Source organism: Microcebus murinus, chromosome 1, assembly GCF_040939455.1.
Source record: "Microcebus murinus isolate Inina chromosome 1, M.murinus_Inina_mat1.0, whole genome shotgun sequence".
In the NCBI taxonomy this organism is placed as follows: Eukaryota; Metazoa; Chordata; class Mammalia; order Primates; family Cheirogaleidae; genus Microcebus; species Microcebus murinus.
In genome coordinates this window covers 146,123,617-146,245,512 of record NC_134104.1, presented here as the reverse complement: position 1 = coordinate 146,245,512, position 121,896 = coordinate 146,123,617, and the positions used below count along the sequence as shown (strand labels likewise).

Below are 121,896 nucleotides of genomic sequence, written 5' to 3'. Positions count from 1 at the left end.
GATGATGAGGCCTATCTGACCCTCTTCTCATGGCCAGCAACTCAGCTTTCTGGTATTATTGGGATCCCCTTGGCCAAGAGGGGGTCCATTCAGTTGGCTGGAGGGCTTCAGATTTTATTTTAGTTCACTACAGCAATCTTTGCTACTTTCCACCATCCATTCTTCATGCAGAAACTCTAGGTCAGAAAAGGATACTGATGCCTGAGGGAGCAAGGTCATATTTTTTTAAGGCTTCATTCATGTGCTTCTGAGGTACCAGAAATCGGCCCCTTTATTTCCTAAGAGGATTAAGAAAAGTACAAACAATTTTAAAAATACAAACCTGCCTAGCAATTAAATACTTTGCTACCTCTTGTTCTAAGCTACAAGGCTCATTTTCTTTGTGCAATGTTGATGACTATGCTAAAACTTCTTTTAAAAGAGAGACCTAATTCCCTCCACTCCCGTAAGGCAAGAATTTCTACTTTTGAGAAATCATGGGTTGGAGTATTTCAGAGGCTGCTCTTGGCCACCCCGGGGGTGAGAGCAGAGGTAGGACCTAGAGTGACAGTCTGCTGTCTACTGCCTCACCCTCACAGGTGTACCTGCTTGGCTCTGGGCTCAGAAAAAAATGCGCTGGCTTTTAATGGCAACTTCAGGGTTTGCCTCATCCGTATCTGTTCCTGCCACACTCACTCACAACCCTGGAGCCCACAGTCCCTTCTCTTCCCGCTTCTCCCCAACCCCATGTTTGTGGGGATGCAGAGATATAATGATCTTGTGAAAGGAGCACTACCCATCAGCAAATGGGGGCGGGCGGGGGAGGGGGGAATTGGCGCAGTGCTCATTGGCCAGGTTGGGGGAGCGAATTAAAAAAGAAAGGAAAAACTGATTGTGAAACCCTCACTCAGAAAAAAAGAAAGGAAAAAATATCTGGTGAAAATATTGTGTGACTTTAATTCAAAACAAGGTCATTAATATCAGGCAAGGCTTCTCTGATTTATCTGTAGTCAGGGAAGGATGATTTGGCTGCTAGGACCTAACTCCACCCAATTACATGTTGAGTCCCTCAAGGACCCGAAGTGGCCCTTGTGTTCTGAGGGGGATGATGGGATTACATGATGCTTTCCCACCCCACGAATTGTAGACACACTCCATCCAGGAAGAAATATACATATGTTACTTTGGATACATGACTTTCTCTTAAAACTTTACTCACAGAAAGCTTTGACATTCACAGAAAGCTTTTGGAGGAGTTTCCACCATGCAAGAAGGACAGGTAAAAGTACACGTGGGAAGCTGGAGGTGAATGGGAGGGAGAGAATCTGCTCCAATGGGGGCTTTGGTTTCCTGTTTCTTGGCTGCCAGAGCAGGAGATGAGCCTTGCAGTGCCTTGTGTCTGTGTCATTTCATTTGCAAGAAGATGGCTAGATGGGTGAAGAGCACACAGGTGAGTCATCCCCCCTCCCCATGCTTCCAGGAAAACCAGCTCACTGAGATCTTTATGCCTGCTTGGAGCCAGCACTACTTCTGGAAAGATCAGCATTCTTTTTTCTACTGATGCCAAAGCAATGAGCCCAACCTTCACCTTTTGGAAGCCAGTAGGGGGTGAGAGGGTAGATACCATGCACCCTCTGCTGCCACAATCCCCTCCCCCAATCCCCTGCCCACCTTCTTAAGCCTCTCTATGCCCATTGGCCTCTCAGAGAAGTCTCATGGGTGTCTTGTGATGGTCTCTATCCTATAAACTAATGGAGGCTCCTGTCCATTTGAACATTCGCTTCTACCCCAAACACACACAGTCTGAAAGAGAGGCTTTAAGAGTCTCCAAGGGCACTGTCTTCATCATAAGGATGGGCACAAACAGCAGGAAAAAGAGAATTCGAATGGCTTTACCAGAAGCTTCAGCAAAGAGGGTGGTCCTGTCGCTGCTCTGGGCTTCACAAGAAAGAAACACCTTTCTTCCTTCTGTGCCAGTGACTCTTGCCTCTAGCCTCACCACTGAGCCAAGGATGACCGGGCTACAAGAGAGCAATGAGTTAGAGCAGCTTACCTGCTGGTCTCCCAGGGAGAGGCGAATGACTCAGTGGAGTGGCCAGTGCCCCTGCCAGAGGGGGCTTCTCAGATTTCACTCCAAGGGCCAAGTTGTCGGGAATGATGGAAGAAAGATGAGCCATAAAGCAAGCCCAGGCAGTGTGGCATTTTGTGTTTTGTCATCACAGGAAACCACAAATCACCCCATCAACATTTTGACAAATCAGTTCCCCATCTTCTGGAAAAACCAAGCACCTCTTGTTTTCCTGCTGTCTTCCCAATGAGGACACTTATGCAACATGTTGGCTAAAAGTTTATAAACATAAGCACATATTTTATGCTCACAGTTCCCCCAGGTTCTGACTGGTCTGAATTGCCCACAGGGCTGAACCGAACCCACTTGGTTAACATCAAGTAGCTCTATCCACACACAAAAGGTTTTCTTTATCTTTGGTAGAATGGCTCTATCTATTCATAAGCCATGGTCAGTTTTGTGTGTCAACTTGGCTAGGCTATAGTACCCAGCTTTTTGATGAAACACCAATTTAGGTGTTGCTGTGAAGGTGTTTTGTAGATGTGGTTAACATCTGTAATAAGTTGACTTGAAGTGAAGGACATTATCATTGATAATCTGGGTGGGCCTCATTCAAACAGTTGAAAGGCCTTAAGGACAAAACTGAGGCTAACTCAAGGAAGAATAAATTTTGCCTCAAGACTAGGGCACCGGCTCCTGCCCAAGAGTTCCCAGCTCGACAGCCTACCCTATTTGTATATACATATACATATATATATATATATATATATATATATATATATATATATCCCTGACAGATCTACCTTGTTCCCCTCCTAGGAGGGTAGAGGCTATATCCTGCTCTTTCCTGTGTGTCCTCAAGAGACCACTGAGGCACAGTAGCAATGTGCATATAGCAAGTGGACTTTGGAATCAGGCAGCAATTCCTGCATTTGATCCTGGCTTTGTCACCTGCTAGCTGTGCACTCCCCTCAGCTTTCTTATCTGTCAACTTGGAGATGATATTACCCACCTCTCAGGATTACTGTAAAGATCAAATGAAATAATGTCTATGGAAGAGTTCTCATAAAGGGCTAATTACATGTAAGGGGGTGTCATTATTGTAGGTAATGATCTTTGTGCAATTATTTGCGAACTGACTTAAATATTTACAGGCACCTTGGTCAGCTTTCTCTAAACCAGAAGTGGCCAAAAATAGTTCATCATCGTCTTATGTAGAATATTTTTATGTTTGAACACATAAACCATCTTCAAGCTTGTTACCTTGTCCTTGGATGAGAAAGGAACATCTAAAAAGGTTGGATTGGTCCATGTGAAGATCAGAAGTAGAAACTCCTCTTTGCAATCAGGATGGCTGCATGAACCCACACTTTCCATCACAACACGTGGAATAACCCCACACCAGCTTACTCCTAACTGGAACCCCAGCAAGGAAACAGACCTCTTGAAGACGATGGTCATCGTCCCTGTGAAGACTGCATTGGCACTGTTATACGCTGTCATGAAAAGCGTGGTGTCTATCATGGTCCCCAGGGCACCTCCGTGGAGAATCCTGCAGGGCCAGATGAGGGGAGAAAGGGAAAGTAAAGTCACTCTGCTCCACACGGCCAGGTGCTGTGGTGGCGAAATGCTGACAAGTTCCCTACAAACCAGGACCAGAGTCCGGCATCACTCAGGGTGGGGCAGAGGAGAGAGAGCAAGACAAAAGCAAGGCTGTCCCCTGCAAGTTCTACCTGCTCAGGAGGGGGTGGTGGCAGAAGTAGCCCTCCACCCCACCGCCTGCCTCAACCTCAAATGCTGATGAGTCTTGTGTTCCCTCCAGGGTTCCTCTCAGATGGAAATAGAATGGTCAGCGAAAGCTGCCTGGGCTTTGCAGGCAGAGAGACCTAACTCTGAATCCCACATTTCTCATCACGTGACCTCACTCACATAACCACTTGGGGCACATGTTTCTTCATCTATGAAATAGAAAAAAATAATATCTCCTTCTAAGAATTTTTGTGAGCATTAAATAAACATAGCCAAAGCTCACAGTACAGGGTCTGGTATACACCAGGCACTGAACAAGGATAGTTTTTACCACTTCTCATTTTTTTTTTTTTTTGAGACAGAGTCTCACTGTGTTGCCCGGGCTAGAGTGCCGTGGCATCTGCCTAGCTCACAGCAACCTCAAACTCCTGGGTTCAGGCGATTCTCCTGCCTCAGCCTCCCGAGTAGCTGGGACTACAGGCATATACCACCATGCCCGGCTAATTTTTTTCCCATTTTTAGTCGTTTGGCTAATTTCTTTCTATTTATAGTAGAGACAGGGTCTTGCTCTTGCTCAGGCTGGTCTTGAACTCCTGAGTTCAAGCAGTCCTCCCGCCTTGGCCTCCCAGAGTGTTAGGATTACAGGCGTGAGCCACTGCAACCGGCCTACCATTTCTCATTTTTAATGCCTATTGCTTACTCCCCTGCAGCTTAGGCTGTTGAACGTCAATGAAGAAGAATTCCCTAACAGGGAGAGGCCAAAAGGCCACACCTTGAATGGGTGGCTGAGCCCAGGGGCCAGTAGAATGAGACTTGTGCTGTCCTCCACACTTCAGTAACCAAGAACCTGCTGGAGGCGGCCGCAGGCCTGCCACCTGGCCTCACAGCCCCTCCCTGCTCTTTGACCAAATCAAAGCCCACTTGAGCTGTCGCTGGGATGGCCCTCCCTCCCTTACCCAGGCAGACCCTCCAGGAAGGGCCCAGGCTGGAACAAGCAGACACACTTCTTCTCCGAGCCATTGTGGAAGATGACATACTCAAAGCCAAGTCCCTCCACCTCTGTGATCCTGAGAAAGAGGCGGGCGTCTTCTATCATTCGGACTAGAGAGAAGAGTCGAGTCAGTGGGAGGGACCTCAGGCCGGAGTCTGACCTCCAGGGCTGCTGCTCTCCAGGGCAGAAGGCACCTGGCCAGAGGAGGTCCTCAGGAAACCCTCTGCACCTCTGGAGTGGCCCTGCACTGTCCTCTGATGGAGGAGAGCAGCTTCCAGGGAGGGGAAGAGATGCTCAGTGTGGGAGGGTCGGGGGGGAGGAGGGACCCACCCATGAAATCAGGAAACAGCTAATTCTATCTACTGGATAAGAAATGCTAATCTGAGATGCACTGACTTCGGCACACCAAGGAGAAAGCCCTTTCTGTAAAATAAATAAATATGTCCCCTCGTCTAACCCCCAACAGATATGAGATTTGTTTCAGTGAGATTTTTCTATGCAGTGCGCTTCCAAGGTAGATGGGGAGGGTTTATGGGCCTTAATTAGAGCGAAGCCTCTAAATACTTACCAAACACCTGCATTTTTACCAGGATCTCAAAGCAGGACTTCTAATGACAGATTGGGTATGTAAATTGGGAGTCTTCCTTCTGATGCTTTGTCTCTTACTGCTGTACCCGGTCCCCTGCCATCCTTTCCCATTCCCTCCCTGGCCCCGCCCCCCCTCACCTGTTCAGACGCTCAGCTCAAACTGGCCACTAGAGGGGGCATGTGTCCCGTCCCCAGCAGGTTCTGGCTCCGTGAGACCCTGAGCTACCTGCCTGGGGCGCACCAGGGTGAAGGCAGGGGCCTTAATCCCAAGCAGCGCTCCTTTCCAGTTCTTCACTCATACTTCTCCTGTCTGGTCTACACAGGAGACCAGGTGGGACGGGCAGGCATAAGGAGATGCCAGGAGTGACTTTGGATGGGAGTGGAGAGAGCACTGAACCAAGAGTCAGGAGTTCCTGATGCTAGTCCAGTCTCTGCCCCCAAACTCACTGGATCCCCTCTCTAGGCCTCCGCTTTCTCACTTGTACCATGAGGGTGTTGAACTAAGTGGCCTCCAAGTTCCTTTTCTGGCCTAATATGTATCGCATGAGTCCGGGACTAATATCTATCACACGAGTCACATCCAGACTGCCTTTGGTCCTGGCTCTCGGGCTCGTGCAAGCCACACGGGAGGCATAGGAGATGGGCTGGGGCATGGACTGCCTTGAGGAAGACATGCATGCATAAACAAAGTTTCACCAAGAGTTCTGGATTATGAGCGTCTCCCTCAAGCCCACGTTAAGCACTCCTGATGCCAAGGGTTTGAACATACCAGGGACAGCTTTAGCAATCTTAGCGAGGTCTCCTTCTTTAATGAACTGCATAGAGCGCCAGGAGCCTGGAAGTCTTGTCCATGACCCGTCTACAGTCTTCTCCATGAGCTCATTGTACATCTCCACCATGATGGGGCTCCAGCTGGCATTGGGGAGGGAATAATCCTTTTTATCAGGTTGGAGGTGGCTGCTGCTCGAGACCTGAAAAGTCCACAAGAGGCAGGGGACTGTCTCAGTACAATTCCAGTCTGACAAACTCTTTCGAGCACTTATATAATAAACAGGCCTGTTTTCACCAGCAGAGCATGTGCAAATGCCCAGAGGTAGGAGAGAGCATGTCAGATTCCCAGAACTGTACACGTGGGAATGTCTAGTGGGAGGGAACGAATGGAAGGAGGAGGCCAGGGAGAAAGCCTGGGGCCCAATCAGCTGTGTTAAAGAATGTCAGCTTTATCCTGAAAAGTTTTTTTTTTTTGGTTTTTTGTTTTTGTTTTTTGAGACAGAGTCTCGCTTTGTTGTCCAGGCTAGAGTGAGTGCCATGTCGTCAGCCTAGCTCACAGCAACCTCAAACTCCTGGGCTCAAGCAATCCTCCTGGCTCAGCCTCCCAAGTAGCTGTGACTACAGGCATGCGCCACCATGCCCGGCTAATTTTTTCTATATATATATTAGTTGGCCAATTAATTTCTTTCTATTTATAGTAGAGACGGGGTGTTGCTCTTGCTCAGGCTGGTTTCGAACTCCTGACCTCAAGCAATCCACCCACCTCAGCTTCCCAGAGTGCTAGGATTACAGGTGTGAGCCACAGCGCCTGGCCTATCCTGAAAAGTTTTAAGCTGGAAAATTAAACGATCAGCTTTGCATGTTAGAAGACTCCCTTTTTGCACATGGGAACTTGCAAACTGGTCAGTCGTTAGTGACACCGGGGAGTCTAGCTAATACACAATTCAAAGACACAGTTTTCCCCTGCCTCTTTCCTCTCAGCTTCCAACTCCACTGTGCCTCTCCTGCCCCACAAGTCCTCCAGGCTCTGCTTCCAAAACGGTTCATCTTTGTCGACTGGTTTATTATGTCTCTGTACTGTCCCATTATAATTGGAAGGCTCAACCAGAGATTCCTTTTTCTGGCAAACAGAGAGGATTGAGTCTGGGTAGCCAGCCCTCCTACTGTTGGGCCGCAGAAATGTACAGCCCGTGTGGGGGAGAGACGACCGCTCAAAAAAAACTCAGAGTCCAGAGACTTGATGCAATAGCATGAGGTGGATTCATTTACCAGCGCGCGCGGGGGCAAGCGAGCTAAGGAAGCTTGCCGCCCCGACCTTTTTTCCTTAGGATTTTTATAGACAGAAACCACACGCAGGTGGCTAGGGGTCACAGGGTGGGGGGAAAGTTTCATGGGCTTTGACCTTGCACAAACATGTACCAGATGAGCTCATGTCTAATTTCTAATCTTGGTCAGTAGTTTCCAAGGACTAAAGGCTGGGGAGTTACAGAGTGGCGCCGGCGGAGGAGGGAGTAGGGTTGAGCGAGCAGAGTTTACAGAAGCAGAATGGCAGGTTAGATTTTTCTCCACACTACCAGGAATTTTGGATAATCTATTACATGCCAACACCTTCTTGTACGTTTTTCCTGGTTATTGTTTGTAATCACTGGTGCCAATCAGCCCTTCCAAATGGCCAATCAGCCATTCTTGGTCCAGTTTCTACTTTTTCTGGTTCATTTATCTAGCTTATTCACAGTTCCCCGCACATGCCCTTCTCTACCTAAATAGATGGAAAGATATACAGATTCTTCAATTATTTACAGACAGGCTCTTAAGTATGTGCGTGGGTAGGGGAAGGAGGTGGGTGGGGTGAGGAGAACCTAATACCCAAGAAAGATCGAGATTGTTACTACCCTCCTGCAGGGATCTCTTCTCTTGTGAGCTAGTTGGTGGTAGACTAGCTTTGGAATTCAGTCTTCAAAACTTCATCTCATTTACACACTGCACTTAACTGTTGCTTGTCGCTTAACTGTGCTCAGCGTCAGTTTACAAATCTGTAACATGAGAATACCACCTGATATATGTGATATATGATTGCACCTAACTCAGCACATGCCAGAGCAAGCTCTCCAAGATGTTAGTTTCATCTGAATCCAACAGAAAAATTCTTCCTCCTCTAGGTGAGCCCAAGGAGTTTTTTTCTAGCGCTGATCATATTAAACAAAGCCTGGACTCAAATTTTTGGGGGGATGTGGTTTCTCATGAAAATAGAAAAGGGATGACATCTAATTGGTGCTGCTTATTAGCACTTAATTTGCACACCATTTATTCTTAATTTTGGCTACTATTGTTTTAATCCAGAAAATATCTTATTAAAATGTGATTACTGCTATCCCTTGAGCTGCCGCTGCTCAGATTTTCTTTCCCCATTCTGCCCGCTCTTAGGATTGGCAACCTAACTTCCCCACATCAGAAATGTTCAGGAGAAACCACAACGTGGCCACACAGTGAGAGTGGGGAACTCTAGGTACTGTCTCTAAGCCCTGGACAGCCTCACTCTGACAGTGCCACCCCCAATATAGGATAATAGAGCCAAGTGGAATGAGAACCTTCTAAGGATCAAGAGCCCCAGCCCTAAGTCTCTGTTCTGCCACTAACTGCTGTGGCCTTGGGCAGGCCAACTTGCATCTCCAGGCCTCAGTTTCCTCATCTGTCATAGGAGAGCAGCAGACTGGATGATATCTAAGGTCTCTTTCAGCTTTCTCCCTCTGAGAATCTACGTCTGGCCTCTGCTGCCCGGCATCTGGCAAGCAATGAGGATACTCACGCTGATGGGCTGGGCTGGCATCCAGGTTGACCCGGGTGGCAGGTGTTGGCCGGCCAGCGTTTGGAGAAGGGGTGCGGCCTGTCGGTGCCCCACAAGCCACCTGAGACCTCTCTGCAGCATGATGTCCAGCCAAGAAATGCCCACTGAACCTACTCACAAAGGCCAGCCTTCCTCGTAGTAAATGAGCACTGGCCCGAGGCTCAACCTCAGCCAATCACAGCCTGTCTTTGTCGCCTTATGGGCAGGCCACATAAGGTGACAGCAGCACAGTCCACTCCCTCTTCCCTTGCCAGGCGAAGCAGGGAGGAGCAGAACTAGAAGGGGTATTAAGTAATTGTGAGTTAGTAGATTACAAATGCATTTGACTTTTAGAGCTCCCAGAGGGATTTTTGGTTGTATTAACCAGGTGCCTGGAACAATTGGATCAATCTTAGAATGTTTTGCAGGCCAAGGGTCACCGGGGTAACCAACGATGACTAGGAACCAGAGTGAACACTGTCAGTCCCTGCGTGTGAAGACAGTTGGCCGTGGGTACCTCGCCCTAGTTCTTAGCTCTGTCTTGTTGCAGGAACACAGCTTATTCGTTCATTCATTCAACAAATATTAATTAAGCATGTATTGTGTGTTCCAGGCTCTGCGGATATGGCTGTGAACAAAACAGATGGGGCTTACATCCTGTAGGTAATGACGGGTAATATTAATTGTCGTGCTTTCTATATCCCAGGCACTGTTCTAAGTGTTTCTCTGTTTTGTCTCTTTGAATACTTACATGATCTCACATACAGTCCAAATTCAAATTTCACCAGTTGTCCCCAAGCTGTCCATCATAGCATTTTCTCTGCAATCCAGAATCCAATTTAGGATCACGTATTTCAGTGAGTTGTCATGCCTCTGGTTTTACCTTAATCATAGGAAAAGGAGTCTAGAGGTAGGAGGTTTTAGGGTTGGCTTAACAACTCAGTGATATGAGAGCTATCGGTTGCTATCTGTTACTGATATGGTTGGGTTCAATTCTACCATCTTGCTGTTTGTTTTCTATTTGTCACATCTGTTTCCTGTTCTTTTCTTGATTTCTTTTGTGTTAAGTATTATTCTAATTCCATTTCTCTCCATTAGCATTTTAGTTACATGTTCTTGTACTTTTTTTTACTGGTTGTCATAGTAATTTTAGTACTCATCTCTAACCTGCTATGGTTAATCTTAAATTAGGACTTTAAAGATTTTTTAAATAATGCAAGGACCATACAAATGTTTAATTTCATCTACTTCTCCATTTATCCCCTCTGGCCTTTTGTGCTGTTGCTTTAGAGATAGATATAGATATATATTATTTCTTTTAGTTTCTAGTTTTTTAAATTTCTGAATATTATGGGGATACAAACATTTTGGTTACATATAATGCTTTGTCTCGCCCAAGCCAGAGCTACAAGTGTGCCCTTCCCCCTTAGTTGTGAATTTACCCTCCCCCACTTCCCTTCTTCCACCTGTCTGGCACCTAATAAATATTACTTCCATGTGAGCACATTAGTGTTGATCAGTTAATACCAATTTGATGGTGAGTGCATGTGGTGCTTGTTTTTCCATTCTTGTGATACCTCACTTTGAAGGATGGGCTCAAGCTCTATCCAGGATAATATAAGAGGTGCTAAATCACCATTGTTTTTTGTAGTTGAATAGTATTCCATGGGGTGTATATATATATATATATATATATGTATATATATATATATGTATGTATATACACATATATATGTCATATTTTATTAATCTACTCATGTATTGATGGGCACTGGGTTGTTTCCACATCTTTGCAGTTGTGAATTGTGCTGCCATAAACATTCAAGTGCAGGTGTCTTTATTATAGAATGTCTTTTTTTCTTCAGTCGATGCCTAATAGTGCGATTGCTGGATCAAATGGTATTTCTATTTTTAGTTCTTTGAGATATCTCCAAATTACTTTCCACAGGGGCTGTGCTAATTTGCAGTTCCACCAGCAGTGTAAGGGTGTTCCTATCTCTCCACATCCGTGCCAGCGGATGGGACTTGTTGGGACTTTTGGGACTTTTGTTGTTGTTGTTTTGGGACTTTTGGATTAACACCATTCTCACTGGAGTTAGGTCATATCTTATTGTGGTTTTGATTTGCAATTCTCTAATGATTAGAGATTGATCACTATTTTACATTTTTGTTGGCCATTATTCTGTCTTTTTTTGAAAAGTTTTGGTTCATATCCTTTGCCCAATTTTTTTTTTTTTTTTTTTTTGAGACAGAGTCTAGCTTTCTTGCCTAGGCTAGAGTGAGTGCCGTGGCGTCAGCCTAGCTCACAGCAACCTCAAACTCCTGGGCTCAAGCGATCCTCCTGTCTCAGCCTCCCGAGTAGCTGGGACTACAGGCATGCGCCACCATGCCCGGCTAATTTTTATATATATATATTAGTTGGCCAATTAGTTTCTTTCTATTTTTTTTATAGTAGAGACGGGGTCTCACTCAGGCTGGTTTTGAACTCCTGACCTTGAGCAATCCGCCCGCCTCGGCCTCCCAGAGTGCTAGGATTATAAGCGTGAGCCACCGCGCCCGGCCCTTTGCCCAATTTTTGATGGGATTTTTATTTATTTTTTCTTGTTAATTTTCTTAAGTTCTATATAGATTCTTGTTATCAGTCCTTTATCAGATGTGTACCATGCAAATATTTTCTCCCATTCTGTAGGTTGTCTATTTGCTCTAATGATAGTGTCCTTTGGTTGTGCAAGAGCTTTTTAATTTGATCAGGTCTCATTTACTTATTTTTTTGCTGCTGTGATTGCTTTGGCGGTATTCTTCATAAAAATTATTTGCCTAGGCTGCAATGTCTATAACAGTTTTTCCAACATTTTCTTCTAGAATTTTTAAGGTTTCATACCTTAGTTTTAAGTCTGTTATCCATCATGAGTTCATTTTTGTGAGAGGTAAGAGGTGGGGATCCAGTTTCGATCTTCTGCATGTGGTTATCCAGTTTTCCCAGCACCATTTATTGAATAGAGATTCTTTCCCCCAGTGTTTATTTTTGTCTGCTTTGTCAAAGATTAGATGACAATATGAGGATGGTTTTATATCTGGGTTCTCAGTCCTGCTCCAAAGGTCTATATCTCTGTTCTTGTGCCAATACCATGCTTTTTTGGTTACTATAGCCTTATAGTGAAGCTTACAATCTGGTAAATTGATGCCTTTCAATTTGCTCTTTTTGCTTAAGATTGCTTTGGATATACAAGGTCTTCTCTGGTTCCATACAAAGCGTAGAGTTATTTTTTCTAGATCTGTAAAGAATGATGATGGTATTTTAATAGGGTGTGCATTAATTATGTAATTAATTATGCATTAATTATGTGCATTAATAAGTAGTATGGACATTTTAACAATGTTGATTTTGCCAATTCATGAGCATGGTAGAGTTTTCCATCTGTTTACATCTTCTGTAATTTCTTTTCTCAGTGTTTTGTAGTTCTCCCTATATAGGTCTCTCAACTCCTTTGTTAAATATATTCCTAAATATTTAATTTTCTTTGATGCTATTGTGAAAGGTATAGTGTCTTTGATTTGATTTTTGGCTTGACTGTTATTGACATATATGAATGCCACTGATTTGTGTGCATTATTTTGTATCCTGAGACTTTACTGAATTCATTTATCAATTCCAAGAGTCTCTTGGTTGAATCCTTGGGATTTTCTAGATATAATATCATATTGTCAGCAAAGAGTAAGAGTTTGACCTCTTCTGCCCCCATTTGGACACCCTGATGGCTCTGGCAAGGACTTCCAGCACTATGTTGAATAGAAGTGGAGATAGTGGGTAACCTTATCTGGTTCCAGTTCTAAGCAGGAATGCTTTCAGTGTTTCCCTGTTCAGTATGATATTGGCTGTAGGTTTATCATATATGGCTTTAATAATTTTAAGGTATGACCCATTTATGCCTATTTTGTTAAGAGATTTTATCATAAAAGTGTGCTGAATTTTGCTAAATGCTTTTTCTGCATCTATTAGGAGAATCATATGGTCTTTGTTCTTGCTTTTATTTATGTGGTGAATTGCATTTATAGATTTGCATATCCCTTGCATCTCTGGGATAAAGCCCACCTGGTCATGATGACTTATTTTTGGTGTGCTGTTGGATCTGGTTTGCTAAGATTTTGTTGAGGATTTTTGCATCTATATTCATGAGGGATATTGGTTTGTAGTTTTCTTTTTTTGTTGTGTCCTTTCCTGGCTTTGGTATCAAGGTTATATTGGCTTAATAGAATGAATTGGGGAGGATACTATCCTTCTCAATGTTGTGGAATAATTTCTGCAGTATGTGTATGAGTTCTTCTTTGTAAGTTTGGTAAAATTCAGGTGTGAACCCATCTGCTCCAGGACTTTTTTGTTGTTGTTGGAATATTTTTAATTGCTGCTTCAATTTCTGTGCTTGATATTGGTCTGTTCAGGAATTCTATTTCTTCCTGATTAAGCCTAGTAAGGTTGTATGTTTCTAAGAATTTGTCCATTTCCTCTATGTTTTATAGTTTGGGGGCATATAGATTTTTATAGTATTCAAAGATAATGTTTTGTATTTATGTGATATCTTTAGTGAACTCTCCTTTTTCATTTCTAATTGACATTATTAGAGTCTTTTTCTTTCTAGTTCTTGTCAATCTAGCAAGAAGGCTGTCAATTTTGTTTATGTTTTGGTTTTGTTTAACTTTTGGTTTCGTTTATCTTCTGTATAGTTCTTTTGTTCTCAATTGCATTTAGTTCTGCTCTGATTTTAATTATTTATTTTCTTCAACTAGGTTTAGGATTGATTTTTCTCTTCCTTTTACAATTCCGTGTGACAGTTTATTAGTTTATTGATTTGTGAACTTTCTGTCTTTTGGATATGAGCATTTAATGCTACCGTGTTTCCCCGAAAATAAGACAGGGTCTTATATTTATTTTTCCTCAAGAAGACACCCTCGGGCTTATTTTCAGGGGACGTTTTATATTTTTTAAGTACGGTACAACAATCTACATTTATTCAAATATAGTTAAGTTGTCTTCTGGAACATCATCATAATTCTCCAAACCCCAAATTCCATCCTAAATTTCTTGTGACTCTATTTCCTTTAGAACCATTGGCCCCAATCTCTCATGTCAAGCAATAGAGCTCTCATGGGGCAGATGAGAAGGGCTGCTCATCTTCTTTACCGCTCCGTGACGAAATGCATGGGTTGTGCAGATACGCTGTGTAGCCACGCCCATCACTAGGTCTTATTTTCAGGGTAGGGCTTATATTGTGCAAATGCTTGGAAATCCTGCTAGGGCTTATTTTATGGGTAGGTCTAATTTTGAGAGAAACAAGGTATTAGTTTTCCTCTCAGGAATGTTTTTGTTGTATCCCACAGATTTTGATAACTTGTGTCCCCATTATCATTTAGTTAGGAGAATCTTTTGATTTCCATCTGGATCTCCTCCTTAACCCAATAGTCATTCAGCAATAGATTGTTTAATTTTCATGACTCTGTGAAGTGGTGAGTGCTTCTGTTGGAATTGATCTCTAATTTTATTCCACTATGGTCTAGAAGATACATAATATAATTTCTATTTTTTTTAATTTGTTGAGATCTGATTTGTGGCCTAGGAAGTGATCAATTTTAGAGAAAATTCTATGAGCTGATGAGAAGAATGTATATTCAGTTTTATTTTGGTAGAATGTTTTGTAGATGTCTGTGAGGCCCATTGTTCTAGAGCTGTGTTTAAGTCCACTGTTTCTTTGCTTATTTTCTGCTTGGAAGATCTATCCAGTTCAGTCAGTTGGGTGTTGAAATCCCCAGCTACTATGGCATACTCTTTATCATGTTATTTAGATCAAACATGGTTTGCTTTATGAATCTGGATGCTCCTGTGTTGGGTGTATAAATATTAAGAATTGTTAAGTCTTCTTCTTGGATTTTTCCTTCCACCACTACATGGTGATGATCTTTGTCTTTCTTTACTTTGGTTGTTTTAAAGTTTATGTTATCTGACATAAGAATAGCTACCCCAGCTTTCTTTTGGTTTTCATTTGCCTGGAAGACTGTTTTCCAATCCTTTGCCTTGAGCCTGAAAGCATCTTTGTGAATAAGATGCATTTCCTGGAGACAGTAGATACTTGACTTGTGTTTTTTTTACCCATCCAGCTAGTCTATGTCTCTTCAATGGACAATTCAAGCCATTCACATTTATTGAGAGAATTGATATTTGGAGAGATTTTTGTTCATACTGTTTGATAAATTCTTATTGTTTTGTTTTACCTGTTGAGCCATTGTGGGTGTCTATTTCACTGTTCAGTGTATACTGCAAGTCTAAATACTTCCTGAAGGGCAGCTTTGGTGTTCACAAATTTCATCAGTGATTGCTTGTCTAGGAAAGTCTTTATTTCTCCTTCATATATGAAGCTTAATCTTGCCAGATAAAGAATTCTAGGTTGGCCATTATTCTGTTTTAGAAGATTAAGGATGGATCCCCAGTTCCTTCTGGCTTGTAATGTTTTAGTTGAGAAGTCTGCAGTTAGTCTGATAGATTTTCCTTTGTAGGTTTTCTGTTGTTTTCATCTTCCTGCTCAAAGAATTGCCTCTTTCATGTTTACTGTGGCCAGCCTAATAACTATGTGATGTGGTGATTGTCTTTTCACATTGAGTCTCTCAGGGATTCTTTGTGCTTCCTGTGCCTGGATATCTAGATTTCTGGCCAGGCCAGGTAAGTTTTCCTCCATTATTCCAAGAAATAGATTTTCCAGCCCTTGCACATTTTCTTCTTCTCTCTCCAGGATGCCTATAATTCTTATGTTTTGTTTCTTTACATAATCCCACATTTCTTGTATGTTTTGTTCATGTCTCTTGCTTCTGTGTTCTTTTTCTTCATCTGATTTGTTTAGCACACAGGCATTATCTTCAAGCTCTGAGATTCTTTCCCTCTGCAGGATCCAACCTATTCTTAAGGCTTTCCATTGTGTTCTGTAGTTTTTTGAATGCCTCTTTTATTTCCAGTATTTCTGTTTGGTTCTTTGATAATACTTCAGTTTCTTTAGAGAACCTTTCATTCATTTCCTGTATCTCTTGGGTGGCTTCTCTGTGTTGAGTTTCTATTTTCCCTTCAATTCCATTGAGGTTTTTTACGATCCATATGGGGCATTCTTCCTCTGTCATTTTAATAATTTTTTTAAAGTTAGTATCCATTGTTGAGGATCTAATGATTTCTTTTGGGGATGGCTTTTCTCTCTGATCTTTCATGTTTCCTGTGTTATTTTGCTGATTCTTTCTCATCAGGCTTCTTGGTCATGAACTGGGTGTGCTAGGATTGGTTTATGGCATGCTAGGACTGGTTTAAGTCCCCAGTGGTCCTTCCTTGATAGAGCTGGGGAGAGACCATTGGTCCTGTATTGCCTTAGGGGTATTTTAACAATTTGGGTTACCTCTGACCTGTTATCTTCACCTCTTGCCAATGGAGACCAGTGAGTTTGGTTTCCAGCTTAAGCTCCAAGGTGGTGGATTGCCCTAGTGGGTATGACTCCACTGCCCTCTAATAGCTTGAGATGGAAGGCACTGTGTTAAACTATTGGGTTACACTCTCTGTTGTTGATTGTAGTTTGTGTGGAGGAGCCAATAATCTGATGTCTCTGTGGTAGACTCTGGTCCCCTGAATGGGATATACAAATGCTCTGATCTTTGGGAGGGGCCTTGCCACTCCTGAGGGTTGCTTGGATCCTATTCTCCTTAATGTGGGGGTAGGGGTAAGATAGATCGCAGCTGGTGCACACAAACAAGCCTGGGTGTGTGTGCTTCTATGGTTGCTTGACCTGTCACTAGGGGGAGCTATTAATGTGTTATTTAGGGCTCTTTCTCCACACTTGGAAGGCTGCTCCTGATGGGAGGGGTCAATTGATGCAATTGCTGAGGTCTCTGGCCAGGTTTTTCCTTCCCTATCCACAAACCCCAAGGCTGGTGGCCACCCAAACCTGGAGAGCAAGCCCTAGAGTTATGTTCTTTTTAGGTGACCTAAGTCAGTCCATTGGACAGAATCAACAGGCCACCAACTATTTTTCAGCACCACGGTCCCACAGATTCATGCCAGCTGCACAGAGAAAATGGTTCTTCTTGTTTCTCCCCACATCCAAGGGTGAAGTCTGCCTTGTCCAGTACAAAAGTCCCTGGACTTGGCATGGGGTGTTGCCTGAAACTGCCATGCACAGCTGCATCTCTGGGTTGGAGACCCCAAAGATGGCGGCAACCCACCCTGTGCAACTAGCATTAGGGGAGAGCACTCAAGAATTGGCAGAAACTGGTCTGGTGGGTTGAATCGACAGGTCACCAGCTGTCACCTCTGCATCACAGTCCTTCAGTCTGACACCTGCCTAGCAGAGGGCCCTGGGCTTTTTGCCCCACCTTGAGCCAGCTAAATCACCAGTGGTTTCCAGGGGCAGAGCCCTCTTTATGGCGTTCACCTCCTGTGCTCTGGTCCTGCTGCCCACCAGAGGCGAGATGCCTGTCTCCAAAGTCCTTTGTGCGGTTGCAGGAAGTAACTGCTCAGACCAGTCCCTCCCCAGCCCAATGCAGTCCCAGCACAGAGCACCGGAAAGTTCAAAATGTTTCCTGCTATTGTGTCCTCTCCACAGAGCCTGTCTTCCTGTGCCACGACTTTGCACCGACTTCAGGCGTGTCCCTGTCTGAGTGGGTGTGGGGGTCAGCGGGGGAGCCGGGCATCCTCCTGTGGGTCAGATCACACAGTGCTGGCTGGACAGGCACAGCCCCCCACGCTGCACTCTATTCCCTATTGTATTCCTTGCACTCTCCAGTCTTTGCGAACGTATCTCCCTTTCACCTTTTTCCTGCTGTGCGTGTCTCACACTGTTTCTCTGCAGATTCACAGTGCTGTTCTCAGTGGGGCGGGACGGGAAGGGTCCACTCCCGGGTAGCCGTCCGAGTTCTTTGCCTCCTTCTCTGGGAGAAGTGAGCCTGGAGGCCACCACTAATCTGCCATTTCCCCCCAGGTCTGCTTTATATATTTTATTAAATGTAAATGGACTAAACATTCCAAGTAACAGACAGAGATTATTAGACTGGATTTTTAAAAGACTGTATTTTATACAGATAGTGGTACTCTTTGGCTTCTGCTTGGAATAAACCAACTCTCTCCGAGTGTTCGGACTGCTTAGCGACACCAATGCTGATGTGTGCAGGGACATAAATGACCCTGGAATATTGTGCGAATGTGAGGGTCTATGTGCTGGGCCATGTCACCTTCTCCATCAGGAGATGGTCTGCGCTACGAGTACACCCTGGCTTGATGCACTGGGGGAGACGGGTGTGGCAGTCAGGAAGTGACGGGAGCAAAGTGACTGGTGAGGCAGAGAGCCCAGGTTTTTGCCCTGGAAGCCTAGATTACAAACCTGAGGCCTGCTTGTGAGGAGCCAGACTGTGTACCCTCATGGCAATAAAAACCCCTCTCTCTCTGTGGGGGGAAAAAAGTCCAACTAAAGTCTGCTTACAAAAGAGACATTTTAAATATAGGAGAACAGTTTGGTTTAAAGTGTTTAATAAAAGAATACAGAGATACACAACACATACACTTATCCAGAAAAAGTTGGTGCGCCTCTATTAATGATGAGCGTAGTAGACCTTAAGAAGTATTACTGGAGAAAAGGAGGCATTTCAGAATGATAAAAGAGTCAATTCAATAAAATAGGCGCAACGATCCTATTTTGCGTGCACCTAATAACATTGCTCCAAGATATATACTGCAAAAAATAGCAGAATTAAAATGAAAAAAATCGACAAACCCACAATCCCAGAGACTTTAATATACGGCTTGAATATCCCTTATTTGAAATGCTTGGGACCAGAAGTATTTCAGATTTTGGATTTTTTTTTTTCAGATGTGGGAGTATTTGCATGTGAGATATCTTGGGATGAGACCCAAGTCTAAACACAAAATCCATTTGTGTTTCATATACCCCTTTACACATAGGCTAAAGGTAATAGTATACATCCTTCTTAATAATTTTGTGCAAGAAACAAAGTTTGTGTACACTGAGCCATCAGAGAGCCAAGGTGCCATTATGTCAGATAATGTGGATTATCTGTCATTGTCCGACATCACCACCATTTCTGACCCTGAATTTCTATGCTCCTGATAAACAATCATTTCCTTACATTTATTCACACGTAAGTACTTAGAAGTAAAAAAAAAAAAATGACAGTACCATTAATACAGTGAAAAAATAAAAAATAATGTGTTCTGGGTAACTAAGCAGCACAGTCGCATCAGCAGAATACCTGTGTCAGCTGTTAAGCAGCAACAACTAACAACGGCAGGTTTCCGGTCTCCACCTTCGATGCTATGTACACTGTATTTTATTTTTTAGATGAGAAGAAACATCAGACGCAGTTGAGAGACTCGGAAGTGGGTCTTCTAGGGATGAGGAGCCACTCCATTGTATGGCATTTAAAACATTTCCCCCAGAGGGTGGCAGCCCGCCACCTTAGCATCTGTTCAGCCATGTTAGGAGAATCAGCCATTTTGGTTAAGGAAGTAGCCGTTACCTTTAAAACTGGGCCCGAAAGGATGAAGGAGGGACAAACAAAGCAATTAACATGTAACTGATTGATTATTCAGCTGGGGAGTAAAGCTTTATGTTGCTTATGTTACTCTGTTACTTATGTTACTCAATGGGAAAAAATACTTTTAAGCTTAACCCATGCTATCTGCTTCTGTAACTATAGCTTTGCTCAACTTGTTTGTTAAAATCCGGCCAGGTGGTCTGAGGCAGGTCCCAGACCCCCCCCCCCAGGCTTGGAAAGTATTACCAATATGTTCCAATTGTATGCTTAATGTCACCAATGGTGCCTTGGTGGAGGGTATATAAGCTTTGTAAAACAGGCATTTGGGGCCACACTCTGAACCTGGCTACCACGGGTCAGAGGGTGTGCCGCTGGCCAGCTATGAAGACTCATTTTTAGACCTGTCAATTTGACTCGGTGGTTATTTCTCTTGCTCCGGACTGTAACAAGAGTTATCTGCCCCATCAACAGTTTTTGTCTTAGAAGTCTCTCTTTGATTTTATAAACTGACATGGTTTCCTGTTCTGTTATGAATGTGCACTGCTCTAGTCCTTCGGTAAGCCCATCACATATTTCCACCACGTTGTCTACAGGCACGTTTTCTGCAGCGTAAATAATGTCATCTCCATTGTCGCTATTATTACAGTCGTCTCAATTCAGAACCGTTTTGGCTGTTTCACCATCAGTCAATGAATGCACAACTGGAGGCTCGTTTCGATGTTCGAAACTTTTCAATATCCACTTCTTCCAGCATACCAATGGACTCTGAAGGTGTATTTTGTGTATATGTAAGGAGGTCAGGCGTCATTTTTTTCTCACTTGCCATACAGAATCCTTTGAAGTCACCACCTTGTCCATCATCATCACTGAACAGAGTCACAGTTCAGAGATGGTGCCAGGCAGGCACGACTGTGTCTTTAGTCACCGTTCCAAGTGGTGGCGACAGCATAGACAACGTCCTTCACGCTAAACTCTGAAAACCTTCCACATCCACCCCTCTGTTCACTGCTGCTAGCGTGCTACTCAAGAAAGCGTTTTGATATTTCCTCTTCACTGATCCTCACAAAATGTAGTCTATGCTGGAGGAACGGGAGGAGTGCTGGTGGAAGGACGACGGCCTTTCCCAGCCCTCCCTGGGCATTTGTCTTCCGATGTAGGGGAAGATGTGGCTGCAACTCTTCTGAAGTATGTCTGAGAGGTGTTTCTTGAACTTCTCGCCCATGAAAGCATAGATAATTGGGTTCACGCAGCAGTGAGTGAACGAAATGGTTTCTGTGACATGGGTGGCATAAATCAGCTGCTGGCTCAGGGCACACCCATCCAAGACGTGCATGTTATGCAGGGACGTGAGGAAGAGGACCACGTTGAATGGGACCCAGAAGAGTAAAGATGCAACGACCACGATGAGCACCAGCTTGATGGCCTTGGTCTTGTTGTGGTTCTGGCACCTCCTCAGCTGGTGCAGGATGCTAAGGTAGCAGAACAGAAGAACGGTGAACGGGATCAACAGGCCCAAGATGTTCATTTCGAAGTGGGTGAAGATCTTCCACTTCAAAGTCTGCTGGTTGTAAGACAAGTAACACTGCAGGACGCCGTCTTCAGAGGCCACTTGGTAAAATACTAGCAGTGGGCTGGTGGCCATGATGGCTGTCAGCCACACTACCAGGCTCAGGGCTGTGCCCATTCTGGCCGTCCTCACTTTTATGGCGTACACGGCGTGGACGATAGCCAGGTACCTGTCCACGCTCATGAGGGTGATGAAGAACATGCTGCTGAAGAAGCCAATGTAATAAAATCCAGAGACCACTTTGCACATCACGGTCCCAAACACCCACTGGTCCAGCTGATAGTGGGTCTGAAAGGGGAAGGAGAAGACAAAGAGCAGGTCGGACAGGGCCAGGTTCAAGAGGTACACGTCCGTGATGCTCCTCAGCTTCTTGCAGACCACGAGGACCACGATGACCAGGCTGTTTCCCAGAAGGCCAAATACAAACAGAAGGCAATAAATGATGGCAAGAAGCAACCTGCTGTCCCTCTGGGTAAGCTCCCCATCGCAGGGGCTTGCGAACATACCAGGATAGTAGTCGTCAGTAATTGCTGTCACATTGGGCTCCAGTGTATAATCCATCGAGGCAGGGGACCTGGTCACAGAGACATGTAAAAGAGATTCATTCCTTAAAAAGATTTTATTTTTAAAAAGTCGATCCAGAAATTCCATTGCTGGGCATCTACCCAAAAGATCCAATGACACTCTACAAAAAAGACACCTGCACTCGAATGTTTATAGCAGCACAATTCATAATTGCAAGGCTGTGGAAACAGCCCAAGTGCCCATCAATCCAAGCATGGATTAATAAAATGTGGTATATGTATACCATGGAATACTATTCAGCTCTAAGAAACAATGGTGATATAGCACATCTTATATTTTCCTGGTTAGAGCTGGAACCCATACTACTAAGTGAAGTTTCCCAAGAATGGAAAAACAAGCACCACATATACTCACCAGCAAACTGGTATTAACTGAGCAGCACCTAAGTGGACACATAGGTACTACAGTAATAGGAGATTGGGCAGGTGGGAGGGGGGAGGGGGATAGGTATATACATACATAATGAGTGAGATGTGCACCATCTGGGGGATGGTCATGCTGGAGACTCAGACTTGCGGGGGGGGGGATGGGCATCTATTGAAACCTTAAAATCTGTACCCCCATAATATGCTGGGAAAAAAAAGTCATGGGGGTGTTATGAACTAAATTGTGTCCCCTCCAAATTCATTTATTGACACCTTCCCCCACAGTGTGTTTGGAGATAAGTCCTTTAAGGAGGTAATTGAGGTTAAATGTGGTTAGAAAAGTGGGGCCCTAATCTGATGGGACTAAAGTCCTTACAAGAAGAGAAAGAGATGCTAGAACTGTCTTCCTCTTTCCTTGTGCACACAGAAGAGACCGCATGAGGACACAGGGAGGAGCTGGTGATCCGCAAGCCAGAAGGAGAGGCCTCACCAGAAACCAACCTTGTTGGCGCTTTGGTCTTGGACTTCCAGCCTTCAGGACTATGAGAAAATACATTTCTGCTGTTTAAGCCACCCAGTCTATGATATTTTGCTGTGGCAGCCCAAGGTAGTGCAGGGGAGTTAGGTGGGGTGACAAAAGCCAAAATTTACAAAGAAAACATAAATACCTATAGGTCCATCATCCAGAATTAGCAACTGCTAACATATTGTCATATTTTCTTTGGGTTCTTCTCCCTTCCTTCTTTTTTTCCTCCCTCCTTTTTTCTTTTCTTTCTTTTTATTTTTTTCTCTTCTCTTCTCTTCTCTTCTCTTCTCTTCTCTTCTCTTCTCTTCTCTTCTCTTCTCTTCTCCTCTCCTCTCCTCTCCTCTCCTCTCCTCTCCTCTCCTCTCCTCTCCTCTCCTCTCCTCTCCTCTCCTCTCCTCTCCTCTCCTCTCCTCTCCTCTCTCTCTCTCTCTCTCTCTCTCTCTCTCTCTCTCTCTCTCTCTCTCTCTCTCTCTCCCTCCTTTCCCTCCCCTTCCCTCTCCTCCCCTCCTTTTCCCTCCTCTTCCCTCCCCTCTCCTCCCCTTCCCTCCCCTCCCTTCCCCTTCCTTTCCCTTCCCTTCACAGTAGAGATGAAGCTAAAGCTCCCTTTAACTACACAAACTAATTCCCATATGCTAGAAGCAATCATTAAAACCAATTTGGGGCCAGACATGGTGGCTCACACCTGTAATCCTAGCACTCCGTGAGGTGGGAGGATCATTTGAGCTCAGGAGTTCGAGCCAGAGTGAGACCCCATGTGTACAAAAAATAGTAAAAATCAGCCCAGCGTGGTGGCACATGCCGGTAGTCCCAGCTACTTGGGAGGCTGAGGCAGTAGGATGCTTGAGCCCAGGAGTTTGAGGTTGCTGTGAGCTAGGCTGATGCCACAGAACTCACCCAGGTAAAAGAGTGAGATTCTGTCTCAAAAAAAAAAAGGAAAACACCAATTTGATATGTATCAATCGAAACAGTTTTCCCTGGTACTTTTACTTATATGTATCCATACACTATATATATTTGTGTATGTGTTTACTTTTGACTTATATAAATGATATCATGTTTCTCATTTTGCATTTTGCTTATTGTTTTAGAGATATATCTGCACGATACTCAGAAGTTCAATTCATTCTTTTAATTACTTTCTTAAGCTCCAAAACCAACTAATTTTAAAAATGCAATAGAAGAATGATCCCAATCATACTAGCAACAAAAATTACTAGCATTACTGGGAATAAACCTAATATAAATTGCAATTCAGGTCTGAAAAAAATTATAAAACATTGTTGAAAGACATAAAAGAAGACATGATTAAAAGGAAATATATACTATATTCCTGGAAGGGAAGACTCAACATGTAAAACATGATGATTCTTCTCAAATTGCTATATACATTCAATGCAATTTCAGTCCAGACATTTTATTTTTCCAAGGCATTTGTTTGCTTTACATTCAGACTTCCCTATCCACTATGCCACCTTTCTATAATTTCAAATGCTAAACAAGCAAGTGATGTTTCTTTTACAGAGTAGGTCTTACTGTGTTGCCAAGGCTGGAGTACAGTGGCTATTCACAGGCTCAATCACAGAGGATTATAGCCTCCAACTCCTGGGCTCAAGTGATCCTCCTGTCTCAGCCTCCTGAGTAGCTGGGACTATAGGCACAAGCCACTGCACCCAGCTAATTTTTAAAGATATTAATTTTAGGCCGAGTGCAGTGGCTCACGTCCGTAATCCTAGCACTCTGGGAGGCTGAGGCTGGGCGGATTGCTCAAGGTCAGGAGTTCGAAACCAGCCTGAGCAAGAGTGAGACCCCCGTCTCTACTAAACATAGAAAGAAAAATAATTGGCCAAGTAAAAATATATAGAAAAAATTAGCCAGCATGGTGGTGCAGGCCTCTAGTCCCAGCTACTCAGGAGGCTGAGGCAGAAGAATTGCTTGAGCCCAGGAGTTTGAGGTTGCTGTGAGCTAGGCTGATGCCATGGCACTCTAACCCAGGCAACAAAGTGAGACTCTGTCTCAAAAAAAAAAAAGATATTAATTTTATTTAAGTATGTACCCAAAGTCAATTTAAATAAGATAGTTTCTTAAGTATAAAGTTGGTTCCTTTTTTTGCCAGTTATATCTAGAAACAATAGTTTCCTTTGCATCTGCCTTCCTACTTGTCTCTCACTTTATTTTTTATTTTTATTTATTTATTTTTTGGAGACAGGGTCTTGCTCTGTTGCCTGGGTTGGAGTGCAGTGGTGCTATCAAAACTCACTGCAGCCTTCACCTCTTGAGCTCAAACAATCCTCCTGTTTCAGCCTCCCAAGTAGCTATGCCTGCAAGCATGTGCCACCATGCCAGGCTAATTTTTTATTTTTTATTTTTTTGTGGAGATGGGGGTCTCTTACTATTTTTCCCAGGCTGGTCTTGAATTCCTCCCACCTCGGCTTCCCCAGGTGCTGGGATTATAGGAGTGAGCCACTGTGCCTGGCCTTCAGTTATTTTTTTTTAAGACAATTTTTACTTCACCTTCCTTCTGTTCTGCTCTCCTAACATGCTAGAATAACAGCAGATCCTCAACCCAGCTCCTTCCTGATGATGCCCAATCCACACTTCTCCATCTTTTCATTATTAAAATTCATGGAAAGCATTAATAATATTCCTACCATTTATTAAAGGGGACCAAAAATTTTAGATGCATCACTTATTCATCACAAATCCCTGTGAACCAGGCACTAATATCTCCTTTCTACTTCTGGAGTTGGGATTATGTCTGAAGCTCAGAGAGTTCAATTCAGTGCCTGAAGTCACACAGAAGGGAGAGCAATAGAGCCAGGACTTGAAATCACATCTGTCTGCCCCCAAACTCTTTTTTTCCCCCTCATATTTCTATATCTTGTGGGTAGGCTGGAAATGTTTGGTTTACCAACTTCCTTCCTTGAAAACAATCTCCAGATGTCCTTCGGTTATCTGATAGCAGCACTGCACTCAGTTTGAGGACAGATCCCCTCAGATGCCTTTTCTTATCAACCGTCCTACTCTTACAGGAGCTTTGACTCCCTCCTGACACCCTGCAGAGAAGATGGCATGACTTTCTCCCCCTCACCCAGAGCCATGAGCAGCCATTAAGACCTGTGCAGAGCTTGTGGGGTCTGAGAAAATTCAAAAATAAAAAAAAAAAAAGTTCACCTCTTGTGCCCAGACCTCTGAAATATTGGTCTTCTTTTTGTCTACCCCCCAAAATATAAAAGTGTCCCTGCCTACTCATTCCCCATACATGCTTAAAACACATACCTTAATTAGAGCCTTTGTTCTGGAGAGTTCAGTGTTGCTAATTCCTTCTTCTCAGAGTCTGTGCACCTTCATGTGCATGTGCAGTTCGGTGAGTAGTAGCTCCTCTGAAGGTGTCCTCACACGAGTGACAGTGAGCAGAGAGAGAGGAAGCAAGCTCTCACCCAATCACCTGGCAAAGGCTGTAGGCGGTGGCTCACGCCTGTAATCCTAGCACTCTGGGAGGCCGAGGTGGGAGGATCGCTCAAGTTCAGGAGTTCGAAACCAGCCTGAGCAAGAGCAAGACCCCCGTCTCTACTAAAAATAGAAAGAAATTAATTGGCCAGCTAAAAATAGATAGAAAAAAATTAGCCGGGCATGGTGGCGCATGCCTGTAGCCCCAGCTACTCGGGAGGCTGAGGCAGGAGGATCACTTGAGCCCAGGAGTTTGAGGTTGCTGTGAGCTAGGCTGATGCCACGGCACTCTAGCCCGGGCAACAGAGTGAGACTCTGTCTCTCAAAAAAAAAAAAAGAGTAAGGCCCTAATCCGAGAAGACTGGTGTCCTTCTAAGCAGAGGAAGACACACGTGAGGACATAGCAAGAAGGTGGTCATCTGCAAGTCAGGAAAACAGGCCTCACTAGAAACCAAATTGCTCTTGGACTTTGAGCCTCCAGAACTGTGAGAAAATAAATTCCTGCTGTTTAAGCCACGCAGCCGGTAGTGTTTTGTTATGGCAGCCACAGCAGACTAATACATGGGATATATGGGGCCTCTGCACTGTCTACCTAGATTTTCTGTAAACTTAGGATTTCTCTAAAAAATAGTCTAAGGCCGGGCGCGGTGGCTCACGCCTGTAATCCTAGCACTCTGGGAGGCCGAGGCGGGCGGATTGCTCAAGGTCAGGAGTTCAAAACCAGCCTGAGCGAGACCCCGTCTCTACCATAAAAACAGAAAGAAATTAATTGGCCAACTAATATATATAATATAAAAAAATCAGCCGGGCATGGTGGCTCGTGCTTGTAGTCCCAGCTACTCTGGAGGCTGAGGCAGGAGGATCGCTTGAGCCCAGGAGTTTGAGGTTGCTGTGAGCTAGGATGACGCCACGGCACTCACTCTAGCCTGGGCAAGAAAGCGAGACTCTGTCTCAAAAAAAAAAAAATAAATAAATAAATAAATAAATAAAAAATAGTCTATTAGAATTTTTTAAAAATTAAAAACCGTATTAAGATGAAATAATAATAAATGAAACAATAATAAAAATATATTAATAATAAAAATAATTAATAAATAATAATTTTATTATTATATTCAAGTTGTATAATTTACACCTGGACTGGCTTTCCATGCCTGCACAAATGCATGTGTGCATATACATTTCTACTTGAATTGTAATGGTAGCAGCAATAAATTCTATCAGAGTGATTCCATTACTCACATATTTCATTGAAAATTGCCATACTCATTATTAAAAATTACATCTATTCATCCTATGGTGACAAGAATAATAATGTAATGGCCATGTTGATTATGTCTGTTAACACACTTTCTTTAAATGAATATTTGGATGAGGGACATCCATCCTTCCTGCATTCCATGCATTACTGGTTGTGCTGCCAATCACACTGCTACACACCATTAAAAAGGAGGCTTATGACTTATGTCTGATCAATAAGAATTTTTCATCTCCCTGACTATCATGATTGGTTCAGAGAATCACACATCTTGATCTCCACATGGAAGAAACCTATTTGAAGGATGAAGCCAAGCAATGAAAATTACAGCCAAGAAATAAAGAGAATATAAAATTCTGATGAAATTGTTTGTGCACCTGGATCCAGCCATGCCTGAAGCCAGTGCAACCCTGGAAATAATAGCTGCACGATCCATTATTTCCCCCCATTAAAGTTTCAGCTAGTTTAAATTGGGCTTCTGGCACAATTAAAGAATTGAAACTAATGCTATGGTTTCTATTTATTGGATGCCTTTTATATACCAGTTCCTTTATATACCTCATCCTAATTATGTTTTACAAAAATTCTGCATGGTAGTTCTTATTATTTCTGTTTGAGGAAACTGAAGCTCAGAGAAGCTAATTGACTTACCAGTGGTTACCCAACTATTAAATTGAAGTCTAGACTTCAAGTCCGGATTCAAGGGATTACAAAGCACAAACTCCTAATTTTATCATTTTAAAATTAGGAAGTGTCAGAGTCTTTGGGTCATAGTTTGTGCTCAGTAAAATAATTGGGCATAAGATTCTCTGATAATAGGAAAGCCCTTTGGAAATCACTTTAGATCAATTTCCTCTAGCCCAGGGGAGGGAACGTGACTTCCAGAATTGTTGGGAAGTTGCCATAGAAATTCCATAATCTTCTCATCTCCAAAGCACTCATTCCCGGTGATAAGGAAAACTCCCATCTATTACTTGAAGCATCAGGCACCTGAGACCCCCAACCCTCACGGAAGACAAGCATCAGCATAACACTAACGTATTACCTGGCCCATCAACTAACCCATTACCTGGTGGGCATTAGTCACCCCTTGGACCACCCTAACTTAATAAAAGTGGGAAAAATGAGGTAGACAGGCTCAGAATTTGGTGGTTGAGCCCGCCAGCAAGTAAACTTTGATTCTCCAACTCTTTGTGTGCCTCTGGGTTAGTCCTGGGGACCACCTGCTATGACACTTGTTGTAACACTGGAGGGATGAGTAGATTTATTATATTCAAGTCCCAGAATTGTGAACTGAGGACACACCCTTTGTTTCTGCTGTTTGAGACCAAGCCAGTGGGGTAAGTGCTGGCCACCTGTGTGGAGGATGGTATCTTCCCCAGATATCGAGGGCAAGGACCTAACCAGGCCTGGCAGAAACAGACCCACTTGGCCGACTCAACACAGAGGCCTGCAGGCACGAGCACTTGTCCTGTGAGATTCCAGCTAGCCCAAGAAGGCAACAGAGAGGTACGGCCCATCCCTCTGGCTAACATGGTGTAATGGATGACATGATAAACTCTCCCCAACCTGCCAGCTGTAGAATCTTATCCTCCTCCAGTGAGGAGCAGCAAGTGGGGGGGAAAGAGGAACTGGAATCGTTCCTTCTATTCCTGCCCGCCTCCTGGGGGTGTGCAGAAATTTTTTGTGGAAATGCGACTGAGGAAGACAGAATGTTCCCGAGTACAGATGACGCCCATTTTCTTGTTCCACTTTAGATGCCATTGCAGAATGGCTCTAAAGTCCTCTCAGGTTTTGCTTTGTGACCCCTAAAACCAATCCCTTTTGACTAGTAATTTCATTTCTTAGAAATATCCGCTGGTGCTTGAATTAACACCTGGGTAATTCCCCTCAGCAGTATCATTCGCCTTCTGACGCAGTTTGGGGAAAACTCCAGCTCCCCTGTGAGAGTTTTCTATGTGATGAGCTAAGGGCTCTCAGGTGTTGCTGATCCACGTGGTCATGGCGGAAACTATGAACTTGCCTCATCAGATGGTGGGGTGAGGGCGAGGGAAGCCACCATCCCCTCCCTAGCCCAGCTAAGCAAGGCCCAAAGGACCAAGGTGGAATTTCCCCAAGCCCAGTTTCCAGCTTGGGTAGATTTAAAACCCATTTGTTGTGAGTTCCTAAGATCCTTTTATCTGCCGTTCCTCCATACTAGGCACGATGCCTGGTGCACAGCAACTTTTTAATAAATGGTTGGATGGGGAACGAGGCATGATGAAGATATGGGAGTCAGGTGAGGACTTGGGGACAAGGTCTGCACAGCCAGGACTGAAGGATGACCCTCCTGCAGTGGTTCCTGGGCCAGATCAGAGGACTGGCATGGGCCCCTGCATAACTGGGCACCCACCTGCCCTTGCCCTGTGTATTTCTTTCCTGCAGCTGCTGCCATAAGGAATCATCACAAACCAGTGGCTTAAAACATCAGAAATGTATTCCCTCTCACAGTTCTGGAGCCCAGATGGCTGGAACCCAGCAGAGCTGCCCCTCCTCTGGACGCTCTGAGAGAGAACCCTTCTTTGCCTCTTCCAGCTCTGGGTGGCTGCCCCAGCAGTCCTGGGCTTGTGGCCACATCAGTCAAGCTCTGCCTCCATCTTCACACCTCCTTCTCCCCTCTCTGTGTCAAACCTCCCTCTGCCTCTAATTCACGTGCGATTGCATTTAGGGTCCACTGGATAATTCACGATAATCTCCCCATCTCAAGATCTTCGACTTAAATCACATCTGCAAAGGCTTTCCCTCCAAATAAAGTCACATTTACAAGTTCCAGGGATTAGGACGTGATGTCTTTGGGTGGCCATTATTTAACCTATCGCCACATCCTGGCTCTGAAGACGGGCAGACTGTGACATAATTGGAAAAGAAAAGCTTCGGTTCCTCACCTTTGGGCCCACATGAGGAATCCAGGCACTCAGTGAGAAGGCAGCAGAAAGCAAACTGCAAAACCAAAGCCTCCAGAACCCATGGCCTCTCCAAGCCCACCTTTTGCCGCACAGATATTCATTCAGTGAGTTCTGGAATGCTGGATCAGATCTACTGGAAGCATCCCACCTAAAAGCAACTCTACTGCGTCCCTCCAAGGGTTTAGAAGACCATCTATCACTTCAGAAAGAAAAAGAGATTAGCAGTATACCCTACCTCCTTTCCTCTAAAATGAAGAGAAAGAAAAAGCTCTATTTAAATAAACCCTAAGTGTAAATGTGTAAATTGCTACTATCGCGGATATTTGTAGTAGATTGTCATCTAGCTGCTTTCTCTCTCTCTCTTTCGAAGTGGGAATGTTTAAGTCCAGAGAGGTGAAGAGACTCACCCAAAATCACACAGCGATTTGGTGGTAGAGCCAGAGCCAGAACTCATGTCTTCTCAAGCACAGCCTAGGGCGCTTTTCTCTTTGCACTGCATTAAAAATTCTCATTTAATAACATTAAGAAGAGTTGTGGGTAAGGCTAGGGGAAATCTTTCTGTTTTTTTTTTCTACAGTTTCCAACTATTAGGTCATTAAATAGGAAATGTCCGATTTTGAGTCGAAAGTGTAGTTTATTATATCTCAAAAGAGAAGCAGTGTAATTAATCAACGTATGTGCCTAAACTATTGGCACAGTTTTGCCATCTTAATCTTGCTTATGCCAGCAGTGAAGAAGCCTGGGGAGTGAGTGGCAATGAAATCATGAAAGACATTTTCTACAGCTTGTTGGGAATTGAATATATTTCCTTGCAAGAAGTGGCCCAAAGCCTGGAAGAAGTGGTAGTCAGTTGGTGCAAGGCCTGGTGAATATACGGTGGGTGACAGTTTCCAAGTCCAGCGTCTGTAGTTTGCGCAGTGTTGTCTGTGCGACATGTGGTCGAGCATTGTCTTGTATGAGGATTGGCCTGTCTCTATTGACCAATCTCGGCTGCTTCATCTCAAGCATCCTCATGATTCCGTCCAATTGGTTGCAGTAGATCCACTGTCATTGATTGACCAGGTTTCATGAAGCTGTATTGGATAATACCACAGCTGGACCACCAAACAGACATCAGTAGCTTTTTTTGGGATGAATATTCGATTTTGGACTGTGTTTCGGCATTTCGTCTTTATCCAGCATTGAACCGAATGCTTGTGATTGTCAAAAAGAATCTATTTTTCATAAACCATAACAATATGGTGTAGAAATGGTTCTCCTTTATGTCCTGACAGCAAAGAAAGGCAAGCTTCCAGGTGATTTCTCTTCTGACGCTCATTTAATTCACCTGGAACCCATCTAGCCAGCTTCTTTCCCTTGCTGATTTGTTTCAAATGGTCCGATAGTGTTGGAAAACTAAATTCAAACCTTGCTGCTAATTCATGCGTAGGTTGAGATGGATTCGCTTCCATTACAACTTTCAGCTCATCATTATCCACCTTGGTCACAGATCGCCCACGTGGCTCAAGATTAAAATCACCAGAATGGAAATTTTCAAACCATTGACATACTGTACCTGCATTAGCCACATCCTTCCCAAAGACGTCGTTGATATTTCAAGCTGTCTGCGCTGCAGTGGCTACACAATGAAACTTCTATTCGAAAATAACACAAATATTTGGCTTCCCCATGGCTTCACAAAAATTGCTGTAAACAATTTTTTGAAAGATAATCATAAGCCAAAATGTGTGTTTGAAAGACTGAGGAGGTGCCTTCACAATAAACATAAAACAAGAATGTCCAAATGAAATGTCAGAGATACCAACCATCACACTTAGTACATAAGGAAATCGGGCATTTCATATTTAATAACCATCCCACAGTGATTTGTAGGGTAAAAGACCGCTTGCTTAACAAAAAGTGTTAGAAGCCCGAGTTTCATAAAAGCTTAAATGTTGTTAGTAGTAAGACCAGCTTATCAGAAAAGTTATTGCCATCCTTAAAATTTAGTTCCCCATGTGGATTACCAAAAAAAAAGAAAACTTACAATAAGCAGATTTTTTTCTTACTACTAAATATTTATTTCCTCCATAATTGGAGTCAGGAACATTGCCTGCATGCAATCAAAGGTATAACCACATCACTTCGAAGGGTTGAACATGGAGAAAGGTGTGATTAATAGCATCTTGTATTTTTAGTTGCATTTCCAGGAAACATCACACATTGTATGCAAGAACTGATTAGATATTTTAGTCTTTTGAGGGCCCTTTATTCCAAGAATTTATCTTTTGCAAACCCTTCCTTAACACTTGATATGTATTAAGTGTCATATTCCCAGCACTGCTTTTATCACAGAAGGGATAACAAGATGAAGTTATGTGATTCCACCCTAAGGAGCTTAGTCGTGGTGCTTTTCATCACAGGAGTCTCAGAAGGTGCTGGTTCTCTTGAAGAATGATGAATAATGAAAGGGAAACAATCATAATGAAACTATATAGAAACCCAGAGAAATCTTTATGATCAGAAAAGCAGATTAAGGTGGCGTGTATGCTGTGACTATCTCATGCCAAACATGGATGGGGGTGAGCACATCCCAGAATAAAATGGGCAGAAACAAAACCTGTCCTATGTTAGATTATTCCTCTTTATTCTTAAAGTTTTCTTTAATAAAGACACGTTCTTATTTCCATAAGTATTTAGGAAACAAAAAATTGCTATCAACAGCTAATTCAAAGCAGAGACATTTTCATTTTGTGAATGATTTACTGATTAAATTGTAGATTCATTTCTTAATCCACACTAGGAATCACACCCCCCCATCACTTGCAAAGCGAAAAGTGTCTACATTGCAAACATGGTATACAGGGGAAGCCTGAATTTATTATTATGAAGCATATATTGGCGGGCAGGGCCTGGTGGCTCACACCTATAATCCCAGCACTTTGGGAAGCCGAGGTAGGAGGATCTCTTGAGGCCATGAGTTCAAGACCAGCCTGGGCAACATAGTGAGATGCTGTCTCTACAAAAAAATTTTTTTTTAATTTAAATTAAAAAAAAGAGAAGCATATATTGGGGAGAAAAAAACTTTTCTTCTACTGTTTTATGCTCAGCACCTAGGCCATATGAAGAGCTCTTAAGGGGAAGCTGAGGGTCCACCTCTGCCCCAGGAAAAACACTCCCAAGTAAAGGGTAAAAGTAGAATGTCAAGATGCTTCTCTTCTTCTCTGCTGATAACATCCATCCTGTTCCCTGTACAGAAGAGGGGTTTGTGAAAGACTGTTTTATTCCTCCTTTTTGTCTATATTATTTAAGCTTGGTTCAGAATGTTGAAAGGGGGGTAAAATTTTCCTCTTCCTTCTTAGGTTCAGTAGCTAGGCCTGCAAAATAACCTAAAAAATAAAAAGAAAAAAGATTAACAGAAGAAAAACATACATGTTTTATTGGATGTTAGAAGTTTTATGTATCTTGATTGATGTGGCTAAAAGCAAAAATTTTTAAAAAGTTTTTTGTGGCATGTGGGAGTGGGGGGGGGGTTTCATAAAAGAAGAAAGAAATCCCCAAAGAGGCGGCTAGGCTTAGAGGCTTTTATACCATTCAGACAAAAGATGATACATTTGTAAAGAAGTGACAAGACAAAGGGAAGAGGTTTCTGGGTTTTCTAGGGGCAGGAGATTGTGGGAGGGTAAATATATGGGAGGCATTCAATGATAAGATAAGGATTATTAAGAAAGATTTGTTTACTTAGACTCCTTTGGATGCCATCCAGAGTCCAGGGACAAGGTTGTTCCACCCTTTCTGACATGGAAAGGTGGAGATACCTTCACAAGGGAATTTATGTTTTGCCTCCAAGTAAGTAGGAGGAGGGCAGAGAGCTCATTCTGTGTCTGGTTTTTCCCAACTGACTTTAGCTCAAAATAATCCTTATGTCAGAGTGGCACATTTGGGTGACATATTCTGATCCCTTATCATGTCCATTTTGGAGCCAGGCTGGGGCCACCCCTTGTCCTGATTTCCTCGATCACCAGAGAACATAGTAACATCAGTGTGATTGCTATCAACTTCTGTGTTCTTTTTACCTGCCCACAGGGGACCCAAAAGCCACAGCTCCTGAAAGAGATCCTAGACCGGCCATACCGAGTTTCACCTACACGAACTCCAATCCTTAGAATGACGCTGCAGGTATTTTAGATAACTTTGCCCAAATCTGCACATCTCCTAAGGGGCAGAACTGACACCAGTCCAGGTTAAAACAACATCCACTTGGCCACCAATGCCCCTTCTCTTACTGCTATCAATCCTCACCAGAAACAGAGTGAGCTACTTGAAGCCACCCAAAGCCACTAGGGCAGTCAGAAGTAACTTCTTACCCATTTGGGCTGCTAGAAGTTCTTGCTTCTCACTGTAGATCTTGTCCATGTCCACCCTTACATTCTTTGGGCAATCTCCCCCAATGCACTGTAATCACATCTTGTGTGTGTGTGTGTGTGTGTGTGTGTGTGTGTGTGTGTGTGTGTGTGTATGTGTGTGTATGTCTGCCCATTGCAGCACCTGGCAAGAGACAGGTCTCAGAAAATGCATTTAACCCAAGTTTGTGTGACTCTAAAGCCCTCAGGTGCCATAAATTCCCTGCTTAGAAGAGAAGGTGGCATTTTTATGTCCTCTTTGTTGATCTGTCAGGTGATTTATTTCACCTCACTAAACCTCATCATTCTCATCCGTACAAGGGGGTGATGATCTCTACCTTGAGGGGTTGCTAAGAAGATGGGCAATCTCCCATTAAGAGATTTAGACCCAAGCATGTGTTATAACCACACTTTATATTCCTAACCACCAAAGTGACCTTTATTATTTTACCTCTGTAGTTTCCCATTTGCTAGACGTGCAAATCTTTTTTTTTTTTTTTTACTTATTATTTTGAAATAATATCCAGAAAAGAAAAACTGCAAGGCTATCCAAAGAACTCTGGTATATTCTTCTCCCAAATGCACCACGTGTTAACATTTTGACATACAGTCATAAGTCACTTAATGACGGTGAATTTTGAGAAATTCACTGTTAGATGATTTCATTGTTGCATGAACATCATAGAATGCACTTACACAAACCTAGATGGTACAGCCTACCACACACCTAGACCGTATGGTACAGGCTATTGCTCCTAGGCTACAAACCTGTACAGCATGTTACTATGCTGAATACTATAGGCAATTGCAGCACAGTGGTAAGTATTTGTTTATATAAACATAGAAAAGGTACAGAGAAAAACATAGTATAAAAGAAAAAAAATGGTATATCTGTATAGAGCACTTATTATAAATGGAACTTGTGGACTAGAAATTGCTCTGGGTCAGTGAGTGGTGAGTGAATGTGAATGATCTAGAACATTACTGTACATGGCTGTTGACTTTATAAACACTGTACACTTAGGCTACACTAAATTTATAAAACAAATTTCTTCAGTGATAAATTAACTTTAGCTTACTGTAACTTTTTGCTTTATAAACTTTTTAATTTTTTAAACATTTTGATTCTTTTATAATAACACTTAGCTTAAAACACAAACATACAGGCTGCGAGAGTGGCTCATGCCTGTTGTAATCCTAACACTCTGGGAGGCCAAGGCGGGGTGGGGGTGTAGGAGAGGATCGCTCAAGGTCAGAAGTTCAAAACCAGCCTGAGCAAGAGCAAGACCCCGTCTCTACTAAAAATAGAAAGAAATTAATTGGCCAACTAAAAATATATAGAAAAAAATTAGCTGGGCATGGTGGCACATGCCTGTAGTCCCAGCTACTTGGGAGGCTGAGGCAGGAGGATTGCTTGAAGACAGGAGTTTGAGACCAGCCTGAACAAGAGCAAGACCTCATCTCTACAAGAAATAGAAAAATTATTCTGGCATGGTGGTGCATGCCTGTAGTCCCAGCTACTCAGGAGGCTGAGGCAGGAAGATCGCTTAGGCCTAGGAGTTTGAGGTTGCTGTGATCTAGGCTGATGCCATAGCACTCTAGCCCAGGCAAGAGAGTGAGACTCTGTCTTAAAAAAACAAACAAACAAACAAACAAACAAACAAAAAACCACACAAACACATTGTACAACTGTGCAAACTAATTTTTTCTATATATCCTTATTCTATAAGCTTTTTATTATTTTTAAAAAATGTTGTTTTACTTTTTAAACTTTTTCCTTAAAAACTAAGGCACAAACACATTAACCTAGGCCTATGCATGGTCAGGATCATCAATATCACTGTCTTCCACCTCCACATCTTGTCCCACTGGAAGGTCTACAGGGGACAATAATACACACAGAGCTGTCACCTCCTGTGATAACAATGACTTCTTTTGGACATCCTGAAGGACCAGTCTAAGGCTGTTTTACAGTTAATTTTTTTAATATACATAGAAGTACACTTTAACTACAAAAAGTATAGTGTAGTAAATACATAAACCTGTAACATAGTCTCTTATTATCATTATCAAGTATTATGTATGGTACATAACTGTATGTGCTATACTTTTATATGACTGGCAACACAGTTGTATAAAAGCACCAGCCTCACCACAAAAACATGAGTTATGTGTTCTGCTATGACATTATGACAGCTGTGACATCACTAGGTGTTTTCAGCTGCATTGTAATCTTATGCGACTACTGTCATATATTCGGTGTGTTAACTGAAATGTCATTATGTGGCACATAACTGTACTCATTTCACCATTTTTCTCTCTATATATGTGACATATACATAGTTTATTTTCTGAATCATTTGAGAAAAATTACAGGCATCATATTCCTTCATCTGTAAACACTTCAGTATGAATATTCTTTTAAAAAAGGATATTCTCTTATGATATTCTCTTATGTACTATTATCAAAATCAAGAAATTTAATGTTGACACAATCAACTACCTTAAAAAGTTCATTTTACAATGACGTCAATTATCTCAGTAATGTCCTTTATAGAACTTCTTTTCCTTGGTCCAGGATCCAATCCAGAGCTATTCATCTCATTTAATTAAGTCCCTTTAATTTGCCTTTGATCTCAAACTGTGGACCTGTCTCTCTGTTTTCAATACATTGACAACTTTTGAAGAATCTAGGCCAGTTATTTTGTAGAATGTCCCTCAATTTGGGTTTGTCTGGCATTTCCTCGTGATTAGGTTTAACATTTTTTGGTAAAATCGCCAAAGAACTTGTGTGCCCTTCTCAGGGGATTCCTGACATCGATTAGTCCCAGTATTGGTCATATGAATCTTGTTCACTTGGCTAAGATGTCCAACAACAGTAAACTTAATATTTTCCTCTTTACACTTAATAAGCCATTTGTGGGAGAGTCTTTGAGACCATGTAAGTATCCCATTCCCTATTAAACCCTCTGGGGTGCTGTTTGGGAAGCTTTTGCAGACGAAGTTCTCTCCAAGATGAAAAATTGAGAAATGTCTGTACTGGCTTGGTTGAGGAGGCACGAATGCTTATTTTTACCTATTTCCTGTGTGGGCCATTGTGTTTAGTATCTGTGGCAACTAGGGAGAGAAGAGGGAGGAGTTCAGGATTTGTGATCCAGCAGCTCAACATTCTGCACGAGCAAAGAGAGCGGGTGGGGGCAGGGCAACAGGTGAGGAGCTCCCAGCAGCAAACTGTATGCATTTTAGACCATAGACTAGGCCTCGGGCTCATGTCTTTTTATGTTCCTGCAACCTTGCTTTCATCCATTCCTTATGATTGTGTGAGATCTCATCTAATTCAGGGGCTTTAGCAGACATGCACATATAACCAAGGATACTTGGAGGGTCAATGGAGGAGCTGTGCTTCATTCTTCTGACTGGGGAGTACCTGGGCTAATCATTTGTCACATTTATAGGGAGGAAATCGAATCTGTAGTTTTCTGAATTGTATGGGAGAATCTGGGAGTCAAAGATTATTAGAGATGGAGGGTTTATGTTAGCATTCATAATCTTTCAAGAGGCCGGGATTATTACCAACAATGAAAATACTGTCTAGGCCAAACCCACTGATGATGTTAGAGGTACAGACCTTAAACAAAATAGCAATACCCTGAATCAAGAAGTGTACAGAAATGTACACCTTGAACAACTCGAATGTATTCCTGGAATGAAAGGTTGGTTTTCATTGGAAAAAAGTTTAATTCACCACATTAAAAGATTTATGGAAAAAAATCAGATGATCACATGATCATCTCAACAGATTCAGGACAACTGTTTGATAAAATCCATATGGAGCAAGTAAAACTTTCCAATTCTTGTGGAAGTGTAAATTGGTACAACTACTTTGGAGAATGGTGTGTCAATCACCTGCACTCAAATGTTTATAGCAGCACAATTCACAATTGCAAAGCTATGGAAACAACCCAAGTGCCCATCAATTCATGAGTGGATTAATAAAATGTGGTATATGTATACCATGGAGTACTACTCAGCTTTAAGAAACAATGGTGATATAGCACCTCTTGTATATTCCTGGACAGAGTGGAACCCATTCTACTAAGGGAAGTATCTCAAGAATGGAAAAACAAGCACCACATGTACTCACCAGCAAATTGGTATTAACAGATCAACACCTAAGTGGACATATAGGAATAACATATATTGGGTGTCCAGCAGGTGGGAGGGGGCAGAAGGGGTTGGGTATATACAAACACAATGAGTAAGATGTGCAAAGTTTGGGGGATGGACACACTTGATGCTCTGACTTGAGGTGGGAGGGGGGGCATGGGCAATATACGTAACCTTAACACTTGTACCCCCATAATACGCTAAAATTAAAAAATTAAAAAAGAAAATGGTGTGTCATTATCTACTGAAGTGGAACATTACCATATCATATGCCTTGTCCATTCTACTCCAAAGTATATATCTGATACAAATGGATACATTTCACAAAAGACATGCACTACAATATTCATAGCAGCATTATTCATAATAGACTCCTGGAAACCATGCAAATGCCATCAATAGTGGGATGCATAAACATATTCTGGTATATTCTCACAATGGAATGCATTACAGCAAGAAGAATGGATTACCTCCAATTATATAAAACAGTATAGGTGACTCCTACCAAGCTAATGTTGCACAGAAGAAGCCAGGCACAAAGACAAGCATACTATATGAGTTCATTTATATAAGGAACCAAAAAGCAGATAAAACAGGTATGGTATCATTTTTTTTTTCCAGAGTTATGATATTAGTTACTTCTGTAACCAAAACTGGTTACCTCTGTGGGCTGAGTGGCGAGATGGAAAGTGGGTGACTCAGAGACTGGTAATATTCCATCCCTTTATCTCAGTGTTGGTCATACACATGGATTCAGTTTCTGGGAATTCACGCACTTATGATAGAGGCATTTTCTGCATGCATATTGCATTTCATTAAAAAATTTAAGAGAAAAAGTTCAACATTTCTTTTCTTTTTTTTTTTTTTTTTTTTTTTTTTGAGACACAGTCTCACTCTGTTGCCTAGGCTAGAGTGCCGTGGCATCAACCTAGCTCACAGCAACCTCAAACTCCTGGGCTCAAGCAATCCTCCTGCCTCAGCCTCCCGAGTAGCTGGGACTACAAGGCATGCGCCATCATGCCTGGCTAATTTTTTCTATATTTTAGTTGGTCAATTAATTTCTTTCTATTTTTAGTAGAGACTGGGTCTCACTCTTGCTCAGGCTGGTTTCAAACTCCTGGCCTTGAGCAATCCTCTCGCCTCGGCCTCCCAGAGTGCTAGGATTACAGGCCATGAGCCACCACGCCCGGCCTCAACATTTCTTTATAAGAAAAATTTTTAAAGATGGAACTTCTTTAACTTCTTTGAAAATATAGTATAAAAACCTACAGCAAATATCATAATCAACAAGGAAATGTTGAAAGTAATTCCTTTGAAATTAGGAATAAGAAACATATACTTACTCTTCTGCCACTGCTACCTGGTACTGGAGTTACTAACCTGTATAGTAAGTCAAGAAGAAGAAATGAATGGCATAAAGACTGGAAAAGAAGAACTAAAATTGCCATTATGTACAGATGATCTAGGAAAAAAACCTCAAAGGAATCTACAGATGTGGATGAATAAATGTGAAAAACCCCAAAGGATCTACAGATAAAATATTAAAGTTACCAAAGGAATATATTAAGATTGCTGAATGAAAAGCTGATAATACACAAATGTTACTTAAGATACATTTCTATAGCTCTTTTCTAGAGCTCAGTAAAAGGTAGCTTTAAAGTATAATTTAAAAAAAAATAAGATTTCTTTTATAATGGCATCAATAAATACAAAGTATCTAGGTGTAAAGATAACAAAATGAGCAAAAACTTTTATAGAGAAAATTATAGAATTTTATTTAAAGACATTAAAGAACTCCTAAATAGGTTTAGAGATATGTCATGTTCATGTTTTAGAAGACCAAATATCAAAAGATGTCAGTTCAGCCGGGCAAGGTGGCTCACGCCTGTAATCCTAGCACTCTGGAAGGCCAAGGCAGGCGGATTGCTTGAGCTCAGGAGTTCGAGACCAGCCTGCGCAAGAGTGAGACCCCATCTCTACTATAAATAGAAAGAAATTAGCCAAACAACTAAAAATATAGAAAAACAAAAATTAGCTGGGTATGGTGGCACGTGACTCTAGTCCCAGCTACTTGGGAGGCTGAGGCAAGAGGATTGCTTGAGCACAGGAGTTTGAGGTTGCTGTGAGCTAGGCTGACAGACACCATGGCACTCTAGCCTGGGCAACAGAGTAAGACTCTGTGTCAAAAAAAACAAAAAAAAGATGTCAGTTTTCCACCTGTCCCTCCACAGTGTTAAAAGTCTCTGATGTCCTTCCCTTCTTCCCTCCCTCCTTCCTTTCCTTCCTACAGGGACTATTTTGGGGGCTAAGTCCTGGAATTTCCAAGAAGAACTAACTACAGCTTGGTCCAAATACCAGTTCCAGGGCCTGCTGGATTTTCACCTCTGTGGCACAAGTCAGTCCCCTGCTTCTGTGTGTCACTAAAAGCTTCCACTTTGTGCAAAACATAGTCTAGTCAACAGTTTCTACCAAACAGCAAAACAAAGCAAAAAGCAATCTGCTTTCAGCAAGAGTTTAGAACCTGCTGCACTTACTTCTCACAATGTTCTGACACTTTCCTCTCCTCTTTTCTCCCCACCTTTGTGGAGAGAGAAATTCTCGGGTTCAATGCAAATTTTAACTCTCGGGTTCAATGCAAACTTCAACGTGCACACAAATCAACTGGGAATCGTGTTAAGCTGCAGGTTATGATTCAGCAAGTCTGGGCTTGCCATTCTGCATGTCTAACAAGCTTCCAGGTGATATTGGCGTGGCTGGTCTGTAGGTCACATTTTGATAAGAGATTAGGGTCTTCCTATGTAGTATGGGAATAAAGTCGCCATGAAGGCGTGGGGACATAATGAGATATGTGTAAACATGCATGGGAAAATCCATTGCTCCTGAAAAACATATTGGCTTGTTATTGTGGAAATCGTATGTTCCAGGGCTTGTCCAGTAAACCACGAGTGGCCTCCCCTGTGTGTCCACTGCCTGACACCTAAAGTCAATGGCCACACCCAGCAAGTTTGGCAGCTGAGCCCATGGGAAGCGTCCACTTCCCATGACACACCAGCCTCAGTGGAGAGTGCCCTGGCGAAGAAAAAGACGCCAGCAAAACAAGAATGCTCTGTGGTGGCTGACAAGTTGCATGAGTGCCCAGTGACTTCCAGAGCTAATGAGGTGAGGGGAAGATCTGCAGAAACAGGAAGTCCTGCAAGAGAGCAAGGAAATACACACACACAGAGTTCAAACCCAGAGTAGGGCTCTTCTGTTAACACACAGGGGAGGCCACTTGTGGTTTACTGGACAAGATCGGTTGAGTCCACAGATGCAGAACCCATAGATACAGAGGGCTGGCTGTACCTGTGACGGCCTTAGGGATCTTTTCACTTTTAAGATAAGTATACTGGATTGAATATTGTCTCCCCCAAACTCATCTTCTTCCTAGAATCTAGCAATATGATCTTATTTGGAAATAGGGTTGTTGCAGATATAATTAATTAAGATGAGGTCATACAAGAGCACGCCCCGAATCCAATATGACTGGTGTCCTTAGAAGAAGAAGAGACACAGAGAAGCAGACACACAGGTACAATGCCATGTGATAATGGAGGCAAAGATTGGAGCAATGCATCTATGTGCCAAGGAATGCCAAGGACTGCCAACAACATCCGAGGCTGAGAGAGGCATGGGACAGATTCTTCCCCGGGGCCGCTGAGAGAGCTTGCCCAGCCAAAGCCTGCATTTTAGACTTTTGGCCTCCGGAGCTCTGAGAGATTAAATTTCTGTTGTTTTGAGCCACTCGGGTTTGTAGTGATTTGTTAGAGGAGCCCCGGGAAACTAATATAAAAAGCACTTCAGAACTTTTCAGAGTGACTGGTCTCAAGGTATTGCCATCATTGACTTGTGTCGAATGAAAAAATTTAAACCTGAGACTTGAGAGAAGAAGGCTTTATCAGAGTGGCCTACGGACATTTCTGTAGATGTGTTCACACCAAACTTCATCACAGATGGTAGCTCTATTTCGTGCATCTTCCCTTCCTTCTGCAGATGGTTCAAAGCAACCACAATCCATCCAGTGGAACCCGTTCTAGCCTTGATGGTGTAGCGATATCTGCAGGTGGATGGATGGTGGTTAGGGTGGAAGCGCGCTTTTATCAGTGGGCATCTCGTGTGTTGGTGTAATGTACAGGGGTGCAGATGGGGAGTGGTACAGACCAGGCCCTTGGTTTTTTTCAACCTCACAGGTAGAGAGTTAATTTGATCATAATAGTTTGTCCATTCAGGTAGACACTCCTCCATTTACTCCTCAGCCACATTTATCTTCCATAAATAAATAATAACATTCTTATATATTCGAAACCAGTGTTTTCTCAACCTTGTCGGTTTATAGAATCACAGGGAGTTTAAAAAAAATATCAGTGCCAGGACCCGACTCCTCAATTCAATGAAGTCTGAATCTTTGAGTTTATTGCAAATACCCCCGCATGATTCTAATGCACAGCTAAGACTGAGAACTACTGTTCCTTTCGAAATCTTTGCTACTGCAAAAATATGGTTCATGGTCCAAAGCATTGGTATCAGCTGGGAGCTTGTTAGAAATGCATAATCTTGGCCCCACCCCAGACCGGATGAAGCAGAATCTGCATTTTGACCAGAACCAAGGTGATTGATGTGGGTGCATGAAATTTTCAAGGCCCTGGGCTATGGCCTCGGGTTACAAGGAGAATCCCTTGCCGCCTGTCACTGAGCCATCTACGAGCTTGTGGAGTAGTCCAACCTTTCTCAGAGATGATGTTCAAGCTATTTACTAACAGATGCTGGCCAGAGTGCCCTGCTCGCATGCCAATTCCAGCCTTATCGGTAACATTCTGGTTCTTAGAGCTTCTTGTCTGGGCTGTCTCGATCATATCTCAATGCCTGAGGCCTCTCTGAGGGGAAGAGGTGACAGCTGGCACCACTGGGCGGCTGCTCAGCTCCCAGCAAGCCCCTTCGCCTTGGAGATAAAATCAGTGCACAGGGCCTGGGTCCTCCCTTGTTGCTGCGGATCTGAGGGTGCCAGTTAATCACATTCCTCCTCTGTTCTAGGTTCTGAACAAATTTTAGAAACACATAGGGAATTTTAAAATAGTGCCCCTTTGGCACATTTGGGTAAAGCTAGAACAGAGACCATAGGTTTATTGATTGTATGAATCCAGCAGGGTTCCAGCAGAAAATGACTGCTTTATTGTCGCCACTGCCCTGCAGACCTACACTACCGCTCTGTTGACTCACCCTCCTCCACACCTGTGGCTTCTCAGGCAGACCCCATACCTTTCCGAGTCACACTTGGGTATTAATCCTCTTTTTATTAAGGATTTATTTTTTATTTTTTAATTTATTTTAATTTTTAATTTATTATTAGTCCTCCTTTTTTTTAGATAGTAAAGAAGTCCGGTCTCATCTAATACGAAAACTTTGATCTCTTATCTACTTTAGCATTTCCCCCTCCTCCAGCTTGGGCCATCCTTAGGCTGAGAAAACTGCACTGGAGCCAGGGCAGGGGGTGGCTTCTTCCCTCTCTCTCCTTTCTTTGTTCTTCCATTTCTTCTTCTGATTCGCTCTGTTGCCTCTCCCTGCTCCAGGCTTGGGGCAGGAGAGGGAGGGAAGGTAGGGGGCAGAGAGACTGCAAAAGGACTGCTCCCATAATAACTGGGCATCAGTGCCTTCCAGGTGCCATGCCCAAGACTGACTCTCTCCCTTGGAGCACGTCTGTGGGTTTCTTAGAAACTCCTGTCACTGACTTGGTGACACCTTCTCAGCCTGGCTGCTCAGGACTCCCCTTCAGCCCCTGGTTTCTGACAGTGCATCTTCCAGACTCCCCTGCTGGGTCACCCAGCCCCCCAAGGAATCTCCTTGAATAGGATGATTTCAGCACCTCTGAATCCAGCTCCCCTCCTTGGGGCTTACTTTGGCCCATGATAAGCTCATGCCCGTGGTACCCAGACAGCTTTCCAATTGTAAGCCTTCCCCAGGTAACCCCACCTCTTTGCTCTGTCACCTAGGCACCTCACTTTGAGAATTTCTCAGGCAGGGGTAGGCCGCTAGCCCCAGCATCTCCCAGATTCCAGGAAACATAAGCCAGTTTCTCTAAGTGATTCCTCAGCTAGCTTCCAATGTCCAGGCAGCAGGAGGTGGGAGGAGCAGGGGAGGAGGGGGAAATACTACCGCCCTCCTTGAACTCTGTCTCTAAGCCAGTGCTCACTGTCTAGTGCAGATGCTGTTGATGCCCAGACCCCTATGGCCTCAGCCAACCTCTGAGTTCCCCTGCATCCGTGGTGGATGGGAATAAGGACAACAGCTTCCATCCTCTGGGTCTCTGCCAGTGGGCTGGACATGCCAGGGTTAATAACCCAGGGATAATGACCAATCAACAGGGGCAGGGATCAGTGACTAGATATCCCAGCTTCCTCATTGCTTGGTGGGACAGCGTGAGGTGAGTTCTGGAGTCTTTCAGAACAGGATAAGGCAAGAGAGGTGCTCAGGGTGCCAAAGATGAGGCACTTACCATCGGGGTCGTGTGCGGGCAGGATTGGTGTCAGACAGCGAGCCCTTTCTTAAATTTGGCACCCTGAGTGCCTTGCTTGCCTCACCTGAGTCCCGGCCCTGCCTATCTCAGAGGGTCCCCATAGGGATCAGTCCCCAAGTGTTCACAGCAGAAGCTACTCAGTATCATCCTGACTGGCTTCCTTCCTTTCTCTGTCTCGTTTCCCCAGTTGCTCATTCCTGCTGCCTGGGACCACCTCCGAAATAAACCACCTGTTCTTGTCTTAGGCCCTGCTTCTTGAGCACCCAAACTAAGACCCTTTCCCATGTCTCCTTATGAATCATCAGCCTCACCTTGTTGACCAGTGACCTGGGTGAGTGCCAACATTCATGGGCCTGGGTGTTTTAGCAAATCTGTTCTCAGGTGGCAGGTGCCTGGCCACTAGGCTGCTGAGCCCTCATCCTGCCAGCTCAGGGGCAAAGCCAACAGACGGGAGTCCCTGCTGATGGCTGCCCAGCTCCACCCATGCTCTTCCTGCCGTTTTAACAACAGCCTTATTTTTTTTATTTTTTATTTTTTTTATTTGAGACAGAGTCTTACTCTGTTGCCTGGGCCAGAGTATCAGCCTAGCTCACAGCAACCTCAAACTCCTGGGCTCAAGCCATCCTCCTGCCTCAGCCTCCCAAGTAGCTGGGACTACAAGCATGTGCCACCATGTCCGGCTAATTTTTTTCTATATATTTTTAGATGTCCAGCTAATTTCTTTCTATTTTAGAAACAGAGTCTCACTCTTGCCCAGGCTGGTCTCAAACTCCTGAGCTCAAACGAGCCACCTGGCCTGCCTCAGCCTCCCAGAGTGCTAGGATTACAGGCGAACAAACAATAGTCTTATTGAAATAAAATTCACACACAGCTCCCCCCTTTAAAGTGTACAATTCAATGGTGTTCCATATATTCACAGATAGGTTCGACCATCACCACAATCAAGTTCAGAACATTTTTATCACCTCAACAAGAAACACTGCACCTTTTATCTATAAAGCCCATCTTCCTCCACTCCTCCACCCCGACACAGCTCCAAGTGACCACTAATATACTTGGTATCCCTCTAGATTTCCCTACTCTGGGCTTTCATGTGAACAGAATCACACAATATGCGGTCTTGTGCTGGTTTTAAGAAATAACGCTCGTGTTGAGGGGGGTAGGTCAAGGGGCGTTTCACACAGAGTTCAGTGTGCTCCCTCCAGTTCCCGCCACGGTTGTCCGGCAGAGGAGAGAGACTGGCGCAGGTAGAAAGGACTGCAGTGGCCATTGGGATGCATCCCCACAACCCCCTTCGGGCTAAAGGACCTATTTTCCCGGCTCCTGAGAGTGCTGCTGGCCACCTGCTGCTGTCAACATCGCTTCTGACATCGCTGCCCCTCAACTTCCAACTGTCTGCAGCCCTGAATTCTGTCCTCTATCTCCCAGCCCCAAATACCAGACCCCAGCATGACATAATAGGTGCAGCTGCTAGTGCCCTCGTGCTTACCCAAGAAACGGGGGCTTGGTATGAAGATGGGGGCCACAGAGGAGAAAGCGTAGGTGCAACTTACATTAGATGAAGGATGTGGGCTTGAGAACCACAAGGTGACACATGCAATGATGGCCCAGTGAAGGGACTAATTTAGAGGACTAGTGTGGGTTTAGTGCTATGCCAAGGAAAGAAATCTCTGAAGGATAGGAAATCTGCTCTTAGCATCTGCTTTCTTGATTGGCTCCTGGTATCAACTGTTGCAAGCTGGGCTCCCCAGGAGGCAGACTCGAGGTGGAGATTAGAGTGCAGAGAGTTTATTAAGGCCAACACCTGGGAAGGCAGGGGACGGCAGCAGGGACTGGGGAAAGACAGAAGTTGAGCTGTGTTGCCTCAGTGAAGGGCTCAGCTCACCCCACAGGGAGCTCTGACCCTTCTGAGGTGTCGTCCGTCAGCTGGGGGAGGAAGCCAGGCCTTTATGACTGGGTGTTGACCAGTCGTGGGACGCAGGCTGCCCCAGGAAGTGACTTGACCTTTGACTAAGAGGGCTGTTTTCAGCCGCAGCCATTTCTAAGAGGGCTGACGGCAGCGCTCCCTGGGGCTGGGAGAGCGAGTCCTTCAGCCCAAAGGGGGCCGTGGGGTGGGCATTCCAGTGTCCACCACAGTCCTCTTCACCTGGGCCGGTCTCCCCCTCTGCCAGACCGCAGAGCTCCTGACAGCAGAATAACAAGTGGCACAAGTGGTCCAGAGACTGCCTTCCCCTCTCACAGTGGGCCTAACGCGCAGTGGGCCTGGAGCCCGCTGGTCGAGGGGCGGACTCGGCCGCACGCAGCTGTGGCTGGGCACGGTGGGCCTGAGTTCCAAGAAAGTCAGCTCAGGCCTTGCATGCAGGTAGGAATCTCGTCACCCAGAGAAAGTCACTATGACTGTGCCTTTGAAGAGCTGGTGCCGGTTTTCTGGCTGAGGTGGCTTATGGGCAGGATGAGAATCTAAAGGAGGCAGGAGGGGAAGAGGAGGAGGAAGGCTGAGGCCCAGAGGGATGAATGGGCGGCAGGGCAGAGAGATGGAAAGGGGGCAGAGGGACAGGGGAGGGTGCCAGTGAAAACTCGGCTGTCATTGCAAGCAGGACCGATGTCTGTGGGGAGCAGAGAGGAGACTGACTCAGGGAAGCCTCGAACTTCCCGCCATCTCCCTCCTCGCCATGTGCTCCCACCCAGATCTCAACTGTGCCAAGCCCACCTCCGCCTGCTCCACATCTGTACCCTCACAGCAGCTCCTGGCTGAGACACACATATAACCCTCCTGACGAGGTGCATGTTGAGTTCCTGACGACAAACCTCAAGCAGGCTGTCCACACTGCCCGGCGATCCTGCTTGGTGTCCTGGTCAACTCGGCCTCAGCCTCCAACATGGCCATTTCATACCTGACCCTCTGTCCTTATTCTCAGATGCTGGCCTTGCTTCTGTTTTCACCGAGAAAACAGACTCAATCAAAGAAGTAGTTTCCCAAGCTGCTATATCTTCTTTTTTTTTTTTTTTTTTTGCAGTTTTTATTTAAACACAAATAAAATGTGCACATGTGCTATCTATTCATTTTCTTCACTGCGCAGCCTGGCATTGGGATGGGTGACTCTGATGGCCAGCTGGGCTGCTCTTTCCACAATGGCTTTGCAGTTCTTGGAGGAAACGTTATGAGCAATCTCCACACAGTAAGATTTGTCGCACATCAGCTGCACTTCCAGCTCCTTGACGTTGTGGACCAGGAACTTGCGGAAACCACTGGGCAGCATGTGCTTTGTTTTCTTGCTGCTTCCATAACCAATGTTGGGCATCAAGATCTGACCCTTGAATCTTCTCCGAACCCTGTTGTCAATACCCCTGGGTTTCCGCCAGTTATGCTTAATTTTGACATATTGGTCTGACTGGTGCCTGATAAACTTCTTGGTCCTCTTTTTGACGATCTTGGGCTTCACAGGGGTCTTAGGTCAGCCATGATGGCGAATAGGAGATGGCTGCCACCTCCGTAGGCACCGCCAAGGAGAGAGCCCGAGATGCTATATCTTATCTAATTTCAGTCTGTATCAGCAGAGCCTGGGCTCAGCCCTTGGACCTCGTCTCCTCTGCGTTGACCCCACTAGGTACAGTTTGTCCATTCCCATAGCTTTGATGTCATCAACAGGGTAGGGATGCCCACACTCACAGCTCTAGTCTACATGATTGGCACATGTAGCTGCCTACACGACGGTGCCATTTGAGGCATCTAAAGTATAATGTTTCCCAAAGAAAACTCTTGATTCACATCCCACAAACCTGGTGCTCCCCTTGGGACTCCCCATAAATGACATCTGCATCTCTCAGTTGCTCAGGCCAAGATGATAATTCATCCTTCACACCTCTCTTTCCCTCACCCCACACGTCCAATGCATTAGTGCATTCTGTTGCTTCTACCCTCAAAATATATCCAGAATCCACCAGCAGCTCTCACGTGAACTGTTGTGATAGCTGCTCCACACTTCCCAGTCACTCATTCCTTGGTAATCTTCCCCGCTGGTGACATCGTCTGCTTTCAGGTCCATCTTCTGCAGAGGAGGTGGAGGGCAGAGACTAGGGGAGGCACACTGAGCCCAGACTGCCTGTTAATATACACATTATTTATTTTTCTATTGTTAATCTGTCTTTTGTTACAGGAGTCCTAATTAGAACTTATGAAAGGTAGAGAGAAAATTATTGTTCCTTCCCTACAAGAAATCACACACACACACACACACATACTCTGAAATCGAATGAAAATGGAAGTACAAACTATCAAAATATGAGGGATGCAACTAAAGCGGTGCTGGAAGGAAAATTTAAAGTACTAAATGTTTACATTAGAAAAGAGCAGGTGGGGTGGAGCAAGATGGCGGACGAATAACACTGCCAGACAGAGTGTCTCTGCAGAAAAGACAGATTCTAGCAGAAATTAGAAAAAAGAAGCAAGAAGACGAGCATACAGCGGACGAGGGCCGGAAGGAGGGGTACCTGAGACCCCAGGAGACTCCATGGGAGGAGGCTGTGGAGGAGAACTGGAGGCTGAGACCACCGGAGCAGCCCAGAGACCAGCGGCAAGGGTAGGTGGATTTGCTGTTTCCCCTCCCCTGCATTTGGGACTGCTGGTGGGCTCCCCAGCGGGTGGAGAGACCTGCGGACACCTGCCCAGAGATGGCCGCCGCCAGCCAGCGGTGAGCCTGTAGCAGACGTGGCACCAGGTTCCCAACTTCCTCCGGGCACCTCCGTGTGCACAGACCCGAGCCGCACCGCAGGCGCCATATTGCCTCCTCCTCCCCTCTGCCGACTCTACCCGTGGATGCCCAGAGAGACAATACAGCCACCAGCCAGAGGCACCTCCAGGGAACGGGACCTTCCCTTTTGGGACCCTACAGCTAACTCAGGGGAACTCAGACTGTGAGCTCCCTACCCGCCCGCCCTCCCAGGTGCTGCTGGCATGGAGTTCCCAGGAGAACGGTGCCGACTCAGAGGCTGAGAGACATAGACCCAGCTTGGGCTCCCTGTGAGTGAATTGGGACCAGAACTCCTCTCCCTGGTGGGGATACAGTTTGAACTCTGGGACCCAGAGGTCGGACCTGCAGACCAGATCCCCTGCACCAACGGCTAGCATTGCCCGGGGCACAGAAGGGTTATACGTGAACAGCCTACTGAGGTGTGTGTGCCTCCAGGGGCGGATCAGCATCCTAGAGGGCAACCCTCCTCCCAGGAGGAGGCCGTGTGCCCAGCCCAGGTGGCGTTCCTGTGCAGGGAACCTCCCCGCCGGCATCACAGTCCGGGGAGGCCTGGTGACTTGTGGTCTGGCCTGTGGCAGAGGCCCAGGAGTAGCTGCGGAGTTGGGGAGGGTGGAAAGAAGCAAGGCCTGCTCCAGACTGCGGGTCTCAGACAGACCCACCCCCACACCCGGATTTTCTGGCTGAGTGGGATCATTCCAGCCCCACCCTGACAGCTTTTCCTGGAAGCAGAGAACAGAACTTTGACCCCTGCTAACTGCCTGAGGGCAGGCTTACCCAACCCAGCTCCGCCCAGAACAAGAGCTGACAACAGGACACAAAAGCAACAGCATAGCCTGTTCCGCCAAGCAAACGCCACCTACTGACAGGGACGGCATCCTGCACAGCCTTTCCACGGCACCCACTGACTCAATATACAGGGAGTGGTCCAATTTCACCCACAGACACCACCTAACGCCTCAGAAACTAAACAAGGTGTGTGAATACCCAAACAATAACCTAAGGAAAGAAACAACAACTTATCGACATGGGAAGAAATCAGTGAAAGAACTCAGGATATATGAAGAACCAAATGGAAAACACACCCCCAAAGAGGAGCACCAGCCCCCTAGAAACGGACACTAACCAAAATCAGGCAACCAATATGACAGAAGAGGAATTTCGTATGTGGATCATAAGAACACTCACCCAGCTGCAACAACAACTCAATAACCAACACAAAGAAACCACAAAAAGCCTCCAGGATATGGAAAAAGAAATAGACACAATGAAGAAAAGTTTAATCGAACTCCTGGAAATGAAAAATCAATTCAAGGAACTACAAAATACAGTGGAAAGTCTCAAGAACAGGGTAGATCAAACAGAAGAAAGAATCTCAGAGCTTGAAGATAACACCCTCCAATTAAATAAATCAGTCACAGAAATAGAGCAGAGAAACAAGAAAAAAGAGCAAAGCCTACAAGAGCTGTGGGATTATGTGAAGAAACCTAATGTGAGGGTCATAGGGTTACCAGAAGGGGAAGAAGACAACACTCAAGGGTTGGACAAGCTGTTTGAAGATATAATAGGGGAAAATTTCCCAGGCTTGCTCAAAATCTTGATATACAAGCTCAAGAAGCTCAGAGGACCCCTGGGAGATTCGATGCAAACAGGAAGACGTCACGACATGCAGTCATCAGACTGACCAAAGTATCAACTAAAGAGGCCCTTCTAAGAGCTGTAAGACAAAAGAAGCAAGTAACATACAAGGGAAAGCCAATTCGAATAACATCAGACTTCTCTAATGAGACTTTACAAGCAAGGAGAGACTGGGGCCCCATTCTCACTCTTTTGAAACAAAACAATGCCCAGCCTAGAATATTATTCCCTGAAAACCTAAGCTTTGTATATGAAGGAGAAATAAAAACATTCTCAGACAAGCAAAGGCTCAGAGAATTTACCAAGACAAGACCAGCCCTACAAGAAGTACTTAAAACAGCATTACGTACGGAACATCATAATAATAACCCACGAATATAAAAACAACCAAAACCCAAAGATATTAAAGGCCAGATATTACAATGGCTCAAGACAGAAATCATAGCAACAACATCCAACCCAACAGAATGAACAGTAATCTACCTTACCTATCAGTTCTCTCAATAAATGTGAATGGCTTAAACTCTCCACTTAAGAGACATACGCTGGCTGAATGGATAAGAAAATACAGGCCAAGTATATGCTGTCTTCAGGAAACACATCTAACCTGCAAGGATACATATAGACTAAAAATAAAAGGGTGGAGATCAATATTCCAAGCAAATAGAAGCCAAAAGAAGGCTGGTGTGGCAGTTCTAATCTCAGACAATTTAGTTTTTAAACCAACAAAGGTAGTGAAAGACAAAGAGGGTCATTATATTCTGATGCTGAATGAACTGTGAAAAAAAAAAAAAAAGAGGGTCATTATATAATGGTGAAGGGCACAGTTCAACAAGAAGAGATAACAATTTTAAATATATATGCACCCAAATTAGGTGCACCCAGATTCATAAAGTAAACCTTACTGGAGCTAAGCAAATGGATTAATAGCAACTCCATAATCACTGGAGATTTCAACACCCCACTGACGGCATGAGACAGATCCTCCAAACAGAAAATTAATAAAGAAATAATGGACTTAAACAAAACCCTAGAACAATTGGGTCTGACTGACATTTACAGAACATTCTACCCAAAATCCACTGAATATACATTCTTCTCATCAGCTCACGGGACATTCTTTAAGATTGACCATATCCTAGGACACAAAGAAAATCTCAAGAAATTTAAAAAAATAGAAATCATACCATGTACCTTCTCAGATCACAGTGGACTAAAAGTAGAAATCAACCCTAACAGAAACTCACATTTCTACACAAAAACGTGGAAATTAAACAACCTCCTACTAAATGATTTCTTCATAAATGAAGAAATCAAGACGGAAATAAAAAAATTCTATGAAGAAAACGACAATGGAGAGACAAGTTATCAACTCCTCTGGGACACAGCTAAAGCAGTTCTGAGAGGAAAGTTTATCTCCATAAATGCCTATAACCAAAAGTCAAGAAGATCACAAATAGACAATCTAATGAAACGACTCAAAGAGCTGGAAAAAGAAGAACAGACCAAGCCCAAACCCAGCAGAAGAAGTGAAATCAACAAGATCAAATCAGAACTAAACGAAATTGAAAACAGGGAAGCTATTCAGGAGATTAATAAAACAAAACGTTGGTTCTTTGAAAAAATAAACAAAATTGACACACCATTGGCTAAGCTAATGAAAAGCAGAAAAGAGAAATCTCTAATAAGCTCCATCAGGAATAAAAAAGGAGATATCACAACTGATCCCAAAGAGATACAAGATACAAGTTATGAATACTACAAAATTCTTTATGCACACAAACTGGAAAATGTGGAGGAAATGGACAAATTTCTAGAAACACACAGCCTCCCTAGGCTCAACCAGGAAGAAATAGATTCCCTGAACAGACCAATCTCAACAGCTGAAATAGAAACAGCAATTAAAAATCTCCCTAAAAAGAAAAGTCCTGGTCCAGATAGCTTCACACCCGAATTTTACCACACTTACAAAGAAGAACTAGTACCTATCTGCAAGAAACTATTCCACAACATCGAGAAGAACGGAAACCTCCCCGACACCTTTTATGAAGTGAATATTACTCTGATACCAAAACCAGGAAAGGATGCAACAAAAAAAGAAAACTATAGACCGATATCCCTAATGAATATAGATGCAAAAATTTTTCAACAAAATCTTAGCTAACCGAATCCAGACACTTATCAAAAAAATAATCCACCACGACCAAGTGGGCTTCATCCCAGGGATGCAGGGATGGTTCAACATACGTAAATCTATAAATGCAATTCACCACATCAACAGAAGCAAAAACAAAGACCACATGATTCTTTCAATAGATGCAGAAAAAGCTTTTGACAAAATTCAACACCCTTTCATGATACGAACACTTAAGAAAATAGGCATAGAAGGGACATACCTAAAAATGATACAAGCCATATATGACAGACCCATAGCCAACATCATACTGAATGGGGAAAAATTGAAATCATTCCCACTTAAAACTGGAACCAGACAAGGCTGCCCACTATCTCCACTTCTGTTCAACATAGTGCTGGAAGTCTTGGCTACAGCAATCAGACAGGAAAATGGAATCAAAGGTATCCAAATAGGGGCAGAAGAGATCAAACTTTCACTGTTTGTTGATGATATGATATGGTATCTAGAAAACCCCAAAGATTCAACCAAGAAACTCCTGGAACTGATCAATGAATTTAGTAAAGTCTCAGGATACAAAATCAATACGCAGAAATCAGAGGCATTCATATACGCCAACAACAATCTAATTGAGAACCAAATCAAAGACTCAATTCCCTTCACAATAGCAACAAAGAAATTAAAGTACCTAGGAATATACTTAACCAAGGACGTAAAAGACCTCTACTTGGAGAACTATGAAACACTGAGGAAGGAAATAGCAGAGGATGTAAACAGATGGAAATCCATACCATGCTCGTGGATCGGCAGACTCAATATCATCAAAATGTCTATACTACCCAAACTGATCTACAGATTCAATGCAATACCTATTAAAATCCCATCAGCATTCTTCACAGATATAGTAAAAATAATTTTACGCTTCGTATGGAACCAAAGAAGACCCCGAATATCAAGAGCAATTCTAGGCAACAAAAACAAAATGGGAGGCATTAATATGCCAGATATCAAACCTACAAAGCTGTAGTAATTAAATCAATATGGTATTGGGACAAAAATAGGAATATTGACCAGTGGAACAGATGTGAGAATCCTGATATAAAACCATCCTCATATAGCCATCTAATCTTTGACAAAGCAGACAAAAACATACGCTGGGGAAAAGAATCTCTCTTCAATAAATGGTGCTGGGAAAACTGGATAGCCACCTGTAGAAGGCTAAAACAGGACCCACACCTTTCACCTCTCACAAAAACCAACTCACACTGGATAACAGACTTAAACCTAAGGTATGAAACTATTAGAACTCTAGAGGAAAAAGTTGGAAACACTCTCCTAGACATCAGCCTGGGCAAAGAGTTTATGAAGAAGTCCCCAAAGGCAATCACAGCAGCAACAAAAATAAATAAATGGGACATGATCAAACTACAAAGCTTCTGCACAGCCAAAGAAATAGTCATGAAAGTAAACAGACAACCTACAGAATGGGAGAAAATTTTTGCATCCTATGCATCTGATAAGGGACTGATAACTAGAATATACTTAGAACTCATGAAAATCAGGAAGAAAAAATCAAATAACCCCATTAAAAAGTGGGCAAAGGACTTGAACAGAAACTTTTCTAAAGAAGACAGAAGAATGGCCAACAAACATATGAAAAAATGCTCAACATCTCTAATCATCAGGGAAATGCAAATCAAAACTACAATGAGATATCGCTTAACCCCAGTGAGAATGGCCTTTATCAAAAAATCTCCAAACAATAAATGCTGGCGTGGTTGCGGAGAGAGAGGAACACTCCTACACTGCTGGTGGGACTGCAAACTAGTTCAACCTCTGTGGAAAGCAATATGGAGATACCTTAAAGCGATACAAGTGAATCTACCATTTGATCCAGCAATCCCATTGCTGGGCATCTACCCAAATGATCCAATGACACTCTACAAAAAAGACACCTGCACTCGAATGTTTATAGCAGCACAATTCATAATTGCAAGGCTGTGGAAACAGCCCAAGTGCCCATCAATCCAAGAATGGATTAATAAAATGTGGTATATGTATACCATGGAGTACTATTCAGCTCTAAGAAACAATGGTGATATAGCACATCTTATATTTTCCTGGTTAGAGCTGGAACCCATACTACTAAGTGAAGTATCCCAAGAATGGAAAAACAAGCACCAGATATATTCTCCAGAAAACTGGTATTAACTGACTAGCACCTAAGTGGACACATAGGTACTACAGTAATAGGGTATTGGGCAGGTGGGGGGGGAGGGGGGCGGGGGGAGGGGGGTGGGTATATACATACATAATGAGTGAGATGTGCACCATCTGGAGGATGGTCATGATGGAGACTCAGACTTGTTGGGGGAGGGGGGGAAATGGGCATTTATTGAAACCTTAAAATCTGTACCCCCATAATATGCCGAAATAAAAAAAAAAGAAAAGAAAGAAAAGAGTAAAAGTCTCAGATCAATAATCTAGGTTCCCATCTCAAGAACCTAGAAAAAGAAGAGCCAAATAAGCCCAAAGCAAGCAGAAGGAAGGAAATAATGAAGATAATAAGAGAAGATAGTGACACTGAAATTAGAAAAATGACAGATAAAATCAAGGGGAAATGTTGGTTCTTTGAAAAGATGAATGAAGCTGGCAACCTTCCACGTAGGCTGACCAAGGAAAAAAGAAGACACAAATTTACCAAAATCATAAATGAAATAGGGGATATCACTACAGATCTTGAAGACATCAAAAGGGTAATAAGTTAATACTACAAACAATTCTAAACATGTAAATTTGATAACTTAGGTGAAATACACTAATTCTTCAGAAAGCAAACACTACCATAACTCGCCTGATATGAAATAGCTTTATAATTATTAATCAAATTAAATTCATACTTTTAAAACTTCCAATTAAGAAATCTCCAGACCCTGTTGGTGTTCCTAGAGGATTCTAACAAATGTTTAAAGAATTAACACCAACTCTAAATATTCTCTTCCTGAATATAGGAGAGGACATTTCCCAATTCATTTCATGAAGCTTGTATAACTTTGATACTCTAAATTTTATAAGGGTAAGCAAAGGAACTAGAATAGTGAAAACAATTTGTAAAAGGAATACAATAAGAAAAATAACTACTTGATTTGAAGACTTATTATAGAGCTACAGAAATCAAAATTGTGTGGTATTAGTGGAGGGACAGGCATATAGATCAATGGAACAGACTCGATAACTAAGATCTAGAGTACCATAAATATGCCCAGTCAATTTTTTACAAAGATGTAAAGGAAATTTAATGGTGGAAGGATAACTTTTTTCAACAAATGGTCCTGGAGCTATTGGACATCCATAGCAAAAAAATGAACCCACCTAAACCTTACACTTTATATAAAATTAACTCAATTATCACAGACCTAAATGAAAAACTCAAAATTATAAAACTTATAGGAAAAAAACTTCACATGTAAGGTTTAGGCAAGGGGTTTTTAGACTTGATACCAAAAGCACAATTGAAAAAAAAATTGATAGATCAGACTTCTTTAAAATAAAAAACTTTTGTTCTGTGAAAAATACTGTTAAGAGGTGGAAAAAAACAAGCTACCAAATGAGAGAAAAAGAAAAGATTTGCAAACCACATATTCAACAAAGCGCTAGTATCTAGAATATATAAAGGACTTTAAAACTCAATAGTAAAAACACAAGCAATCTAATTAGAAAGTAGCCAAAAAGACGTAAAGATACAGTTCACCAAAGAGAATAAATAGCAAATAAGCACAAGGAAATATGGTCAACATTACTATTCATTAGGGAAATGCAAACTAAAATCACAATGAAATACAGCTACTTGCCTATTAAAATGGCTAAAATTTAAAAATACTGGCCAGGATGCAGAGAAACTGGATCATTTATACATTGCTGATAGAAATGTAAAAGGATACAGTCACTCTGAAAAAGGGGTTCATAGTTTCTTCAAAAAAACTAAATATGCAACTATCATACAACCCAGGAACTGCTCCTCTGGGCATTTATTTCAGAGAAATAAAAAAACTTAAGTTCACAGAAAAACCTGAACATGAAAGTTCATACTAGCTTTATTTGTAATAGCCAAAAACTGTAAACAAACTAATTGTCCTTTAATGGGTGCATGGAATGGCACATTCATACCATCCAGTGCTACTCAGTAATAAAAAGGAACAAACTATTGAGACACATCACAACTGGGATGAATTTCCAGAGAATTAGACTGAGTGAAATAAAAGCCAATTCCAAAAGGTTACATATTTCACTTATATAACATTCTTGGATGTGGCTATAAAAAGACAACACGAGTGATGCTAACGGTGATTGAATTGTTCTGTATCTTGACTGTGTCAATGTCAATATCCTGATTGTGATATTGTACTGCTGTTTTGCAGGATATTTCTATTGGCAAAAACTAGGTAAAGGGATCTCCTTGTATCACTCAATGTGAATGTATGATCATCTCAAAATAAAATAAATACACTGATACCAATTTGGTTTCTGTTTTGTGAAAGGGCCATATATACAAAGCGAGCTCCAAACACAGAAGGAGCTGAGAAACCAAAGAACCAGGCAGACCAATCCAGTGTGTTGTGTCAGCAGAGGATGATTTATTGGGGAACTTACAAACAGAAGCGTGGTCTTGCACGGCCCCAAGACGGGTAGATCTCTACACCACTACCCTATAGACCCACGGCTTATATACCACAAGGGAAAGATACACATACTCCAGAAGGAATGAGCAGGACAATGTAAGTTGAACCTTCAGGGAAAAGCAAGAATGCTATGTGTGTCATAGCCTACAATTTGCCTAAGGGCAGGATGTATGTTTATGATAACATCTAGGCCGCTTTGGCTTACAGGGGAACAGTGAATAAAGTAGAAATCTTGTAGGCCTTCCCGAGACTGGGGTTGATCAGAGGCCAACATGGTGGATTACCACCCAGGATGGAGTGACTTTAGCCTCCACAGTTCCTATATACCAGAAACAACCAGTTATATCATTGTTTTATTTGAATATTACATATCAGGAATCTTTTCATATAGGTATTATTCTGTTCTACTTATTCTGACATGTCCTTTGCCCATTTTTCTATTTACTTTTTTTGTATTAATGTATATGAACTGTTTATATATTATGGACATCACTGCACTGTATATGTTGTTTATATGGCTCTAAAATGACAGCTGATTTTCAAATTCTATTCACCAAAATGTCAAATATCTTAGCAAGTGTGCTCTGGTCTGGTCATCCTAGACACAGCTGTGTGAAGTCATCACTGACGTGAGCCCCAGAACGATGTGCTGACCACCTCACCTTTGTCTGGTCAGTTCTCTGGAATCATATAGAAGAGCAGTAACTGAGCTCAGGTAAGAACTCCAGTCTATCTGATACCAACCTTATGATTTTTTTTTTTTTTTTACTGTACTACATTATTTTCAGTACTACTTATGCTAACTGTGTACATATGATTTGCATAGGGTCAAGATTGTTCTTAAAAATAACACTGATTGGCCAGGCATGGCAGCTCACGCCTGTAATCCTAGCACTCTGGGAGGCTGAGGCGAGTGGATTGCTCAAGGTCAGGAGTTCGAAACCAGCCTGAGCGAGACCCCGTCTCTACTAAAATTAGAAAGAAATTAATTGACCAACTAAAAATATATATACAAAAAAAATAAAATTAGCCGGACATGGTGGTGCATGCCTGTAGTGTCAGCTACTCGGGAGGCTGAGGCAGGAGGATTGCTTGATCCCAGGAGATTGAGGTTGCTGTGAGCTAGGCTGATGCCACGGCACTCACTCTAGCCTGGGCAACAAAGTGAGACTCTGTCTCAAAATAATAATAATAATGATGATAATAATAATACTGATCACAGCTAATTTATTGACCACTCCAGATAAATGCACTACATACCTTATCACATACATTGTCCCGTTTAGTCCTCATCACAATTCTAAGAAGAGGTTATTATTGTCCCCATTTTGTTAATGAGGAAGCAGAATCTTAGATCAGTTAAATAACTTGTCCGAGGTCAAAGAAGCTAATAAATGGCAGGATCAGCTCAAACTCACCTACCGAGGCACCACAGCTCTATGAAAATGTTTGGTTTCAGGGGATATTGGTGGACCTCCTTCAGATCAGAACCCTAACCCTAATCCACCCTTTTATAACCAAGTCATATCCCAATACTCTTACCAAAATGCTATACCCACTCTCTGGTGTGGAGCAGGCATTCTCTCCAGCCCCTGAAAACTGTCAGGAGGTGGAAAATTCAAAGAAAGGAGAGGGGAACCACAAAATCATTCGTATGAACAGAGGAGAGCAAAAAATCTCTGAGGTCACAAATGCTAACACGTCTCCAGGTATGAGTCAGAGGGTTCATTGAGAACACCAAAATAGTTTTATTTCCAGATAAATATCAAAGCACAAGTTAAAATGGTTATCTGACCTATGAAACACATTAAGATTAGTTCACATACTTTTTCTGGGGTGGAAGGAAAATATGTAGGGGATTTTTTAATTGTAATAATTATTTTTAAAAATTTTTTCACAGTGGCCAGGCTAATCTTCTCTGTATCATTCCAGTTTTAGTATATGTGCTGCTGAAGCGAGCACTAAACTGTAATAAATTTTAATTTTTTTTGTAAAAATGTATGCAAAAAATTAAATAGTACTAAAAATTTGTAATAAAATATAGCTGTCTCTTGTCCACACACTAGTCTTATACTCCAGAAAAGATCCTCAGTAACGCTTTTAGCTGTTTTTTTCCCCTTTGGCATTTACCATCAAAATTTCTAAATAGTATTCTTATAATTTCCCAGTTCGGAACTTCTATTTTCTATTGATGTCCTGTTGAGATGGTTGAGAATTTAGTTCTCTTGTCCTTCCTGCTTCTTCAATCTCTCAAAATAATTATAACACAAAAAGTATTGCTGTTTTCTTCCTTATTTTAGTTTTTCCTTTATCGTCCTTTCGAGTATTTGCTAAGTCTTCTTTGTGCCTGTAGTTAATTTTTTCCAAATGTTCCTGTAGATCTGCCTAATCAGTGACTTTGGTAATTTCTCCACATGCCTAATTTTTTTGGTTCCTTCTCCTCTCCTCGCCTAGCCCATACCAGTCTCTACCCTCAGCCCTCATTCCTCCTCCCCTATTGCTCCTCCCCCATTCCTCCTCTGCTCTTTAAGCAACAGTTACTATCCTTGGATTTCTTTTCTCTATCCTCCTAGGATGGAGCTCCTGTTTCTTAGACTCCACATCTCCTGCTTGCTTGGTTTCCTCTCTGTTGTGCTGAAGCACACCCTTCAGTAACTTCCTACAAAAGAACACCTGGGTGGTAGTTTTATTTAGTTGTTGCACATCTGAAAAATCTTTATCCTGCTCTTACACTTGGTTGATCATTCTCTGGGTAAAGAATTCTAGGCTGAATATTATGTCCTTTAGAATTTTAAAGGCATTGCTCCACTGCCTTCAAGCATTAACTTTTGCTGTTGAGAAGTCTGGTGGCATTAAGATTCTTCATTGTCCTGGCCCGATTACAGGATGGGGGATGACACACAGAACATGTACATAAGATGCAGACAGACAGAATTGGCTGCAGTCCCAGAGGAATAAAGGACACAGAGACAAGAGACGGTTTCAGACTGCAGCAGCGAAAATGTGCCAGTCATTTATTTATATACAGTTTAATTGGGCAAGCGTCCCGCAGCTATTTTCTCATGCCAGATACTTTCCTAGCTACTTTTTGGTACGTGACTTCCCATGGCCAACAACACCTGCTTTTCCAGTCAAAGCAAAAAAGCATGGCCTTCTACAAGAGGTCTCTTTGATGTTTGACTCTGTTTTCAGATAACAAACAATCCTGGCTCAACTTGAGACCGTAAGTCCTTGACCATCTTGCAGCTGGTTACCAGGCAACCTTGGCTCGCATGTGAGGCCACAGGTGCTTGGCCGTTTGCCTGGAGAAACACTTTCTTCAGCCGATCAACAAGCCACGTCCTGCTAACTGTGAGAACAAGCAATGGGCTCCCGTTCTGCTGACTTGGGGTCTCAGCCAATCTGACCCTGGGACGGCTCACTTCATCTCACTTCACTTCATCTTTTTTAAGTGACCTCTTTCTCTCTGCCTCTCTCTGTCTCTCTCGACTCCATTCCCCTCCTCCAGGATCTTTCCTTTATCTTGAGCGTTCTTAAATTTCCCAATATCATGCCTTGGTGTGACACTTTTGTTCATACTATTTCATTCATTTGGCATCTTCAAGCTGAACACTCTTGCCTTTCGGTTCTGAGAAATCGTTCCTGTAATATAGTAGCTTGAAGCATATGAAACTACTGTTGGTTAAGCTTTTTTGAACCTATAAAAGGAGCAACTTCATATTTTTCAAGCCAACATCTTTGATAATTTTCTTCTTCTGTTTTCTCTTTTTCCTTTCTGGAACTCCTATTGTCAGATGTTGAAACTCCTGGGTCAATATTCAGTACTGGCATAGTCTTAGATACTTCCTGCAGGAGCAAAAACTGTTGCAAACTTTCTGAAAGCAATTTGACACAGACTATCAAAAACCTTAGAAACACATATGTACTTTGATTCATTAATTTTACATCTAAGAATCTCAAAAAATGTTGAAACATTTAAAAATATATGTTATAAAGTATTTTTACAACATTATTTACAATAGAAAAAAATTAGAGTCAACCCAAATTCCAAATTCCAAAATAAGGAAGCAGTTAAATAAATTTAGACACTTCTGTATGAGGAGATAATATGTATTAAAATGGCATTTATGAGAAAATTTTAAATGACATAAAAATATTTATAATGTAAAGTTTAAAAATATTCTTAGGACTTAGAAGTCTAGATACAGTATGTTGTCAACTTTTTATTAAAAAAATATGCAGAGATTGGCCGGATGCAGTGGCTCACGCCTATAATCCTAGCACTCTGGGAGGCTGAGGCAGGAGGATCACTTGAGGTCAGGAGTTTGAGACCAGCCTGAACAAGAGTGAGACCCCATCTCTACTAAAAATAGAAAAAAATTAGCCAGGCGTGGTGGTGTGCACCTGTAGTCCCACCTACTCAGGAGGCTGAGGCAGGAGGATCGCCTGAGCCCAGGAGTTTGAGGTTGCTGTGAGCTAGGCTGATGCCACGGCACTCTAGCCTAGCAACAGAGTGAGACTCTGTCTCAAAAAAATTATATATATATATATATATATGCATATATATATATATATATATATATATATATATACACACACACACAGATAATATACTGGATGGTGTAAAGGCAAATACCAAAATAAAAATAAGAGGCTTAATTTTCCCTGATGAAAACAGGGGAAAGGACTTTTTTCCCCTCTCCCTTTTGTTTCAGAATGTCTTTCCCTGTCTTTACCTGGTGTCATTGCTGCTGCCCCACCTCAGCTGCTGCCCACTCCTCCCACGGCTGAGGTCATGGCCAGGCAGGTGGCAGCAGAGGGAAGGAGAAGAACTTTTTTTTTAGTTGGCTTTATTTAAATTTTTTTTTTTTTTTTTTTGCTGTGTGATCGATATCTGAAAAATTTTACAAAAGCCTGATTATAGTTAAGTATATAATTATAAGTTCAACAATTATAACAATTTCTATAAAAATGCACATACAATGCCAGAATTCCTTAAAAGCAACTAATTTCCTTCTGTTTTCCATAAAACATACATTGATATCAACTGCCACGTTTGCCAAAATCAGTCTCTACAAGAAGAGACAATCCAATAGAATCAGTAATAAACTAATTGTGAGCAACATGTAAAATAAGAGGTTAGCAGTAATAAACTAATTGTGAGCAACATGTAAAATAAAACAAAGGAAGAAACAATACCTTTCGTAAAACAAGCCCTTCAGCACCGGGGTCATTTGTACTATTGTGCTGCGCAATATTGTGTCACCGATGAGACTTGGTCCTGACCTGTTGCAGGAAGTAAGGAACTTTCTGGTTAAGTCAGGCAGTTGAGAAGTTATAAAATTCCAGGCCATAATGGTATACTAATAGAGCAACCTGGTGGAAGAGGTTCAAACAATCTGCAGGCTTTTGGGAAAGAGCTCCCAAATCTTCATAATGATGGACGTAAATCTTTGTAATGACCAAATAAGCCTCTCACCAGTCTCATAACTGAGGACCTGGGAGCCACCCTTCTTGAAATGCAAACATCAAGAGAGACAGTGCTTCTTGCTGTCGGTTCCTGTGAGTAGGTAAAAGCCTAACTTTGATGGCCAAGGGGGCATCTTGTTCCAATTTGCAAAAAAGGTTTGTTTCGTCTCCAGCTAAAACCAATGCAGAGGGTCTCTCCAATTTTCATAATACAATTAGGACAACTAATGTGTGGCAAGAGATGCTGTCAAGCCCTTTTACTGGGGGACTACTTATTGTTTACCCTGAGAACATGTATGTAATGTCTTTGCAATCTAAGCACATCGTGTGTGACATGTTTAATGCTTATTCAGCAATAAAATTGTTTTACCCTCCTTTACTACATTTTTGGTGAGGTTTTTCTGGGTTGGGAGAAGAGTTTGGTTTTTTCAATGATATTTCTCCAACATGGCACTCTGCCAAAGTGACATTAGCGGTTCCTTCTGGACAGAGGAATGGAGCCCCACCTGTTAAGATGTCAACTCATCGCTGTGATTAGTCTTTCATGTCAGGGAGCAAAAGTTTGTGAGTGCAGCTGGCCTTGGGAATCTCTTGGCTTAGCACCTCATCCTGTTTCTCTTCAGATTCTTTCTTTCTTTCTTTCTTTCTTTCTTTCTTTCTTTCTTTCTTTCTTTCTTTCTTTCTTTCTTTCTTTCTTTCTTTCTTTCTTTCTTTCTGTCTGTCTAGAAAGAATCTCACTCTGTTGCCCGGGCTAGAGTGCCATGGCGTCAGCCTAGCTCACAGCAACCTCAAATTCCTGGGCTCAAGCAATCCTTCTGCCTCAGCCTCCCAATTAGCTGGGACTACAGGCATGGGCCACCATGCCTGGCTGATTTTTTCTATATATTTTTAGCTAGCCAATTAATTTGTTTCTATTATTTTTTAGTAGAGATGGGGTCTCACTTGCTCAGGCTGGTTTCGAACTCCTGACCTTGATAGGTCCTCCCACCTCGGCCTCCTAGAGTGCTAGGATTACAGGCGTGAGCCATCGTGCCCAGCCCAGATTCTCTTTCAAAGTATGACCTCATCATCCTGTTCAATCTTTTGTTTGTTCCACGGCTCTGAAACATTAGAGATGCCACTGGGTATCGTAGCCATTTCTTGCCCTATCCTCTCCCCACCAGGAAACAGCTCCTTCTCACTTCTTCAGGTTAAGACTCAAGGCAGTTTTTACCTTCTCCTGTGCCTGTACGCTTTTGTCAAGCACAGAGTGTGAGTTTCCAAGATGCACCAGCTGCCATTCTTGATCACACCTTGTAGGGAGAGAGTTTTGTGAGAGAGTCTGCCAGGAAGACGGAAGCTACAACCTTACATGACATAATCGACAGGAATGGGGTCCCCTCACGTTTGCTATACTCTATTAATTGGAAGGAAGTCATGAGTCCTGCCCATACTCAAGGAGAGGTAATCTCATAGGGGCGTGAATACCAGGAGGCAGGAATCCTTGGGGCCAGCTTAGCCTGCCCACCCTCGTCCTCCTGAGGCTTTGATGAGACAAGTGCTGAGACCTCCTCATTCTGCATTCCATGGGACTTGCCAACAATTGTGGCCAAGTTCACCCAGAGGTCAACATCCTCTTCCCATTCACACCCAGGAGGCCTGGATCCTCACATACCACTGGAAAGGTGCCATGGTACAGGTGAGCCAGGCAAGCTGTCTGGTGATTCGGTGTGACAGCAATGATGGGGGAACATGGGCACTACCTGGGCACCTGCCAACCAGACCTGCCAGACCTGGTGAGGACAATTATAGCCACACCTGCAGCACTTGAAGAAGCCTCCATGTGCTAATGGCAGCAGCTTCTGTGGCATCAGGCAATGGAGCTTCTTAAATAATTGCAAGTGGTGGATGGCAGCCTCTGCCTCACCAGCAGTGAGGCGCTACATGAGAACAGCCTGCAGAGGATAGTCCCCTTTGGCTGTTTCTATAGACAGCATGATGCAGTCAGCTCCATCCAGGACTGCATGGGCCATATCACTGCCCTCAGCCTGGGTGGGGTGGGACTTCTTGATCATGCCCTCTAGCATCTGCATAGCACAAGTGACAGATTCCCAGGCTTGATGGCATCACCTAATAATCATCTTCTGATGATTATTCTTGCAGGAAGACCTTCTCTGCAGGAATGTCAATGCCTACACCACCATGAGCCACCATGAGCACATTGCAGACTTCTAGAATCTTGTCAAAGCCCCAAACTCCCTCCTGATTCTCTATTTTGCTGATTATCTTGATGCTCTTTCCTTTCTTTCCCAGGATTTTCCTAACTTCATGGACATCAGATACCTCGCAGATGAAATACGCAAACACGATTATCTATATTCTGCTCTACCCCCAAACTTCAGATCCTGAATATCCTTTTCTGACCCAGCAGCCAGGTTCACAGTCATACCAGGAAGGGGTGACTGGAAGCAGAGGCTCCTGCCAGCTAACTGACCCTGGGCAGGCTGAGTTCCCTAAGCAGCCACAGCCACACCTGTAGCTCAGGACACCAGCGGAGCCACCCTCCCAGGGACCATGCCCTGCGGGCGCTCAGTAGAGACCAGCTAGGGGCTTGAGCGGGGGCCTAAGAGCAGATGAGTGGGGAGGTGAGCCAGGGAAGGTGGCACAGGACAACCTGAAGATCTGGCAGCAAGGTGAGAGGGCTAAGACGCAGGTGTCCAGGCTGCAGAGTACTTATGGAGAGGGCAGTGGCCCAGCGGAGGGCTGGTGGCCCTGGGAGAACAACTTTGGGAGGGTGGGACGGGAGCCGTTGCTGCAGCAGGGAGTGGCAGCCACAGCAGTCCCGGTGGGAAGGGCGCCAGGAAGAGCAGGCGATTTCCTCCGGGTGGAAGAGTCAGACAAGGTTGGGTGATGCCAAGGAAGAAGCTGGCAAGAAGGAGAGGTGCCTGAGGGAGAGAGGACCAAGGTAGCGCCAGGTGACATACAGGTGGCGCTGCCTTGTCCTCCATCAGGGAAGGCACCTGCTCCTGCCTGGGCTGGTCTCTGTGGGGTGGGAGGGGTGGCCGGGCTGCTGGAGGAAGAGGGGAAGTGCCAGGGAAGTCTCCAGGGCAGCAGAAGAGAGCTGCTCCCCAAACCCCAGCACGGCATGAGCCCTGCCACCAAGGCTTTGGTCGCTCCCAGGCAGGATGCATGAGATCCCAGCAGCGATCACAGCCCCTCTCAAGAAATTATACAGAGCTTTATTAAATCAACCAAGTAGAAATGCTCCTATTTAGATCCAGGTTTTCAGTTTGAGCTCAAGGAACACGCAAGGCACAATTCTTCCTTTCTCCGGCCGCAGAAAAATCAATCGCGTGGCCGGCCCCAGAGGGCTGAGGTGGATTCGCATGTGACCCTCAGAGTCAGGCGGCACTTTCCACAGACGTTGTCCCCGCGTGGACAGCTCCGGGGCCTGAGTCCCTGGATCGCCCTGAGGGCGGCACAGCGCCTCCACCTGGAGCAGAGGGGCCGCGTTCTGGGAGTCTCAGATCGGAGCAAGGAGCTGGGAGAGGCGTCTCTGAGTGGTCTTCTCCTTTTCCGGCCCTCAGGGAGCCCCTTCGTGGTGGGCAGGCCCTAGACTGCCAGCGCCTTCCTCGCTGGCCCGCGCTGGGCCCTGGGCCTGGCGGGCGACCGTGGAGAGGCTGTCACTCCTGCGGGGGGCAGCGGCTCAGATCCGCTGAGGTGCTGGAGTGGGGTACAGAAGGGAGGAACAAATAGCACGGGTCTGTGTGCTGTGGCAGAATACAGCGGCTTCTCCAAACAAACACACAGAAAAGAAGATCCCTGCCACCATCCCCAGGATGTTCTCCTAGGGATGATTCTGCATGTCCCAGAGCTGATGGAGAGGACAGGACAGGGAGAGAGAGAGGGACCCCCACTCAGGACATCCCCGTGGAGACAGGAGCTCAGGTCTGAAGGGGCCCATTACTGCATGAACATGAATGTAGCAGGGTGTTCCTGTCCCAGAGGAAAAAGGAAAGGGTGAGAGTTTTTCATTTTATTAAAAATTTCTGGTTGGCAGTCTTAATTTTAAAGAGAGGTGGCCCAGGACATATGGTTATAGATGGATGGATTGATGGTTAGGTGAATAGATATTAGCAGCTGTTTGGATGGATGCTTGGCTAGTTTGACGGGTGGGTGAATGGATGGATGGATGGATGGATGGATGGATGGATGGATGGATGGATGGATGGATGGATGAATCGTTATTTGGAAGGATGGCTGGGTAAACAGAGGAATGAAAAGCTGAGGTCATTGCCTGAAAGTTGGACATTTTCCCAGTGAGATCACCACACCAGCTGAAAGAAAAGGTTGAAAATCCATGCATTCAGTCATTCAACAAATATTTACTAAGCACCTACTGATGTGTCTCATACTGTTTTAGGCGCTGGGATTAGACATGGTACTTGCCTTTATGGAGCTGACTTTCTGGGAAGGCAGATGACAAACAAATAATAGAATGTATGTAGAATCTATATCGTCATAGGGTAATAAATGCTATCATGAAAAGATAAAGCAAGATGAGAGGGCAGAGATGTCAGGAGGAGGCATTATGTTATGGGTGGTCAGAAGAGGCCTCTCTGAGAAGGCGAGTTGTGAACGGGCAGTGAGGAAGAGGCCCTCTGGGGAATTGTGTTTGAGTCGGAGGGAAGAGCTAGTTCAAGAGCCCAGAGTCAGAGAGACCAGTGTGGCTCTCAGGGAGGAGATGAGGTCACAGATAAGTGTGTTGGGGAGTGGGGGTTTGAGTTTGGCTGTGTCCTACACAACAGGGTCACTGACCCTGAGCTGATCTGCCTTTGGAAAAGCCCCACCTCCCCGCACCCCCTCCATGGGGATGGATGCCTGGCCCTGATCCCTCCTGGCTGCTGCACAGTTGGGAGGCTGCCAGCATTCCAATTACAGCGCCCAGCTCTCAGTGGTTTCCAACTCACCCATAACACAGGCCCTGGGCGACATGTGGCCCCTCTGAGTGGTTTGCTTGCTCACCATTTCTGTATTTAGTGCCATTTAATGCTTGTTGGCCAAGTTTTCAGAGAGAAAAAGAAGGAGGAATTGTAGGGTGCCAGAGAGGTAGTTAAGTTTTATGTTTTGGTTTTAAACACACAGACCTATTTTTCAATTCTTTTCTGAGATTGTTTCCCAGCCCTTAAAGACTAGAGGGCAGCTGTTGGTGTGTTCTGTGAGAGTGCTCACTTCTAGCAAGACAGCCTAATCCCTTGCAAAGCTGCCCTCTTCTCTTTAGAGTGTGTGGGAGCTTGCTGGTGAGAGAGCTGGGTTTAAAGGACACCCCAGGCTGAGTGTGTGACTAAGGAACAAAGCATCAGTTACTCAGTGTTTCCCATGATGTGCGCTGGGCTTCAGGCCAGGCGTTCCCACCCCTCTGCCTGAAGATGGGACCCCTCTGAGACCTCCGGCCAAGGGCTCTGCAGGGCTCCTCACACTGTAGTGTGTCCATGAACCACGTGGGGAGTGTGCGGCAATGCAGCTTCTGATTCCCTGCGTGGGGCTGGGGCGGGACCTGAGATTCTGCATTTCCAACCAGTGCCCAGGTGATGCGGATGCTGCCGGTCCAGGAACCACATCTGAGCAGCAAGGATTTCACCCAGCGCTGCGCAACTGAAATAGTATGTAATACAAGCCAGGCATGTAATATAACATTCCCTAGTTGTCACATCAAAAAGGTAAAAAGAGGTGACATTAAATTTAATAAGATATTTTATTTAATCTAATTTATTCCAAATAGTATCATTTCAATATGTAATAAATATAAAATACAGAGATAGTTTATATTTTTTTTCTGAAATAAAGTCTTTGAAATCTGATGTTTGTTTTACACTCATAGCACATCACAGTTCAGACTAGCGACACTTCAAGCACTCATGTGGCTGCTGGTTCCTGGTTTGGAGGATGCACATCTAAATTTGTCTTGAATACCTCTGGTGATAGGGAGCTCACTACCTTCTGGGAAGTCCACTCCATAGCTGCAAGATCTGAGTTGAGGGTTGACTGTAGGACTAGCTGGGGAGACCCAGCTTCATTCTCTGGGTCCCCAAGCCAACTGGCATTCTCTGTGAGTCCAGAACTTCACATCCTCTGCCCTCGGGTAGGACACAGCAGCCCTGAGATGGCTTCTGTGGTTGTTCTTTTTTATTATTATTATTTTAGGATATTACTGGGTACAAATGTTTAGGCTACAGATAATTGCCTTTGTCCCACCCGAGTCAGAGCTTCAAGCATGTCCATCCCACACATGGTACGCACTGCACCAATTAGGTGTGATCTGTATATCTGCTTTTCTTCCTGAAGAACCTGGCTCGGAGATGCTGAGTGATATCCTCAGAGAGACCCAGCCAGGAGGTGGCAGAGCTGGGACTAGAAGTCAGAACTCTGAAACCTCTTCTCCCTCTGATGTAAGAGGCTCTGGTTCCTCCAGTGTGACATAGTTTCAGAGGACCTTTTAGGTCCACTCATACTCCTGCAGACACACTTACTTCTATTTGTGTGGTGAATTAGATTTACAGATTTGCATATGTTGAACCATCCTTACATCTCTGGATGAAGCCCACTTGGTCGTGATTATTTTTTTTTAAAGCACCTGAATTCGGTTTGCTAGGATTTTATTGAGCATTTTTGCATCTATATTCATAATGGATATTGGTCTATAGTTTTCTTTTTTGTTGAGTCCTTTCCTGGCTGTGGTATCAGGGTGATACTGGTATCATAAAATATGTTGGGGAGGATTCCTTCCTTCAGGATGTTGTGGTATAACGTCTGCAGGATAGGCACCGGTTCTTCTTTATAAGTCTGGGAGATTTCAGGTGTGAAACCATATGGTCCAGGACTTTTGTTTTGGAAGTTTTTTTCTTGCTGCTTCAATTTTAGTACTTGATATTGGTCTGTTCAGGAATTCTAAATCTTCCTGACTGTGCCTGGGGAGGCTGTTTGTTTCTAAGAATGTGTCCATTTCCTCCACATTTTCAAGTTTATGTGTGTAGAGATTCATATAGACTCATAGATGATATTTTGGATTTCTATGCTATCAGTTGTAATTTCTCCTTTTTCATTCCTAATTGAGGTTATTAGAGTCCTTTCTTTTCTGCTTCTGGATAATCTTGCTAGAGGTGTGTCAATTTTGTTTATCTTTTCAAAGAACCAACTTTCTATTTTATTAATCTTCCATATAGCTTTTCTGTTAAAAATTTCATTTATTTCTGCTCTGATCTTGATTATTTCTTTTCTCCTGCTGGGTTTGGGCTTGGTTTGCTCATCCTTATCCTGTTCTTTGAGACAATTCATTAGATTGTTCATTTGTGATCTTTTTGTTTTTTTGGATGTAGGCATTTGTGGATATAAATTTTCCTCTCAGGACTGCTCTTGCTGTGTTCCACAGATTTTGATAACTTGTGTCGCTTTTGTCATTTAGTTCAAAGAATCTTTTGATTTCCATCTGTATTTCCTCCTTAACCCAATAATCCTTCAGCAGTAGGTTGTTTAGTTTCCATGACTTTGTGTAAAGATTGGAGTTTCTGTTGGAGTTGATTTCTAATTTTATTCCACTGTGGTCTGAGAAGATGCATGGTATAATTTCCAAGTTTTAAATTTGTCCAGACATGCTTTGTGGCCTAGGATATGGTCAATCTTAGAGAATGTCTCCTGAGCTGATGAGAAAAACATATATTCAGTGGTTTCGTGGTAGAATGTTCTGTAAATGTCAGTCAGGCCCATTTCTTCTAGAGTTCTGTTTAAGTCAATAGTTTCTTTGTTTATTTTGTTTGGAGGTTCTGTCTTGTTCTTTCAGAGCGGTGTTGAAGTCCCTAGCTATTATGGTGCTGCTGTTTATCATTTTGTTTAGCTTAAGTAGGATATATGAATCTGGGTGCACCTGAGTTAGGTGCATGAATACTGAGAATTGTTACGTCTTCTTGTAGAATTGTACCCTTCACCATTATATAGTTACCATCTTTGTCTTTCATTACTTTTGTTGATTGGAAGACTAAGTTACCTCAAATGAGAACTGCTATTCCGCCTTTCTTTTGGCTTCCCTTTGCATGCAATATTGTTTTCCATCTCTTTAGCTTGAGTCTGAATGCATCCTTGTGGGTTAGACATGTTTCCTGAAGACAGCAGATATTTGGCTTATGTATATATCCATTTGGCCAGCCCATGTGTCTTTAGTGGGCAGGTCAAGCCATTCACATTTATTGAAAGAATTGATAAGTGTGGCAAAAAATGGAAAAATGGAAAATGGATACCTAACACAAAGAAACCACATTTAAAAATCTAGGATTTGAAAGAAAAATTTACTAAAGAAATTGAAATATTGGCCGGGTGTGGTGGCTCATGACTATAATCCTAGCACTCTGGGAGGCCAAGGTGGGCAGATCGCTCAATGTCAGGAGGTTGAAACCAGCCTGAGCAAGAGCAAGACCCCCGTCTCTACTAAAAATAGAAGGAAATTAATTGGCCAACTAAAAATATATACAAAAAATTAGCCAGATGTGGTGGTACATGCCTGTAATCCCAGCTACTTGGGAGGCTAAGGCAGAAGGACTGCTTGAGCCCAGGAGTTTGAGGTTGCTATGAGCTAGGCTGACACCATGGCACTCTAGCCCAGACAACAGAGTGAGGCTCTGTCTCAAAAAATAAATAAATAAATTGAAATATTAAAGAAAAATCAAACAGAACTTCTGGTAGGAGTAAGGTAGCCTTACTACTTGCTGGTAGGTAGCCTTATTGCTTGCTGGTAGGTAGGAGCAAGCTGCAATGTATTTTGGGTCCTGTAACCAGCTCTTGTTCCCCTGGAGAGGCACTCGATTTCCTCAGGTGGTGAGTGGAGTCCTAGAATTTTCAGGTGTGTCCTTAATCTTCACCTCAGCAGAGGGAGATGTGGGAATGAGGCTGTGCAGGGCTGGGTTGGGTGAGCCTGCCCTCAAGCTCCACAAATGCTGTTTTTAGGGGTCAAAGTTCTGTTCTCTGCTTCTGGGCAAATCTGCCAGGAAGGAGGTGAAATGGCCCCACTAAATAGAAAAGGCTGTGTGTAGGGTGGGGCTGTCTGAGACCCATAGTCTGGAGCAGGCCTTGCTCCTTTTCAGCCTCCCCTATTCCTCGGTTTCTCCTGGGCCTCTGCCAGCAGGCAGGGAGGACCTCAAGCCAGTGGAGCTCCTCTGTGATGCAAACAAGGAGGTTCCCTGCCCAGGATCATGGCCTCAGCTGGGAGCATGGCTCTTTCGTGGGAGCAGGTTTGCCTCTTGAGCGTGCTGCAGCTAGGACCCACTCTGATCTCCCTGAAGGCACACACACCTCAGTAGACTAGTTCACAAATATCCTTTCTGTGCACCTGGGCAAGTCAATTGAGACCTGAGTGTATGACATCTGGCCTGCAGGCCTGTCCCCTGGGCCCAGGACATCAATCACTGACCCTGCCAGGGAGAAGAATGCTGGGCTCAAGTCACCCAGAGAGTGCCCAAGCTGGAATAATGTCTCTCTGTCTCAGGGTTTGCCCACTCTACTGGAGTCACCAGGCAAGAAATACCAGGGAGGGTTGGTGGGTAGGGAGCTCGCAGTCCAAGTACCCTGAAGTCTTCTGCAGAGCCCCAAATGGAAAGGTCCCATTCCCTGTGGGTGTTTCCAGGTGGTAGCTAAATTGTCTCTCTTGGTGGCCATAGGTAGGAGATGAAAAGGGGAGAATGAAGCAATATGGCGCCTCATGACTGGCTTGGGTCTGTGGGGTGGGTGGTTCCTCAAGGGAGCTGGGAACCCAGAGCCCTGTCCACAAGAGGCTCACCGCTCACTGGTGGCAGCCTTCTCTGTGCTGGTATCAGCAGGTGTCTCCAGCAGCTTGAGAACCCACCAGCAGTCTGAGATGCAAGGGAGGGGAAAGGTAACCACTCCACTTACCCTTGTCACTGCTCTCTCCAAGCCTCTCAGGGTTTAGACCTTGCTGATGCCTTTCTTCTTCCAGTTCTGCTCTTCAATCTCTTCTCAGAGAGTCTCCTGTAGGCTTGGGGACTCTTCCTTCTGACCCTCATGCAATCTATGATTATCTTCCTGTGTTTGTTTGTTTGTTTGTTTTTCACTTTCATCTAAAAATCTTTCCTTCTTGCAGAGACCCTCTGGCTACAGGTGTTTCTTGCCTGCCATCTTGTCTCTCTCCCTGGCCTCTAAGGTTTGGATGACTAATCTAATGATGATCATGTGTGGAAATTATGATGATAGTTATCTTCCTGACAGCTCTATAGATGTTAATAATAGAGCTTGTTGTGTATCACGTGCCACAGAACACATTTTGATAGTGTCATGATGTCAGCTATGTTTTAGCATTACTCTGACACCAATCAGAATTTAAAGAAAAAGAAATGGAATATTTCAAGTATAGACATTATGAGGTCTTTAGGAGCCTAAAGATATTACATATTTTCATAATATAAGGAAGGGCTTGTTGAAATAACAGGAAAATATCCAATCCCTTAATTTTCTAATGACAGCTAAAGATCAATCCTATGAGCTCTCTCTGCTGGCAGGCAACCGCTGAGACTGTTTTCGCAAACATCAGAAAAGAGCCAAAAGAAAGGAAATGTACATCTTTCTCTCCGTATTCACCAGCTCACAGCCTTTAGAATTTGTTTCTACAGCCTAAAGGTGTTTCTGAGAAGCTCCCAGACCAGAAGGCAGGAGGTAAACTCCAGGCCTTCATTTCCTGCCCCAAACAAATCTCAGGGGCAAAAATCACATCCCCTGTGATAAACCTGACTACATTTCAGAGATAACCAAGGCTCCAGGAACAGAAGAAACAAGAATGACAGACAACTTGATGTCTTTCCACTGGCTGCTAATTACTCCACAACAATTAATATTTTTCCCTTTGTCCCAATAAAAGTAGAAAGCCACTTGGCCTTGCTGCTGACAGCTCTCTTCTGTTTCTTTGGGATGCCACTTCATCTCCCTGCTCTCTCTCACCCCCCTTCTCTCTTTCTCTCTATCTCATTCTCTCTGTCCCTCCAAAGGTAAAATGAACATTTTACATTTATATCTTAATTTCTGCATTAGAAATCTTTCTCCACCTGCATCGCGAGCTCCTACTATAAATGGAAAGATCCCTGAAGCATTGTATACATTCAAATTTCTAACAAACTAAATATAGATCTCCCATCCAAGTACTAACCAGACCTAACTCTGCTCAGCTTCTGCGATCAAATGAGATTGGGCTCATTCAGTGTGGGATGGCCGTAGACTTTAATATCAATCTCTACAATCATGTGAACAAAACAACCACTTCTTTAAAGAGGAAACTGTTCTCATGACCAAAAAAGGAACAAACCACTCTGGGTTATCCCCAGCTCTTATTAGCCCATTTCTTGCTCTGACCTCAGAAAGCGCCATTGTTATGGAATTACTAAAACATAGGGTTAGCCTAGGGTTACCTTAGGGTTTAGTAGTTCCATAACCAGTCCTTATCACCCAGGAAGCTGCTGGTGACTTGTAGTTTGCCCATAGTGAGACTTTATACTTAGCATTGTTTGTATAGTTAGTACAGTTAGCATTGTTTGTCACTAGTGTCAGCACAGCATATTTAGTGTTGTGAGCATAGTTAGTAACAATGGTATTGTTTGCCTGGTTCATATAGCTAGTATTGTTAGTATCCCTAGCCTAGGTAGTGTGCTTGATATTGTTCACTAGTTACTTAGCATAACTAGTGTAGAGTTAGCATAGTTAGAGATGACCAAGCAGCAGGGCATGGCCTCCAATTTGTCCACTGAGGTGCTTAACAGTTATAAGCTCCTGAAGAAAATGGCCTGGTGCAGCTTCACCAAGGTGATGTTGGCCCCGCACCTTACTACTGGGACCCAGGTAGCCATGAAAATCCTGTCCAATCAGAGCCTCCAGGGCTGGATATGGAGGTCGAGGGCATGAGGAACCTGAATCATCCAAACATCCTTAAGCTGTTGGATATGATTGAGACTGAAGGCACCTTCTATTTAATTATAGAATGTGCCAGTGGTTCAGAGCTTTTCCAGCATATACGAGACATGGCCACTGGAAGGAGAAAGAGGCTAGGACAAATTCCAACAGATGGTGCCTGCCATGCAGCAGTGCCGCAGGGACCAGATTAGCCACAGGGACCTGGAGCCCCACATCCTACTTGAAGACAATGACTGTATCAAACTAACTCCCTTTGACTGTGCCGTGACATTTAGTGATGAGATCAAGCTGGAAAGCGTTTGTGGAACTGCCTATTTTTGTGTCCCAGAAGTTCCTGAATGAGGACTATATGGAACCAGAGGTGGACATGTGGAACCTGGGGGTTGTCTTCAACACCATGACAGCCAAGACTCTTCCATTTGATGGAGAGAACTGGGGGGACCTTAAAAGCAACATCACACATGCAAGTTGGAGACACCTGTTATCTTCTAGGAGGAATTGAAAGCATTTCTAAAACAATTTGTGACCCTTGACCCCAGACAGTGGCCCGCCTTCCCTCAAATTATGAGGGGCATTTGGATCAATGGGCAGGAGATGCCAGAGGAGACCAGGAAAGCCACAGTGACTGCCAGTCCCCTACCCAGCCTGCAGGCAAGTCCCGATCCAAGGCCAGCCCCACAGCATGGTTGCAGGGTCTCCCCCTCCACCCATAGCAGCAGAAGCCATGGGGAAGAGCAAGGAGGAGACACCTCTCCCCAGGAAACATCTGGGGAAGCCACCTGTCTCCAGGCTGGGCAGCCAGATGGGAAGACCTTGACCTCTCCCTCTGAAATGGGCCAGGGTTAGAAGGGGCTTGCTAGGATATTTGCCAAGTTTATGTTAAGAATCTGCTGTATTCTGTCAGCCCAAAAGATCTGCAACAGACAGCTAAACAAGGTGGTGTTAGGAAATGTGGACAGCTAAAGCAGCAAGAGCAAGTTTGTGGGACGATCCAGCCACGTTTCCTACACTTATGTTATTTGTATGGTTTTACTGATATTAGTTTTAAGAGGCAAGTCACAGCTGTACACATGTATTGGGTACAATGTAAAGTTTATATGCATGTGCACTATGTGGAATGGGGATATCAAGCTAATTAACATATCCATCACCTCAGAAAGACAAATGCAGCATGATGTCACTTACGTGTGGAATCTGCAAAGCTGACCTCATAGAAGTAAAGTAGCTTGACAGTGATGAGAGGCTGGGGGATGGCAGACGGAGGGCATGGGTAGTTGGTCACAGGGCACAGAGTTTCAGACAGGAGGAAGAAGCCCTGGCATCTGTTGCACAGCAGGGTGGCAAGCGTCAATGAGAATGTCCTGCACATTTCAAAATACCTAAGAATCCCCTTCAAATGAGTCCTTGCCTTTATAGTGGAGAGCGAGAAGACCCTGAGCTCTCTGGATCCTGACAAAATGGAGTGGGAGGGTGGCCAGGTGTGGACTCACAGCTCTAGGTGGGAGCCAGCAAGAAGCAGCCCGCGGCCTTCAGAGGCATCTGAGCCACAGTAGAGTGAGCTGAAGCAGGGCCTGGAGCCCTGGGGACAAGAGGGCCCCTCCGCCCCCACCGGGTCCCCTTAGTCCCCAGTGTGGATTTTCTTTATGCTGAACAGCCCAGTGAGTGGGCAACCCAGTGCTGCTGTCCCTAAAATCCATCCCTGGCTCTCACTGCTTGAGCAATGCCTTGTTTTTTTGTTTTTTGTTTTTGTTAATTTATGTCATCACACATTACAATCCAATATGGGAGATTCAAATACATTTGAATTATTTTATGAAGTAACTTTATTTTCTAGGGACCATAGTTCCATTTTATGGGAGCTTTTCATTCTTCTGAGCTCTTCTGGATTTGAAAGTTCCTCGTTAGGTTGGCTGACCTATGTTCCTCGATCATTTTTACCTCAAGGTCTCAATAGATAATCTTGTTAAGGAGATAGAACGTTCCAGATTGGTACTCAATTATCTTTCATGTCTTTCTTGAGAATAGATGGATGTTGAAGGATCATTCAAACCTGTCTTGTCTTGTTAGTTGACTTTCTGCAGTTTTCAGAGCACAAGACACAAGGTGGAACCTGAATTGCACTGTCCTAGATTCTGACATTTCTAGTTATGAATCCTTGTTGGGCCAACCAGGAGACAAAGGTGAGTGGAGAACTGACTGTATTTTACTCTATTGCTTTATTTCATATTGCTTTTATACACTGAAGAAGTTTGAATGGCATATTCTATTTAATTTAGTGAGAAGTAGTGTGAGTATTCTTTTTTTCCAAGGGTAATAACTAGTTTGTTCAGAAAGGAATGCCTTGCATCATTGCTATCGATTTTTTTTCTGATCACAAAAGAGGCAAAGGGAAGGTTTGGAGGAGGAGAATCTTAAATTTTGAATATGATAACTTTCTCTGTTGTTTTGCCTTTGGTTTTAATTTAGTGTTTATATATGTGAAGATAAGTGAGAGAAAAATAATGACATAGAAGTTGACAATAGGGCTTCCTTGGGTAAAATGAGAAAGAACTACAATGGATGATAGGATTTACTTATGTTTCCCATGGACAAGTTTATGGTGATAGCAAATTGCAACATTTTCAAGACTAAAAGTGTTGTGCTTAAAATTGGGAAACTGACAGGATTATCAAAAAAGCAAAATGAGAATTTTCTCAAGCCTTAATCTGAAATATTAGTCCAGTTGATTTTGATGCCAGTGCACATTTATTTATCCTGTTTATATTTTTTTAAAGGGCAGCTGAAACCAATAAAATGTGACTTTCTAGACTTTGGATATTGAGCTCAATGGATTCTTAGGTTCAGCAGGTCTAAGTCTTTAAAAAAGTGAAAATACATGAAAACAAAACAGGAACCATGACATCCAAATATTTTTCTAACTCATTTTTTTCCACAGATACATGATTGATTTGGAGTAGGAGAGTTATGGTGGTATCCATCATTAATAACATTTATCACAGCATATTTCAAATATAATGAGAACAGCTATAATAGCAAAAAATTAGTAACCATCTAAATTTGTCCATGAATTGAAATACTCTCCTGGTTCCCAACCTCTGCTCCTATTCATGTGTTTATAGGAAAATTGGCAATATTTTACTAACTCGATTTTCATCCTAGGAGGTTATCTTTTTTATTTCAAATTTTCCCATGGCAATTTTTTTTTTTTTTTTGAGACAGAGTCATGGTGTCAGCCTGGCTCACAGCAACCTCAAACTCCTGGGCTCAATCAATCCTTTTGCCTCAACTTCCTGAATAGCTGGGACTACAGGCATGTGCCACCATGCCCGGCCATGTTTTTCTATATATTTTTAGTTGTCCGGCTAATTTTTTTCTATTTTTTGTAGAGATGGGGTCTCACTCTTGCTCAAGATGATCTTGAACTCCTGACCTTAAGCAATCCTCCCGCCTCAGCCTCACAGAGTGCCCTTAGGATTACAGGCGTGAGCCACCACATCCTCGCTGGCAATTTTATTCTGTATGGGAATAGCTCCCTGAAGAATAGAAACTTTACTGCCTTGAAATCAGATTGAGTCTCAGTTGTATTACATATGAACATGAGAAGGTTGCTTAATCTCCCATTTCTGAAATGGGGGAAGTAGTAGCTGCCTTACCTAAGTACGATAATGTTTGGAAAATGACTGCAGAAACTTACAGAAGTGGTAGGTATTCTTTTTCAGGGTAGCATTTTAAAATAAGGGGAGAGAGAAGAAATTACATTGGATTACCTACTAAATGCCATAGCTTTTGTCAGCCAATTTACATATGTATATTAGCTCCTTTAATCCTCTGACATAGGCATTGTGGTCTTAATGCTGGTGTGAGACCTTACTGAGTTATATATGTAACCTAGGTAAAAGTTAGTTATTCACCTGCAAAACAAGAGAAATAACTACACCTACTTCATAAGGCTGGTGTGATGATTAAAGTAACACATGAATGACTTAGCCCAGTGCCTGGGCTCTTTTTAATGCTCAAAAAATGTGACCTAACATTACTTATAGACTTTGGGTTAATTCATGGGACCGGTGACATACTAATACCAGATTAGGAAGATGTTATTTGGTGAGAAACATTGTGACTTATTGCACCTATTAGCTACCTATTTATCAACTATCATCTATATCCATCTATATTTTGCAAGCAGATGGAAGAGAGAAAGAAGAAAGTTTCATTTGGCATGTAGACACTTAAAACATGTCATTGTAGTGTCCCTGTACCAAGTACCCACTGGCTGCTAACCCAGATAACAAAAGTAAAAGGCAACGCAAATTATCCTGGCATTGATGTAGCCTTGGGAAGATTCTCATAACTTAACAATATGGACTAAGTTTTCTTTTTCCTGAAAAGTATAAACACATGTATTCATAGAAGGTATATATGGTGGGGGTGTTCATGTGTTTTTGCTGTGTTGACAGATTGGAGTAGGGGTGACAAAATGAGAAAAGCTAATTATTAATAATTGATAGATAATATTAAACTGATTCAAAAGGAAAAAAACAAATGTGGTAACAGAAAAATCTGTGAAGTAAAGCAGTGAAATTAATTCTCAATATAATTGGAAATACGTTCATGTCAGGTCTGTGTTGAGTGTGGAATATAGTTAATAACGTATATTTTAAATTAATTATAATATTTTTAGACACTCATACTTTCTAACTCTTGAAGGACCACCAGTGATTTCTGCCAGCTTTTTTCCCCTCTGCTATAGATCAACTGATTGACTAGTGATTGTTTTTGACAAGAAATAGGAAATTGACTAAGTAAAAGTGTACAAATATTTTTATTTGAAATTATTAATAAAATTCTTATGTATTCCTTTTTACATTTAGACTAGTATTTGGCTGCCAATATAGGTTAAAAGTGCTTTGTAAAGTGAAAAGCAATATATCAACATTAATTTTTTTTTTTTTTGAGACAGAGTCTCACTTTGTTACCCAGGCTAGAGTGAGTGCCATGGCGTCAGCCTAGCTCACAGCAACCTCAAACTCCTGGGCTCAAGCAATCCTCCTGCCTCAGCCTCCCGAGTAGCTGGGACTACAGGCATGCGCCACCATGCCTGGCTAATTTTTTCTATATCTATTAGTTGGCCAATTAATTTCTTTCTATTTATAGTAGAGAGGGGGTCTCGCTCTTGCTCAGGCTGGCTTTGAACTCCTGACCTCGAGCAATCTGCCCGCCTCAGCCTCCCAGACTGCTAGGATTACAGGCGTGAGCCACCACACCCAGCCAACATTAATTTTTGTAACTTGAGTGTGAAATGTAAAGAAAATCTTCATCATTTGAAAACATTAATTTCCTAAAATACTAATTTATGTAATTATAGAATATGGGCATAATTTTTTTTATTATGGACAGAAATAAAAGCAAAATAGCTTTCTTAAAAGCATTCTCATGCATTTCAGATCAGATCTCTCCAGGGGAGTCTTATAGGGCAAGGGGTTGCATAGACAGCCCTTTACATGGTGCAGTGAAAGAAAAATAGGGAAGAAGAATCTACCGAAAAATGCAGAAGATGAGCCTTAGAGGAGAAAGAGGTTGTTAAAATAATCTAGATGCCTCATCTGTAAACCAGAATGCTTGCACTTGAAATGTGTCCTGTAGCACAGTACATACAAATAATGTCAGGTAGCAAACTATAATGACTTCTTTTCTGATGTCACAGAAAGCAAAAGTCACTGGAGAACAGGGACCAAGAGGCAGACCTAAATGGGTGAATAATAAGATCTCATTGATTTCTGTTCTTTTGTTGTAAAGAAAATTTTCTGGATTTTTAATGAGAAAAGTTTTGTATTCAATAATTACTTGAATTTCTATGTTCTGGTTTGATGAATCTTTCAACGGGTTAAGGCAAGAGACAAAGTATCACCACTTCTTACCATTAAGCTCCAGGTGTTTACTCAGAACACTTTTTTCTCCTGAGGTGACTCCTTTTTATTTTATTTTATTTTATTTATTTATTTATTTTTTTGAGACAGAGTCTCACTTTGTTGCCCTGGCTAGAGTGAGTGCCGTGGCGTCAGCCTAGCTCACAGCAACCTCAAACTCCTGGGCTCAAGCGATCCTTCTGCCTCAGCCTCCCGAGTAGCTGGGACTACAGGCATGCGCCACCATGCCTGGCTAATTTTTTCTATATCTATTAGTTGGCCTATTCATTTCTTTCTATTTATAGTAGAGACGGGGTCTCACTCTTGCTCAGGCTGATTTTGAACTCCTGACCTTGAGCAATCCGTCCACCTCGGCCTCCCAGAGTGCTAGGATTACAATTCTTTCTCTTATCAATATCCAAAGAGTCTCCACTCTTCCTTCAAAGGGGGCAACAATGAGGTGACTTGTTTAATAGGTTGAATAACTAAAGTTAAAGGGTACAATCAAGCCTTGGAAATTGATTACAAATGGTGATAAAATTCAGATGAAATGTGCATGAGACAACTTTATAGTGTTTTATTCCCCCCATCCTCCCTGCCCATGGCTTTGTTTTGGACACATCTCATTTTACAGGTGGCTTCTGTTTTCTTTTTCACATTGGCTTTGTTAGGAAACAAGGGTTTAATTTGCAGTTTTTCTTGCTCCCCTTGGTAATCACTCTGTATGTACCGACATTGGAGACAGTTGCATCCAAGAAAGTGCGCTTGGTCCTACAGGCACACAGATCCTGTATTTTTTGAGGCCAAAAATTCAGTGATCGCTGCAAAACTGCTGTGAAGTAAAAGAAAACCCAAGGCTCCCTCTCCAAGCTGAGTTAATAGAGCCCCTCTTGGCCAACGGGGTACCTTAAAACAAAATTGTCTGTCACAAGGGGGAAGGTCACACATGCCTCATCACGCTCCACTCCCTTCTTAGAGACATCCTTTGTAACCGATTAACAGGCCTAAGTGTATGCAAGACATACCTGTGGGTTGACAATTTACACACAAAAAAATGTATGTCCAGTGGCTTGTTTCTGATTAACAGACTTCTTTATCTTAAAATATTCTAAGCCTTTAGACAAAGCTTCATGTCTTTAACTAATTATAAGTCAAAGTATCTTTAAACCCACTTATAACCTGTAAGCTATACCAGTTCGGGATGGTTCACCTTTTCAAGCCAAACCAATGTATGTCTTCCATGTTCCATGTATTGATTTATTACTTTACCTGTCACCCCTGTCTCCCTGAACTGTATGAAACCAAACTGTAACCAAACCACAAGGCTTGATTGTACCCTTTAACTTTAGTTATTCAACCTATTAAACAAGTCACCTCATTGTTGCCCGCTTTGAAGGAAGAGTGGAGACTCTTTGGATATTGATAAGAGAAAGAATTGTAATCCTAGCACTCTGGGAGGCCGAGGTGGGCAGATTGCTCAAACTGTAAGTCCACTTGCTCAAGATTTCTTGGGCATTGCTCTGGGTCAGAGTCCTCAAATATGGTACAAATAAATCTCTTTAAAATTATTTTTACGGAGTTTGGCTTTTTTTCCATTGACAAGATGGCTTCCAGACATGGGGCTCAGAGAAGACTAAGGACTGCTGAAGGAGTACCCTGAACTCAATGCCAAGTACCCACATGGCCCTTTTGGGCCCTTGGACTCTGAGCTTCTCCTTTGGTGGAACTGGTAAGTCCTCCTGAGCTCTGGACCTTCAGTTTTTGGTTGATAGTCTTCATTTAGTCTTATTTGTTTCTTTTCCTAAGAACTGTTGTTCGGGTCCTAATTTAAGATTTGGAGGTGCATTCTAAAGAGTCTTTCCCATTGTCTTTTCATCCTAATATTAATCTGAATTGGCTTTTCTGTGGCTTTGTGAAAGAGGAAACTTAGTTGTCATGTTTGTAGATCAATGAGAGACTGAGTTTCTCAGCTCTGAGGACAAGGGGCATTTTACTCCTTCCAGCTGAAAGGCAGCCTTGTGTGACTGGGATCCTGAGTGGGAGCTGCCTGGGGTGATTCTCTGAAGCATGAGTGGCCCTATAGGGATCCCCATAACAAATTAATTAAAAGAAGGCTCATCCAGGAAATGCATATAAGAGCTCACCACTTGGCATTTTGACCCGTCTCTTAGGTACTAGATTCCTGAAGAGAGAAACTGAGATGTAAGAGGGTGGGAGCAACTCAGTGCTGAAACATTGATTAGCCCCACCCACTGTCAGCATACTGTGATCCATGACACCTAACCCTAGAGTACAGTTGGGTTGCTTCTTTTAAAGAAAATTGAAAATAAAAATATTTTAAAAATGAGGAAAGACATGGAAAATGACTCCCTCAGGCACCCCAGGTGGTAAGTGGCATCTCTACCTGCAAGTATTTTCATAAATAGCAAGGTTCAAAGGGATGCCAGGTGTTCTATGGCTCCAGCTGGTTATAGCCAATTCTTGTGCACAAGTTCTTGCAGAAGGGCAAATTACATCAAGGAAAATTCAGAGCTCAAATGGTCCACCTACCACTATAGTATTAAAATGTGTCTCATGCTATTTCTCTTTTCTTTTCTGCCTACTCTAAAACCTGCTTTTTCTATTCATGTTAAGATAACTCACTGTTTATGGTATTTGCAATTGAAGGCTACCTGGAGTTCCTGTTGCCAGTTGTAGCTAAAATTAAAAAATAAAAATTCATTTTGAACTGAAGAAAAAAAAAACGGTAAAGAGGTTTTTTAAAAATCAAATTGCCTTGGATACTGCTTTACCTAAAACTTTGATCCACAGGCCTAATTAGGTTACTAATCAGGGTAACTATATTTGCCAAGTGAACAAGTTCAAGTTTCGTGAGAAGAAATTTGGTTTCAGTTGCCTTTTACAGACTGGTGAGCTTGTTTGAGTGTATATGTTTAGGTATGCTTTGTGTATGTCCATGTATTATATGTTTGTGCTTACATGGTTCTGGACTGCCTTAAAAATAAGGGAGCACTCATAAATTAATTAAACAAATGCAAATGGTTCAGCTGAATTTAGTAATCTTTGCTAAATCAGCTGGATTATTTTTGAAAAAGAAAAGGTATTAGAAGGGTAACAGTAAAAATGTTCTCAAATTGTCAGCGTATATTTGTTTTTGCCTGGGTATTACTGGACATTTTTTATGTTCTTGAGGTGGGAAGATTTGACATAAAGGTCATGAAACTATAAACTCAGCCAAAGACAAAATGATCTGTGTTTGTATGATTTTTGATAAGTAAGGTAAATTTAATATTTGCTCTAATCATAATGACTAAATCTGAGTTACCTACAAGGAATACCTATGTGTTTAAGTTTTAAAATGTAAACATACTTAAGTGTCAGCAACTTAGAATAAATAAAACACTAAGTAGGTGGAGCACAAAAACAAACTTAGGGTCAAAAGTTTATGAAAATATTTTGGTTTTGGTCTTTTAATTCTTGCTGCAGATACAGTTTCTTTCCACTGATTTCAATGTCTGTAGAAAGGTACACAAAACGTGTTTCTAACTCACTATCATCTGATTTTCACAGTACTGTTAGGGATTCAAAAGTGTCCTAGAAGTTGTAGTTATAAGAGCTGAAATAGAAGCTTTAGTTTTCCCTTGATCTTGTCCATTTTTATCTTACTCTTTTCAAGCCAGCCAGTTGTGTGTACATTGTGTTGCTGTAACAAAGTTTTTGTGTAGAAAAAAATTCCTAAACTGTTAATTTTTGTGTAGTAATGTATTTTAAGGTAAAAAGTGAATGATTGTTAAAATCTAAAGAGAATCTGAAAACAGTCTTACTCTTTAGAAATACTCCCTGTACTCAAGTTTACACCAAAGTTCAGAAAAAATATTTTGGGACCATTCAGATTGTTTTGAAAACAGCTTAATCTTGATTCTCATGTAAAAAACATGTTACACTTTGTGTGATTGTTTGAGGTGCTAAGGATTGATGCTGAAGGTATTTTTCAGTCTACAGTCAGGTGATCTCATGTTGATGGAGTTTAGAAAACTATCCTAAAATAAAAGCTTCAGAAGCAAAAATTCTCTAATGTAGTCTTGTCTGCCTGCCTCTTGTACCAATTCTTCCCTGAGGCTAGCCATAGAAATCAGAATCCCCTTTCCCAAGGCAGTTCATAAAGGCCAGAACCCCTTTTTCTGAAAGCTAGCCATAAAACCTAAAATGATTTCTTGTAATAACTGGCTATAATCATCTGATCTACTTTGTTTTACTCTAAAACCCCATTCCAGAAAGGACCTTGTCTTTCAGCCTGAAGGAATGCACACTCACAGAGGCCAAACAGAATCTAAATACAAAAGCCTTGCAGGGTTCTGCCACTCAGTCCATTTGAATTAGCTCACACTGTTTTTGTCCGATTATATTTCTACATGGCTGTCCGTACTTTAATCATAAAGATGAACAATTTCCTCTACATCTTTGAGTGTCATTCTGAAGGCATCCATGCATGTATAAGTTTTTAATTCTTTCTTCTATTAATCTTCATGTCAGTAAATTTTCAGGAAGTCTTCATGGGAACAGTGGCCTTTGCTCCCTACAGTTTGACTAAACTTTGGGGGCCAGGGACACTTTGATCCCTATGATATCAATAAATTTTCATTCAGGATGTTGTGTTTTAGAAGGATCTAATTAACTAATGCCTTTTAAACAGAATATATTCTAAAATGTCTAGTATATTTATAAAATTTAAAATGATATTGCATTGTTTAAAATAGCAAGTCTTATTAAAATACTCATGTTTTTCTTGGTTAATATTTATGAGTATAAAAAATAAACAATTCAAACTATATTGATCTCTGCTCTGTATTACATATGTAATTTACAGGGTATAAAAATAGTTAACAAAAAATAACAAAGTAATAACTGGAATCTAAATGAACTACTAAAATAAATAAATTAGATAAATTAAATAAATATGAACAGGAAAACACAAATGAAATTTTCATATAATTTAAAATCTAAAAGTTTTGTTATGTTAGGTTGATCATGAAATATCTGAGTGATTTATAAAATACTAAAACATTTCAAACCTAAGTTTAAGTTTACCTTGATATCTTATTTTTAAATATATTAAAGAATGCTAATAAAATTGGTGCCTGATAACAGTTCAACGTTTCTTTCACTTCCTAGGTTTTTCTAAGAGTTGACATTATAATTAATATATGTAATAGAAACTTCTAGATATAAGGGAAACAATTGTATATGAAAAAAGTTTTTCAGTAAAAAGATTATAAGACATAAATATTAATACTTTTGTTAAAAAGATAATTTTGTCTTATTTATGGGTTTTAAAACTGCTTTAAATTAAATAAGTAAATAATAATTAAAATTAAAAGATAGAAAATGTAAAGATTATAAAACATTTATAAAAATCTTTACTGTCAAACTGGTTAAAATTAGGTGGATTTGCTTACAAGATTTTGTTAAAATTAACTTTATTATTAATATACTAATACAATAAAAAATTTAGTTTTCTCTTTTGACCTAGATTTCCATATGATATTAATAGGAATAACAAAAAGTTCAAAAGTGTTTTTGTTCACCTTTTGAATAAACTTCATAAATGGGGGAGAAGAAAAAGAGACAGATTCAGTCTCCTTGTTACTTTGTACTTCAGTCTGTCTATTAGGTTTTTTTTTTTTTTTTTTGAGACAGAGTCTCACTCTGTTGCCCAGGCTAGAGTGAGTGCCATGGCATCAGCCTAGCTCACAGCAACCTCAAACTCCTGGGGTCAGGCGATCCTCCTGCCTCAGCCTCCCGAATAGCTGGGACTACAGGCATGAGCCACCATGCCTCGCTAATTTTTTCTATATATATTAGTTGGCCAATTAATTTATTTCTATTTATAGTAGAGACGGGGTCTCGCTCTTGCTCAGGCTGGTTTCGAACTCCTGACCTCAAGCAATCCGCTCACCTCGGCCTCCCAGAGTGCTAGGATTACAGGCTTGAGCCACCGCGCCCGGCCTGTCTATTAGGTTTTATTGCTGTTGTTGTTGTTGTTGTTTTGTCTATTAGGTCTTAAACTTGTTTGAGAAACTCAGTCTCTTTCTATCAAAGAATACAATTTTTGCATTTTAAAAATATTTAAATTATCAGTTTGGCTAAGTAAATAGCTATAATTTTATATGTTTGATGACAAGTGACTTATGATAAACAATTCATAACTTCCTGCTCTTTAAATTTTCACTAACATTTAAAATTACTAAATATAAAAATTCTAGTCAGTACATGTGACTCTATATAAAGTGTACCAAAGAATGAGATGTTTTTAATAAGAAATATTAGAAAAGCATAAATTGTATTCTTATGATAATATATATATATTTTGTCCAATTGAGAGGTTATTTAAAAGTTAAATCAAAATATGGATTTAAAAAGAAAATAAAAACAAAATAAAAGGTAACTTGTGAATAAGAGAAAAATGTAAAAAGGGCAATGACTATAAAAATATATTTTTTGATAAGAAAGGTTAAAGAGAATGTTTTTAGGCATGTTTTATAGTAGCCTATAGTCCATGCAGGTTGGGGTAAATTTATAAAGGGAGTTTCTTAAGGAACTTTGTATGTGGTCCAGTTAGTTACAATTAAAAAGAAATTTTGATTAACACAAAGTTTTCTGTAAATATGAATTTTCTTTGAATAAAATGACATAATATAATCATTTTAATTCTATAACCTATTTCCTTTTAGTTTTAAAAAAATCACACTATAGAAGGTTCTTCTTTACTTTTTGATAATTGGACTAGGAAAAAAATTTATATTTTATCAAGATAATCCCTGTACTCTCTTTATTAGGTTTTGACTAACTACAGAAACTAAACATTAAATGGGTTAAGGTTATACCCACATAACTTACTTTAATCACCTTTAGAATCTTTTGATGACTATCTCTCTTAGATAAATAAATGATCCTTATAGTTGCTTCTGATTGTATTTAAACAAATGTTTTAAGCCTTTAATATTTTACAAACATTCCAAAACCCAAATTCTAAATCTATCCTTTTGACCATAAACCAACTTTTTACATATTAGAGACTCTGAAAGTCTAAGATAAAGATATTAAGTGTATTTGCTACATTAAAATCATACAGAAAACATTGTCAAATATAAAATATTGTTTAACTTTGGGTTATATTTGTATAAGTATATTATTAATATAAATTTCAGCATTATAAAATATCGATATGTCTGCTATCAGCAATAAGTATGGTTATTATGTTTAATAACTATATACCACAAAAATAACCAGCTTTGTCAGTTGTCTCCTTAACCATAACTGCTAGGCTAAGATCTTTATTTTACTTCAATTCATCTCAAAAATTGTTTTTGTTTTTGTTTTTTTAATCTAGCTAAGTCCAAAGTTTCCTTCAAGGAAAATCATGGAAAGGACTGACAAGTTCTCTTAAATGCAGGCTTCTAATAACTTTGGAGATTATACACCACTGGACTAAAACAAAACAAGCTTCCAAGACTGTAATTAGAAAAGTGATATGTTCATGAGTATCACTAACTCAACCTCATGAGACTGAACTCAATTTTTATAAAACGACTTTTTTTTAAAACATATGTGATTTTCTTGTTCTGTTTTCCAGAGTCCTGACAAACTTTAAGTAAATAACAAGTTTACCTGATCATGAAGCATGTCTGACATCCCTCCTTAAAGCAGGGAATTGAGTTTTAGGATATAGCCTTAGTAAGGAGGGGGTCCATTCAGTCAGCTGGTGGTGGGGAGCCTTAAGATTTTATTTTAGGTCATAATTCCCTGCTTTGGGCCAAGATATACCAGAGGCTGCATCTGTGGTCAAACTTTTACTTTGTCCCATCCATTGCCAGGGTGGTGTGGCTACCTGTCCCGGGTCCATCCAGTCCCTCGGTGGGACCCTTGTGGCCAAGAGGACTGAATAGGCAAAAGGGCTTGCAGCCAATTAAATATTTAGGGCAAACCAGACTGGAGGTAGACAGGCACTCATCAACACTTTAAACCCTTCTAGACAAAATAAGGGTAAAACCCAAAATGTCGAAGGCAAGGCTACAAAACTAATTCATCTATAAGTTTTGAGCTGCTATATTCTTGGGTTTAGTGGGAGACTTTTAGTAAATATAAGCACCATTAACATTTAAGCTAGGGGAAATTAGAGACTTTTATTGTGTCACAATATTTTAGTCTCTTTAGTAATTTATATTAAGGTGGCTGATAAATTACTCGTTACATCTCCCTCTTATAAACCTGTAACTGAGAACAATTATATTCAGGAAGTTCTAAGTCTACTCGAAGTAGGAAATATAAATTTTATCATTGGGATGGATGTCTACACCACATGGCCTGAAAAGAAAAAGTTTCTCAGTTAGTATGTGTTTAGGCTTCTATGTGCCCCTCCTTGACCTAGAGGGTCTAAACTAATTCAGTCCCTCTGAATTGGCCCTTATAATCTCACATGCCCCCTCTTCCGAGATAGTCTCTGGGCCTAGAGGGAGGATGTTTGAACATGGCATTGGCAGATTCAATAGTTTTAGTTTCTGGAAATATTAGGTCAACTTGCTACTTACTTAAAACTTGTCAGGACTCTGGAAAACAAAACAAGAGATTCAGTAATGTTCTAAATAAAAAGTCATAAAAAATTTAATTTTATAAATTTATCATTTAATTTTGTGCCATGCAATTAATTTGTCTTCTGTTTGAGTTTGAGTTAGGAAAACTCATGGACATATCAGCTTTCTAATTAAAGTCCTGGAAGGTTGTTTTATTTCAGTCCAATAGTATATATCTCCAAAGTTATCAGAAGCCTGTATTCAAGAGAACTTGTCAGTCTTTTCCATGACTTTTCTTAAAGAAATAGACTTTGAACTTAGCCAGTTTAAAAACACTTTCTGAGATGAAACAAAGTAAAACAAACACTCTTAGACTAGTCATGGTTAAAGAGACAACTGACAAATCAAGTTGGTTATTTTTATGGCCCACAGCAAATAAACATAATCATAATTATTGTTGTAACATACACCAAGATATATCAGTATTTTATAATATTGGAACATATATTAATAACATACTTACAAAAATATAACCCAAACAGAGTTAAATGCCATTTCTTATTTGACAACTTTTCCTATATGACTTTAATGTGCCAAATAAACCTACTGTCTGTCTTAGCCTTTCAGTGACCCTAATATATAAGAAGCTAGTTTATGGTCAAAAGGCTAAATTTAGAATTTGGGTTTGCAAAGTTTGCAGTTTGTCTGATATTAAAGGCTTAAAACATTCATTCAAATACAATCACAAGCTAGTATAAAGTAAGGGTCATTTATTTAACCAAGACAGAGTCAGCAAAAGATCCTAACGGTGATGCTGTGAGTTATATGGGTGTAATTAACTTTAGCCCTTTTAAAGTTTAGTTTTTGTAGTTAGTCAAACCCTAATAAAGACAGCACAGGGATTACCTTGATAAAGCATAAAATCTTTGATTATTTTTAGGCCAGTTACCAAAAAGTAAAGAGAAATGTCCTGTAGTGTGGTTTTCTTTTTAATTAAATAGAAAATATGTTATAGAATCAAAATGAGTATTGTCATGTCATTTCATTAAGAGCAAATTAATATCTACAGAAAACTGTTTTAAACAAAATTTCTGTTTTTTAATTACAGCTAACTGGACCACACACAAAATTCCTTAATAAATTCCCTTTATAAACCCTACCCCCATCTGCAGAGACTATCTACAAAACATGCCTAAGTACTTTCCATTTAACCTTTCTTATCAAAAATATATTGCTACATTCATTGCCTTTTTACATCTTTTCCTTACTCACAAATTACTTTCTATTTTGTTTTTATTTTCTTTCTAAATCCATATTTTGATTCAACCTCCAAATTAGACAAAATTATATATTTTAATAAGAATACATTTTATGCCTCTTTTATAATTCCTTATTAAGAACATCTTATTCTTTGGTACACTTTATATAAAATCACATGCATTGACTAGAATTCTGATTTTTAGTAACTTTAAATTTTAGTTCATTATAAGACACTTGTTATGAGAAAGGATTGCAGGTTAATATAAAATTATAGACATTTACTTAGCCAAACTGATAATTCAAATATTTTTAAAGTACAAAAACCTTACTCTTTGATAGAGAGGAGACTCAGTTTCTCAAACAACCATAAGACTTAATATAGACAGACTGAAGCACAAGTTAATGAGGAGGCAGGTTCAATCTGTCTGTTTCTGTCTTTCCTCCACTTTTTCCAGTTTATTGAAAAGATGAACAAAAAATCTTTTGTTCCTCCTAAATTCTTTTGCTACTCCTATTAATATCATATGATATTAATATAATTAGTATCAAATCTAGGTCAAAACAGAAAACCAAATTTTTCATTGCATTAGTGAATTAATGATAAAGTTAATTTTAATAAAATCTTAAACAAATCCATATAATTTTAACCACTTTGAATGTAAGTTAAGATTTCTATAAGCTTTTATAATCTTGAACTTTTGTATGAACTTAATTGTCATTTACTTAATTTAAAGCAGTTTTAAAACAAATAAATGAGATATAATTTTTTCCCTTCTATCTAACAGTTTTAATTACATATATTAATTATAATGTCAACTCTTGGGAAAAACTTAGGAAGTTAAAATAACTTTGAACGGTTATCAGTCACCAATTTTATTAGCATTTCTAAATATAATAAGATACCAACGTATATAAACTTAAACTTCTGTTTAAGAACCAATGTTCTAGTATTTTACCTTATGAATAAGTCAGACATTTTATGATGATCTTCTTTAATGTAACATGATGACTTTAAGATTTTAAATTCTATGAAAATTTCATTTGTATTTATTCCATTTACATTTACCTAATTTATAATTTATCTTAGCAGTTCACTTAGATTCCAGTTATCAGTTTAAGTTATTTTTCTGTTTTGTACAGCCTGTAAATTAAATACATAGAACAGAACAGGGATCAAAATACAGTTTGAATTATTGTTTTTTCTTTGAAACTCATAAATCTTACCAAGAAAAGCAAATAAGTGTTTTCATAAGACCAGTTATTTTAAACAAATATAACATCACTTCTAAATTTTATAAATATTATAGATATTTTAGAATATCTTATTTAAAAGTATTAGTTAATTAGATACCTCCAAAACACCACATCCTAAAATAAAATCTATTGATATCATAAGGATCTGGCTGCCAAAGATTGGGAGTAAAGGCTACTGTTCCCATGAAGACTTCCTGAAAATTTACTGACATGAAGATTAATAGAAGAAAGAATTAAAAACTTATACATGGATACCTTCAGAATGACACTCAAAGATGTAGAGGAAATTGTTCATCTTTATGATTAAAGTACGGACAGCCATGTAGAAATATAATAGGACAAAAACAGTGTGAGCTAATTCGAATGGACTGAGTGGCAGAACCCTGCAAGGCTTTTGTATTTAGATTCTGTTTGGCCTCTGTGAGTGTGCATTCCTTCAGGCTGAAGGGCAAGGCCCTTTCTGGAAAGGGGTTTTAGAGTAAAACAAAGTAGGTCAGATGATTATAGCCAGTTATTACAAGAAATCATTTTAGGTTTTATGGCTAGCTTTCAGAAAAAGGGGTTCTGGCCTTTATGAACTGCCTTGGGAAAAGAGATTCTGATTTCTATGGCTAGCTTCAGGGAAGAATTGGTACAAGAGGCAGGCAGACAAGACTACATTAGAGAATTTTTGCTTCTGAAGCTTTTATTTTAGGATAGTTTTCTAAACTCCATCAACATGAGATCACCTGACTGTAGACCGAAAAATACCTTCAGCACCAATCCTTAGCACCTCAAACAATCACACGAAGTGGTAACATGTTTTTTACATGAGAATCAAGATTAAGCTGTTTTCAAAACAATCTGAATGGTCCCAAAATATTTTTTCTGAACTTTGGTGTAAACTGGAGTACATGGAGTATTTCTAAAGAGTAAGACTGTTTTCAGATTCTCTTTAGATTTTAACAATCATTCACTTTTTACCTTGAAATACATTACTATGCAAAAATTAACAGTTTAGGAATTTTTTTCTACACAAAAACTTTGTTACAGCAACACAATGTACACACAACTGGCTAGCTTGAAAAGAGTAAGATAAAAATGGACAAGATCAAGGGAAAAGTAAAGATTCTATTTCAGCTCTTCTAACTACAAATTCTAGGACAATTTTGAATCCCTGACAGTACTGTTAAAATCAGATGATAGTGAGTTAGAAACACGTTTTGTGTACCTTTCTACAGAAATTGAAATAAGTGGAAAGAAACTGTATCTGCAGCAAGAATTAAAAGACCAAAACCAAAATATTTTCATAAACTTTTGACCCTAAGTTTGTTTTTGTGCTCCACCTACTTAGTGTTTTATTTATTCTAAGTTGCTGACACTTAAGTATGTTTACATTTTAAAACTTAAACACATAGGTATTCCTTGTAGGTAACTCAGATTTAGTCATTATGATTAGAGCAAATATTAAATTTACCTTACTTATCAAAAATCATACAAACACAGATCATTTTGTCTTTGGCTGAGTTTATAGTTTCATGACCTTTATGTCAAATCTTCCCACCTCAAGAACATAAAAAATGTCCAGTAATACCCAGGCAAAAACAAATATACGCTGACAATTTGAGAACATTTTTACTGTTACCCTTCTAATACCTTTTCTTTTTCAAAAATAATCCAGCTGATTTAGCAAAGATTACTAAATTCAGCTGAACCATTTGCATTTGTTTAATTAATTTATGAGTGCTCCCTTATTTTTAAGGCAGTCCAGAACCATGTAAGCACAAACATATAATACATGGACATACACAAAGCATACCTAAACATATACACTCAAACACACACACACACACAGAGTTCTAATAGATTTTACCCTAGAACTCTAGCCATGAGATGGTAACATAGCTCACCAGTCTGTAAAAGGCAACTGAAACCAAATTTCTTCTCACGAAACTTGAACTTGTTCACTTGGCAAATATAGTTACCCTGATTAGTAACCTAATTAGGCCTGTGGATCAAAGTTTTGGGTAAGGCAGTATCCAAGGCAGTTTGATTTTTATAAAAACCTCTTTACCGGTTTTTTTCTTAAGTTCAAAATGAGTTTTTATTTTTTCATTTTAGCTACAACTGGCAATAGGATCTCCAGGTAGCCTTCAATTGCAAATACCATAAACAGTGAGTTATCTTAATATGAATAGAAAAAGCAGGTTTTAGAGTAGGCAGAAAAGAAAAGAGATAGCATGAGACACATTTTAATACTATAGTGGGAGGTGGACCATTTGAGCTCTGAATTTTCCTTGATGTAATTTGCCCTTCTGCAAGAACTTGTGCACAAGAATTGGCTATAACCAGCTGGAGTCCTAGAAAAGCTGGCATACCTTTGAAACTTCTCATTTACAAACTTGAAGTAGAGGTGCCAAAAAACAACTGGTGTGCCTGAAGGTGGTAATTTTCCATGCGTTTCCTAATTATCCAAGGATTTTTTCCCATTTTTTTTAAAAGAAGCAAAATATAGACAGCTAAGTTTCCTCTTTCACAAATGCACAGAAAAGCCAATTTAGATAATTTTAGGATGAAAAGACTATGGAGAAGACCCTTTAGAATGCACCTCCAAATCTTAAATTAGGACCCCAAACAGCAATTTCTAGGAAAAGATCCAGATAAGACTAAACCAAGACCATCAACCAAAAATGGGAGGTCTGGAGCTCAGGAGGACTTAAGAAATTCCACTAAAGGAGGAACCCTGCCAGAGGGCCAAAAGGCCATGTTAGTACCTGGCGACGAGTTCAGGCTACTCCTTCAGGGATCCTGAGTCTTCTCTGAGCCCCACGATTGGATGCCAATCTTATAAAAAAAAAAAAGAAGCCAAACTCTGTAAAATAATTTTTTTTTTTTTTTGAGACAGAGTCTCACTTTTGTTGCCCTGGCTAGAGTGAGTGCCGTGGCGTCAGTCTAGCTCACAGCAACCTCAATCTCCTGGGCTCAAGCGATCCTCCTGCCTCAGCCTCCCAAGTAGCTGGGACTACAGGCATGCACCACCATGCCCGGCTAATTTTTTTTTGTATATATACTTTTAGTTGGTCAATTAATTTCTTTCTATTTTTAGTAGAGACGGGGTCTCGCTCAGGCTGGTTTCGAACTCCCGACCTCGAGCAATCCGCCCGCCTCGGCCTCCCAGAGTGCTAGGATTACAGGCTTGAGCCACCGCACCCGACCTTTAAGAGATTCATTCTGAGCCAAATTTGAGGACCATGACCGGAAGCCACGCCCAAGAAGTCTTGAGCAAGTGGACTTGCTGTGGTTGGGTTATAGTTTGGTTTTTTACACTTCAGGGAGACAGAGTGACAGGTAAAGTCATAAATTAATACATGGAAGGCATATATTGGTTTGGCCCAAAAAGGTGGGCCATCTCGAAGCAGGGGTGTGGCAGTGGGGGGTGGGGAGGCTTAGAGTATAGGTGGGTTTAAAGATTCTTTGACTTGTGCTTGGTTAAAGACATGAAGCTTTGACTAAAGCCTTGGAATGTTTTAAGATAAGGAAGTCTAGTAATCAAAGACAAGCCACTGGACATATATTTGTTGTATAAACTGAGGACCTGAAGGTGCATCTTCTATACCCTTAGGCCTGTTAATGGGTTACAAAGGATGTCTCCAAGAAGGTTGGTGGGCATGATAAGTCATGTCTGACCTTCTTCTCAGGCAGGCAATTTAGTTTTAGGATACACCATTGGCCAACAGGAGTTCCAGTAAGTCAGCTGGTGGGGGGAACCTTAAGATTTTATTTTAGTTCACAGCAGTTTTACAACGATCACTGAATCTTTGGCCTCAAAAGACACAGGATCTGTGTGCCTGTGGGACCAAGTGCACTTTCATGGATGCAACTGTCTCCAATGTTAGTACATACAGAGTGATTACTAAGGGAAGCAAGAAAAACTGCAAATTAAACACTTGCTTCCTAAGAAAGCCATTGTGAAAAGGAAAACAGAAGCTACCTATAAAATGAAATGTATCCAAAACAAAGCTATGGGCGGGGGATGGGGGGAATAAAACACTATAAAGTTGTCTCATACACATTTCATCTGAATTTTATCACCATTTGTAATCAATTTCCAAGGCTTGATTATACCCTTTAACTTTAGTTATTCAACCTATCAAACAAGTCACCTCATTGTAGCTCCATTGGAAGGAAGAGTGGAGATGCTTTTTATGATGATAAGAGAAAGAAAAAGGAGTCACCTCAGGATAGAAAAGTGTTCTGAGTAAACACCTGGAGCCCAATGGTAAGAAGTGGTGATACTTTGTCACTTGCCTTAACCCGTCAAACCAGAACATAGAAATTCATGTAATTAATGAATACAACTTTTCTCATTAAAAACCCAGAAAACTTTCTTTACAACAAAAGAACAGAAATCAATGATATCTTATTATTCACCCATTTAGGTCTGCCTCTTGGCCATTGCTCTCTAGTGGCTTCTGCTTTCTGTAACATAACATGTAGTCATTATAGTTTCCTACCTGACATTATTTGTAAGTACTCCACTACAAGACACGTATCAAGTAAGAATGTTCTGGTTTACAGATGAGGGATCTAGATTATTTTTAAAATGTCTGTCTCCTCTAAGGTTCATCCCCTTCTACATTTTGAGTAGATGCTTTTTCCCTATTTTTCTTTCACTGCATGATATAAAGAGCTGTCTATGCAACCCCTTGACCTAAAAGACTCCCCCAGAAAGAGCTGATGTGAAATGCGTGGAAATGTTTTTGTAAAAAGCTATTTTGCTTTTATTTGTGTTATAATAAAAAGTTACCACCACATTCTATAATTACATAAATTAGTATTTAGGAAATTAATGTTTTTCAAATGATCAAGATTTTCTTTCCATTTCATAACTCAAGGTACAAAAATTAATGTTGATATATATTGCTTTTGACTTACAAAGCACTTGTAACTTATACTGGCAGCCAAAAGCAAGTCTAAATGTAAAAAGGAATACATAAACTTTCTATTAATAATTTAAAATACAAAAATATTTGCACACTTTTACTCGGTCAATTCCCTGTTTCTTGCCAAAAACAATCACCTGTCAATCAGTTCATGTAAGCAGAGGGAAAAAAGTTGGCAGAAATCATCAGTGCTCCAAGAGTTGGAAACTATGACTATCTAAAAAATTGTAATTAACTTAAAATATACATTACTAACTGTAAGTCTACACTCAACACAGACCTGATATGAATATATTACCAATCATCTGGAGAATTTGTTTCATTGCTTTACTTCACAGATTTTTTTCTGTTAGCACACTTGTTTTTCCATTTCGATTCAAAGTTTAGCATTATCTATTAAGTATTAATAATTAGCTTTTCTCATTGTGTTACCCCCTACTCCAATCCCTCAACACAACAAAAACACATTAACACCCCTGCCATATATACCTTCTAGGAGAACATGTGTTTATATTTTTCAGTATAAAGAAAACTTAGTCCATATTATTCTATGTGTGAGAATTTTCCCAATGCTACAGCAACACAAAGTAACCTGAGCCAAGATAACTTGCTTTGCCTTTTACTTTTGTTACGTGTGTTAGCAGCCAGTGGGTACTTGCTACAGGGACACTACAATGACATGTGTTAACTGTCTACATGCCAAATGAAAATTTCCTCTTTCTCTCTTCCATCTGCTTAGTAAAAAATAGATGGACATAGATGATAGTGGATAGACAAACAGGTAGATAATAGGTACAATAAGCCACAAGATTTCTCACCAATGATATCATCCTAATCTGCCATTACTATGTAACAGGTCCCATGAATTAACCCAAAGTCTATAAAGCTATAATGTTAGCTCACATTTTATGAGCATTAAAAAGAGCCCAGGCACTGTGCTAAGTCACTCATGTGTTACTTTAATCCTCACAGCAGCCTTATAAAGTGGGTATAGCTATTTCTCTTGTTCTGCAGGTGAACAACTAAGTTTTACATAGGTTGCATATATAACTCACTCAATGTCACACACCAGAATGAAGACCACAATGCCTATGTCACAATATTAAAGGAGTTAATATATATATGTAAATTGGCTGACAAAAGCTATGGCATTTACTAGGTAATCCAATGTAATTTCTTCTCTCTCCCCTTATTTTAAAATTCTACCCTTAGAAAGAGTACCTGCCACTTCTGTAAGTTTCCACAGTCATTTTCCAAGCATTATCTTACTTAGCTAAGGCAGCTGTTACTTCCCCTATTTGAGAATTGGGAGATGAAGCAATCTGCTCACGTTGATAGGTAGTACAATTGAGACACAATCTGATTTCAAGGCAGTAAAAGATCTATTCTTCAGGGAGCTATTCCCATACAGAATAAAATTGCCATGGAAATTTTAAAATATAAAAGATAACCTCATAGTGTGAAAATCAGGTTAGTTAGAAGTAAAATATTGCCAATTTTTCTATTACCACATGGATAAGAGCAGAGGTTGGGAACCAAGAGAATATTTCAATTCTGACTTCAGGGACAAATTTAGATAGCTACTAATTTTTTGCTGTCATAACTGTTCTCACTATATTGGATATGCACTGTGGTGAATGATGGATACAGCCAGAACTCTCCTACTCCAAGTCAATCATGCATCTGTAGAAAAAATGAGCTAGAAAAATATTTGGATGTCATGTTTCCTGTTTTGGTTTAATGCATTTTCATGTTTTTAAAGACTTAGACCTGCTGAACCTAAGAATCTATATAGAGTCCAATATCTAAACCCTAGAAAGTCACATTTTATTGGTTTTAGTTGCTCTTTTAAAAAAATATAAACAGCATAAATCAGTGTGCACAGGCATAAAATAAACTGTCCTAATCAATCAAACTAAGCCTTGAGGTAATTCTCATTTTGCTTTTTTGATAATCCCATTCTGCAGGTTTCCTGATTTTAAGTACAACTCTTTTTAGTCTTGAAAAATGTTACATTTGCTATCATCGTAACTTTGTCAACAGGAAATATAAGTAAACCCCATCATCCATTGTAGTTCTTTCTCATTTTACCCAAGGAAGCCTTGTTGTCAACTTCTATGTCATTATTTTGCACACGCTTATCTTCACATATACAAACACTAAATTTAAACCAAAGGCAAAGCAACAGAAAAAGTTATCATTTTCAAAATTTAAGCTTCTCCTCCTCCAAATATTCCCTTTGCCTCTTTTGTGATCAGAAAAATTGATAGCAATGATACAAGATTTCACAGGGAGGCCCTTCTGAACAAACTTGTTACTACCTTTGAAAAAAGAGAATGCTCACACTACTTCTCACTAAATCAAAGAGAATATGCCATTCACAATTGTTCAGTGTATTAAATTAATATGAAATAAAGCAATAGATTAAAATACAGTCAGTTCTCTACTCATCTTTTCCTCCTGGTTGGTACAACAAGGATTCATAACTAGAAACGTCAGAACTTAAGACAGTGCAATTCAGTTTCTACCTTGTGTTTTCTGCTCTGGAAACTTCAGAAAGTCAAGTAACAAGACAAGACAGGTTTGAATGATCCTTCAATATCCATCTATTCTCAAGAAAGACCTGAACGGCAATAGAATACCAATGTGGAATATTCTATCTCCTTAAAAAAGGATCTATTGTGACCTCGAGGTAAAATTGAACAAGGAACATAGGTTAGCCAACCTACTGAGGAGCTTCTAACGTCAGAGGAGCTCAGAAGGATGAAAGCTTCAAGACAATTTGAACTATGGGTCCCTAGAAATAACGTTACTTCACAAAATAATTCAAATAATTCAAAATAATTCAAATCTCCCATATTTGGATTGTAATGTGTCATGAGATGACAAAAAAATTTTTTAAAGGCATTGCTGAAGGGATGAGAGCCAGGGATGGATTTTAGGGACAGCAGCACTAGGTGAACGCTCACTGGGCTGTTAAGCATAAAGAAAATCCACACTGGGGAAGAAAGGGGACCTGGTGGGGGTGGAAGGGCCCTCTTGTCTCCAGGGCTCCAGGCCTTGCTTCAGCTCACTCTACTGTGACTCAGATGTCTCTGAAGGCCCCGGGCTGCTTCTTGCTGGCTCCCACCCGGAGCTGTGAGTCCACGCCTGGCCCACCTCCCACTCCCGTGCTGTCAGGATCCAGAGAGCTCAGGGTCTTCTTGCTCTCCACTCTAAAGGCAAAGACACATTTGAAGGGGACTCTCAGGTATTTTGAAATGTGCAGGACGTTCTAATTGACGTGTGCCACACTGCTGTGCAACAGATGTCAGGGCTTCTTTCTCCTGTCTGAAACTCTGTGCCCTGTGACCAACTACCTTTGCCATCCACCAGCCTCTCATCACCATCAAGCTACGCTACTTCTATGAGGTCAGCTTTGCAGATTCATCATGTAAGTGACATCATGGTGCATTTGCCTTTCTGAAGGGACAGTTATGATAATTAGCTTGATGTCACCATTCCACATACTGTACATGTATATAAACTTTACACTGTACCCCATACATGTATGCAATTATGACTTGTCTATTAAAACTAATATTAGTGAAACCATAACAAATAAAATAGATGTGGGAAGCATGGCTGGACCACCCCACATACTTGCTGTTGCTGGTTCAGCTGTCCACATTCCCTGGTACCACCACCTTTTTTATCTGTCTGCAGCAGATCTTTTGAACTGGCAGATACAGCATACTATTAATGTAAAGTTGGAAAATCTTCTAGTGAGACCCTTCCAGCCCTTGGCCCCCCTCAGAGGGAGAAGTCGAGGTCATCCGATCTGGCTGCCCAGCCTGGGGACAGTTCGATTCCCTGGATGTTTCCTAGGGAGAGGTGTCTCCTCCTTGCTCTTCCCCATGGCTGCTGGTGCTGAGGGTGGAGGGGAGGCCATGGGGCCATGCTGGGGGGCTGTGCTCGGATCAGAACCCAGCCTCAGGCTGTGGAGAGCTCTGATAGTCACTGTGGCTTTTCTGGTCACCTCTGGCCTCTCCTACTCCTTGATCCAAATGTCCCTCATAATTTCAGGAAGGGTGGGCCTCTCCTGGGCGTCAATGACCAGGAACTTCTTAAAAAATAGTTTTAATTCTTCAAAAAAGAAAACAGGTGTCTCATACCTTCTATGGGTGATGTTACTTTTAAGTTAATCCCAGTTGTCAAAATGAAATGGAAGACTCTAGGCTGTCAGGGTGTAGAGGACAACACCCAGGCTCCACATGTCCATCTCCCGTCCTATATATTCCTCACCCAGGAACATTTCTGGGGCACAAAACCAGGAGTCCCACAGAAGGTGTCTAGCTTCTTCCCCTCATTAAATGTTGTGACAAAGCCAAAGTAAGCTACCTTGATGTTCTCCTTCTCATCAAGTAGAATGTTGGGGCTTTAGGTCCCAGTGGATGATGTGGTTCTCATGGCAGTACTGCACGGCAGCCAGGATCTGTTGGAATTTGGCCCCGGTCTTCTCCTTCTTCAGACGGTGGTGTCTCGCTATATGCCAGAAAAGGTCCCTGCCACTGGCATACTCTTACTAAGTGAGGGTGTCTTCATTCCTGATGACATCCAGAAGCTTAAGGATGTTCAGATGATTCAGGGCCTTCGTGGCTTTGACCTTCATAGTGTGACTCTTTCCAGGCTAGGGATGGTCCGCTTGGACATGATTTTGATGGCCACCTGGGTCCCAGTAGGAAGGTGCTAGGCCAGCATCACCTTGCCAAAGGTGCCCAAGCCAATTTTCTTGAGAAGCTTAGAATTGTTAAGCTCCTCAGTAGATGAATTGGAGGCTACAATCTGCTCCATGGTCACCTCTAACTATGCTAAGTCTACCCTAACTATGCTAACTAATGAACACTACCAACTATACTAACTAGGCTAAGAGTACTAGCAATACTAGCTATACTAACTATTCAGGTAATACTAACTATATGAACTACTTTAGTAATACTAATAAATAATCTAAAGCTAACAGTACTAATTATAATAACACTACAAAGAAATAATACTAAATGTACTCTCCTAACACTAATCAAAATCAATATTAACCATGATATGCTAACACCACTAACAAAAAATGCTAACTATAGTGTGGTAACAAGACTAACTAACAGTACTAACTATCCTACCCTAACACAATCAACAAACAGTGCTAACTATACTGACTACACTAACAATGCTAACTAACAAGGAAAAAGCAGTCTGTGGAGTCAAACTTCACAGTCACCAAAAAGCAGCTTCCTGGGCAATAAAGACGAAATCCTAGACCCAGCCAGGGGCTCATACAGGTGCTACTAGTTTGATAACAATGGCTTTTTATGAGGTCAGAGCAAGAAATTGGTTTATCATGGCTGGGTATAACCCACAGTGGTTTTTTTCCTTTTTTGGTGGCAAGAACATTTTCTTCTTTAAAGAAAACAAGTTTTGGGGGTTTTTTTGGACGTGGTTATAGAGATTGATATTTAGAAATTTAAACCTGTAAAAGGCTTCAGGGATCTTTCCATTTATAGTTTGAAAATCAGTAATAATTTTAGGCTTTTAAACACATTATAATGTCGGACCAAGTGTGGTGGCTCAAGCCTGTAATCCTAGCACTCTGCGAGGCCGAGGTGGGTGGATTGCTCGAGGTCAGTAGTCCGAAACCAACCTGAGCAACAGTGAGACCCCATCTCTACTAAAAATAGAAAGAAATAAATTGGCCAGCTAAAAACATTTAGAAAAACAAATTAGCCAGGCATGGTGGCACATGCCTATAGTTCCAGCTACTTGGGAGGCTGAGGCAGGAGGATTGCTTGAGCCCAGGAGTTTGAGGTTGCTGTGAGCTAGGCTGATGCCACGGTACTCTAGCCCAAGCAACAGAGTCAAATACTCAATTTCTTTTTCTTTAAATTCTGACTGGTGTCAGGGTGATACTACAATATAGCTGACATTATGATCCACTTTTAAGTGACACTCCTGGGGCAGTAAGAAGTGGGTAAGGGCCAGCTCTGCATCTCTGGACCCAGCCAGCCTGGCCCAGAATGAGGGAGAATAAATGGCAGACACCACGACCCAACACTAGGCTGCAGGTTGAGCAGGGCTGACTCGGGATGGCTCTTACCCCAGGTACAGCAAGAGGTTCCATGAAGGCACGGACTGTAGATGTTTTGGTTCCTGTCCTGGCCTCCTTGGCCTGGAGTTGGATGAGCACTGTTGAGCAGGGCCTGGGGAGCCCTGCACACCTGGAACCTGGGTGCCAGGGTGGAGTCCCTTCCACGGCCACACCAGCAGATTGGTGTCCTTGCTGGTCCTTGGTTTCTCTTGGTCCAGAGTGCTAACACTGTACCCTTCCTGGGGTTGCCTAGTAATCTATCATGCAGATATGTGGACATGTAGGATATTGCCATTTGTTTGTTTTTACTCTTTTTATTCTATGCTTTTGTGTATATTAAAAAAAAAATGCTTTAAACAACCCAAATGCTCTAGAAAAAAGGGAATGGCTAAAGTATAAATGACTACATAAAAATAATTGCCTGGTCTATACCGTAATTTGGAAAAATATAAAATCTTAGGATAACATACAATAAGGCAGAATGCTAATCTTCATCCCATGGCATAGCTAAGTCAATATTTGCAAGGATAGGGAAAGGGTCAAGAAAGAAACATGAGAAAAATATTAATAGAGAAAGCTTATGCATCATCTAAAATCAATTTTCTTTATGATTGTCATAGTGCTGCATATGAAATAATATTTTAGTCTTAATTAAAAGATTATTGAAAGGAAAACATTAGGTAACTAATACCATCAGTACTTTGTGGATATGGACTAAAATCCACAAAGGTAGCATGTCAATGACTAAAGTTGCTGAATGAGAGAATCTAAAGACGCTGCGAATTATAGCTGGTGTGACTAAGTGCCACCTTTTCAAATAATCGATCCACTAACCACACAGTGGCCCAGATGAGGAACTAAAGCCAACTCACCACGGCGACTCCCCTGGCCTCCTGGTGGGCCACCTTGACGATGTCTGCAGCTCTCGTGTTGAAGAAGAGCATCCTGAGCCTTCTCTGATGTGCAGCTCCGCCTGCAGGAGGGAGAGGCAGGGAGGGTCGGGCTGCGTGTTGGAGGGTGAAGGGCCGCCCGGTGGGTCTTGCCCTGGCACTGCCATGGCAGGGCAAGGGCCGTACCTGGATGCCAGAGTGGTTGTAGATGGTCACCTCTTCTGGATTCACCCTCACATCCTCCACCAGGACGAGCTCCATGGAGGCTGACGGGACAGAGGAGGGTCGTGCTGAAGGGGCAAGGCCAACACCCTCAGATCCAGGAGGCCATGGCCAACTGCAGGCCAACACCACACCTGCCCACAGGCTGCTCCTGGGGAAGAGCAGGCCCAGAAGCCCCAGGTCCTGGCCAATCATTATATCTCAGGCACAAACCCCAATAAACTCATGGTTCTCCTGAGCCCAGCTGAATGGCCACATCCCCTTTGAGGCCTCCCTCAACCAAGGCAGAGTGAGTTGCTGGCTCCTCCACTCAGACAGAGGTGGAGTGAGCAACAGCCCTGCTCAGATGCCAGCCCCACCCCACCCTGCCAGGCCACACAGGGTGGGTGACTCACACACACCTCCAACCCTCAGGACCTCACAGCAGAAGGCCAGTTTCGGAGCATGTGTCAGATACTCTATTGGGAGAGTGGATGGGGGTGGGCAATGGGAAAGCCACTGGACTAGCTAGATGTGGGAGACAGTCCCATGGGAAGAGTCCTCACAGCTGTCTCCCAAGAGGACAAGGACAACCCTCACTTTCTTGGGTGGCACACTGCTTAGCTCTGCTTCCTGCCACGTGTCATTCTAGGGAGACTGCCAGACCCAGCCCACAGTCAGATTATTTGAGCACCCCCTGTACACCAGCCACATGCAAGGCACTGGGGGTGCAGTGACTGCCCTGAGGGAAGAGTGAGTGAAGGACAGAAGGTGCTGGGTGCAGTGTGGGTGCCACGGGCAAGGAGGGTCTGGAAGGGAGAGCAGCTCTCAGGGAGCAGAGACCTCAAGCTGAGGAACTCCTGAGCGTCACCAGTGACATGGAGCCCCCAGGGCACAGAGCATGAGTGCAAAGGCCCTGGAGGGATCCCGTCAGGGTGTCTAGGCCCAGCCAGGAGGCCAGGAGGCCCCCCACTCCAGCCCAGGGCTTCCTGGTTCACAGATATGAGCTGCATAACTGGGTGGGTGAGCAGGAGGGGCAGGGCTGGGCCTCTGGTCACCAGCAAATGCCTGCAAGGGTTGCTGTGTTTGCTCTGGAGGTCAGGAGGCCTTGGCGTCAGCCCTGGCTGGGTGACCCTGGACACATTTCCTCACTCGTTCATTCTAAACAAACCCCCTTGGTTGGTGTCTGCTCTGTGCCAGGCACTATGCCCAGGGCTAGACAGGCAGACATGGAGGATCCTAAGGTCACTGAGCTTGCTTCTACCAGGAAAGAGGGAGAAAAATATTACAAATCATGGGGACTAGTGCTGTCCATGAGGTTGACAGTGGGTGGCAAGGGCTTCCTGGCCCAGGCTGGAGGACGGGGCTCTTCCAGGAGCAGGAACTCCCCACCAACTCACCCTCTCTGGGCCTCTTGTGGTTCAAACACAGTAACAGGTGCAGTCGCCAGCCCGCTGTGCCTCAGCCCTTGTGAAAAGCCTTCACAACCACCCTCTAGGAAGGCCCACTTTTCTTTATGCATGTTTTACTAACGAACCCTTACTGAGAGCTCACTCCCTCCTAGGCTGCTTTCTAGCCCATTCCATTTATTAGCTCAGCTAATCTTCAGCACAACCCTACTGGGTAGGCGCTGGCTAGCCCCATTTTATAGACATGGCATGTGAGGCCAGAGACATTAAATGAGCAGAGCACAGAGCTGCTGTGTGTCAGACTGGACTCAGCCTGGAGAGGCTGGAGTGGAGGCTGAGGCCGTGTGCTCCACATGCTCATGCCACAACTGCCTCCATCATCAGGTGGGAAAAGGGATTCACAGACGTCAGGCAAGTGGCAGAAACCACTCCAGACCCCAGTCTTGGGAGGCCCCGGAATCTAACACACCAAAGGCCACCGTCCCAATTCTGGAGATCTGTGGGGACCCTGAAAGGTAACTCTGGAGTGGGCCAGAAGCGCCCCTGTGTACTGACCCCTGTTGGAAACATTTCAAAGCCTTTAGAGCCCACACTCCTGCCTTCCCAAGGACAGCCTGGCAGATCAGCGCCCTGCCGAGCCTGCCGAGCACTGTCTCATGTGACCACATGGATGTCAGCAACCTCTGTCCCCCATGGGGGAGGCTCTGCTCCTTCTACATTGATTCCTACTTTCAGCCAGAAAATCACAGGGAGAGGGTTATGCCAAAAGCTATTCTGAACAATTAGAGTTTTTATTCAAATTTGTCAGAGCAAATGAATAATTTGCACCAGGGAAGGAGTGGGCAGGGTGGGTGGTGAAGGACAGGGCCTCTGACTCACCTTAGGGGGCAGGTGGGCAGCGATGGTGACGCCCAGGTGGTCATGGCCGTGTTTGTAGCTCACCAGGAGCGTGGTGGATCCCTGGGCCACGGCTCTCACCCTGACGCTGCTGCAGCGTTTAGAGCCGGGCGGCAGCCTCCCTGCACAGAAGGCCACAGGGCCACGTAAACTTGCCTTTGGCAGGAAAGGCACGACAGGCTGAGGCCCCTCTTTCATCTTGGGCTTGATCTGCAATCTGATGTTTATCACTGAGCATAAAATCTTCTGTATCTGGCTTCCTCAGCTCAATATTGTTCATAAGATTCCTCATTTGTTGAAAATTGTACGTCCTTTACCCACATTTCTATATATTAATATTATCCCATTGTGTGAATACAGAGCCATAGATTTATCCAGGCTACTGTGCACACTTTGGTTCCTTCCGGTTTGGGGCTCTGCTCCACAAAGCTGCTAAGAACAAACGTGCACCTTCTTTCTTGGGGACACACTTAGACATTTCTGTTGACTGTATCCCTAAGAGTGAGACTCCTAGGCAATGGGGTGTGCGTTGTTACTGCCAAATATCTTTCTCAAAGTGGTTCCATCAATTGAAAGTGCTACTAACAGTTGCCCTACAACCCTGCCTTTATTTTCCATCAATGTTTTAACTAAATTTCTAAAACCTTATTTATTTTGATTCTGATAAAATACACATAACAAAAAACCTCCCAGCTTTGCACTTTTACATGCACATTCACACTGTTGTGTAAGCATCTCCACCATTTATCTACACAACTCATCCCATAAACCGAAACTCTGTACCAAATAAGCATTAACTCCCTAATTCCCGTGCCCCCTGGCAACCACCCTTCTACTTCCTGTCTTTGTGAGTTTGACTACTCTGGGTACCTCGTTTAAGTGGAATTTGATAGTATGTACCTTTGTGACTGGCTTATTCACTCGGCACAATGTCTTCTAGGTTCTTCCATGTGGTAGCATGCGACAGAATCTCCTTCATTTTTTAGGCTGAATAACAGTTCACTGTGTGGATAGACCACATCTGGTGTATCCATTCATCAGTGGTGAACACTTGGGTTCCTTCCACCTTTCGGCCATTGTGAATAACACTGCTATGACTGTGGATGAACAAACACCTCTTTGAGATTGTGCTTTCAACACCTTGGTATATACCCAGGTGTGGGATTGCTGGATCACATGGTAATTCTGTTTAAGTTTTTGAGGAACCACGATGCTATTCTCAACAGTGGTGACATCATTGAACATTCCCTCCACCAGTTCACTAGAGTTCCAATTTCTCCACATTTTCACCCACACTTACTGTTTTCTGTTGTTGTTTGGATAGCAGCCATCCTAAGGGGTGGAAAGCAGTTTTTCTTTTCTTTTTTTTTTTTTTTTTTTGAGACAGAGTCTCACTTTGTTGCCCAGGCTAGAGTGAGTGCCGTGGCATCAGCCTAGCTCACAGCAACCTCAAACTCCTGGACTCAAGCAATCCTCCTGCCTCAGCCTCCCGAGTAGCTGGGACTACAGGCATGTGTCACCATGCCTGGCTAGTTTTTTCTATGTATATTAGTTGGCCAATTAATTTCTTTCTATTTATAATAGAGACAGGGTCTCGCTCTTACTCAGGTTGGTTTCGAACTCCTGAACTCAAACGATCCACCCGCCTCAGCCTCCCAGAGAGATAGGATTACAGGCATGAGCCACCGCGCCCGGCCGGAAAGTGGTTTTTCATCATGGTTTTGACTTGCCTTACTCTGATGATTAATGATGCTGAGCATCTTTTCATGAGCATGTTGGTCATTTGTATATCACCTTTGGAGAGATATCTATGCAAGTCCTTTGCCCATTGTTTAATTGGGTTATTTGTTTTATTGTTGTCAACATGTAGGAGTTCTCTATATATTCTAGATGTGATTCCCTTATCAGGTATATGATTTGCAGGTATTTTCTCCCATTCCATAGGTTACCTTTGACTATGCTGGGTCCTTTGATACACAGAACTTTTAGATTTTTTTTTTTTTTTTTTGAGACAGAGTCTCACTCTGTCATCCAAGCTAGAGTGCCATGGCATCAGCCTAGCTCAGAGCAACCTCCAACTCCTGGGTTCAAGTGATCCTCCTGCCTCATGTACAAAACAAAAGTAGTACTAGCTTTTATAATGGTCTATGTATTTACCTTTACCAAAAGTCTTTATTTCTTCATAAAGATTTGAGTTCCTGTCTAGTGTCCTTTCTTTTCAACTGGAATGACTCCCTTCATTGCAGACAGGGAGGTGGTACTCAGCTTTTGGTTATCTGGCAATGTCTTAATTTCTCCCTCATTTGTGAAGCACAGTTTGTTGGATATAGATTTCTTGGTTGACAGACTTTTTTTTTCCTTCCATGACTTTGAGTATTTCAACCCACTGACTTCTGGCCTCCACGTTTTTTTGATGACAAATATGATGATGATCATGTGGGGAAATTATGATGACATTTATCTTCCTAGAAGTTCTATAAATGTTAATAATGGACCTTATTTTGTATCACACACCACAGAGTACATTTTGTTAGTATCATGATGTCAGCTATGGAGTAGCATCACTCTGACACCAATCAGAATTTAAAGAAAAAGAAATTGGATATTTCAAGTATAGACATGATGGGGCCTTTAAAAGTCTAAAGTTATGACAGATTTTCAAACTATAATTACAAAGGGCCCTGAAGCATTGTACAGGTTTAAATTTCTAATAAATTAAATATTAATCTCTATAACCATATAAATAAAAAAACACTTTCTTTCTTTAGAGAGGAAAATGTTCTTACAACCAAAAAAGGAAAAAGCCACTGTGGGTTATCCCCAGCCCTGATTGTCCCATTTTTTTGCTTTTACCTCATAAAGAGCCACTGCTATTGAATTACTAAAACCTATATAAACTTCTGGCTGGTCCTAGGTCTTCGGTCCTTATAGCCCAGAAAGCTGATTTCTGGTGACCTATAGAATTTGACCATAGTGAAAGTGAGATTGTTTTTTCCTTGTTAATTAGCATTGTTAGTGTAGTTAGTATAGTCAGTGTAGTTTGTTAGTAGTGTTAGCACAGTATAGTTAGTATTGTTTGTTAGTAGTGGTAGCACAGTTAGTATTATTTATTAGTATTGTTAGCCTAGTTCATATAGTTAGTATTGTTAGTGTTATCAGAATACTTAGTATTGTTAGTATTCTTAGCCTAGTTAGTATAATTAGTATTGTTTAGTAGTTACTTAGCATAGTTTGTATAGGTAGGTAGTGCAGAGTTAGCATAGAGCTAACTCTATGACCATGCAGCAGGTCTTGGCCTCCAGTTTCTCCCTTGAAGAGCTTAACAACTGTAAGGTCCTCAAGACCATTAGCTGGGGCAGCTTCACCAAAGTGATACTGGCCCAGCACCTTCCTGCTGGGACCCAGGTGGCCATCAAAATTATCTTGAAGCAGAGACTTTCCAGGCTTCAAAGTGTCTATAAGGAGGTTGAAGCAATGAAGACCCTGAATCATCCAAACATCCTAAAGCTGTTGGATGTCATAGACAGTAAAGACACCATTTACTTAGTAACAGAATACATGAGTGGCAGAAACCTTGTTGAGTATATACTCTGACATGGCCACTTGGAGGAGATGGCCCAGGCCAAATGCCAACAGATCCTTTCTGCCATACAGTACTGCCAACATAAGATCATCCACCAGCACCTGGAGCCCCACAACATCCTACTCAATGCCAATGATAATGTGAAAATAGCTGACTTTGGCTTGGTCATGACATTTGGTGAAGGGAAAAAGCGGGATACCTTCTGTGGGACTCTTCTATATGCTTCCCCAGAAATGTTCCTGCACCAGGAGTATAATGGGCTGGAGGTGGATGTGTGGAGCCCCAGTGTTGTCCTCTACATCATGACAGCTGGGACTCTTCCATTTGATGAATAGGGTTTCAGGGACCTTGGAAGTCAGGTTGTATATGATACCTCTTTTCTTTTCAGATGAACTCAAACTTTTTCTCAAAAGTTCCTGACCCTTAATCCCAAGTAGAGGCCCACTCTCTTCCAGATTATGAGTGACAACTGGATAAATTCTGGGCAGGAGACACTGAGGCCATACACAGAGCTGTCTGCAGATGAGGCCATAGGGAACAGGACACAGGAGGAGACCAGGAAAATCCTCCAGGCTGCGCAGCCAGATGGGAGGACCTCAACCTCTCCCTCTGAAGACCGCCAAGGCTGGCAGGGGCTCACAAGGAGGTTTGTCAACTTCATGCTGAGATTGTGCTGATTCCTGCTGGCCCAAAAGAGCTGCTGCAAAAAAACCAAGGTGGTTCCCATGAATACAGAGAACAGCTGAGGCAGAGAAAGAAGCAACTATTAGGGCAGTCAAGCCATGCTTCCTGCATTTTATTTTATTAATTATGGTTTTATTCATATTATTTTTAATTGGCAAGTCATAGTTGTATATATGTATGGGGTACAATGTGAAGTTTAGGCACATATACACTATGTGGAATGTGACTTAAAGCCAATTAATGTATCACTCTTAGTAGGATGTATATTTTTAGGAATGTATCAATTTCTTCTATGTTATCCAGCTTGTTGGCATAAAATTGCTCTTAGTCTCTTATGATCCATTGCATTTCTGTGGCATCAGTTATAATGTCTCCTCTTTCATTTCAGATTTATTTGAGTTGTCTCCTTCTTTTTTTTTGTCTACTTAATAGTTTGTTGTGTTTATCTTTAAAAAAAAATCCAACTCTTCATCTTTTTTGTTGTCTTTCTTGTCTGTACTTATTTGCTCTGATTTTTGTTACTTCCTTCCTTCTATTAACTTTGGGCTAACTTTGTTCTTCTTTTTCTACTTCCTTGAGGTGTCACATTTGGTTGTTGACTTAAGATTTTGCTTCTTTTTTAATGTTGGTGTTTATTGTTATAAACGTTCCTCTCAGGACTGCTTTGCTGTATCCCATAAGTTTTGATATGTTGTGTTTACATTTTTATTTGTTTTAAAGCATTTTTTTATTTCCCTTTTGTTTTCTTTTTGATCCATTGGTTGTTCAGAAGTGTTTTGTTTAATTTCCATACATTTGTTCCTCCTATTATTGACTTCTAGATTCATACCATTATGTTTAGAGAAGATCCTTGGTATGATTTTGATCTTCTTCAATTTGTTAAGACTTTTGTGGTATACTAAACCTAGTATGATCTATCTTGCAGAATGGTTCATGTGTGCTTGAGAAGAATGTGTATTTTGGTGCTATAGGATGAAATGTTCTGTATATGTCTATTAGGTCTAGTTGGTCTAAAGTATAGTTCCAGTCCAATGTTTCCTACTGATTTTCTGCCTGCGTGATCTACCCATTATTGAGTCCCCTATTATTGTATTACATTCTATTTTTCCCTTCAGATATATTAGTGTTTGCTTTATATATTTAGGTGCCCCCAGTTTAGTTGTATATATATTTACAATTTTTTTTTTTTTTTTTTGAGACAGAGTCTCGCTTTGTTGTCCAGGCTAGAGTGAGTGCCGTGGCATCAGCCTAGCTCACAGCAACCTCAAACTCCTGGGCTCGAGTGATCCTTCTGCCTCAGCCTCCCGGGTAGCTGGGACTACAGGCATGCGCCACCATGCCTGGCTAATTTTTTTTTATATATATATCAGTTGGCCAATTAATTTCTTTCTATTTATAGTAGAGACGGGGTCTTGCTCTTGCTCAGGCTGGTTTCGAACTCCTGACCTTGAGCAATCCGCCCGCCTCGGCCTCCCAAGAGCTAGGATTACAGGCGTGAGCCACAGCGCCCGGCCTTATTTACAATTATTATATCCTCTTAATGACTTGAACCCACTACCATTATAGTGTTCTTCTTACAATTTTGAGGTGAGATCTATTTTGCCTGCTACAAGTTTAGCCACCTCTGCTCTTTTCTGGTTTCTATTTTCATGGAATATCATTTTCCATCCCTTCACTTTCCAGTCTATGTGTGTCCATAAAGCTGGAGTGAGTCTCATAGAGGCAGCACATAGTTGGGTCTTTTATTTTTTTTAAATCCATTTAGCCACTTTGTATATTTTCATTGAAAAACTTAATCCATTTACATTCAAGATAATTATTGTTAGGTAAGGACTAACTATTGCCATTTGTTAATTGTTTTCTAGTTGTTTTGTAGATCCTTTCTTCCTCCCTTACTAATTGTGGTTTCTTTGGCTAGTGATACACTTTGATTCCTCTCTTTTTTCTTTTGGTTGGCAGAGCCAGCTGAGGCTTTATTTTGGGAAAAGCAATTGAATTGGTTTTTAGTTGGGGGCATGGGTAAGAGGGGGTACCCCAGGCAGTAAACTCCCCTCGCTGGTGGGCTGAGGGCTGGGGGGGCTGGGGCTGAGCCTCAGGGGGGTCTCCTGTTTCCCTGTGCTCCCTGGCACAGCTGCCTCCCCCACAGACTCTGGGGCAGCCACTCGAGGGTGTAGGCTGGAGGGCTGCAGTGGCCGTTCACTTGGGCAGGACATCAGAGAACTTGGACACCAGCTTCCCTTCACGGATCTTGATCTTCTTCACTACCACAGCCCTGGAGGAGCTGGTGCAGCTGAAGGAGCCAGAGCTCCCACCAGAGCCAAAGCAGGGCTGGAAAAAGCTCAGGCTACAGCTGAGGCCAGGGCTTGTGAGGCCCCTGTAGGCCGAGCTCAGCCCACCTGAGTAGCCACTGGTGGTCTTTGTGTGGATGCTCATGCTCTGCATCCCAGACTCCAGCTGGCTCTCCTCGCCCCCCAGCAGCTTGTGGTAGGTGGTGATCTCGAAGTTCAGGGCCAGCTTGACATTCATCAGCTCCTGGTACTTGCGCAGCTGCCATGCCATGCCCTGCTTGGCTCGCTGCAGGGCGGCATTCAGCTCGTCCACCTTGGCCATGGCACCCGTAATGGCCAGGTTCCTGCACTGCTCAGCATCCGCAATAGCTGTCTCCAGGGAAGCCCTCTGGCCTTCACTTCGGGACCGCACTCACCAGGCGTGAAACCCTGCCCACAGCCGGCACTCATAGTCCGCACGATAGTTTGTGCTGTGCATTTACGACAACTCCGTTTTGCTCTTGTGTGATGAGGAAAGCTTTAAAGCACTGAAAGCTTGTTTTACTTTACAGGCAGCTTTACTTGTAATGTAAATCAGAATAGGTAACATATACATATATGTTTTCATTACGTTATTTTTAAATGTTCACAATTTTATTTTGATAAATGAAAAATTAGAAAAGTCATATCATGGCTGTCAGCTAAAGTCGACGCTTGGCTTTGTGCCTTCATATCACGACTGTCGGCTAAAGTCGCTGTGCACATTCATCTGTGGCTGTTGACTATAGTCGAAGCTCAGCTGTGCACGTTCATTTGTGGTTGTCGACTATAGTCAACGCTGGTACCGAAGTGGGTAAGACCTTCGGCATGGAGCTAGATGATGATCCAGCATGTCTCTGTCTTCGTGTGACATAGGTCATCCCCATGCTTCCCAGCCAGAGCCTCCAGCTCCTAATACTTGGTCTGGTACATCCTCTCAGCCTCAGCCTGGCTGTGGTTGGTGATCTCGTACTGGGCACGGACCTCAACGATGATGCTATCCGTGTTCAGGGATTAGCTGTTGTCCGTGGACAGGACCACAGATGTATCTGACATCTGGGACTGCAACTCACAGATCTCCTCTTCATGCAGTTGCCTGAGGAAGTTGATCTCATCAGTAAGGCCTTCCAGGTGAGACTCCAGCTCTACCTTGTTCATGTAAGCTTCATCCACATCCTTCTTGATGAGGACAAATTCATTCTCCATCTCTGTACGCTTGTTGATCTCATCCTCACACTTATTCTTGAAGTTCTCCACCAGCCCCTGCATGTTGCCCAGCTCCGCCTCCAGCTTCAGCTTCTCCTGGCCCAGTGTGTCCAGCTGTAGCAGAAGGTTGCTGATGTAGTTGTCAAACATGCCGCCCGTCTGTATTGCTCCGAACCGTCTTCTGCTGCTGCAGGAGGCTCCACTTGGTCTCCAGCATCTTGTTCTGCTGCTCCAGGAACCGCACCTTGTTGATGAAGGAGGCAAACTTGTCGTTGATGGTTTTGATCTCCTCCTCCTGGTTGCACACGGCCTGGATGTTGGGATCCACCTCCAGAATGAGGAAGCTCAGCAGGTTTTGGTTCACCCTGACAGCTGTGATGCCCCCCATACCACCAGCCCCTGCATAGTCCCCACCCAGACACATGCCGAGGCCACTTTGGAAGCCGCTGCTGCTGCCCACCCAGGAGAAGCTGGAGGAGCTGATGTGGGCACTGGGCCCGCTGGTATATGAGCAGCTGCTGAAGGCCCAGGGGCCATAGGGAGACATCTTGTAGGACCTTCTGGGTCACCCTGATGGACATGATGGAGGCTGGAGTAGAAGCAGGCAGGCCGAACTAGACAGAGATTCGAGAAGGAGAGAGAAGCAGCAAGAAGCTGCTTCTAGGTGGATCTCTTTTTTCTTCTACTAGAAGTTTTTGCCTACCATGAGGCTTACATAAAACATCTTATACTTATAACAGGTTATTTTAAGCTCATAGCGACTTAACTTTGACCACATATAGAAACTCTACACTGTTACTCCTGCCTCTAGTTTTCAATGTTACAGTTTGTACCTTTTTAACTTGTTTGTCCCTTAAGAAATTATTGTAACCGGGGGGGGGGGGGGGGGGGGGGGGTGTAGTGGCTCACGCCTGTAATCCTAGCACTCTGGGAGGCCGAAGTGGGCGGATCACTCGAGGTGAGGAGTTCGAAACCAGCCTGAGCGAGACCCCGCCTCTACTAAAAATAGAAAGAAATTAATTGGCCAACTAAAAATATATAGAAAAAAATTAGCCAGGCATGGTGGCTCATGCCCGTAGTCCCAGCTACTCGGGAGGCTGAGGCAGTAGGATTGCTTGAGCCCAGGAGTTTGAGGTTGCTGTGAGCTAGGCTGATGCCATGGCACTCACTCTAGTAGTCTGGGCACAAAGTGAAACTCTGTCTCAAAAAAAAGAAAAAAGAAATTATTGTAACTATAGTTATTTTTAACCGTTTTGTCTTTTAACCTTTATACTAGAGATATAAGTGATTTTCATACCACCATTACAGTATCAGGGTTTGGATTTGACTACAGTAGTCTCCCCTTATCCATGATTTCCTTTCCCAAGTTTCAGTTATGCACAAATAAGATCTGAAAATATTACTTGAGAAAATAAACAGAAATAAACATCCCGTAAGTTTTAAATTGTGTCATTCTGAGTAGTAGGATGAAATCTGGCACTGTCCCACCTAGGATGTGAATCATCCCTTTGTCCAACATCTCCATGCTGTCTATGCTACCTGTCTGTCAGTCTCTTAGTAGCCATTTCGGTTATCAGATCGACTGTTGTGGCATCTCAGTGCTTGTGTTTAGTAATCCTTATTTCGCTTAATAATGGCCCCAAAGCTCAAGAACAGTGATTCTGGCAATTCCAGTATTCCAAGAAGCCATATAATGCATCCTTTAAGTGAAATGGTGAAAGTTCTAGTCTTAATAAGGTAAGAAAAAAATCATATGCTGAGGTTGCTAAGACCTATGGTAAGAACAAATCTGCTATCCGTGAAATTATAAAGAGAGAAAAAGAAATTTATGCTAGCTTTGCTGTGGCACCACAAACTGTAAAATTTATGGCCACAGTGCAAGATAAGTGCTTAGTTAATAAGGAAAAGGCATTCAATTTGTGGGTAGAAGACACGAACAGAAATGTATTCTCGTTGATGGGAATCATGGTTTCAGTCATTTCCTGAGGGTCTTGGAATGCACCCCCTGGGGTTAGGGGGAACTACTGTACTGAGTGTGTCTGCAATTACAGAACTCTAAACTACATGAAGAATATGACAAAACACAATGAACAAAATGACAAATCCACAATCATAGATTTTTAAAAGTCCTTTCTTAATTATTTATAGAATAATCAACCAAAAATTCAGTAAGGATAACAAAATGTTGAATGATACATTAACCAACATTACCTATTTGGTATTTATAAATAGCTGGCAGCCAACAACTGCCAAATATACATTCTTTTTAAATGCACATTAAATATTTACTGAGATAGCCATAAGCTGGGCTATTAAACATTACCCATAATATCAAAAACCTAAAATTATCCATATTACATCCATGAACTATACAGAATTAAAGAAGAAATACACTATATCAGATGTCTGGAAAATGTTCAAATGCTAAAATATTAAGGGACACACTTCAAAATAACTGCTTTTCAAAGAAAAAAATAGCAAAAGCAATTAGAAACATTCCAAACTCAAGGAAATGTGAAAATGTGCAGTGTAGCTACTCAATGAACCTGTGGAAATTAAAATACTTTTAAGTGCTTGCATCAGAGCAAAGAGAAAAGGATAAAATAAGTAATCTGTGCTTCCACATAAAGAAGAGAGAAAGATAAAAGAATATTGAATAAAAATATGTAGAAGAAATAAAGTAGATTAAAATTGGAAACCAATAAATAGAAAAGGAAAAAAGACAATAATGAAAACTTGTAAGGCATTAAGATGGTTCTTGGAACAAATTAATGAAATGGATAATCTAGAAAAATGTATCAAACAATAAAGAGAAAGCACAAATACCAATATGAGGAATAAGAGAGAAAATATCTAGACATTGAAAAGGTAATAGGAACAACTGTATAAATAAATTTGACAGTTTAGATGAAATGAACAAAATGCTTCTAAGATACTACAAGCTACACAAACTCCTTCAGAAAATGGAAGAGGAAGGGACGCTTGCCAATTCTTGTCATGAGGCCTGTAAAATCATAACACAACACCTGACAATGATGTTACAAGTTAATTAGAAGTCTCTATCCCCATTAACTCAGAAGCAAAAATCATTAACAAAATATTAAAAACAGAATCCAGAATTATGTAAAAAGGATAACAAATCGTAAATGGTATTTACTTCAGAAATGCAACTTGGTTTAACATTGGAAAATCCATAATTCACTAAAAACATAATAAACAAGAAAAACTATATGATCTTATCAAGAGATACTTATGCAGTTAAAAAAACTCAACATCAATTTATGATTTTAAAAATAATTCCCAATAGACCAGTCTTATATGGGAACTACCTCATCCCAATAATTAAACCATTAGTTAAAAGCATATTCAGTGATCAAATATTGAAAGCTTGCCTTCTTAGAGTTAAAGAAAAATATCAAGAGTTTCAGCTCTCACCACTTTTATTCAATAATGTACTGGTGGTCTACTCTAGCACAAAGAAGAATTAAAAAGAAATAAATATTGGAGAATTGATACTTTCCTTATTCATAGACAACATAATAATGTATATAGAAATATAAAGGGATATATTTCAAAAATAGTAAAAATAATGTATAAAGTAATCAAGTTTCCTAAATAATTGTGTTTACAATAATCAAATGTATTCCTATTTATAAGCAAGGAACAGTTGGGAAGTAAAGTTTAAAAGAAATATGATACAGTACTTCATTAGAATCAGAGACATCAGTATAAATTCAGACTTAATATATAGACATAGATGGACACATGTAGAAATAATTATAAAAAGGTTTATATAAACAGGTAAGTATCAATATGTAGATTTCTTTGTTCAGTCTGCTTAGTCCTTATAAGCAAAAACACACCAAAAGCAACAACACACAGAACCCAGATTTTGGTTTCTAACACCATCCACTAATAAAAGTATCCTTGGAAAAAATAGCTTATTCTAGCACCAGGGCAGGAAGTATACAAGATGAACCTAGAACATGTAAGTCCAGAAAGTAACAAAGTGCTAAAAAAAAAAAAATCATAGTTAATAGCCTATGTTAAAGGGACAAAGCACCAACTAAAAGAGTTCCTAATGGCCAAAGTTGTAACTATGCAGAAAAAAGAGTTTGAGAAATTTATATTGGACTCCTTTGAGTCTTTCTTGAACATAATGTGCTTGCATAGTGTGAAAAGTGGATTCATGCTTCTTGATTTCAAAGCTTACTACAAAGCTGCAATAATCAAAACAGTGTGGTATTGGCATGATAGTAGATATTTAGACCAATGGAACAGAATTGAGAGTCCAAAAATAAAATCTACAGATCTATGGCCAACTACAATAGTAAGACAAATTTTAAAATGAGAAAACTATTTAAAAATACATTATCCTAAAGGATATATACACATTGCCAATATGCATATGAAAAGATGAAAAAAATTGTTAACAATTAGACAAGTGCAAAGCCACGCCACAATGAGACATCACTTCAAAATCACTAGGATGGCTATAATCGAGACAATGTAAAATAAGAAGAGTTGAAAGGGATGTAGAGAAATTGGAAACCACATTCATTGCTAGAAGGAATGGAAAATGATGCAACCACTGTGGTAAACAGTTGGGGATTCCTCCAAAACTCAAAAGAATTATCAAATGACCCAGCAATTCCATTCCTAGGTATGCATTCAAAACAATTAAAATTCAACAATTTTAAACAATTGTTCTAACAACATTTTGTACACAAATGTCCTTAGCAACATTATTTATAATAGTCACAGAGTAGAAACAGTCCAAATGTCTTCCTACTGGTGAAGTGATAAATAAAATGTAGTATTAATAGTATATTCAGTCTTCCTAAGCCGGCGCTCTGCGAGGGCAACGCCATGTTCAGCTCCAGCGCCAAGATCGTGAAGCCCAATGGCGAGAAGCCGGACGAGTTCGAGTCCGGCATTTCCCAGGCCCTCCTGGAGCTGGAGATGAACTCGGACCTCAAGGCTCAGCTGCGGGAGCTCAACATCACGGCGGCCAAGGAAATTGAAGTTGGTGGTGGCCGGAAAGCTATCATAATCTTTGTTCCTGTTCCTCAACTGAAATCTTTCCAGAAAATTCAAGTCCGGCTAGTACGAGAATTGGAGAAAAAGTTCAGTGGAAAACACGTTGTCTTTATCGCTCAGAGGAGAATTCTGCCTAAACCAACTTGAAAAAGCCGCGCAAAAAATAAGCAAAAGCGTCCCAGGAGCCGTACTCTGACAGCCGTGCACGACGCCATCCTTGAGGACTTGGTCTTCCCAAGTGAAATTGTGGGCAAGAGAATCCGCGTGAAACTGGACGGCAGCCGGCTCATAAAGGTCCATTTGGACAAAGCACAGCAGAATAATGTGGAACACAAGGTTGAAACTTTTTCTGGTGTGTATAAGAAGCTCACGGGCAAGGATGTTAATTTTGAATTCCCAGAGTTTCAGTTGTAAACAAAAATGATTTAATAAAGTATATTCACAGTAAAAAAAAAAAATAGTATATTCATACAATGAAATATCCTTATACAGCCATATAAAGTAATGAAGTACTGATTATGCTACCACCCAGATGATCCTTGAAAACATTATGCTAAGGGAAACAAACCAGATGAAGAAGGCCATGTAGTGTATAAACTCATTTGTATGAAATGTCCTGAATTAGGAAACTAATAAAGACAAATAATAGATTATTCATTACAAGGGTATTGATGGAGGGGTGAGGTGAGGTAGTGAAGATTGACAGATTATAAGTATCAAGTTTCATTTGAGGTAAATGGAAATGTTCTGGAATTAAATAGCAGGAATGGTTGTGTAAAATAGTGAATATACTAAAAGTCACTGAATTATGCTTTTTTAAATGTTAATTTAAAATTTAAATTATATCTCAATAACAAGATGTAATGAAGTGAAATAAAGACATTTTTTCAGACAAAGGGAGCTAAGGAAATCCAAAAGTACCAGACCTTCATTAAAGGAAATTCTCAAGGAAGAAGGAAAATGATACAGATGGGAATTCGAGTCAATAGAAAGATGGAAGATAACCATAAATGGTAAATTATAAAAATAGAAAATATGTATTATACTAAAATAGCATATAATTAACTAAATTATAAAATATAACTGACTGTTAAAAATAACAATTACTTTGTGTTTAAAGCATATGTAGAATTTAAAAATATAATGAAAATAGCACAAAAGGTAAGATGGGAAAACTAAGTATGGCTCTGTAAGATTCATACACTTCACATCACAAAATGGGCATTGTATTATTTGAAGGTAAACTACAATGAGTTAAAGATGTATTTTATAAACCATAATGCAATCACTAAAAATATAAAGCAAAGATTTTGGCTTGTTATCAATAAGCCAATTATGGAGATAAAAATGAATTCTAAAATACACTCAAATAATCCAAAAGAAGGTAAGAAAAGTAAAGAAGCAAAAAACAAACAAAAAATACACACAGAAAAAAATCCAGATGGGATATGTAAAAGATAACTAGCAAATTGGTAGACTGACACTCACTGATATTAACAATGTCAATGCAATGGTGTAAACACCCCAATTAAAGAGCAAGAGTCAGGAAGAAAACCATTACTTGAAATAAGCTGGGACATTTTATAATGATAAAAGGGTATGAGAAGACACTGATAAAACTTCTATTTTATTCCACCTAATTCATATAAATTGTAGTGTTGCATTATAAAGCAAAACATATAAAACAATATAAATTAAGGTAAATATGTATATACCA

At 41.8% G+C, this 121,896-nt stretch overlaps 3 protein-coding genes and 3 pseudogenes across 3 annotated transcripts; 1 reads left to right on the top strand and 5 right to left on the bottom strand.

The window, feature by feature from the left end:
* Positions 1-1,168: 1,168 nt before the first annotated feature.
* On the bottom strand, positions 1,169-9,372 carry LOC105874499 (acyl-coenzyme A thioesterase THEM4-like). The gene is made up of 6 exons (XM_012770407.3): positions 8,953-9,372; positions 6,145-6,346; positions 4,753-4,897; positions 3,489-3,599; positions 1,876-2,000; positions 1,169-1,406 (listed from the first exon to the last, which is right to left on the bottom strand). Exons 1-6 carry the CDS (start codon positions 9,070-9,072, stop codon positions 1,384-1,386), a joined length of 726 nt encoding a protein of 241 aa, XP_012625861.2. The 5' UTR covers positions 9,073-9,372; the 3' UTR covers positions 1,169-1,383.
* A 9,172-nt stretch (positions 9,373-18,544) lies between these two features.
* CCR8 (C-C motif chemokine receptor 8) lies at positions 18,545-25,955 on the bottom strand. The gene is made up of 2 exons (XM_012770189.2): positions 25,859-25,955; positions 18,545-21,680 (listed from the first exon to the last, which is right to left on the bottom strand). Exon 2 carries the CDS (start codon positions 21,665-21,667, stop codon positions 20,600-20,602), a length of 1,068 nt encoding a protein of 355 aa, XP_012625643.2. The 5' UTR covers positions 21,668-21,680; positions 25,859-25,955; the 3' UTR covers positions 18,545-20,599.
* A 22,429-nt stretch (positions 25,956-48,384) lies between these two features.
* On the bottom strand, positions 48,385-48,791 carry LOC105874498 (large ribosomal subunit protein eL32-like; annotated as a pseudogene).
* An 11,599-nt stretch (positions 48,792-60,390) lies between these two features.
* On the bottom strand, positions 60,391-60,489 carry LOC142875157 (uncharacterized; annotated as a pseudogene).
* A 52,909-nt stretch (positions 60,490-113,398) lies between these two features.
* Positions 113,399-115,747, bottom strand: LOC105858795 (keratin, type II cytoskeletal 8-like; annotated as a pseudogene).
* A 4,233-nt stretch (positions 115,748-119,980) lies between these two features.
* Positions 119,981-120,637, top strand: LOC142872921 (small ribosomal subunit protein eS7-like). The gene has a single exon (XM_076006501.1). It carries the CDS (start codon positions 120,009-120,011, stop codon positions 120,324-120,326), a length of 318 nt encoding a protein of 105 aa, XP_075862616.1. The 5' UTR covers positions 119,981-120,008; the 3' UTR covers positions 120,327-120,637.
* The last annotated feature ends 1,259 nt before the right edge of the window (positions 120,638-121,896 follow it).

What these genes read in the sequence shown, in the direction of transcription:
- LOC105874499 (XM_012770407.3), bottom strand. Translation starts at nt 9,072, where the DNA reads ATGCTGCAGAGAGGTCTCAGGTGGCTTGTGGGGCACCGACAGGCCGCA. An exon ending in TGCCAGCCCAGCCCATCAGC is followed by an intron (nt 6,347 to 8,952) that starts GTGAGTATCCTC and finishes TGGACTTTTCAG; the next exon opens with GTCTCGAGCAGCAGCCACCT. An exon ending in TTCCTGGAGGGTCTGCCTGG is followed by an intron (nt 3,600 to 4,752) that starts GTAAGGGAGGGA and finishes CTGGCCCTGCAG; the next exon opens with GATTCTCCACGGAGGTGCCC.
- CCR8 (XM_012770189.2), bottom strand. Translation starts at nt 21,667, where the DNA reads ATGGATTATACACTGGAGCCCAATGTGACAGCAATTACTGACGACTAC.
- LOC142872921 (XM_076006501.1), top strand. Translation starts at nt 120,009, where the DNA reads ATGTTCAGCTCCAGCGCCAAGATCGTGAAGCCCAATGGCGAGAAGCCG.